This window comes from Choloepus didactylus, chromosome 5 (assembly GCF_015220235.1).
Source record: "Choloepus didactylus isolate mChoDid1 chromosome 5, mChoDid1.pri, whole genome shotgun sequence".
In the NCBI taxonomy this organism is placed as follows: Eukaryota; Metazoa; Chordata; class Mammalia; order Pilosa; family Megalonychidae; genus Choloepus; species Choloepus didactylus.
This window is the reverse complement of record NC_051311.1, coordinates 166,461,460-166,583,355: the sequence shown is the minus strand read 5'-3', so window position 1 is coordinate 166,583,355 and position 121,896 is coordinate 166,461,460. Positions and strand designations below refer to the sequence as shown.

General features: G+C 42.6%; 1 protein-coding gene, 1 long non-coding RNA gene and 3 pseudogenes across 4 annotated transcripts; 3 read left to right on the top strand and 2 right to left on the bottom strand.

The window, feature by feature from the left end:
• Positions 1-1,328: 1,328 nt before the first annotated feature.
• Positions 1,329-31,007, bottom strand: LOC119534675 (zinc finger protein 883-like). The gene is made up of 6 exons (XM_037837289.1): positions 30,931-31,007; positions 5,741-7,564; positions 5,121-5,168; positions 4,834-4,991; positions 4,236-4,315; positions 1,329-3,784 (listed from the first exon to the last, which is right to left on the bottom strand). The coding sequence occupies exons 2-6, from the start codon at positions 5,872-5,874 to the stop codon at positions 2,186-2,188; spliced, it is 2,019 nt and encodes a 672-aa protein (XP_037693217.1). The 5' UTR covers positions 5,875-7,564; positions 30,931-31,007; the 3' UTR covers positions 1,329-2,185.
• LOC119534676 lies at positions 20,765-22,295 on the top strand (annotated as a pseudogene).
• A 6,092-nt stretch (positions 31,008-37,099) lies between the features above and the next one.
• LOC119534677 lies at positions 37,100-46,392 on the bottom strand (annotated as a pseudogene).
• A 2-nt stretch (positions 46,393-46,394) lies between these two features.
• LOC119535510 lies at positions 46,395-52,587 on the top strand (annotated as a pseudogene).
• A 2,443-nt stretch (positions 52,588-55,030) lies between these two features.
• Positions 55,031-65,085, top strand: LOC119534674. 3 transcript variants are annotated; one of them, XR_005217093.1, is made up of 4 exons: positions 55,031-57,154; positions 57,298-59,196; positions 60,753-60,908; positions 64,403-65,085. It is a non-coding gene; the product is annotated as an uncharacterized LOC119534674 (long non-coding RNA). The 3 variants fall into 3 exon arrangements; XR_005217094.1 differs by lacking the exon at positions 55,031-57,154 and having other exon boundaries at positions 57,164-59,196; positions 60,784-60,908; XR_005217092.1 differs by lacking the exon at positions 55,031-57,154 and having other exon boundaries at positions 57,164-59,196.
• Positions 65,086-121,896: the final 56,811 nt, after the last annotated feature.

The window sequence follows — 121,896 nt, the reverse complement described above, 5'->3', positions numbered from 1 at the left end:
CAGCCTCTTAGTGTTTATTAATGAAAGAACATGAGTCAGCCCAGAACTAACTCACCCCAAATCCTAAGGTACCTTACTAGAAAAAGCTAGTTCTCACCAAAATTGGCCTACCTGACATGCACTGTAGCTTAAACCTTAAGCTATAGGTGACCTATACCTCAATATAATATTAAAAACCATGCCCATCTTCAGGTTAAGACCAGTATTTCCTTACATACATCCTGTGACTAGTCATGTAATCAGTTTGTGCATACTCAATATTCGGGTTTTTGTTAACTTTGTCACATTGATTCACTGTTCTACTTATCCTAAACCTTCCTGTCTTTGAATACTGTAAAACTCAACAGCACTTGGGGGAAGAGCCTAGTGAGTTATAGCAGTTAGGGGAGACCGATTTAGGGTCCATAGGCTTTTTGTTCTTACTTTTTGCGAGGTCTTCACATCTGAAAGACATTCAATCATTGCCGACTCCAAGGCCACGTGCCACTATCAGATTCCGGAAGACTCAGGGCCACACTGCTTTCAGTGTCTTTCTTGCACCTCCTGGAGTTAAAATAAATCTAGACTCTTTCTGTCAAAATTGCTTTCATTCATTGGCATCTCCTTCACCAAGTAACTCCCAGCTTCCAGAGGTCTCTGGTTTTCACAGCTTACAGGGACTCCCCATCATCTACATGTGTTAAGATAAGCAGAGAATCTTTGCCTATTATGTCTTTGATTATTAAAATGAATTATTTCAGTGGGTTCTCAATAATAATTCATAATGGGCCATTAGAGAGGGGAAACGGGAAGTATCTGGAACTCCACTTGACTCAGTGAACTATGTACGCAGAACAATCTAACCCAATGATTAATAATACTGAGAGGAAGTATTCTTCCCTCTAAGATTTGAAGTGAAAACATTTCTGTTCCTACCCTTCATGTAATTATTGACCCAAGAAATGTTTATCACGCATCCAGTAGAAGCCACCATTGAAGTATATTCATTTACCCTACAAGAATACCAAATCAGACTTCACATTCACCTATGCCCAAACACACAGCACTTCCACTCAGCCACCAGATACCCAATAATTTGCCCAATCTCCTCAAACACTAACCCTCACAGAGACACAATAACTCATGCTAACAACATTCCTAAATACTGAATCAGTGATTTGCCATGAGTTTACATTAGTACATTTTCCACCATGAAATTTCTGGATCTAATAAATACTCTTCCCTCTCATTTCATATTTCCATGGTCATTCCTACATTGTTTTTTTTGTTTTTATTTTTTTTTAACCACAGCAAGGCTTGTGTTTTGCTAAATGATAGTGCACAGTAATTACAGACTTAATGTTTCATTCCAATGGTGTCCACTTATTTTATTGAAAGGATGAATTACAAATTAGGGCACTCCCACATTGAATACAGAGAGAATTTTTCACATGTAATTTCTCTGCCTTGCATATAAGAGTAGTCCATTAGGAATCTTCATTTCCATTAGATTTATGTTCTGAGTCCTCTCATACGATATAACATCAGACCATCTACTAAGGGCTTTTCTACATTGGTGGCATTCATACAGATTCTCTCCTGTATGAATTATGTTAAATGAAATACGACTGATAACAAAAGGTATCATACTGATTATGAACATACTGTTTCTTCAGTATGTCAGTTCTCTAGTGTGTCTAAAATTTGAAGCTATGATTCAAATCTCTTGCATATTCAAAACACGTAGTGTGAGAACTCTCATTTCATCTAGGTCAAAGCATTGAAGACTTTCCCACATTGATGACATTCACAAGGTTTCTCTCAAACTTGATTAGCTTCATGTTGTATAAGAGAAAAATTAAGATGGCATTCTTATGGCTTTTGTCCACTGTGCATTCTTTCATGTTTTCTGAGGGAAGAACTACAAGAAAAGATTTTCCACATAGATGACATTCATGGGGTTACATGACACTGTGAGTTCTCCCATGTGGTCTGAAGAATAAATGAAGCCTTTTCCACATATATGGCATTTGTAAAGTTTCTATCCTGTGTATACTCTCTGATCTTGTCTAAGTTGAGAATAATGACTGAAGGGTAACACACATGGCAAACATAGGGTTTCTTGCCATTGTGTGTTCTCTCATGCACTCTAAGACGAGAAGGTTGCCTGAAGTTTTTCCCACAGATGACATTCATTGGGATACTCTTAAGTATGAGTTCTCTCATGTCTTCTGAGGGAAGAAGTATATCTGAAGGCCTTACCACAGGTATGGCATGCATAGGGTTTCTTGCCACAGTGTGTTTTCTTATGTTCTCTAAGAGTACCAGACTGCCTGAAAGTTTTCCCACATAGATGGCATTCATAGGGTTTCTCTCCAGTGTGAGATCTTTCATGTAGTCTGAGGGCAGAAAAACATTTGAAAGCTTTTCCACATGTATGGCATTTATAGGGTTTCTCTCCAGTGTGAGTTCTCTCATGTATTCTGAGGTGAGAAGAACGGGTGAAAGCTTTTCCACATGTATAGCATTCAAAGGGTTTCTCTCTTGTGTGAGTTCTCTCATGTACTCGGAGGGCATAAGAACATTTGAAAGCTTTTCCACATGTATGGCATTTATAGGGTTTCTCTCCAGTGTGAGTTCTCTCATGTATTCTGAGGCGAGAAGAACGGGTGAAAGCTTTTCCACATGTACAGCATTCATAGGGTTTCTCTCCAGTGTGAGTTCTCTCATGTTGCATGAGGGAATAAGAACGAATGAAGCCTTTCCCACATGTGTTACATTCATAGGGTTTCTCTCCAGTGTGAGTTCTCTCATGTTGCATGAGGGAATAAGAACGAATGAAGACTTTCCCACATGTGTTGCATTCATAGGGTTTCTCTCCAGTGTGAATTCTCTCATGTTGTCTAAGGGTAGAACTACGAGGGAAGGTTTTCCCACATGTATGGCATTCATAGGGTTTCTCTCCGGTGTGATTTCTCTCATGTAGCATGAGGGAAAGAGAATACTTAAAAACTTTCCCACAGGTATTGCATTCATAGGGTTTCTCTCCAGTGTGCGTTCTCTCATGTTGTCTGAGGGTAGAACAATGACGGAAGGCTTTCCCACATATATGACATGCATAAGGTTTCTCACCACTGTGTGTTCTCTCATGGTGTCTAAGATAAGAACGTTGTGTGAAGGCTTTTCCACATAGATGACATTCATGGAGTTTCTCTCCAGTGTGAGTTCTGTCATGTGCTCTGAGGGCAGACCTATAATGAAAGGCTTTCCCACATGTATGGCATTCATAGCGTTTTTCTCCAGTGTGTGTTATCTCATGTTGTTTAAGATTAGAATGATTACTGAAGGCTTTCCCACATAGATGGCATTCATAGTGTTTTTCTCCAGTGTGAGCTCTCTCATACTCTTGAAGGTTAGATTGACTGAAGGCTTTTCCACATAAAGGACATTCACAGAGCTTCCCTCCAGTCCGAATTTTCTCATGTTGTCTAAGGTGAAAAGTTTTCCTAAATAGAGTACATTCACATGGCTTATTTCCAATTTGAGTTCCACTGAATTGTCTGTGGCCAGAGCTTTCAATACAGGTTTTAGAACTTCGATGGCATTCATATGATTTACTTGTATTGTGAATCTGCTTATGTTGATTAAAAGACGAATGGTCACTAAGGACTTTTCCAAGCGGTTTCCATAAAAATGGTTTCTTTCCCATGGGAATTAATGCATGCTTAGTCACTGTGGATCTGAGAGTGGAATCTTCCAGCAAATGATTATACTGAAAAGAATTCTGTTGAGTGTGAGATATCTGCTGTGGGAAATGAGAAGAGACACAGTTAAACATTTGTCTATATACATACATTTCTTCATTTCCTTAGATGTTAATTCTCAACTAATCCTTCAGTGATTCTGATTAAAATCATCCTCATGTTAGTTTCATATATACATTATTCACCTTCATGCATGGAGATTTTCTCCATATTAACACTCAAATTGCAGACCTACCTGATCAAATTTGACCTCATGATGTTTCAAATTTTATGTATATGAACTCTGTTTATGCAATCATGTTTTCGTAAGTACTCAGCTGAGAGTTTGTGCTCAGTTTAATTTTTCCTAAATTCAAACTATCACAGATTTTTGATGGATTAGCATTCAATCCCAATATTAATTACACTTAGGTGATTATACTGAATTCTCAATTTTATTCAATCCTCAGGTACTGATATAGAAAATTAGGGTTCACCCAAATGAGAGCTTACCGATGACATGTCAGAATGGTCTTTCCTACAGGTAAGGTGCAAAACTGTCATTTTTTGCTTTTTACATGGACTTTTCTTGCCTACAATTGGGGGAAAACCACAATAAATTGTTAGGCTAGCATTATGGGAATGAAAACCTTGGAAAGTCGAAAATATCCTTGTCAGAATATTTCAAACATTGACACCTGACCGGGAAACAATTTCAAATTAAGCTATACTCTAGGTAAAAGAAACAATTATAGGACATTAACAATCAGAAAAGATTTTCAAGATTAAAATATGAGAAAAATAAAAAGAAGTTAGGTCGGTAAGGTAAAGAGGGGAAAAATCCTGCCAGAGTAAGACCAGGACATGGCTCATTATTGAAACTTTTCATTCCAATGGTAGATGAATATCCCTTTCCCAGAGTCAAAGACACTTGAATAGGGCTTAATAAGTGTATAGGATGACCACATATAATGAAAATTTCCCCAATATCCTTGCCTCTATTTCAGAGATTATCACACCCTTAAGAAAACCTAAAGTTGTTATTTCCAAGGACCTACTCATTAACTGATGAATCTGCTCTGCTACAGATGCACAGGTTCCCAGAGCTCACCTGGACAATGGTTTTGGGTAAGTCCTATTCCTTCTCTCCAAACTTTCTTTCCTTGTGACAACTGGGAAAGCACATCCAATTTGCAGACCTGAATTCCTATTTGTAGGAAGAGATATCTGGATTTTGAGTTAAGTATTAATAGTGCATTATCAAGTCCACTGCAAGATAACAAAAAAAAAGGGTAAGCACTGAAGGTTAGCAAGATGAAAGTAGTTGGAACACAGAACATTGACCATATTTCACCAGCAAAGGATAACTCTTGAACTTGGTCTCATTACTGTGGGTACCTTCTACTATTGCTCCCATGAACAAGGTCAAAGAGAGATCGGAGAGTCCTATGCATTGTAAAGGGAGAGAAATTATGTTTCCACAGTTATGGAATATTACTTTCTAAAATAATCCAATAAGCATAAACTCCATCAAGACAATCTACATTCTGAGGAAAATGATATCTGCAGTGTTTTTACTATTGTCTTCTGCAGCCTCCGTATACCCCTTAGAGCAGAATAATTATTTCAAAATATTTAGTCACTTACTTATACATTGAAAAAATTAATGGTTGACCTACCAGCACTACTCAGAGTATTGGAGACTGGGTTTCAAGAAAGACATTAAATTTTGGTAAAGAAGTTTAAATTCTATGGGGGTAAACTAGATGAAAAGAAAATGTTAGAAAAAATTATTTCATTTCGGGGGTTGTAGGTATTATAAAATAATATAGTTTGAATATTAAGAATATGAAATACAAAAATATAATGTAAAGAATACAAAAAGATTATACAATGTGGGGAAGCCGACTTAGGTCCTGAAATAAATAGATGATATATGATAGATACATACATAGATAGTAGATAGATGGATTAATGATTGATAGATACATATCAATAGTAAATTTTCTGAGACTCACCGACTGAGACCAGATGGTTGATATTCTCCAGCATCACTTCTCTGAACAGCTTTCTCTGGGACGAGTCTAGCAATGTCCACTCTTCCTGGGTGAAGTCTACGGCTATATCTTTGAAAGCCATTAACTCCTAACATATCACAGAAATTAGGGTTAATTCCTTACTGAATCTGGAGTATGATAATCAGAATGACAGCACTAAGGAAGTATGGACTCTGTAAATAAAACTGAAAATGTGTTTGGAGTTCCAGTAAGATCAATTTCAATATGGAATTGCTGTCTTCCTTTCAGATACACTCACAGAACCACAGACATTTTAAATACATACAACTCCATTGTAAAGGAATATCAAATGACACCTGGAAATTCTCCAATAGGTTTCAATTATGACCTCCTGATGCTCATTATAATACTTGTTCTGGAGCATGCCATAATTAAAATGATATTTTCCACCAATTTCCGATAAATCTACAGACATTATAAGGAAAGAAATAGCCATTTGTCACTTTTAAAAAATGACTAGGGTTAGATTATTCCTGTATATGGATGACCACACTTTGTGTCATTTATAAAATTGTTTAACATTATGTTATGCATTTAAACAGACATAATGCACTGATGTGTGATGTACTTTCTATCTAAATTCAATTCACTGGTCTGTTCATTAACATTGCAGGAAACTTTGAAGCAATATATAGAATTCTACACAACTAAACTGGTTTCATACAGAGCTCTGGATTAGTAAGTTCTGCCTCCCTCAATTCTACATATTTCAGTTGTTTGTGAGGCTAAGTGAAGATCGATCACCATCACAAGTCATAGACCCTTGAGAGTTGTACTGAAAGATGGCCCTAGTCTGACTGTTTCTGTAGTAGTATACCTCCCACTCCCAAAATTTTCTGGGGCCTAAAACACCAGTTTCCAATGTCCCTATTATATATTCATCTCCTTATATCTTCACCTCCTCTGTCTACTAAAGGTTAAAAGAAGACCCATTGTTGCTTCTGGTCTCCTCAAATCTGCAAAAATTTTCACAGTTCTATAAAATGCATCCTATTAAAGGAAGTAAAGAATATTTCCTATATATTTAATCCATTCAAAAATTTGAGGAAAAGCTGATTTAAAAAATTAAAGTTGGGAAATTGGGGAAAAGAGTTTAAAGGACAATTTTAGTTTACTTTTCTTGAATGTTTCAAAATGTACAAATATATTCCATCAACACTTGAATAAAATTAAAATTTGGAAAAATAAAACAATTCCTCACTTTCTTTTATTTGCTAAACTTCTCTTGTGCTCCAGTCAAGAATGCACAGACTTACTTATACCCCAGTACTTATAAAACTGGATTGATTGTACTCGCTGAAATATCACCCTCCCCCCTGTTAATTTGTGTTCTTATTCATCTGTATTACCTACGTTCACAGCAAGCCTAAGCAAACTTCAAGCAGTGACATGATCCATGAGTGCATTATTTCTCCAATGAGGCCATGGGTTGGGTGAGAAAAAGAAAAATATCTCTCATCTCTTAGAGAAATACCTATCTTAATGGAGGCTGGAACAAACTTTTGTAGCCTTTGGAAGCAAAATATTTATTGATGAGCCCCAAACTTACCATAACTATTCTAGAGCTGGATAAACCAAAGAGAAGCTCAGATCCTTGAATCCTTGATCCTCACGAATGGACTTGGAAAATTTTTGCCAATAGGAGAAATCTTCCCACCTGCTGACAACAGTGAAAGAATTCCCTACTCACCCATGACTGCATTATCAATAGCTCAGCTGACAACTGTCTTCCTTCACAATCAGATGGGCAGTAGGTGAGTGAAGCTGAGAAAGGAGACAGAAACCTTCAGAATCAAGCCTTGAGCACAATTTCCAGACTCACTTGTCAGGAATCTCAAACACTTCACCTGGGAGGAAAACCAGTATAGTTAACAGGAATATGAAGTGCACTGCAAAAACAAAAAAAAAAAGATGGGAGATCTCTTCTCTCCCAGGGTCAAGATGTAGGAGGTCCTGGCTTCTCTAGCGACTAATGAAGATATGAATATCTCCATGTTACAGATAAGAACATAAAAATCACTGAATTGTGTGTATTAATTTCCCTTGCTATTCAGGAACTTTTAATTCCTTCTCTGATTCCAAAACAGGAATTCCTGACCCATGTGTCATCTGGTACTAGGACACCACCTGTGGGTTCCCCAACATCCATCTCTGTCCACTGGACTCTCAGTAACTCCCTGCTATAACCACCTTCACCTAGCCTTCTGGATACACTTAACCTAAATCATTTTAGTTCTTTCACATGTGATGTATAACAATGTAAATCCTTCAACATGGAGTACTAGATCTCATCCCAATGGATTTGTATGTCAACCAAGAAACACAATATATTTAATTATGTGGGAAATCAGAAGATCAATTCAAGGAGTCGATCAATTTGGAGGTATCAATGGCTCCCTTCATATAAATCTAATCATAAAAATCCCCTGCATCAAAAAACAACAGAAGTATATGGTTGAGGGAGGGTGGGGCAAGATGGTGGAGTGGTCAGGTGTATGTTTTAGTTACTCCTCCAGGGCAGTAGGTAGAAAGCCAGGAACTGCATGGACTGGACACTGCAGAGCAATTTGACTTTGGGCATACTTCATACAACACTCATGACTGTATGGAACAGCTGAGATCAGAGAAATCTGTAAGTTTTCATGGCCAGGGGACCCATGTCCCTCCCTGCCAGGCTCAGTCCTGTGGGAGGAGGGTCCATCAGTGCTGGGAACGAGGAGGGAGAACTGCAGTTGCGGCTCCTATTGGAAACTCATTCTACTGATCCAAACTCCAAACACAGACAGACCAAGACCAGACACCGGAGAACCCAGGAGCAGCCAGCCCAGCAGAGAGAAAATAGGACAGAAAAAACAGCAAGGAAGACCCAAAAATAAAAGCAGAGACTTTTTTGGAGTTTTGGTGAACGCAGAACTGGGAAGGGCAGAGCTCAGGCAGAGTAAGGCTCCTGTGCAAATCCAGAAGGTGAGTTTCTTTGTCTGAAAAACCAGTTTCTCTGCATCCTGGATCATTCCTTAATGGCCCTTATATCCTTGTCTCTTAGCATTTCAATAACCCATTAGATCTGCAAGGGGGGCCCTTCCTTTTTTTTTTTTTTTTTTAATCTTTTTCTCTTTTCTAAAACAATTACTCTAAGAAGCCCATTACAGAAATCCTCAAAGACTTGCAATTTGGACCCTGACAAGAGCAGAGCTAAGAGAGCTCTGAGACACAAGGCAATAAGTCCAGTGGCTGACAAAATTCACTAAAGACCACAACCTCCCAAGAAAAGGGGGTCATCCCCTCACAGTCATCTTCCTGGTGGGCAGGGAACATTCCTGCCAGGCGCTGGCTCCACAGCCCAGAGCTGCCCCAGACAACCCAGTGTGATGGGAAGTGTTTCCAACAACACAAGCACACACCACAAAATCAGGCATGGACATTCGCCTTTCCCACATCCTCAGCTAGTTGTCCCAGAGTTGGGAAGGCAGAGCTGTGTGAATTAACACGCCCCATTCAGCCATCCTTTCAGCAGATTGGGAACGCCCCTATACAGCCCTGCAGCCCAGAACCACCCTGAGGGGATGGGGCTCACCTGTGACATAGCACAGTCATCCTTCAACAGAGGACCTGGGGGTGCACAGCTTGGAAGAGGGACCCACTCGCAAGTCCCAGGGGCCATACGCCAATACTAAGGACTTGTGGGTCAGCGCAGAGACAAACTGTGGTGGGACTGAACTGAAGGATTAGACTATTGCAGCTCCAGACTATTTAAAACTCCAGGAACACCGGGGAGATTTGATTGTTAGAGCTGCACCTCCCTCCCTGACCGCTCAGACACACACCACACATACAGGGCGGGCAACACCAACTACACACACAAGCTTGGTGCACCAATTGGACCCCATAAGATTCACACCCCCTCTCACCACAAAGACAAAGTGGGGGAGAACTGGTTTGATGGGAATAGGTGGCTCGCGGACACCACCTGCTGGTTAAAGAGTTCTCCACAAAGGTGCAGATCTGGCAAATTAGAGATAAGGGTTTTAATCGGTCTACAAATCCTAAAAGAACCCTATCAAGTTAAGCAAATGCCAAGAGGCCAAAAACAAAAGAAAAATTTAAAGCACATGAAAAAAACAGACGATATGGATAACCCAAGCCCAAGCACCCAAACCAAGAGATAAGAGGAAACGCAGGACTTAGAGCAATTAATCAAAGAACTAAAGATGAACAACAAGACAATGGCACAGCATACAAAGGACATGAAGAAGACCATGGCACAGGATATAAAGGACATCAAGAAGACCCTAGAAGAGCATAAAGAAGAAATTGCAAGACTAAATTAAAAAAACAGACGATCTTATGGAAATAAAAGAAACTGTTGACCAAATTAAAAATATTCTGGATACTCATACTACAAGACTAGAGGAAGCTGAACAGTGAATCAGTGACCTGGAGGACAACAGAATGGAAAATGAAAGAACAAAAGAAAGAATGGGGAAAAAAATCAAAAAAATTGAAACAGACCTCAGGGATATGATAGATAATATAAAACGTCCAAATATAAGACTCATTGGTGTTCCAGAAGGGGAAGAGAAGGGTAAAGGTCTAGGAAGAGTATTCAAAGAAATTGTTGGGGAAAAGTTCCCAAATCTTCTAAACAACACAAATCATAAATGCACAAATCATAAATGCCCAGCGAACTCCAAATAGAATAAATCCAAATAAACCCACTCTGAGACATATTCTCATCACACTGTCAAACATGAAAGAGGAGCAAGTTCTGAAAGCAGCAAGAGAAAAGCAATCCACCACATACAAAGGAAAGAGCATAAGACTAAGTAGTGACTACTCAGCAGCCACCAAGGAGGCAAGAAGGCAGTGGCACGATATATTTAAAATTCTGAGTGAGAAAAATTTCCAACCAAGAATACTTTATCCAGCAAAGCTCTCCTTCAAATTTGAGGAGAGCTTAAATTTTTCACAGACAAACAAATGCTGAGAGAATTTGCTAACAAGAGACCTGCCCTACTGGAGATAGTAAAGGGAGCCCTACAGACAGAGAAACAAAGAAAGGACAGAGAGACTTGGAGAAAGGTTCAGTACTAAAGAGATTCGGTATAGGTACAATAAAGGATATTAATAGAGAGAGGAGAAAAATATATATGAAAACATAAACCAAAGGATAAGATGGCTGATTCAAGAAATGCCTTCATGGTTATAACATTGAACGTACATGGATTAAACTCCCAAATTAAAAGATATAGATTTGCAGAATGGATCAACAAAAATGAACCATCAATATGTTGCATACAAGAGACTCATCTTAGACACAGGGACACAAAGAAACTGAAAGTGAAAGGATGGAAAAAAATATTTCATGCAAGCTACAGCCAAAAGAAAGCAGGTGTAGCAATATTAATCTCAGATAAAATAGACTTTAAATGCAGGGATGTTTTGAGAGACAAAGAAGGCCACTACATACTAATAAAAGGGGCAATTCAACAAGAAGAAATAAAAATCATAAATCTCTATGCACCCAATCAAGGTGCCACAAAATACATGAGAGAAACACTGGCAAAACAAAACGAAGCAATTGATGTTTCCACAATAATCATGGGAGACTTCAACACATCACTCTCTCCTATAGATAGATCAACCAACCAGAAGACCAAAAAGGAAATTGAAAACCTAAACAATCTGATAAATGAATTAAATTTAACAGGCATATACAGAACATTACATCCTAAATCACCAGGATACACAAACTTTTCTAGTGCTCACAGAACTTTCTACAGAATAGATCATATGCTGGGACATAAAACAAGCCTTAATAAATTTAAAAAGATTGAAATTATTCAAAGCACATTCTCTGACCACAATGGAATACAATTAGAAGTCAATAACCATCAGAGACTTAGAAAATTCACAAATACCTGGAGGTTAAACAACACACTCCTAAACAATCAGTGGGTTAAAGAAGAAATAGCAAGAGACATTGCTAAATAGAGACGAATGAAAATGAGAACACAAAATACCAAAACCTATGGGATGCAGCAAAAGCAGTACTGAGGGTGAAATTTATAGCACTAAACGCATATATTAAAAAGGAAGAAAGTGCCAAAATCAAAGAACTAATGGATCAACTGAAGAAGCTAGAAAATGAACAGCAAACCAATCCTAAACCAAGTACAAGAAAAGAAATAACAAGGATTAAAGCAGAAATAAAAGACATAGAGAACAAAAAAACAATAGAGAGGATAAAGATCACCAAAAGTTGGTTCTTTGAGAAGATCAACAAGATTGACAAGCCCCTAGCTAGACATACAAAATCAAAATGAGAGAAGACCCATATAAACAAAATAATGAATGAAAAAGGTGACATAACTGCAGATCCTGAAGAAATTAAAAAAATTATAAGAGGATACTATGAACAACTGTATGCCAACAAACTGGATAATGTAGAGGAAATGGACAATTTCCTGGAAATATATGAACAACCTAGACTGACCAGAGAAGAAATAGAAGACCTCAACCAACCCACCACAAGCAAAGAGATCCAATCAGTCATCAAAAATCTTCTCACAAATAAATGCCCAGGGCCAGATGGCTTCACAGGGGAATTCTACCAAATTTTCCAGAAAGAACTGACACCAATCTTATTCAAACTCTTTCAAAACATTGAAGAAAATGGAATACTACCTAACTCATTTTATGAAGCTAACATCAATCTAATACCAAAACCAGGCAAAGATGCTACAAAAAGGAAAACTACTGGCCAATCTCCCTAATGAATATACATGCAAAAATCCTCAACAAAATACTTGCAAATCGAATCCAAAGGCACATTAAAAAAATCATACAGCATGACCAAGTGGGGTACATTCCAGACATGCGAGGATGGTTCAACATAAGAAATCAATCAATGTATTACAATGTATCAAGTTTTTGATAAAAACACTTCAAAAGGTAGGAATTGAAGGAAACTTCCTCAACATGATAAAGAGCATATATGAAAAACCCACAGCCAGCATAGTACTCAATGGTGAGAGACTGAAAGCCTTCCCTCTAAGATCAGGAACAAGACAAGGATGCCCGCTATCACCACTGTTATTCAACACTGTGCTGGAAGTGCTAGCCAGGGCAATCCAGGAAGACAAAGAAATAAAAGGCATCCAAATTGGAAAAGAAGAAGTAAAATTGTCATTGTTTGCAGATGATATGATCTTATATCTGGAAAACCCTGAGAAATCAACGATACAGCTACTAGAGCTAATAAACAAATTTAGCAAAGTAGTGGGATACAAGATTAATGCACATAAGTCAGTAATGTTTCTATATGCTAGAAATGAACAAACTGAAGAGACACTCAAGAAAAAGATACCATTTTCAATAGCAACTAAAAAAATCAAGTACCTAGGAATAAACTTAACCAAAGATGTAAAAGACCTATACAAAGAAAACTACATAACTCTACTAAAAGAAATAGAAGGGGACCTTAAAAGATGGAAAAATAGTCCATGTTCATGGATAGGAAGGCTAAATGTCATTAAGATGTCAATTCTACCCAAACTCATCTACAGATTCAATACAATCCCAATCAAAATTCCAACAACCTACTTTGCAGACTTGGAAAAGCTAGTTATCAAATTTATTTGAAAAGGGAAGATGCCTTGAATTGCTAAAGACACTCTAAAAAAGAAAAACGAAGTGGGAGGACTTACACTTCCTGACTTTGAAGCTTATTATAAAGCCACAGTTGTCAAAATAGCATGGTACTGGCACAAAGATAGACATATAGATCAATGGAATCGAACTGAGAATTCGGAGATAGACCCCCAGATCTATGGCTGATTGATCTTTGATAAGGCCCCCAAAGTCACTGTACTGAGTCATAATGGTCTTTTCAACAAATGGGGCTGGGAGAGTTGGATATCCATATCCAAAAGAATGAAAGAGGACCCCTACCTCACACCCTACACAAAAATTAACTCAAAATGGATGAAAGATCTCAATATAAAAGAAAGTACCATAAAACTCCTAGAAGATAATGTAGGAAAACATCTTCAAGACCTTGTATTAGGTGCCCACTTCCTAGACTTTACACCCAAAGCACAAGCAACAAAAGAGAAAATAGATAAATGGGAACTCCTCAAGCTTAGAAGTTTCTGCACCTCAAAGGAATTTCTCAAAAAGGTAAAGAGGCAGCCAACTCAATGGGAAAAAATTTTTGGAAACCATGTATCTGACAAAACACTGATATCTTGCATATATAAAGAAATCCTACAATTCAATGACAATAGTACAGACAGTCCAATTATAAAATGGGCAAAAGATATGAAAAGACAGTTCTCTGAAGAGGAAATACAAATGGCCAAGAAACACATGAAAAAATGTTCAGCTTCACTAGCTCTTAGAGAGATGCAAATTAAGACCAAAATGAGATACCATCTCACACCGATTAGAATGGCTGCCATTAAACAAACAGGAAACTACAAATGCTGGTGGGGGTTGCGGAGAAATTGGAAGTCTTATTCATTGTTGGTGGGACTGTATAATGGTTCAGCCACTCTGGAAGTCAGTCTGGCAGTTCCTCAGAAAACTAGATATAGAGTTACCATTCGATCCAGCGATTGCACTTCTCGGTATATACCCGGAAGATCGGAAAGCAGTGACACGAACAGATATCTGCACGCCAGTGTTCATAGCAGCATTGTTCACAATTGCCAAGAGATGGAAACAACCCAAATGTCCTTCAACAGATGAGTGGATAAATAAAATGTGGTATATACACACGATGGAATACTACACGGCAGTAAGAAGGAACGATCTCGTGAAACATATGACAACATGGATGAACCTTGAAGACATAATGCTGAGCGAAATAAGCCAGGCACAAAAAGAGAAATATTACATGCTACCACTAATGTGAACTTTGAAAAATGTAAAACAAATGGTTTATAATGTAGAATGTAGGGGAACTAGCAATAGAGAACAATTAAGGAAGGGGGAACAATAATCCAAGAAGAACAGATAAGCTATTTAACATTCTGGGGATGCCCAGGAATGACTATGGTCTGTTAATTTCTGATGGATATAGTAGGAACAAGTTCACAGAAATGTTGCTATATTAGGTTACTTTCTTGGGGTAAAGTAGGAACAGGTTGGAAGTAAAGCAGTTATCTTAGGTTAGTTGTCTTTTTCTTACTCCCTTGTTATGGTCTCTTTGAAATGTTCTTTTATTGTATGTTTTTTTTTTTTAATTTTTTTTCATACAGTTGATTAAAAAAAAAAAGTTAAAAAAAAAAAAAAAAGGAAAAAAATATGTAGAGCCCCCTTGAGGAGCCTGTGGAGAATGCAGGGGTATTGGCCTGGCCCACCTCGATGGTTGCTAACATGACCACAGACACAGGGGACTGGTGGTTTGATGGGTTGAGCCCTCTACCATAGGTTTTACCCTTGGGAAGACGGTTGCTGCAAAGGAGAGGCTAGGCCTCCCTATGGTTGTGCCTAAGAGCCTCCTCCCGAATGCCTCTTTGTTGCTCAGATGTGGCCCTGTCTCTCTAGCTAAGCCAACTTGAAAGGTGAAATCACTGCCCTCCTCCCTACGTGGGATCAGACACCCAGGGGAGTGAATCTCCCTGGCAACGTGGAATATGACTCCCGGGGAGGAATGTAGACCTGGCATCGTGGGACGGAGGACATCTTCTTGACCAAAAGGGGGATGTGAAAGGAAATGAAATAAGCTTCAGTGGCAGAGAGATTGCAAAAGGAGCCGAGAGGTCACTCTGGTGGGCACTCTTACACACAATTTAGACAACCCTTTTTATGTTCTAAAGAATTGGGGTAGCTGGTGGTGGATACCTGAAACTATCAAACTATAACCCAGAACCAATGAATCTCAAAGACAATTGTATAAAAATGTAGCTTATGAGGGGTGACAATGTGATTGGGAAAGCCATAAGGACCACACTCCACTTTGTCTAGTTTATGGATGGATGAGTAGAAAAATAGGGGAAGGAAACAAACAAACAAACAGACAAAGGTACCCAGTGTTCTTTTTTACTTCAATTGCTCTTTTTCAGTTTAATTATTATTCTTGTTATTTTTGGGTGTGTGCTAATGCTATGTAATGGTACTGTGAACAAGCAAATGTACGATTTGTTTTGTATGACTGCGTGGTATGTGAATATATCTCAATAAGATGAAGATTAAAAAAAAAAAATTCTGAGAGAGAAAAATTTCCAACCAAGAATACTTTATCCAGCAAAAAACTCCTTGAAATTTGAGGGAGAGCTTAAATTTTTCACAGACAAATAAATGCTGAGAGACTTTGCCAATAAAAGACCTGCCCTACTTCAGATTCTAGAGGGAGTCCTACCAACAGAAAAATAAAGAAAGGAGAAAGAGATACAGAGAATTTTAACTGACACATATACTACCTTACATCCCAAATCACCAGGACACTCATTTTTCTTCAGTGATCACGGATCTTTCTCCAGAAGGGACCATAAGCTGGGACATAAAACAAGCCTCAAATAATTAAAAAAAAAAAAAAAAAATTGAAGATACTCAAAGCACATTCTCCAACCACAATGGAGTACAAATAGAAGTCAATAATTTTTGAACTGTAACTCCACTATTTACTTCCTACATGATATAAAATATACAAACTCTAATGATAAATCAGTGCTTTTGAACTCAATGTAAAATATGTAATTTTAGACAGCTATATAAAGGTGGGGGAATGAAGGAGTATAGGAACATAGTTTATGTGTTCTATTGAAGTGAAGGTGGTATCAAAGAGAAGCAAGATTGATATGGATTTAAGAGGTTAATTTTAAGCCCCACAGTAAGCACAAAGAAATTATCAGAGAATATAACCATAGAAAGGAAAAGTAGAGTTTGAGTTAAGAGAAATGGGGGAAGGGGCAATGGGGAGTTAAGAAAGGAGTGTAGGGTTGCTAGGTGAAGGGAAATTTCTAGTAATGGATGGTGGGAAAGAGCATTACAACATTCTAAAGGTGATTAATCCCACTAATTGAAGACTAGGGAGGGGGTGGAATGGGAAAATTTAGGCTGTATATATGTTCCCACAATTGAAAAAAAAAAAAAAAAAGTCTAAATAGACGACAATTGAATGCCAAGGATGAACTTGGATGGGATTGGAGGATAGAGGACAGGTGGCTCAAAGGGACACAGCTGAGACATAAGGAAAAGGAAATACAGAATGTAAGCTTCGTATCATTGAATTTCTTGTACTTCTTAGCTGCGCTTAATGGGATTGCATAAAAGAATGTTCTTGTTCATGGGAAGTTTGTGTGTGAATTAGAGTGTTTGTTCAAGGATGTGTGCAGCTAGCTCTCATATGTTCAGAAGACAGAGCAATAGATGATGGATGATAGGCAGGGAGGGAGGGAGGGAAAGAAATAGCGATGTGACAGCAGGTTAAAGTTGGTGGACTGAGCTATCGGGGGAAGGGGTCAGGGTATGATGGAATTCTGTGTATGGGGTTAGTATTGTTTTTGCAACTGTTCCTATAACTTTGAATTTATTTCAAAATAAAAAAAAATGATAGAAGATGAAAGTGATAACTCTTTGAAGAACGTGATATAATGGAAAAAGGTTGGTTTCTAATACTAAAGGCAATTGCTATGGTGGAATTATGCAAGAAGAGAGACAAAACCACCAAAATGTAGAATAGTCACAACAGGTCTACCCTGGTTTATATAATACTTCTTGTACTGGCTTAGACTTTACTAAACACCCCTGGATAAAGATTATTGATTTTACAATTTCTTCACAGTTGAGAGTTTATTTGTGTGTGCTATTTCAAATGTTTTGTAAGGTATAAGGATTTATTGAAACAAAACAAATAGCCAAAAAGAGAATCTTTTAAACAGGTAGAGAATCTTTTAAAAAGGTAATTTACCATTTTATGATTCAAATTTAGAGGTCCCACTCCTAATACTTTGATTGAGAAAACAGAAAACAGAACTGTATCCAAAGATAAACCAATGGTTTCATTAGGAGAAATTGTTTGATAATTTAAAATACCTGAAACTATCAAACTCTAACCCAGTAGCCTTGACTCCTGAAGATGATTGTATAACAATGTAGCATACAAGGGGTGACAGTGTGACAGTGAAAACCTTGTGGATCACACTCCCTTTATCCAGTGTATGGATGAATGAGTAGAAAAATGGGGACAAAACCTAAATGAAAAATAGGGTGGGATGGGGGGGGTGTTTTGGGTGTTCTTTTTTATTTTTATTTTTTATTCTTATTCTGATTCTTTCTGGTGTAAGGCAAATGTTCAAAAATAGATTGGGGGATGAATGCAAAAGTTTATGATGGTACTGTGAACAGTTGATTGTACACCATAGATGACTGTATGGTATGTGAATATCTCTCAATAAAGCTGAATTAAAAAAAAAAAAAAACCTTAAAAGGGTTATCTATATAGTGCATAAGAATGCCCACCAGAGTGACCTCTCGACTCCATGTGGAATCTCTCAGCACTGAAACTTAATTTCATTTCATTTCACATCCCCTTTTTGGTCAAGAAGATGTTCTCAATCCCATGATGTTGGGTCCAGATTCATCCCCAGGAGTCATATCCCACATTGCCAGGGAGATTTACACCCCTGGGAGACAGATCCCACATACGGGTGGGGGCAGTGAGTTCAAAGGCTTGGTAATGTATCAGTTAATTTTTACATTGTAAACTTGTTCCTTGTCTTGAGTGATCTTTACTTTTAAACTACTGTCTCTCCCTATACTCATATGAGTGGGAGATTACTTGATGAAGCCTATCCAGGAACAGAGACCCAAGATTAAAGAGACTCAGGTCTTTTCTAACAGTGATCACAGGTTTGAGGTGTAAGGAGATGAATCCATGACAAGGAAATGGGAAGAAAGAGGTATACATGCTTACTGTTGCTAGGGAGAAGAACTGTGCTGCCCATTTGGAGGGCAGTGTGGTTGTTCCTCAGGAAGCTAACTACAGAATTGCCATACTATGTAGCAATCATGTTACTAGGTATGTACTCGAAAGAAATGAAAGTAGGGACATGCATAATCATTAACACACTGATGTATATGGCGGTATTATTCCCTACTGTTGATGGATGGAGGCAGCCCAGGGGTCCAGTGACTGATGAGCAGAAGGGTGAACTTTGGGATATATATATGATGAAATATTGTGAGGCTACAGAAGTCACAAGGCATGCAAGGATGTGAATGAACTTTGAGGACATTATGTTGAGCAAAATAAGCCAGAAATGAAAGGACAGATATTATATGGTCTCACGAATATGAGCTAACAATTATGAGCAAACTCTGACAGTTAAGATCAAGAATTAGACCATCAGGAGATAAAGAGGGCAGAAATTGTGCAACTGATGCTTAAAGAGTACAGAATGTTCAAAAAGGTAGAGAGTAAAGGTTTGGAAATCGATAGCACAATACTGTATGATGGCAGCACAATACTGTAAGCGTAAATAACTGAGTATGAGTAGGTTGAAAGAGAAAGTCTAGAGTTGTGTATGTCACAGAAGGAAAGGTATAGGATAAAAACTGGGACTGTATAGCTTAATGAAGCTGAGAGTGGACAATTAAGGTGGTAAATTGTACAAATATAAGAAAACTAGACCAAACATACGTATTACAAGGTGTTAATATGGTAGTATATAGGAAAAAGCAATTACTGTAACCTAAGATCTATAATTAACGGTAACATTGTAATATTCTTGCATTAATGGTAAAAAGGCACTGTATCAAAGCTAAATGTCAATAACAGGAGAATATAAGGAATATGGGTTTTTTTTTCTTTAGAAGAAATGAGAAGGTCCTCATATTAACTGTAGTGGTGAATGTCTAACTATGTGATTATACCAAGACCCATAGATTGTACACTTAAGATGGAGTGTATGGTGTGTCAATAAAACAGTTAAAAAAAAAAAAAAAGAATAAGAGAGAACAGAACTCTCACTGTGTCTGAAATTATATATGAAGTATATTAGTTTCCTCTGGCTGCCGTACCAAATATCACAAATTTAGTGGCTTAAAAGAACCCAAACTGATATTTTGGAGAGTGATAACATCAACATAGTGACGTAAAACATTCCCTGGAGAAGTCTACCCTCAGAATCAACTAATAAAAGGAAAAATACCACTTACTTGGAGCTCTGGAGTATGACAGAGGTTAGAGATTGACTCCACAAAGGCTGAATTGAGGAAAATGAAAACCAAACAATGAAATCAGGTGGGAGATTTAAGTCCCAGACCTGCCAGTCTGGAACTCTCCCCTCACTCAGTCCTGCACAGGAGTCACACAGAGGCAGCATGGCCTGGGTCCCTCCTGCATAGAAGCAGATCATAGGGGCACTCACAGCAGCAAGTTAGAACCCCATGCATATCCAGGAACAGAGACCTAAGTCTAAAGAGACCCAGGACAGAATAAAAATGGATGAGGAGTGACACATAAAATGTGCCCCCAGGGAAAAAAAGAGACTATGGCAGAACTGTTAGCAAGAGGTGTTGCACACACTCAATCCAGTTTTTGCTAGAAAACCTAAATACAAAATGGACCTTTCTGGCTCTCCAGGACAGGTTACCCTACAGGGAAGTAACCAGGAGCAGAAAATCCTCCCCAAAAAAAAAAAAAAAAAAAAAAAAAAGGAGGGGGGAGGACTGAATTGCTATGAATTGCTATAAGATAGGATGTGTCCCCCAAACAAAAAGTGTAATGAAATGGGGACCCTGAGGGAGGGAAGTAATGCAAACAAATCATAGGACCTGGGAAGAAAAGTCTTCAAAAAGACAGAACAGATCACGATTCCTTGAGAAGGAACAGAGGAAAGGAAGCTTTAACCTGGAGGTGAAACAATTGCAAGCATAAAGGAAAATCTTAAAATGTACTTCAGAAAGCGGAGCAGGGCCTGATAGCCGAGCTGGACCTGCACGGGGAAATATATTGCAATGTTGATTGAAACCGAGTCCTCGGATGTGATCTGACTCATCATGCAGTACCTGAAGGAGAATAGTTTACATCGGGCATCAGCCACCTTACAGCAGGAGACTACTGTGTCTTTGAATACTGTGGAAAGCATTGAGAGTTTTGTGGCTGATATTAATAGTGGCCATTGGGATACTGTTTTACAGGCTATACAGTCTGTGAAATTGCCAGACAAAACCCTCATTGACCTCTATGAACAAGTGGTTCTGGAATTGATAGAACTTTGTGAATTGGGTGCTGCCAGATCACTTTTGAGACAGACTGACCCCATGATCATGTTAAAACAAACACAGCCAGAACGGTATATTCATCTGGAGAACCTGTTGGCCAGGTCTTATTTTAATCCCCATGAGGCATACCCAGGTGGAAGTAGTAAAGAAAAGAAGAGCAGCAATTGCCCAGGCCTTAGCTGGGGAAGTCAATGTAGTCCCTCCATCTCGTCTTATGGCATTGCTGGGACAGGCACTGAAGTGGCAGCAGCACCAGGGATCGCTTCCCCCCGGCATGACCATAGATTTGTTCCGAGGCAAAGCAGCAAAGATGTGGAAGAAGAAAAGTTTCCTACGCAGCTGAGCAGGCATATTAAGTTTGGTCAGAAATCACATGCGGCGTGTGCTCGATTTTCTCCAGACGGTCAGTATCTGGTCACTGGGTCTGCTGATGGATTCACTGAAGTATGGAACTTTACAACTGGAAAAATCAGGAAGGAGCTTAAGTATCAAGCCCAGGATAACTTTGTGATGATGGATGATGCTGTCCCCTGCACGCGTTTCAGCAGAGATACAGAAATGTTAGCAACAGGAGCCCAAGATGGAAAAATCAAGGTATGGAAGATTCAGAGTGGACAGTGTTTATGGAGATTTGAACGGGCACACAGTAAAGGTGTCACCTGTCTCAGCTTTTCTAAGTATAGAAGTCAGATCCTCAGTGCCTCATCTGACCAGACTATTAGAATTCATGGCTTAAAATCTGGAAAAACTCTGAAGGCATTTCGTGGCCATTCCTCCTTTGTTAATGAAGCAACATTTACACAAGATGGACATTATATTATTAGTGCATCCTCTGATGGCACTCTGAAAGTTTGGAATATGAAGACCACAGAATGTTCAAATACCTTTAAATCCCTGGGCAGCACTGCAGGGACAGACATCACTGTCAACAGTGTGATCCTGCTTCCTAAAAACCCAGAGCACTTTGTAGTGTGCAACAGATCAAATACAGCGGTCACCATAAACATGCAGGGGCAGACTGTCAGAAGTTTCAGCTCTGGTAAGAGAGAAGGTGGTAACTTTGCTGCGCACTCTCTCCCCATGGTGAACCAATCTACTGTGTGGGGAAGACTTTGTGCTCTATTGTTTCAGCACGGTCCCTGGCAAACTGGAGAGAACTTTGACAGTTCACCAGAAAGATGTGACTGGAATTGCACATCACCCACATCAGAACCTGATTGCTGCCTACAGTGAGGATGGACTCTTGAAGCTCAGGAAACCTTAAATTAATTTTTTTTGGAAACCAGTGTGAGAGCCTGCACTTAAATGAAGACATATTCATGTGTTGCTCTTTTTTTTGGCCAGCTTTTCTAAAGAAACAAATCATCTGAGTTAACTACAACAAAAATAGTTTTTGAAAATTCACATTTAAGTAACAGTTATTCTTTTTATTTTTTTGGTATATTTTTAAGGTATTAGTTTATCTACTTCATTTAAATGGGGTGATCAGTTAATGTTTTCTATAATTACCTGGAGAGTGAAATACTGGTATTTCTAGAAAAAATTATAATGTGATTGTTTGAAGTGCTGATTAAAATGTACCTCCCATCAGTAAAACTGGTAAATGAGGAACTGTCCCATATTCAGTAGTCATTTTGTTTCTTTAAAAAAATTTTTTTTAGATACTAATAAACTTCACTCCTTCTGGAAAAAAAAAAATGTACCGCAGATGGAGGACAAGCATCACATGCAGAGGACCTGAGAAAATCTGAACAGTTTATATGCTACAATGATCCAGAAGAACTTGGAACAAGTGGCAAATAAGAGCCTTAACACAAAGGAAATAGGCAGTAAACTCCTAGACAGGAAGGAGACAATGACCTTCAGAAATAACTCATCAAAATAATCAGATGCACAGACATCAACAGAAATTACAGGCCACACTAAGAAACAAAATGATATGGCTTCAGTCAAGGGAACAAATAAAAACTTCAGGAAACAAAGAATTCAGAACAAACAATTGAAGAAGTTCAAACAAATCTCCTAAATTGATTCAAGGAGAGGAAGAAAAATATGCATAGAAATAAACTGTTGGTGGGTATGGAGCTAACTTATATTAAGACAATATGTGAGCATAAAGAAGGAATTGAAAATTTTAAAAAACAGCCTAACAGAAATTATGGGAGGAAGGGCACAATAATTTAGATTAAAAATACACTAGAGAAGATCCAAAGTTCATGGGAAGAGGAGGGAGCTCCAAGACTCAATCCTTCTATCAGAACAACTGTTATACAGTCAGGAACTGTGTGAATCAACTATTTGGAAACTCCAGAGGCTAGAAGAACACTGTACAGCACACAAGACAGAGTGGGAGGAAGAGGATGACAAATTATGGTAAAGAACAGTCAACTGCTGACTCCAAACAGTGGTTACCAGTGCCCATCCCCCTCTATTCCAGCCCTGTGCTGGCTCTCTGGTGACAGAAAGGAACATAAAAATCCTCTTCCCCAAGGCCAAGTCTAGGTACAGCCAATCCCTGATCATGGCTTTTGATGAGCAAATATGGATGGCTGGGTCCCAGCTCTAAGGACAGCCATTGTTGCTAACCACCCAGACATGGAAGATGATAGTGGAGACTTCAAGATGTTAGTTCCTCAGGGCTGCAGAGGACTAACTGAGGGGCTTCATTTGTTGGGAAAACCAGGAAACTCGGCTGAGGGGAGCCATGAGAAGTTCTTGATACTCTTCTTGTGTCCCTCCCCAGGGAACTTTGGAGCTGGTCTGTGCCACTTTCATGGGTCCCTGGCCCAGTTTTGTCTGGGAAAGACTGACTTGGGAAAGTCCTCTGCAGTGTGCCTTCCTCCCAGAATTTGCCCTCCAGGAAAAAGCAGCTTCAGACAATGTGCAAAAAATTATAGACATGGCAAGTCTGAGACAAAGGCCTGGAGCTTCAAACACCCAGGAGAGGGAGTTCTATCTCCAGGGAAACAGAGGGGACAATGAAATTCTTGAAAACAGTCTGTGGTAGTCAGATGCTTTATGTACACCAGAAAAGGTCAAGTTCTTTTAATCCATTCCTGTGGGTGTAGACTATTATAGGTACACCTTTTGATTAGGTTATTTCAGTTGAGGAGTGACCAAAGGTGGGTTTTAATTTTCTTACTAGAGTCCTTTATAAGAGCATAAACGCCACAGAGAAGCTAAGAGATGAAATTGAGAGAAGTCTCCAAAGAAGCTGAGAGATGGAGGAACCAGAAGCTGGAGCCCAGAAGAAAAAGACCAGCAGACACCATCACATGCCTTCCCATGTGACAGAGGAGACCAAGCTCACAGGTAGCCAGCCGTCAGAGTTGAGGTTATCATCCTACCGATGTTTGATTTGGACATTTTTCATGGCCAAGGAATTGTAAGTTAAATCCTCATTATAAAACCCAACCCATATCTGGTAACTGTATTTCATCAGCTTGAGAAAATGAAAAGATTTTGGTACCAGGAGTGTGCACTGCTGTGATTCTCAAATACCAAAAACCTGGAAAGGCCTTATAAATGGGTAACAGAAAGATTTTTAGAAAAATTGAAAAGCATTTAATAGAAATTCTGTAAATATTTTCAAAAAAGCAGAAAGGCCCTCTTAAACTTCTTAAACATAGATAACATGTAATCATCTAGCCCTCTGTGAAAACAGGATGGAGTTCCAGCTCTTATTTTAATCATAGAGAAGTTGTAAATAATGTAGCAAGGTTGAATTCAGTCCTAATCAAATGTATGTTTATCACTATGATCTAATGACTAAACTTACCATAGGAAAAAATGAAAAAACTATATTAACAAGTTAGAGACAAGTAATATTAGTCTCTTTTCTAATTTTTACACATTATATTGCTCTTACACAAAGCATAGCTTAATTAGTAAAAATATTATCAGTAGAGTTTTACAGGCATTCAAGGCTAAGTCTTTAATAACGTAGATAACTTCCTCTGAACTTGAACCACTCATGGATCGAGATGTTTTGCTTCATGAGAGTCATGTTCATGAAATTTAATGTTAACAGTGTAAACAAAGAATATGACTTAAAGTTACCCTAAATCAAGATGCTATAAATTTTCTGTATCTCAAACAGGGATCTCTCTGACCTTATGTCTAGCTGCAACTGGATGGAGGGGAGGGTGGGGGTAGTGGGAGGCTCCTAGGTTTCATAGTGTATCAATTTTTACATTGTAAACTTGTTCCTTTTACCTTAGGTGCTCCTTTTAGTAAAAATGCAGGTTCAGGATGACTTCTCATCTTGAGTACCCTTTACTTTTACTTTAAACTATTGTTTGTCCCTATACTCTTAATTGAGTCGGAGGTTACTTGATAAAGCCCAAACCCACTGAATTAAGAACTGATTAGGCTCAGGCCATTTCTAACAGAGATCATAGGTTTAAGGTGTAAAGAGATGAACCTGTGACATTTTCCAATTTAAATATGGAAAGTGTGGCCTGGCTTCTCCTTGCAGCTGATAGTAAAATGCAAAAGGAAAGGAATAAGCTGAGAACTGAGTTCTTGTATACAAAGAAATCAGACACTGATGGTTTAGAAAATTCTGAGCTTCCAGAAAATGGGTCCAAAGAGAATAGTACTCCATGTTAGGATTTAACTAAACGTGGAATGGGTCAGCCAGTTCAGTGTGAATCAGGATTGGAAATGCAGTTATCCAGAAAGGATCTCTGGAAAGTCCTACTGTCTGATGGTTGGGACTGCATGTGAAACCCACACATTTTTTTGCAAGATTTGTATGAACGGAACCCCCCTAGCCTGAACTACAAGGGACAGAAAAGGGACAGGTTGAAGGAAAAATGACTTCAAAGGCAGAACCATGGAAGCTGAGGTCTGAGCCAAGACACTATGGTGACAGGAGAGTGGAACCACTGATGCCCTTGGAATGGGTGAGTTTGCCCAAGAGGTTGCAGAGGATGGGCCTTCCTGCACATTGTTCAGGAAAAGTATTAACAACCTGGGGTTCTCAGATACCTGGGAGATTGCAGAGACCTTGAGCGTCCCCATTGTTCAAGAAAAGTGCTGCTGCCCCAGGTTTAAGAGAGGGTGGAGCATATTCCCCAGGATTGGGGTGAGTCTGGCCACAACCTCACTATACTCACAGGGTTGAGCCCATGCCTCAGAGATTGTGGGGAGTCCAAATGCCATGCCAATGCTTGAGGAGGTGGGGCCTAGAGTTTGGCCATCTCCCCAGTGCATGATGAGGGCAGAGCTAAAAGCATGGCCCTCTACCCAATGCTTGGAGATGCTGGACTCTTCACCCAAGCATTTGGAGAAAAGAGCAGGGCTTCTGTGCAGGCATTGAGGACAAGCCATCATTCTGTAGATGACTCTCAGACCATAAAATCCAATGGAGAATACCACGCAAGTTTTCAGAACTGTTTGGGACCTGAGATCCTTCTTTGGTTTAACTATAATCCTATGCCTGTCTCTCTTTTGTATATTGAAGGCAGATAACTTATTCTAAGTTGCACAGGCCTACAACCAGAGGGAAACTGTGCCACAGGACAGACCAGACCTGTAATTGATTTTGATGAGACTTTGTACCTAATATTATTACTGAAATAATTTAAGCATTTTGTGATACTGTGCTGGATGAAGGTATTTTGCATATGAAAAAAAATCAAATGGAATTATAAAAGGCCATGAATAGTTAAAATGGTATTGTAAAAGAATAAAATTGGAGGATACCCAATTCTCTATTTCAAGGCACACTGCAAATCTACCATAATCAAAGTAGTGTGATACTGGCATATAGGAAAAGATATAGACCAATGGAACAGAACTGATAGTCTAGACATACACCCATTAATCTATGGTCAATTAATTTTGAACATGGCACCAAGATCCTGCACTCTGGAAAAGAAATGTGTCTTCAACAAACGATGGTGAGACAACTGCACATTTACATATGAGGCATAAAGTTTGATCCCTATTTCACAGTACTTACAAAAAATGAAGTCATTTATAGAGCTAAATTTAAGAGGAAAAATTATGACACTCTGACAAAATATAGAAGTAAATCTTCATGACTTTGAATTTGGCAATTAATGCTTAGATACGACATTAAAAGCACTAAAACACATAAATTGAGCTCTATAAAAATTAAAAACTTTTGTTCATCAAGGGACACTCACTTCAAGTAAAACATGAGCTTCTGCAATGCCAAATTGGAAATGTCAATTGCTGAGCAAGGTCAATTTCTTTGCAAGCTTCTCTCTCTGTCTACCCAATAAATTCACAAGTTCCAGCTCTACAAGCAGGCCTATAGACTATATGGAAAAGTCCAGTCAAGAAATAACTTCCTAAGGAAGAAGGGCTGTCCATAAGGTATAGAAACCATTTGAAAAATCACTTCAGGGAAGCTGATTTGGAAAATCTCCCCAGTCCTCCTGCTGGCATAAATAAATCCTCTTCTCCTCCTCCTTCTTCTCAAAAAAAAAAAAAAAGAAAAGAAAAGAAAAATCATTCTAGCTCAGCACTACCTGTGGGGAAGAATGAAACATATTATGGTGAAATTACCAGAGTGGGTAAATCAAGAAAGGATTGTGGGTCAGGCCATGGGTTGCGGATTTCCTCTTGAAGATGGAATCCACAAAGGTATGGATATATAATGATTGGATTGGAATTTTTAAATGACTGTATTGTGGTGTCATCATAATTATAGTAACTTGGAAAGAAATAAAGCTTAATGAATTTACAAAGAAACAATCTGTAAGTAAGCACAGGCTGCGAAGATGGATCATCACTTCAAAAATTGAATTTGCCATGGCATAGATTGAAGTTCAAAGGAATACTTACGTTTCATTAAACACATTCTCTGTACATCCTTTGGATGCATCTATCCACCATGAATCTATCATATATTTATCTCTCCATTCATTCTTAAAAGGCTGGAATAGCTCTTTCAGGAAGACTTCTGTTGCACTATTCATCAATGATTTCTGCTGTTAAATACTTAAGCAGAACATTGTTGATGACAGTATCTCTACTGAGGAATATGAAGATGAAGACACTAACTCCTGTCTACGCAGGGATCACACAGCTGTGGAGCCTTGCTGCTCCCATATACCAACCGATGCCTTCTGTTCTGATATTGAAGCTTACCTAACAGAACATTTACCCAAAATTATTCATGTACAATTTTCAAACAACAGAAAGTGGACAGGCTTACTATAATAACTGGGCAGATGATTCACATCCTGCAAGTCCTATATTAGAAAACTTAACTAAAGGAGAAGCTAAGCAGGCCCAAACAAGGAGAAGAAAATGAGAGTCATACAAAGCCTGCTAAAAGCTGTGTATATATTTTTTTGAAATGTAGAAAGATATCCTTTCCAACTTTCTAAGATATAGATAACATGTAACCATCTTGTCCTCAGTGTAAAAAGAAAACAGGATGGGGCTGCAGCTATTATTTCAATCATAAATAAGTCATAAGTAATGTAATAAGGTTGAACAATTTTGATCAAATATATGCTCATCAACATGATGCTATAACTGTGACACTTTAAATATAATCATAAAACTGTAAGCAAGCAGGAAATTGTAATGTAGCCTTAAAATGTAACCTTCAAAACAGCTTTTAAATGTAACTTTAAAATGGGAAGTAGGTAGGCAGTGAGAACTCTTGGTCTCACAAAGGAGCAAAATATAAATGTAAGGTCTGCAGCAATATGTAAATGTAAAGTTTCCACCCAGATTTGCATAAGCATTAACCTATGGTCCCCAGACCTCCCAGATATGAATAAAGTCTTTTCATCTGTCTCCCTAGATCCTGGAGTCACCTTTCCCAGGTGTCACCTCCTTCCTGTAGAAAATACAAAATAACTGAATTGTGAAATTCTCCAGACCTGTTACCTGTTAACTAAGATGATCACCTCTCTTAGTCTCTGGGTATAAAAGCCAATTGGAAAAATCACTTCCCCTGTCCTCCTGCCCCCTGTGTAAATAAAAACACTTTTCCTCCTCCTCCTCCTCCTCCAAAAAAAGAGCTCATGATATTTTTCTGTCTGATTAACACCAAAATATTTTTAATTGATACTTATAAGCTCTCTGCGTCTATCAGATTTGTTATGTATTTTCCTACCTCTGAACATTACTACCAAGTTATCCATATCCAGAAGAATGAAAGAGGATCCATATCTCACATCTTACACAAAAATTAACTCAAAATGGACCAAAGACATTAAACATTAGAGCTAAGACCATAAAACTCTTAGAAAAAAATATGATAGGAGGTGGTTTCCTGGCCATTACGCCCAAAGCACAAGCAATGAAAGAATAGATAAATGTGATCTCCTCAAAATTTGAAGAGTTTGGTCATCAAAGGACTTTGCCAATAAAGTAAAAAGGGAGCATACTCTATAGTATTTTTACATATGTATTTTTGTCATCAATAAGAAGGAAAATCCCCAGTCCCAGGCAACATCATACCTGGTCTCAGAGAAATGATGATCTCCTAGAACCTGGACATCACTATCTTTCAAAATGGCAATTGGCTGAGGTAAATGAAATGCAAGTCCCAAATGTAAACGAGAACGGAGTGCTTCTGTACTAGCTCTCTCAAAATATTTTCATTGCAAAAGATGAATCAGGATAATCTGCTACAAAGTTGAGGGTTGAATGCACCGGTGAGTTTGGGGTTATTTGTCCTTTCTACGCTCTCATTTTCCATTCTGTGAAACGGGAACAGTAAGAGGACCTACTCATAACTTAAGCTGATAACTGCTGAGCCTCTGAGACTCTCTGAAGATGACACTGAGTGATAACTTTTATAATTAATAACAGAATTGGTCATTTTGCTTATCCTCTCTTTGCCTAAGATTTCTCATTTACGGAAGTGAATAATAATTATGCTTATCTCCTTTGTAATATATTCTGAGAAATAATGAGTTAGTACATTCAAAGTACATAGAATTTTGTCTGATGGGCATTCGGGTGAAGTGGAGCTCCCTTTCCCCTAAATCCTATAACATCTGCAAAGCAAAAATGTGTAAACGGCATTAGGCCATGAGGAGGAGGGAGTGAGACTGTACCAGTTAAAGGAAGCGAAACTTTACCGTTTAGGGGAGGCGAAACTGCGGTTGCACGCATCAGCCGAGCATAACCGTTTAACAATAACTGCACCAGTTCCAAGTGAAACTCTTTGTGAAATTGTCTTTTGTAACCAATAGCTAATTGCCAACTCTGCTTCTGTTAAAATAGCTTGCTTGCCTTTCCAGGATATGGTTTCTGTCTATATAAGGCACCAGCACACACAGGTCGGGGCTGCTCACTGAATTCCCTGCGCGGAGCAACGGTGAGCAGTCGCCGCCGGCTAATAAAGGCTTTTTTAAAAATTCTAATTGGCTGTCTTGAACTTTAACTGGCGGGCACCGTAACAGGGTTTCAAGTTAAGACTTATTATGCCCTAATAACCCTCCCATGCTTTCAAAGTAAAGGCTAATTGCCCTTTGGGAAATTTTTATCAAATTAGAAAAATATCTGCAAATTGAAAACCGTACGGAAGAACCAAACTAGCAATCCAATAGACCAATACTAGTACCTTCAATCACCTAGAATATGTGAGATTGCTCCGTTTTCTTAACGCATATCCTTTTGAAATCTTCTGTACTCTTATTAGAACAGCAACATCTCTACAAGCTGATGTTCACTGACTGAAAATAAATGAACATCAAGTAAAACTTCTTCCTGGCATCCGCGGGCGAGTGTTGCCAGCGCTCTCCTGCCCACCCTCTCCCCAGGGGCGCAGGGGCGCGCGGGCTGCAGTGGGTCCGGGGAGCGGCCGCGGCGCCTCTGGGGGCCTCCGCGCCCCAGGCAGGGCCGACGAGCCGCTCCCGGCAGCTGAGAGACGGTCCGCGGAACGCGAACTCGCTTACCAGAGCCGTGTCCGCCGTCGGGTATTTTGTTTCCCGCGCCCACCAGAAGACTGCTACCTTCGCGGTCTCACGCGATCTGGCTTCCTGGAGTAGGAACTCTCGCGATAATAGGGCTTTCCTCCCGCGACGCGGAGAAAGAAAGGCGCTTTAGGTGTCATCCCCGCTCTGTCTCACCAGTGAGGGCGGGAAATGAACCGGTTGACCCCTTCCGAGACGGAATGAGCCTGCTCAGCAGCAAAAAGCAATCTCCCTAAACTATCAAGGAGACAAAAATGACGAAAGAACCGTCGTATTTCATCGTTTTAAGATGCGTGTTCTTTGCATTTTAACATCCCTAAAAAGTCAGGATGTGTCTCAAAACGAGTGGTGTGTTCTTGTTGAATTGGCAGCGTTTTCTCTTTCCTAGTGACTCAGGAAGCAGTAATGCATCTTAAGACTGATGGCATCGTAGATGCGAAGAACACATGAGGTAGAACTTCAACCCAATAAATGGGGCGTGTGAAACCAGTCTGCATTGAAGGGTATGCAGACAGAGTCTCCTTAGTCCCTGCACTTTTGGGGGCTTTAGGTTTGGTTTGGTTTGGGTTTTGTTTGTTTGTTTGTTTTGCGGGGCAGGGGGATATTAAGAGAACTTTATTTTTTTAAAGGACAAATCAAATAAGATAAAGTTTTCATTTACCCAGACATGTATAATCCATTCTTAATATAAAATGCACGCAATTGGTAAATGACACATGAAATGCAAAGGGAATGCAATTTGACATATGTATAACGATCACGTCTATACCTATCAACAGTCAAATTAATCAAGACATCGTACATTTTTTTAAAAACCCAACATTTTAAAGCCAAGTATCTATAGTAAACCAACGGAAATTCTGATATAGAATGGTTTGACTCAAAGCAAAAATTAAGACACCTGCTATGACTTTAGAGCAGTAACTAACTTTATAAAATAGATTTACTTCACCAAGACACCTCCTTCAAAGAGGGAACCAAATATAGGGGTTGATTTACCCTGTGAGAATGGCAGGTAACAATGTGGTTAAAAACGTTCTGGCCCAAGGTCAGCTGATTCCTATTCCTTCTTTCGGAGCAACTCAGCTAATAATGTAGTTATTTTAGGTTATTTGTTTTTCTTATTCCTTTGTTTTGGTTTTGTTTGAAATTTTTTTAATGTTTGTTTTTCAATTTTTTGATAAAGTTAAAAAAAACACACAGAAACAACTTTTTTTTTCCAATTCATTAATTGGAATTAATGAAAAAAAAACCTCAGCCTTTTTTTCACCAAGTTATGGCTAAGAATATAAATAGCTAATACTTCCAGTTTTTTAACCCTAATAGAAAATTCAAAACCTGCCTTATCACCCTCAACCCATTAGTAAAAAGGAAATTTGATTAAAACCTATAAAATCATACAACAAAGGAAGACTGAAGACAGATCCTTATCCTTAAATCTATCTAGTTTCAGATGTCACCCTAGTCTGATGTCCCTAGTAACTAACAGGATTTCAGTCATAAATCCAGCAAAACCATTGTGCTGGTTTGAATGTATTATGTCCCCCAAAATGCCATTATCTTTGATATAATCTTGTGTGGGCAGACCTATCAGTGTTGATTAAACTGTAATCTTTGAGTGTTTCCATAGAGATGTCCCCCATCCAACTGTGGATGATGACTCTGATTGGATAATTTCCATGGCGGTGTTACCCCACCCATTCAGGATGGGTCTAAATTAAATCACTGGAGCCGTATAAATGAGCTGACAAACAGAAGGAACTCAGTGCAGCTGAGATTGACATTTTGAAGAGGAGCTACAGCCAAGAGGGACACTTTGAAGAATGCCCAGGAGCTGAGAGAGGAATTGCAGTTGAGAGACAGTTTGAAGACGACCATTGAAAGCAGACTTTTGCCCTGGAGCAGCTAAGAGAGAACAAACACGCCAAGAGCAACTGAGTGATGTTTTGAAGAAGAGCTGTGGCCTAGGGAGGAATGTCCTGGGAGAAACCCATTTTGAAACCAGAACTTGATGCAGATGCCAGCCACGTGCCTTCCCAGCTAACAGAGGTTTTCCTGATGTCAATGGCCATCCTCCAGTGAAGGTACCTGATTGTTGATACGTTACCTTGGATGTTTTATGGCCTTAAGACTGTAGCTGTGTAACCAAATAAACCCACTTTATAAAAGCCAATCCATTTCTGGTGTTTTGCACCCCGGCAGCATTAGCAAACTAGAACAACCATTTGGTTTAGTTGATGTCACTCTGGTGGGCACTCTTATGCACAATTTAGACAATGCTTTTTAGGTTCTAAAGAATTGGGGTAGCTGGTGGTGGATACCTGAAACTATCAAACTACAACCCAGAACCCATGAATCTCAAAGACAATTGTATAAAAATGTAGCTTATGAGGGGTGACAATGTGATTGGGAAAGCCATAAGGACCACACTCCACTTTGTCTAGTTTATGCATGGATGAGTAGAAAAATGGGGGAAGGAAACAAACAAACACACAGACAAAGGTACCCAGTGTTCTTTTTTACTTCAATTGCTTTTTTTTCATTTTAATTATTATTCTTGTTATTTCTGGGTGTGTGCTAATGAAGGTGTCAGGGATTGATTTGGGTGATGAATGTACAACTATGTAATGGTACTGTGAACAATTGAATGTACGATTTGTTTTGTATGACTGCGTGGTATGTGAATATATCTCAATAAAATGAAGATTAAAAAAATAAAAAAATAAAAGTGCTGGTATCAATCTAAGAGGTCTTATGGTACTTTGGTCTCAATAGCATCTCGTGATGAGGTATCCACCTTTAGTAGTATTTTTCCTTAAATTTTGTCTAGCATAGTAAACCCCTCTGATGTTTTAAAATAATTCTGGTGAAATCAATGCTGACATAAATAACCTTCTCTGACTTGGCTCCATGGTAGCTTTTACTGAATTTGCAATGTCTAAGTTACAAAATGCTCAATCAATCATTTTTATAGCATCTTAGGTTAGTATATTCACCCATGCAAAATCCAACGTAGTGTAATACAAAGACTAATGTTAAAATAGATGTAGTGGCTATAAACATCTCCCTTCATATTAGGCATTTAGAAGCTTTTTAAAACTTTCAGGCACTAAATCTTGTGATTAAACAAGGCTGTGTAGCTGTTCAATTTATAAACACCTTATTTCAGAATAGTTACTTGACTATATATAGGAATGTGTTTCAGTTCAAGAGATAGTAATAAAGTGCCTACCTATATAAAAACCATAGATTCCAAATTTTAAATTATGCTAATTGCATTGACACATTAGGGTTAACAAAATCTAGACCTGCCCTGTTTTTAAAAGGCTCACCATGGTCGTCCATGGTTTTAGATGACCTGCTCTGGGCAATTGCCATGTGGTACACCCAGTCCCAAGCTTGGAATTCAGTTTTCTGACCCAGGGGAAATGAATTCTGCAAGCTCAGGTATTCAAGATTGTTGCTTAGTAAAACCTCAACAAAGTGGCTTCCCCAGGTGGGCAAGTCTCTTTTAAACCCTTGCAAAGTTTCACCTTGCCTTCCTCCTAAGACCCCTCTAATATGATAGGAAAGGAATTTCATAAAGGCAAAATCCCATGAGGACACAAAAGATGGGAAACTTGCAGAGCTGGAACTAGATGAAGAGTGGTTGCTGCCTTAGAAGACTTGGGCATGGAGGCCAGTGCCTGAGACATCGTGCATGAGAACACAACTGGAAAAGGAGGAGACCCCAGACCTCTCTCCCTACCCGTGCTGCAGGCAGTCATGGCCCCCTGCCCCAGCAGAGACTGGGATGTGAGGCCACAGAGAGGAAGCCCACTCAACGAGGGTCAGAACCCTGTTCTGAGGCACCTTGGAGAGGAGGTCTCCTCTCTGCAGCAGCTCCCAGCTCAAAAGACAAGACCGCAAGTCAGGTCCTCTAGTAGAATCACTCAGCCAGATCCCGGCCTCAAAGCTCAGCAGCCCCAAGTGCTAGGAGCATCTCACTGGTCCTGCAACTGAAAATCCCAGGAGATTCTCAGTCACCAGAGAAGAGAGGGAGGGACACAGAAGGAACAGAGATGCTAAGGAAAGCAGAGAAAAAAAAACTAAAAACATTATTCACAAACAGAGAAGATGTTGCCAAAAAAACAAGAACAGGAGGCTGTAAGAGAACATCTAGCAACTGAGGAAGAGCGCTTACAAATTTAAAATATGACAGGAAAACAATTCAATAGAAGGGTTGAAAGATAAATTGAAATCCTCCAAAATGTGTAAAACAAAAACAAAACCAGAAAATTAAAAAAAAAAAAAAACAGAAAACATTACATTAATGACTTTTCAGTACTTAGAACCAGCCTGACACATGGATGTCCTCCACACTACTGGAGGAGAAGGAAGCGGTTGTTGGGCTGGGACTGTCCATCAACACCAGAGGCAGCCATAGGCAGCACCTATGGGCACAGCTTCCCCTGTGAAATGTGACATTGATGTATAAGTATGGCACTCAGAGTACATGTGTGCCAGGCATTGTTCTCATTACTTCATGCACATTAACTCATGTGACTCTTATAAGAACCCAATGGAGAGGATACAATTACTATCCTCATTTTTATACATGAAGAAATGGGAGCAGAGATGAGTGTCACACAACTGGGAGAGGAGGTGCAAAAGCCAAATGGCTCCAGAACTTCTGCCTTTTTTGCCCGCAACTACTACATTATTGCCTCTTCCAAAAAAACAAAAAAACAAAAAACAAAAAAACTAAATCCTACATCTGATCATGAGATTTCCAGAAGAAAACAAAAAGAGAAATCCACATGGAAATAATTCAAGAAAATTTCCTACAATTTAGGATTATCAGTTTCTAGAATGAGAGGGCCATGGAAGGCCCAAGACAAAGGATGAAAGGATGAGACACATCACTGAGAATGTCTAAAGCATGGAGCAAAGAGGAGATACTAAAAGTTTCCAGGTAAAGAAAAGAGATCACAGACAAATGGTCAGAATTCTAAAAAGAACAAGACTACTTGGTTTTAGAGGATGGCACACTACCCTCCAAATTATCTTGATAACTGAAGCTAAATCTAACCAAAGTAGGCCCACTTGACATGCTCAGTAGCTTAGACTTTAACCTTCAAGTCCCCTATACCTCATTACAATACTAACAATCATGCCCATCATCATATTAAGGCTGCCGTTTTCTTGTATACATTCTGTGACTAAGCATGTAATCAATCTGCACATGCTCAATAATTAGATTACTTCTAATTACATAATCTGGGGACATTCCTTCCCATCTTTTGATGCTATAAAACTGTCAGAAGTATTGTGGTTCAGGGAGATAGATTTTGGAAGGACAGGCCATCTGTTCTCCTGCTTCAAGCCTAGCAATAAAACTCTTTCTTTGAAACTCTGGAGCCTGAGGTTATGGGTTATTGGTAGGAAAACCACAGAGGTAAAGTGCCCTGTTCATCACATCATATCAAAGAGACATACTATCATTATCATTTATGATTGCTGTTGTCAGCCTCCATCACCTGACTGATGCAGTGTTTGTTAGTTTCCCAGATGATGTTTATGCCAGAGAACCACAAGGCAATGGAGAAAATGACTTTGGGCTCTGTGACAACCCTGGTTCTCAAGTCTTGGCTTAGAAGAAAGTAGCCAAGGCAAGCAGACATTTCACAGGCAAACAGCAAGGCTTTACAAGCTGGAGGCCATTAGCAACTGACACAAAGACCTTGTTTGTTCCCACAAAAGCCCCAAGAAGTGGGCAAAATCATTATTCCTATTTTATGGATGAGGAAGCTGAGATTTTGAGACCTCACAGCTGGGAAGTGGCAGAGCCAGACTCGTTTGGCACCGCTCTGGGCTGTGGGATACCCCGAAGGCAACACTGTGGGAAGGTGAGGAAGCCATGGAGGGTCCAAACTGGAGTTCTAGCCAGGAGCCATCTAGTTTCTCCAGTCTAAGTGGTGTGAGTGAGGAATGTCCAGAACAGATAGAAGGTAAGAGATAGCCAGGCCAAAAAAAAAAAAAAAAAGGTACATAAGAGGCCAAGGTGTCCAGAGCCTATAGGAATAAAACTGGAAGAAAAAAAGGCTAAAAATTTTTATTTTTTTTGTAATTTGCTTCAAGATATTAGAGTAGAGGCTGTGACCCTGTAGGTGCTGAATTTCTTTGACCAATCCCTTTCAGATTAATGGTAATAATGTTACCTAGTTTTTACTGTTATAAGGCAGCAAGGAATATCTGTTTACCCATAATTTATTGTGAAACCAAAAGTGAAACTGCTGAGTCATAGGGCAGAAACATTTTGTATTTTGATACATACTACCAAATTATCCCTAAAAAGTTGCAGTTTCACAATACCAACAGTATAGAAGATTGCCCTGTACTGGAGACCAATAATGGAATATCATCTTTTTATTTATTAGACAGTTTGTGCATCAATTCTGGTTTACTGACCATTTGGATTTCCTTGGGTACACACACTGTTTATAGCCTTTACCCAATTTTCTTGTCATCTTTTCCTCATTGCTTTATAAGGGCTCTTTATATATTATGGATATTAACTCAGTTAAACACATTGCAACTATTTTTCTCAGTCTGTCATTTATTTACAGTGTTTTTGTCTGCACTGATTTTCCTTTTCAATTTGGTCAAGTCTGTCAATGTTTTCTCTTACAGCTTCAGAGTTTTATGCTGCATGTAGAAAAGTTTCCCCTACTCGTTTACTTTTTGTGTAGTCATTAGCCCTGGTTCATGAATAGTTCTTATCCTTCTACCACCCACTGCCTCACCAGCTGCCCAGCCTTGCAATGCCCTGTGCAGCTCTCCATTCCCAAGGCAGAGCTTGGCCCTGCAGAGACCCAGGGTTGGCCTGGACATGGGAGCTGCTGGGTGCCCAGCAAGGATCCTAGGTCTTTCTCCAGCTCTGCTGCCGCCCTGGGGGCTGAAGCCTGGATGGCATGCTGGATGCTGTGTAGATCCCACTGAGTCCTAAGGAGGGCATCATCCAGCATGAAGAAGCCATCACCTGTGCGCTGCACTTGGGAACAGACAGCAGTGGCCTTTAGCTCCAGGCCAATTTCAAGCACTAGCTTCTGCATTCTGGGTCTCATGTATGCACTTTATCTCTGCCAGGGACACACAATGATGGACATGGGAATCACAAACACAACCTCTAGTGTCAACTTATATGGATCACACCTCTTGGACCCCTCCTGGCTACATAACCTTAGGCAACAAACCTTAGTTCACAAAGGTTTTGCTGTTTTGCTAAAGTAAATCCAAGACCAGCCCTGTCCATGTCACCTGACAGCTTGTTAGACAATGCTGAGTCTCAGGCCTTACCCAGAGCTGTTGGGTCTGAATCTGCCTTTTGAGAAGATCCCCCACCCTCACCCCAGGTGATAAGTGGGCAGGTTAGAGTTTGTGGAGAACTGCTCTGAGACTTGGGTTGCTCATCTGTAAAATGGGGTGGTTGTGAGGAGTCAAGGAGATAATTCACTTAAGGTGCTTAGCATTGTGTGCTAAAGAAACTGCTCAAGAAACAAGCATAAGTTAATAGGATCTTCAGAAAAGGGGAAGGGGGAGTGGCTAGAAGGAACAAAAGATAATGGGGGATTGAGTCGGGTGAGAGTGGGAGGTGGGAGTGGTGTCAACAACTTGAAACACTGGGCAGCTCTGGAACTGAGTTGCCAAATACAACCCTTGCCTGTGAGGTCTGGCTTCAAAGGGTGACTTGGCAGGAGATAGGAGAGCATTTGTTCTGTGTGCTCTGTGATCACCAAGTCAAGGCTAGGAAGGAAGTCAGTGCCTGAATATTCACCAGGAGAGAGCAGGGCTGGCATGGGCCAGCCTCAGTTGAACCAGAGAACAACAGCCTCTGGAAGGGCATTCCATGGTAACTCTCCAAACCCAGGAGCCCATCTCACTGCTCCGACTTCCCAGAAGAACCTACCTAAGAGGGATTTCAGAGGCACAAAGTGGAGGCATCTGATACCAGTTATCAGCACTGGGGACTTGTTCATGGGCTGGACCAAGCCTCTCACAGCCATCTCGTAAGCCTCCTGGGTCTTCAGGTTGACACTGGAGTACCTGGGAATCAGGAGGGGGCTTTAGTCATGCAGCCAGCATGGGGATGCAGAGCTGGGCTGCCTGCCCCGGCCCCGCTCACAAAACATGCCTTCTCTGAAGCTCCTTGCTCTCTTACCATGTTTCTTGCCCTTCCCTGATCCTCCAGCCACATTTGCAGCAGCCTTTCTCCGTCCCCACCAACCCGGTTAAATGTAGGCTCTGCCCTCCCCCTGCACACTGTCCCTGGATTTAGCACACACCCAGGAGCTGGCCACTCCCACATCTCTACCCACAGCTCTGAGCTCCAGCTTCTCTGCCTATTAGCCCACAGGTGCCTCATTCTCAACCTAACCCAAAGTGAATTCAACATCTTCCCCTTCACGGGTTCCTCCTGCCCTTCCTAACAACCCAGAGGCCCAGCTAGAACCCACAGCCCCTCCCAGCCTCTGACTCTCCCTGCCCCAAACACTGTCCTATCCATTCTGCTTCCTAATCCTGCCCCAGTTCCTTATTCTTCTTCACTGCTGATGTCCCTGCTGCAGGTTAGGCCCTTTTGGTGGTCCCTGGGCACTGTCGACACAGCCTCCAGTTTTGCCTCCTCCAGTCCATTCTCCATGTCATCCCCAGAAGGATAGGACAACGGTTCCAGGGCAGCTTAAGACTCGTCAATGGTTCCCACTGCCCTCACCAACTCTTGTGTTCACCTTACTCCCTTCCCCTGAGGCACCTCATATCCCATGTGCTCAGCTCCTCATCAGTTTTATGAACACATCTGCCTGTTTCATGCCTCTAAACCTTAGCACAGGATGTTCCCACTGCCTGGAATAACTTTTCCCCACAACCACAAACATCGGGCATTGCCATGCTCATCCTAAGGCGATCCCTCCAACCACAGCAGCCTCCCCTGCCTCAGGTGGTTGTTCTGACTGGTGTCACCCTGCACTGTGAAGTCACTGTGCTCAAGGACCTACCTGACCCCCTTGAGTCCTCATCACATGTCTATAAGGTGCAGGCTGTTTCTAAGCCCAGTTTACAGACAAGGAAATCGAAGCTTACAGCAGGTTAGGCTGAGCATCCAAGGCCATGTCACTGGTGGCTGGTAGAACCAGGATCTCCAGGCAAACTGGCTCTGGAGCCCAAGCTCTTAGTCACTAGGCCAAACAACCCCCCAGCCTTGCACCCCACCCCCTGCACCATGATGATGTGGATCCTTGGTTTCTGTGAGAACACACACTGTTTGGAAGGATAGCAGGGGTCTCTTGTTCCCTCAGTGCCCACAGTGGCCAGGACAAGACCCAGCACACAGAAACATATCTGTGTGCTATGGAAGGAATGGGTGGGTTGATGTCTGGTTTCAGGTTCTGAAAAGAAGAGCTGTGGAATCTGCCCCAGGGTGGTGGAGCCTGTGGGAGCCCTGTGGGCACTCCTCTTTGCTCTTCTAGCACCCCTCAGGTCTCTCTTACATCACCAGAGCCTTCTGATGGGAGCCTTGGGTCACAGACAGGATCCGGTCCAGCTTCTCCCTGGTCACATGGTCTGGAAAAGCCAAGGGATTGTCACCACACAGTTGCCTGCTGATTCACCCAGTTCTTGGAACCTAGAATGGGTGATGGAGCACACTCTGGTCCCAGGGCTCACATTTGAGGGGGTTGAGAGTCCTCTGATAATTTTAAGGAAATTTTCAAGGGGCTCACAGATGACTGGCTCAAGATTCCACACCAGGGACTCTGGGAGGGAGGGGCCATCTGTCCAAACACAGAAGCAGGCAGCAAAGAGTCTGAGTGGTGCTGCCTGCTGGTCCCGCTGAGTGACTGCGGGCAGGCGGTGGCAAAGCCTGGAGACTCCCGCAAACTCTGCCGGGAGGCTGATCCGAGGGCCACCTGGGGCTGCTGCCAACTTCTGGCTCTGAGGGCCACAACTCTGGGAGTAGGTGCAGGGACTAAAAGCAAGCTGCTCTCATGCTGCTGCCTCCTCCCCTTTCATTTATAACCCTACTCAAACCCTGCCTCCACCGGAAAGTTCCTCCTAGAGCACAATGCTTCCTTCTCCTGGCGCCTACCACTCTGCACCTGGGTCTCTTTCCTAGCACTTAATTTTCTTTTATTTGTATATACTTTTTAATTATATTACTGATACATGAATCTTCTTTAAAAACTAGAGTATCACCAACAAGTTCAGCTCTCGCTAGTTCTGGCTCCCTCCCTCCCAGAGGTGTCAACACAGGAATTGTCTCTAGATGTTTTTTGGGTGTTAACACACACATATATGTGAGAAATATATAGTGTTGCTTTGTCACACATTTTCTGTTTTCTATAGATGTATAGTTGTGTGTCTCCTCTCCTAGCTAAACTGAATTCAGAGAGGTTGGGGAACCTGTCTGGTTCACCACATGTCTCAGTGTTTGGCAAATGAAGTGAAGTCTTCAACCACGGAGACAGTGAGAATAAAGAAAGAAGCATTCATTCATTCAATAAACGTGTATTAAGTGCCCCCCACATCCTGGGCCCTGTGCTACATGTACAACCACAGCAGTGAACCATATAGGTCTTGCTCTCGGGGCAACAGCCTGGTGGGGAAGCAGATATTAAGTAAATAAACACTAATCATTAGTTAGTTACTCTGTGAGGGTCCATCCAGTCAGGATCTTGTTTGGGGCTGAAGAAGGCTTCTTTGGGGAGATGACATTTGAGCCAACTGAGGAGGTGACCACAGGGGATCCCCAGTGTCCAAAGCTCCACGAAGGCCAGATGGAACCTGGCGTGTCTGAGAGTAACAGAGGCGGCTGGCACGGCCTGTGGGGCACTGAGGAATCAAGGGGAAGCAAACACAGAGGGAGGCAGCCTCAGCCGACCCTCCCACGTGGCCTCAGTTCCACTGGAATAGGCGAACTCCCACGGGCTCTCACCATAGGTTGTTTCCTTCACCAGCCGCCCATCCTCACGAAGTCATCTGTGGCTTTGACCAGCAGGCCACATACTGTGTAATCCTGTCAGGACAGGGAGGGGAAGACATGGTCAGTTCCCCCACTCTAAGCCTCAGCACCCAGGAGGGGAGCCTGGCCCACTAGCTCATGCCCTGGAGGTGCTAGTCTGAGGTTGGGGGCTGGAAGGCCTCCCCACAACCACCCCAGATCTGTGCTATGGGATGTCGGGGATGGGGAGGTGGGGAGGCAGCTCTTCCTTCAGCCCCATCTAGCTGCCTTGGACAGCTCCCTTGCTCTCTGTGTATCCCAGTTTTCCCTTGTAACTGGGGGACGGGGACAGGGCATATCCCACGGGGCTATTGTCCCATTCAGTGAGACATGGTGTCTGGCTTCAAATCAGTGGGTCTCCTTCATGATCGCTGGCTGGGTTTCCTGGACAGATTTTCCCAGGACAGCAAGCACTACAGCCTGCACAGGGTACTGACAGCCATCCTGCCACTGTCCCATGCCTCCAACTCTCTCCACTCCAGCTAAACCAGACAACTAATTATCATGTGCTGCCCCCTCCTAGTAGCCCTGTTGGCTTTTCTCCACCTATCTAAATAGGACCACATTTTTCAGGCCCACTTCAAGCCACTCCTCTTTCTTGAACTCAGGAATTCCTCTTCCTATAAACCTGTGGGGCTGCCTTTGCCTCAAATACAAATAATGACAATGATAAGGATAGAGATGATGACAACAGTGACAGCTACTGAGCATTTACTATGTGCCAGGAGCTGCTAAGCACTTATGTATGGTCACCAACTCAGTCTTCAGAGTGACCCTACTAGGAAGGTACTGTCATTTCCCATTTTAAAGATGATGAAACTAAGGCACAGAGAAGTAGTCCACCCAAGAATACACAGTTGGCAGAGTGGTACAAGCTGGGATTTTAACCCAAGCTGTTTGCATCCAGAATCTGTGCTCTTAACCACTAAAAAACACAGTCCGTCTAATGTTGCACCTCTGCACATGCTATGTGGTACCAGATTCCATGTTCCCGCCCTAGATGGAAAGCTTCCTCAGGGCTGGATGGTGACATCCACATGCTCAGTCTCAGAAAGAGATTGGAGTGGTGTCATGATCAGGCTCTGGGGTCAGACAGATCCAGGATCAAATCCAAGCTCTGCCCCTTCGGGGCCGTATGACCCTGGGCAAGTGACACCCCCTCTCTGAGCCTCATTCCTCTCATATACAAAACAGGATTATCAATAGGACCCAGTCTACAGGGAAGCTGTGAGGATTCAACAAGGGAATCTATGTACAGTGCTCAGCACAGAGTAGGCAGCATGCTTAGATGCCAGTAGTTGTTATCACGCTATTATTAGTCTCCCCTACACATGGCCATAGAAAAATGCTTGCTGATAACCTGGGTGCTCCTTGTGGAACTCTCTCTGCTGCAGAATCATGCCAGCGATGCCAGGGAAAGGGTTGAGGGATAAGCGGGCTGACCCTAGAGCCCCGTATCTTGGTGAGATGAGCATCACACATCAGTGAGAAGCCTGCAGCCACGTCCCATGCCGAGCAATGAAAGGCACCCAACCTGATCTCATGCATTATTCACGATTGCCAATCGATGGAAACAGTCCACATGTCGATCAATGGATGAGTCGATAAACAAACTGTCATATATACACAACAGATTAATATGCAGCTGTAAGACAGAACAAAGTCACAGAACATATTATAATGTGAATGAACCTTGAGGACCTTATGTTGAGCGAAGTTAGCCAGAAACAAAAGGACAAATACTGTATGGTCTCACTTTTATGAACTAACATTAAGGAGTAAACTTTGAGAGTCAAAAGCTGAGAACACATTTGAGGCTGAAGGAGTACAAAATTGTTCAAGAGAATTAATTGTATAGATCCAGAAATGGTGAGATTGGGCATTTGAGGCTGAAGGAATATAGAATGTTCAACAGGACTGATTGTTTAGATCCAGAAATGGATAGCATAATACTGTGTACTGGTAGCACAATATTATAAGTATACTGAACAAAGACGTCTGTGAGTAAAGCTGAAAGAGGAGCGCTTGGGGCAAATATAACACCAGAAGGAAAGGTAGATAATAAAAACTGGGACTGCATAACCTAGTGAAAGCTAGACTGGTTAATGACGGTGACTAAATGTACAAATATAAAAATGTTGTTACATGTGGGAGAACAACATTGCAAGGTGTTGAAAAAGGGATGGTATTGGGGAAAAATATAATCAAAACAAACTGGAGTTTATGGTTAACAGTAACATTGTAATATGCTTACATTAAATGTAAAAAGGCAATATACCAAAGCTAAAAGACTATGAGAGGGCGATATAAGGGAGATATGGGATTCTTTGTAATGGCATGGTTGTCTGACCTTATTATTATATTGTATTCTATGGTATTTTAATTTCAATTTTTTGATATTCTTTTTTTAACTTTTTTTTGAAGTAATCAATATGTTCAAGTGCTGATGCTGATGAATGCACAACTATATGATGATACCATGAACAACTGATTGTACACTGTGGATGATTGAATGGTATGTGAACATATCTCAATAAAACTGAGTTTGGGGGAAAAAAAAGACTGTGTGGTTCCCTGCCCAGCTCCAGCTGGAAGAGAATCCTGATCACCATCTGGGGAGAAAATGGGAGCTGTGAGCTCCTTAAGACAGGACCTGGGTCTGTCCCCTGCTCTAACCCAGAGCCCACAACTCACTAGCTGCCAAGGAAATAACTATTGAAAGAATGAATGCAGGAATGAGCTGCAAGTGTAGTCTTTTCTAGATCAAAAGGAAACTAGGAGAAAGGTAGGGGGAAAAAAGAGCCTATTGAATCCACTCAATGTTAATTAATGCCAACACTGAGCGTCAGATTTCTCAGTTGTGAAATGAGAATAGGACCTACTTCACAGGATTGTGGTGAAGATTCATGAGATCTTATCTGGGAAAAGCTTAAGGTAATGTTTAGTACAGAGGAGGTACTCAATAATTTATACTTGTTATTGCCTTCATACTGTAGAGTCAATGAATATTGCCACTGAAGGACTTGGTAGAGGTTTCTGGCCCAGTTCCTTGGACTTTCTAACCTCCCTAACAGACACCTTAATCACTTCTAGTGACAGAGGTCTAATTACTGGAACCAGTTCCATTGTTGGGCAGCTTTGTTGACTAAAAGTCACTCTTTACCAGGAGCCCAAAACTCCCTCCTAGGACTTCTACCTGCACATCTGTATTCCCACACAGAGCAAACCATCGTCCACAGGCCAGATCCACAACCTGTTTTTTGAAATGACTCACCAGCTAAAAATGGTTTTCACATTTTTTAGTCATTCAAAAATATCAAGAGAAAAATCTTTCAAGAAAACTGAAAATTAAATGAAGTTCAAATGTTGGTGACCATCAACCAAGTTTTACCGCAAAACAGCCAGGCTCATCACTATAGTTTATCCTCACGGTGGTCCTTCAAGGATCTTGGAAAGAAGGAGTCTGAGCACTGAGACATTGACTCTGCTCAGAGATTTGCTGGGAAGTGACACCCAGAACCCTGCCCCAATCTGCTTTATCAAGGGGATGGTTGGCCAGGGTGGGCACACTGGCGGTGGTGAGGGTCAACTCCTTCTTCTCATTGCCTTCCACGAGGCCCAGAAGGAAGCGAACACGCTGTTTAGGGACAGTAGGCTTCCCAGCGTTGAGACCTGAACACACAAAGGTAAAGAATACCTTGTCAATTCTGTAAGACAATCTGGGGGATGGGGAGATGGGCAGCGAAGAACAGTGATTTATAAGACCCATGACATGCCCACGATGTAGAGAACAGAATAACGGTAAAGAGAGACAGACTTGGGTTCAAATCCCGACTGCTATTTTTAACCGTGAGACAAAGGACAATACAGCCTTTCTTTTTTTTTTTTTTTTTTTAATTCAGTTTTATTGAAATATATTCACAAACCATACAGTCATCCATGGTATACAATCAGCTAATACAGCCTTTCTGAGCCTCAACTTCCCCAAATCGCGAAACGCGAGGGGTAACAATGTATAGAATAGATGATTAGGAAGGCGCTCTGCCAGCGAGCGGGTCGCATCACTTTATTTTGGGGGATCAGAAGTAGGGACGGACCCTGAGAGAACAGGAGCGGGATCGTGGGTTTGGTCGGAATTACCCTTCAAAAGCTGCATCTCCACGGTGCTCCCGCAGGCGCTTCCAGTTTAGACCCGGGGGTTTCTGGACCCCTAAGGGTCCAAGGAGGCGCACCAGTCCCGCAAATCCCAGGCCTGCAGCCGGCAGCACACGACATTGGACGGAAGTGTCGCAGGTCCCGCCCCCAGAGGTGGCTCTTAGAGGGCGTCCCCATATTCCGCAGCCGGAAGTGGTTCTTGTCTTATTGTCCTCGGGGGAAAGATGCTGGAGAGAAGGAAGTAGGGCCCGGCTAGAAACCCAAAGCTAGGGGAGCTTACGTCTCTCCGGGAAACCCTTTTTTAGGTGTGAGGTGAGATGGGAAGTCTTGTACCCGTGGAAACAGGTCGCTTGGGTTTCCTTCTAATACATAGCGATAGGGCTCTTTCTCGTCTGTGATCCCATTTCCCGCTCTAAAAAGCCATAGACAGCACAGTCGGGATCGAGTCCTTTTGACTTCTCCATCTCTTGGTCGCCAGAGAAGTTCGGGGCGTCAGCCTTGCCCTCCCATTCCCGGTGGTGTCGGGACCGGCCCGCTGCCATGGCGACGCTGCCGTGCCGGGCCCTGCGCCCGCTCCCGCTGCTCCCCGGCCGCCCCGGGTCTGCTGCAGGCAAGTGGCCGCGGGTCCCAGATGGAGACGGGGAGGAGTCCTGGGGCGCCCTGCTCCTGTCACCTCGGCATTTTTTTTTTTGTCCCGCAGATATTTACCCCTTCGGGCTGCGAGCCACGGCGCCGGCCTGCTCTACCCCGACCGTATCCCCACGTCCCCGCTCTAGAAGGTGCTGCTGGCTGCCGGCTCCGCGGGAAGGGCGCTCTACACCCGGTGCCTTCATGGTGAGGCCGCTGGTACCCCGCGCTCCTGTGGGGGCAGCGAGCGGCGCAGGTGAGCCCTTGTGGTGGAAGCCTGGGCGGGTCACGGCCTCTGTCAAAGCCTCGGTTTCCTACGACTAACTGCAGGATAGACTAGGCCAGGCTACCCAAACCTCGTTACACCTTATAGGCACCCGGAACGTTGGTAAAATGCAGATGCTTGTCCCACCCTAAATACGCTTAATGCGAATCTGCCGAGTGGGGACCGGGCGTGAGGGAGGGGCGTGGAATCTGGGTGTTTTCCTTTTTAAACTGTTTCCTGGGAGTTACATTGAGAAACTCTAGACTAAATAGATGACTTATAAATACCTATCCAATTATAATATCCCACTAGAAAGTAAGCTTTATGAGATCAAGGACCACATCTGCCTTGTTTCACCGCATAGGAAGCATTTTGGATAGTGCTCAATGAGTGTTAGCTGAATGAATGAATAAAACATCCTAGAATTCTACAGTGTGTTTCTCATTTCTCCCAGAATTTTTAAGTATGGGAACTGCCATTATTCCTACTAATAAAAACAATAATGGTTAACGGTTCAGCACTTGTTTTGGCTGCTCACTATGCCAAGTGTTTTATATGTATGATTTTCTTGATTTCTCACATTAACTCTATAAGAAAGGTGTTATCCACACTTCACAAATTAGGACACTGAGGCTTAGAAATATGAAATGACTTGTACAAGATCACCTAGATAGCAACAGAACCTGGGCTCAAACCCAGCACTTTGTTGTGGAAGCCTGCAACTACAATGGAGATATTGACATGACACTCTGTTGTGATAATGGATGTAAAAGTGATTTATAAACCCTAAAGTGCTGTGCTAAGGTGGTCCACCTCACCCCAGCTGATTAAAAACATTGATAATCTTGCTGTATGCTGGCAATTTGCTAAGGGTTTAACATGAATCCTTATAACTGAGAGGTATGTATTATTCCTGTTTTACCATACAGGAAACTAAGACTCAGACTGGATGAGGTAACATCTAATATCACAGCCTCTATTTGTGCCCATTTCTGTCCTATCAGACATGGTCACAGTTCTAGGGGAGACCACAGGACACTGAGACCTGAAGACCCTCAGGGACCAGATGAAGAGGGATCCAGAGGGTATCCAGATCCTGCAGTAGGTCCCAGCTCTGCCCCAGGGGATTGGGGGCATTCCTGGGGATCCTGATCTCTCTGGAGTCACATCGTATCAATCTCATTCCTCTAAGGAGCTCTGCTTGATACCTTGGCCACAGATGGTTACATTGACTGGCCACTGTCCAAGTCCAGGGTCACCATTCACATAGAAACTATCATGACCCCTGAGTTGTGCAGTGTGGTGGCCTTGACTCGGTATCTCTAAGTTCCTATAAAATGTGCTAGCTGATCACATCTCAGGCCTGCCTCCCTCCTTAGCCTGTGCCCCTGCAGACAGGAACCATGCCCTTGGCTTATGTCATCCCATCACTCTCCACCCCTGTCCTGGCCAGAAGTAGATATTCCATAACGGCTTGTGGCCCCATTGCTGCCCCCCACCCCTCACAACCTTGCTATAGCTCTACCTTCCACCTGCCTTTGAGGATGCCTTCCCAGTATCTGAGTCCTGCCTTCTGCCTTGCAGGGAGTGTCCCCAGATCTCACTGTCCACCCTCAACCTGGGCAAGCTCCAGAGCCCGCCCAAGGGTGCTCTTGGCTACGAGTATCTCTGTTTCCTGGATGTGAATCTGAGTGTTCAGCTTCTATCCATCTGGCAGTCAAGAGGAAGGGCAGAGTAGTGGGACAGGAGTGACATCTTGAACAAGGAGGAGCTCTGGCCACCATGTCTGCACATGGTGCTTTATAGTCTTTTATGTCAAAGCTGTGTCATTTTCCATGGGAAAAGCAAATGGGCCAGCAGTATCACTCCAGAGATAGAAAAACAAAACAACACACAATAACAAAAGAAAAAAAATTAACAAAAAAATAAATAAAAACAAAACACACAATAATACTAGGCAGTGTTTATTAACCTCTTACCATGTTCCAGCCTCATATGTGATCTCATTGAATCCTTCCAATAATCCTGTCAAGTGTGTTCTATTATTATTTTTTGACAAAGAAAATAGATGAGGAAACCAAGACTTAAAGTAGGTAAGCAGGTATTGTGGGAAGATGGCTGAGTAGGAAGCTCCATAAATCAGTCCCTCCACTAAAACAACATTGAACTGGCTGTGAAGTAGTTTGAAACTCTAGAGTCTAGCAGAACACTGTGCAGCATCAGCGATGAACTGGAAAAAGACTGAAAAACTATATTAAATGTCAGTGAATTTCACACTCCCTGCAGCTGCTAACATCCCCCATTCACCAGCCACATAGTAGGCAGCAGTGGAGACCACAGCCTGGGCTTCTGGAGCAACTTGTTGCTGCAAGGACCTAGTCCTCCAAAATCCCAGGGAGTGAGGTCTGATGATTGATCACTACTTTTGATCAACTGTTTCAGATCACCGGGGAGGGGGTGGAGCATGGCTCAGAGGCAGACATTGTTCCAACACCCCTTAGGCAAAAGTGGCAGAGAAATCCTAAAGAAGCAGTACCTATTTTTTTTCCACTATTTTCTCTTTCCATTCCCTGTTTAGGAGAAAAAGTGGTTTTGAAAAGTCACAAATTGATGGCTCTAGCCCTTACCAACACCAACATCAACAACAAACCTAGTAATTCCAGAGCAGTGGGAAAACTAGTTCTCCAGAGTTAAAACAACATAAAACTCAGAATGTCCAGTTCTGAACAAAAATTACAAAACAGATGGGCAAGATGGCAGCATAGAGAGGTGTGGAATTTAGTTAGTCCTCTAGAGCAACTAATAAATAGTCTGGAACATCTGCTCAGAGACATCAGTGACTGTTCACAGCCACAAATCACATCTTAATAAATTCTACAATATCAGAATCATACAAAGTATCTTCTCAGACCACAATGTTAGAATAAAGCTAGAAATCAGTAACAATTAAAACTGGAAATTTTACAGATATGTGGGAATTAAATACACTATTAAACAACCAATGGGTCAAAGAAGAAACTACAAGGGAAACTAGGATATATATTGAGATGAACAAAAACACAACATACCAATACTTATGGGATGCAGCAAAGGCAGTCCAGAGAAGGAAATTTATAGCTCTAAATACCTACATTTAAAAAGAAAAAAGATCACAAACCTTTCACACCTAAAGAAACTAGAACAAGAAGCGCAAACTAAACCCAAAGTTAATAGAAGGAAAGAAATAGTAAAGATTAGAGCACAGATAAATGAAACAGAATAGAAAAAAATAGAATCAACATAACCAAATTTGTTTGTTTTTTTTTAAAGATAAAAATGCTTAGAAAACTAGGGATAGAAGGGAACTTTCTCAACATGATAAAGGGCATTTATGGAAAAAACACAGCAAATATTACACTCAAGATCAGGAACAAGACAAGGATGCACGCTGTCACCAAAGTTACTCAGCATTATACTGGAAATTCTAGCCAGCGCAATCAGGCAAGAAAAAAATAAATAAATAAAAGGCATCCAAACTGGGAAAGAAAATGCCAAATTATCCCTATATATGATCCTATATAGAGAAAATTCCAAAGAATTCACAAGAAAGCTAGTAGAACTAATAAAGTCATCAAAGTTGCAAAATACAAGGTACACATGCAAAAGTCAGTTGAGTTTTATACACTTGTAATAAACAACCTGAAAAAGAAAGCAAGAAAACAGTTTCATTTACAGTAGCAGCTAAAAGAATAAAATACCTAGGAATACATTTAAGCAAGGAGGTGAAAGACTAGTACATCAAAAACTATAAAACATTGCTGAAAGAAATTAAAGAAGACTAAATAAAGGGAAAGGCATCTCACAATCACGGATTGGAAGACAATATTAAGATGTCAATACTGCCTAAAGCTATCTATAAATTCAGGGCCATCTCTATCAAAATTCCAGCAACTTTTTTGCATGTGGAAATGGAAAAGCTGATCCTTAAATTCATATGGAATTGCAAGAGACTCCAAATAGCCCAAATACTCTTGAAAAGGGAAATTTGGAGGACTCATACGTCCTGATTTTAAATTTACTACAAAGCTACAGTAACCCAAAACACTCATACTCACATAAGGGGAGACATAGACCAATAGAATAGAATTGAGAGTCCATAAATAAATCCACACATCTATGGCCAGTTAATTTTTGACAAGGTGCCAAGTCCATTCTATAGGGGGAAAATAGACTCTTCAACAAATGGTACTGGGAGAACTAGAAATCCATGTGCCAAACACTGAATGTGCCTCTCCCTGTAGTAGGCAATGGATTTTCTTCAGAAAGTTAAGTATGGAATTACCTTATGACTCTGCAATTCCACTCCTAGGTATATACCTAATATAATTGAAAGGAAGGACTCAAACAGATGTTTGTGTACTGATGTTCATTGCAGCATTATACAATAGCCAAAAGATAGAAGCAAGCCAAGTGTCTATCATTTGAATTGCTAGGCAAAATGTGGTCTATCCATATAATGGAATATTATGCAGCCATAAAAAGAAGTGAAGTACCAGTACATGCTACAATATAGATGTATTTGAAGATGTCATGTTAAGTGAAATAAGGAGACAAAAGGACAAATAGTAGTTAACTGTGGTGGGGGAGGGGGCAGTGGGGAATTATTGCTGAATTAGAATGAGTTTTGAGTTGGGATGATGAAAATAGTCTGGAAATAGATAGTGGTGACTGTTATACAGTATTGTCAACATACTTAATGTCAAGGTATTGACCACTTAATAATCATTTTTTTAGGAAGTTAAGCAACTTGCTAATATCATACAGCCAGTAGTAACAGAGGCACTCTTCAAACCCAGATCATGCTCTTAACCACTGCACTGTGTCTCCCTGTTTCAGGGACAGTGCTCTTCCTAGCATGTAAGTTGTGGCTGGGAGAACTGGTGATGGAGGGTGTTTCCAACTACTGAGCAATCTGTTCATTTATTCATCGTCTGTCATGTGCCATCCACTATTCCAGCAGATCCACTACAGCCACCTCAAACAGGTTTTCCGCTGCTTAGAAGAGACTCACGGATGGGAAAGGATTCCTGGGCCTTAATAACACTCTTGACCTGGAGGACGCAGCAAGACTCAGGTATGCCGGTAGCCGGCCGTCTTCTGAACTTTCTGGAGGCCATTAAAACGTCCGGAGGGAAGCCGTCAAAATTCGTTGAGACTTGAACTCACAACACTCGAATACCACGCCAGGTCTAGCTGGAGGGAGTGCTCTATCCATCGCGCCCCCAGAGACAGATATTTGAGACTCAATTCTCCCGTAACTGTCCTTTTAGTACTCTAGCCGGGATGCTAGGCCTTTGCTAAAGTCTGCCCCGGCTTGAGGCGCGGATTCCGCTCTAGGCTGATGGTGCGGATGGCGGCTCTTTTCCCACGACCCCCAAGCCCGGGAACCGGGGGTGAAATGTATATAGCGAAGCCCATCTGCCACCTCCCAGGTCTCCGGGGTTTCGGCAGCCGGGCGGGGCTGCGCGACCGAACTACAACTCCCAGCGGGCCGCGGGGCGGTGCCGCCCGAGGCTGACCCGCACGCAGGGAGGGCTGGGTCGCCCGGCGTCAGCGACTCCGCTGCGTGGCAGGCTCTGCGGCGCGCTGGCAGCGGTTCAGCCGGCGGGGTCGTGGTTTGGGTTGCGGGAGGCGAACGGAGAAATATGCCCGGACAAGTCTGGGGAGGTAATGGGGGATGCCCTGCTGCTCTCATTCCGCGCGGGGCGCTCTGCTGCCCTCGGTCTGGCGGGGGCGGGCCGCAGGACCCGGGACGGAGGCCCGTGGGAATTGGGCAGCCCTCCTCCTCAGCCCATCCCCCGGACTTCGGGACAGTTTCCTGACCCCTGTCCTGGTGGGCTCTGAAAGCCCAGGGGTTCTCCGACCCTGAAGACCCAGGCATCAGTGTTAGGGACGCTGCTGGTTCGGCCCTTCCAGCTTTGGGCTTTTTGCAAGGAGGGGCGGGTAGTTTGTAAAGGGCTTCCTTAGGCCGTATCCTGTCATCATCTGGTTTGGAGGCGCTAAGGCTACTTCACAGCCGAGATCGTCAGCCTCTCCCCAGGAATAGGAGAACCAGAAAGGAAACCGAGTCCCAACCGCTGCCCCTTAAATAAGTCCATAAAACACCAGGAATAGAGAGCCTGAGAGTCCTAATCCTAGGCCAGCCCTTGTGGCACAGTCAGCCATTCCCTCCCTCTCAGCCCCAGCCCCCAAGGATTCAGCTGAGCCACTGGCTGTGTATGTGTGTGGGTGCCTTCAAGGCCCTCTTCCTCTCCCTCAGTCACCTTTACCCCTTGGGCATTCACCTCACAGGCACCTCTCAGGCTCCAACCCCTTTGCTCTTCTGTCCTCTATCGCAGGCAGAGCTTGGAGCTGCCTGAGACTGTGAACAAGGTTTAAACCTGGTCCCCCTTCTGAGGAAATTGCTCATTTGGATTTTGAGGCTTGGCTTGGTCATCCACAGAACTAACCTGGGTTTCTGGGTTGAGAGTCGAGCTCCCCACCTTGGTAAGAACCCTGAGTGCCAGGAAAGTGGACTCCTCTGCTCTGGGTAAAAGGGCTTCTGACAGCAAGTCTCAATACACCAATTGCCCAGAAGGGGAAACTAAGGTCTATGAAGTGGGAAAGGGACTTTCCCAAAGTCACACAGAAAGTGGCGGGCAAAGGTGGACTAGGGGAGTAGAACCCAGCCTCCTGCCTCTCCCCCTTGGAACTCCTCACCTTAAGTCCCCTGTCTCTAGCCTACCTCTCCCAGCCAGCCCTGGGCCCAAGCCTGGAAAGGGACCTCTGTCCTCAGCACTCCCACTCAGTAAAGTAGCTTCACCTCAGATTGACCCTTTGGAGTAATAGTTGCCTGGCTGTTTGGGCCAGAAGTTGGGAGACCTAGGTTTTGGGTCTGCTAACTGCCCTATGCCCACAGGTCACAATGTTGCTTGGGGCATCTCTGGTGGGGGTGCTGCTGTTCTCTCAACTGGTGCTGAAACTACCGTGGACCCAGGTGGGGTTCTCCCTGCTGCTCCTTTACTTGGGATCTGGAGGCTGGCACTTTATCCAGATCTTCATCAAGACTATCACATGCGATGTCTGGTTGAGTACCACATCTTCCGCTTCTCTCAATCTCTAATGACATGCCAGGCTTCTAGTCCCCCAAATCCCCCAAGACCAGACTGCAGCCTCTGCCAGCACGGGGCATCTGGGCCCTAAAGGAGCAGCTTTGCTCCTGATACCTCCAGCACTAAGGTGTCAAATTCTCCTTTTGGGGAATCTCTCTAACCTGAGTTCCCTAACCTGGAGCAGGCTTGGGGCCTAGGATATCTGTCAAACACCCAGGTGTGTTGAAGGGACACCTACAGCTCATGAGAGGTTGAAGAAGTATCCTCTGAGAAAGGCCTTGCCCTCAGGTTGGCATGAGTCAGGGAGGGCATGAGGGGCACTGACGGTCCTAAAGCAGGGCCCTGAGTCAGATGTCTTGGAGAACCTGCTCCCCCAGGAAAGTCAGACATGGTCCACAGGGGCATCCTGTACCGAAAATACCTGCTCTCACCTCCTCTGTGCCAGATGCTGGGCTGGGCTCTGGGGCCCAGTGGGAACAAGGCAGGTCCACTCCTGGGCCAGGCTCAGACTGGTCAGGGAGATAAGGGTACACAGTAAACCCCTAAACTGTCAGTACCTTGTGGACAGAGGCCCTAGTGGGCTTGCTCCACTGTGTCCCTGTGTCCAGCAGTGACCCGTACCTAGAATAGGTGGCTGAGCATTTGTCCATCTGAGTTGATTACAAAATGAGATGTTGAGTGACCATGGCACTGAGCTGAGGGAGTGTGGAGCAAGGAGAGACAGCCTCAGGTCACGGGCTTGGGGACTCAGAGAAGCCTCTTGGAGGAAAAGTAATTGTACTTGAATTGCACCTCCAAGGGAGTGGGAAGAGGGTGTTCCAACCAGAGGGAACAGCATCAGCAAAGGCAGCGAGGTCTGAGAGCTGTGACAGTTCTGGGGGTCAGAAGGTGAGTCAGGGGTGCAGGGAAGGGGGATGTTGCCATGTGGCTCCACAAACACTGAACTTGCTCTGTGCTTGGCACTGAGCAGGATACAGGGGAGGAGACAGTGAACAAGACAGAGTCCCTCCCTTGGCAAACTCATCCTTTATCTACTATGGTAATGAGTGGGGAGGGCAAGTTCAATTCAGGGGCTCTGAGGGGCCCCAAATGAGGAGTTTGAACTTCAACTTGGGGACCTGAAGAGCCCTGCAATCTCCTGACAGCCTCGAGCTCAGAGCAGAGCTTAGAGGGTAGAAGTTGAGCTCTGGAGCCAGAGAGGCTTGGTGTTCATATCCTGGCTTGGCCATATCCCATCCAGGAAGACCTGGACAAGCCATTGTCCCACTGGAGCCTCAGTATCCTCCTCTATACGAGAGAATAATCACGCCAGTCTCTGAGCATTATTGTGAAGAATCAGTGAGATGATGCATGTTGTGGGGCTTACACAGTACCTGGCAGGCAGATGGTGCTCAGAAGTGGCACACCCTGGGCTGGCTGGAGTATTAGCCCCCACCCCCACCCCCCAGCAGTCATGGCTCCTTTGCTTCCGCACAGTGGTGGCCTGGTGCTCCTGAAGGTGAAGGCAAAAGTGCAGCAGTACCTGCAGGAGCAGTGGCCAGTGCCCGTTTTGTTTGCTTTGACAGTTCAGTGTTGTCCTGACAAGACAGCCCTGATCTTCCAGGGCACAGACACACTGGACCTTTTGCCAGTGGGATGGCTATTCGAACAGCATGGCCAAATTCCTGCATGCCCAGAGCCTGGCCTCCTGAGATGTGGCTGCCGTCTTCATGGAGAACTGCAATGAGTTTGTGAGCCTGTGGCTGGGCATGGCCAAGCTGGGTGAGGAGGCAGCACTTGTCTACACCCAGCCTCCAGCTGGACACCCTGTGCCACTGCCTGACCACCTTCAGGGCACAGGCCCTCATCTTTGGCAGTGAGATGGCCCTCAGTGAGCCCCAGGGAGTGACCAGTGGTGGTAGGGTGTCCCTTAGGACCTTGTGCAGCCCACCCACCCCTGGGTGGCAGAGGCTGTGTGGCTCGGTGGTCAAGGGCATGAGCCCAAGAGTCAGACCAGCTGGGCTCTGCCACTTGTAAGCTGGAGATCCTAGTAAGAGACCTGGGTTCTCTGAGCCTCCATTTCCTCATTTATAGAATCTCCCTCAAAAAGTTTTCAGGAAGGTACTTCACCTGAAGGGCTAAGCACATTGTGTGATGTTGGTTAAACACCCTGATAAAATGAGACTCATTAGGCCTCGTTTGCCTCATCTGTAAAATGGGAACACAAATCTATTCCCTGCTGTCTTCAGAGCTTGTGTTTTATTTGCTACTACATTGAGCACTGACAGTGCACTGAGCTTGGTACTTTAGAAGCAGTAGCTTAATCTTCACAAAGATAGGGTAAGGTAAGGAGTGTCATATAGGTTTTACGGATGAGGAGACTGAGATTCAGAGGAGTTTGAGGAACTCACCAAGGTCACACAGCTGGTGAGTGGAGGAACTCAGGTTTGATCTTGGGCTTGATCAGTGTCTGTGTTCTTTCTCCCGACACTGCTGTGGTGGTAGGATAATGGACAGGGAAGGTTATTAAGATGCAGAAAGGGGAAGATTTAGTGGGGAGAGGGGAGAGGTTTGGACAAACATGAGGAAGCCAGAGGAAGGGGGGCTGAGCAGGCCAGGACCGGCCCATGACCAGGGCACAGGATTATCTGGGTGTCTGTGCAGGACCCAGGGGAGCCCGAGAGAAGTTTCCCACTCTCTGAAGGGGCTCGAGATTACTGGACTCTGTCCCCCAACTTCTCCCTTTTAATTAGACCCCCAAGGAGTAGTGTAGGACAGTGGTGAAGTGCTCAAACCTTGGTGTGAGACAGAACTCGCATTGGATCCGAGGTTCAGCACATTTAGTTGTGAGAAAGACCCTCCTATTCTCACAGCCTCCAGTTCCTCATGTGAAAAACTGGCAGTTACTGGTACCTACTTTATAGGGTCGTGTCAGCAGGAGAAGGCATGTAAAGAACCTGCTGTGATGAGAGCCAGCTGTTAATGAGAATATTGCTCTAATCAGCTTCTTCCTTGGTAAGAAGTCCCAGGGGCTTTACCATCTCTGAGGGTGGCCCAGTCAGTCTCCCCTGACAACACAGCTGACACTGACATGAGCAGAGATCCTGGGACAGGGGGTTTCCTGGACTAGCTGCTGACCTGCCCTGTCTCCCCTACAGCTGTCTGTGAGATCCCTGCCGGCCTGGGTCCCTCACTGAGCCTCTTCTGCTCCGGCCCCTGGGAGCCCAGGGCAGTGCCCACTGGCACAGAGCACCTGGACCCCTAGTGGAAGATGCCCCCAGCACCTGCCCAGTCCCCCTGAGAAGGGCATCACAGGTGGGTTCCTCACCCCCACAGAAGGGTCCCAAGATGGGCTGAAAACAGAGCACTGACCTTGGGGCCAGAAGATGTGGATACTTCTGTGGGACACTCCAGGGGTCACTGAAGGGTTAATGGGCTAATGTGTGAAAGTGCCCAGCACACGAAGTCCAGTTCTTTGATTTGTTGAATGAGCCATCCTTGATGCCTGACTTGAGCAGGATCATGTGGACCCCAGGAAGCTGCTGTGTCCGAATTTTGGCTGGGGGAGGGGGTTAGAGGCAAGACGTTCAATAGTCATCAAGCCCCTTTTCAGTGTAAGACATTGCTGGGTCTCCGCCTTGTTCTCCCTGCACTGGGCTGCCTGCCTTCCCCTCCACCTCCTCCAGGCAGCCTTCCTGAGCTGCACCTCTCTCCCTCTACACTCCAGCCTGCCTTGCCCCTTTGGCTCTCACACTTTCCTTGTGAAACTGCTCAGCTTGCTGCATTGACTGGTGGCTCAGAGCTTGAGCTGTCAAACTAGATCTGTGTTCATATCCCAGCTCTACCTCTTACCTTCAGTAACTCTGAGAACCTGACCTTGTATTCCCTCTGCCATAAAACTGGGGACAGTAAAAGCACCTAGTTTATAGGATGGCTCTGAGGATCGAAAAGATACAGTGGGTAAAGCCCTGATGATAGAGTGTGGCAAGAAGTGCTGAGTAACTGCTCGTAGTCATTCTTATTTAAGCTCCCTTGCATGCATGTCCTGTCTCCTTGGTGCTTTTGTCAGTTGCCTGAGGGCAGAGACTGGCTGATTCACCCTGGTACCCTCATGGTGCCCAGCCTAGGGCTGGCGTATGGCAGGCATTCAGAGAGCATGAGATGGTTGCTATTTAATATGCAGAGTCATCCCACAGAATTCCCGACCTCAGGAACCTCAGGTGTGGTGGGACTGAACCTCATTCAGGAATGATAATGTGACGGTCCTTGCTCAGGCGTGAAGTGTGGGGTACATAAGTGGTCACTGGTGTAGAAGCTGCCCAGTCTCTTCCTCCACCTGGAACACCCCACTTCCTGCATAATGCCTACCCACACTCTTAAGGCTTGGCATGGGCATCACCTCCTTCAGGAAGCCCACCCTCGGGCTCCCACCTCCCCTCAAGCCTGGGTCAGGTGCCTCTGCTGTGTGTTGACAGGTCCTGTGCTTCCCACCCTCATCCCAGCACTTTGTGCCTGGTACTGGAATTGCCTGTGCACTCATCTGACTGTCCCATTAGGCTGTGACCTCCTCTAGGGCCGAGACTATGCCCATCTTAGTCCCTCTTATATCCCCAGGCTTGGCTCGGGCAATGTTTGTTGAAGGAATAAATGCAGGTACTTAGAGCAGAGAGCAGTGTCTGGGGTCATCAGAGAAGGCTTTCCAGAAGAGGTGTAATGGGAACAGGCACTAAAGGAGGTTCAGATGCAGGTGTCCGTCTGTCTGACTCTTTGTCCAGCCCTGTGCCAAACTGGGGTTGCTGTGCCCCCTCTCACAGCCACTCATGTCTGCTTTCTCTCAGATAAGCTCTTATATCTACATGTCAGGCACCACGGGGTAAGGGACAGGTGCCTGGAGGGTGTGCAGGGCCTGGGAGCCTCTCCTGCCTCTCCAGGGCCTTGGGAGTCCTTCACCCTCTCCCCTCCTAGGTATTACCACGTGGCTGCCCTGGTGTACCACGGATTGCGCATGCGGCCAGATGACATTGTTTACGACTGCCTTCCCCTCTGTCGCTCAGCAGGTAAACCTAGGCCTGGCCCCCCCTCCCCAGTCCTCAGGAACTACATCCCCCTTTTCAGGCTCTTTTTTTGTGGTGGTGGAAACACATGAGCTTTGGAGTTGAATCTGGTTTCAAATGCAGACATTGCCATTGACTCCACCTTAGTCGTCTCCCATCTATGAAGTGAGGGTGATCACACCAGCCTCAGGCTGTGTGGTAGCTGCATTCCACAGGGCACCTGGGCAGGCCTGATAGTTCATCTCATTTCCACACGTGTACATGGCATTGCTGCTTGGTTTTAGGTGCTTAGGAGGAGATGGAGTGAATAAATATAGTTCCTACCCTCAAGATGCTTAAGAGTTGGTGTGTGTTTGGAGCAGAATGAATGATGGGAACCTACTTAATATAAGAAATGGCATGATGAGTGTGGAGGAGGGGCAGGGAGCAAGCTTGGCATAGGGGAGAGCCCAGTTAAGGGAAACCCAGGAAGGTTTCCTGGAGGAGGCACACCTGAGCCAGACAGATGCCAGGAGAGGTGTGAATTCAGTCCTCCCTGCTGAGTGGCAGTGTTACACCAGTACAGGACACTCAGGGCCACCCTGGAGGCCAGTCTGAAGTGTGTGCACTTGATCTCATAGGTGTCTCAGCCAGGCAGAGATCAGTTTGTGTAGGAGGAGCAGGAAGAAAGGGAGACAGAAGTGGAAGTGGGCCTGTCAGGAGGCTGGCCTAGATGAGAGGAGGCTCTGGAGAGAAGGGTCTCCCATCTCCCTGACCTCCAGATTCCACTCCTCTGCCTTCAGGAAACATTGTGGGAATTGGGCAGTGCCTACTTCATGGCATGATAGTGGTGATTTGGAGGAAGTTCTTGGCCTCCCAGTTCTGGGATGACTGTATCAAGTACAAGTACACAGTAAGTGAAAAGAGAAAGGAATGAACCATCCCTGTTCTCTTGATACCTTCCCACCAACCCCAGTTCAGGGACACCTTTCTTTGAGCTGAGGTGGCCAGTAATTTAGAGCAACATTTCCATTGTTCAAATGGGGAGACTGAGGCTCAATGCAGGAAAGGATCACACAGCCAGGGCCTGGGAAGACACATTAGTAGGGGCAGGGACTTAGGGCTTTGGGAGGTTGTGAAGTGAGAGCAACCTTAGGGGCCTAGAATCATGCCACGTCTACCCCCAGATTGTACAGTACATCAGCAAGCTGTGCTGCTACCTCCTGAACCAGCCACCCTAGGAAGCAGAAAAACGGCAGCAAGTGTGCATGGCCCTAGGCAGTGGCCTCTGGCAGTCTATCCAGACCAACTTTTCCGGCTGCTTCCACATCTGCCAGGTGTCTGAGTTCTATGGGGCCACTGAATGCAAATGCAGCCTGGGAAACTTTGACAGTTAGCTCTGGCCCAGGTTGGGGAAAGGGTGGAACCATTGTGGGGATGGACCAGAAGACCCTGGGGGGCATAGAGGGCAGAGTTCCAAGGATGCTGGATACCTCCTCATCATCTGGGTTTTGGCCCATGGTGGGAGCACCCGGGCACAGGTCTTGGTTTTCACAGGTTGGGGCCTGTGGCTTCAACAGCTGCATCCTGACCTTCGTGTACCGCATCCAGCTGGGGCATGTCAATGAGGACACTGCGGAGCTGATATGGGGGCCCTGTGATGTCTGCGTTCCCTGCCAACCATGTCTGCGAGGGGCTGGAGTTGGGGGTTGTTCCAGGAGAGAGCACAGGTACAGGTGGGTGTGGAGCCCTATTCTGACCAGTGGCCAACAGTCCATTCTTCTCTCTTTTTTTTTTTAGTTTTTAATTTTTATTGAGATTGTTCACATACCATACAATTATCCAAAGATCCAAAGTGGGCAATCAGTTGCCTCCAGTACCCTCATACAGCTGTGCATCCATCATCACACTTAATTTTTGTTCAATTTTTAGAAACTTTTCATTACTCCAGACAAGAAATAGAGTGAAAGAAGAAAAAAAAGCAAAATGAGGGAAAAGGAAACTCAAATCCTCCCATATCCCTAACCAACCCCTGTCCATTGTTGACTCATAATATTGGCATAGTACATAGGTATATATTTTTTCCATATGTGCCTCTCTATTATTAACTTCTAGTTATAGTGTCATACATTTGTTTTGGTTCATGAAAGAGATGTCTAATATTTGTACAGTTAATCATGGACATTGCCCACCACAGGATTCAGTTTTATACATTCCTGTCTTTTGACCTCCAACTTTCCTTCTGGTGACATATGTGACTCTGAGCTTCCCCTTTCTACCTCATTCACACACCATTCGGAGCTGTTAGTTATTCTCACATCTTGCTACCATCACCTCTGTTCATTTCCAAACATTTAAGTTCATCCTAGTTGAACATTCTGCCCGTACTAAGCAACCACTACCCATTCTTTAGCCTCATTCTATATCTTGGTACCTTATATTTCATGTCTATGAGTTTACATATTATAATTAGTTCCTGTCAGTAAGACCCTGCAGTATTTGTCCTTATGTGTCTGGCTTATTTCACTCAGTATATTGCCCTCAAGTTTTCATCATCAGCCCATTTTTTTTTTTTAAGATGGTTTTGTTCACGTGCCATACATTCCAATCTAAGTAAACAATTGATGGTTCCCTGTATAGTCACATATTTATGTGTTCACCACCTTCACCACTATCTATAGAAGGGCATCTACATTTCTTCCACAAGGCTGGAGGGAGAGTAAAAGAAGGTAGAGAGGCAAAAGAAAAAGAAGAAAGAAAGAGGAAGGAAAAAAAAATGACAGCTAGGAAGCAGCAAAAGGAAAGATAACCTTAAATCAAAGTAGAAAAAAGAGTCAGACAACACCACCAATATCAAGTGTCTCACAACTCTCCCCTATCCCCCCTCTTATCTGCATTTACCTTGGTATATCACCTTTGTTACATTAAAGGGAGCATAATACAACGATTCTGTTACTTACAGTCTCTAGTTTACATTGATTGCATCTCTCCCCCAATGCTTCCTCATTTTTAACATCTTGGAAGGTTGACATTTGTTTGTTCTCCCTCATGAAAGAATGTATTTGTACATTTTATCACAACTGTTGAACGTGCTAGATTTCACCAAGTTGCACAGTCCCAGTCTTTATCTTTCCTCCTTTCTTCTGGTGTCCCACATGCTCCCAACCCTCCTCTCTCAACCATATTCATAGTTATCTTTGTTCAGTGTACATACCTTGCTGTGCTACCATCTCCCAAAAAAAAAAAACTGTGTTCCAAACCTCACTCCTGTCTTCTATCATTCTGTAGTGCTCCCTTTAGTATTTCCTGTAGGGTGGGTGTCTTGTTCACAAAGTCTCTCATTGTCTGCTTGTTGGAAAATATTTTGAGCTCTCCCTCATATTTGAAGGACAGTTTTGCTGGATATAGGATTCTTGGTTTGTGGTTTTTCTCTTTCAGTATCTTCAATGTATCACACCACTTCCTTCTTGCCTCCATGGTTTCTGCTGAGATGTCCACACATAGTCTTATTAAGCTTCCTTTGTATGTGATGGATCACTTTTCTCTTGCTGCTTTCAGGATTCTCTCTTTGTCTTTGATGTTTGATAATCTGATTATGAAGTGTCTTGGCGTAGGCCTATTCAGATCTATTCTGTTTGGAGTACGTTGCTCTTCTTGGATCCATAATTTTATGTCTTTCATAAGAGGTGGGAAATTTTCATTGATTATTTCCTCTATTATTTCTTCTGCCCCTTTTCCCTTCTCTTCTCCTTCTGAGACATCAATGATAATGTACATTCTTGTATTTCATTTCACCCTTAAGTTCCCAGAGACATTGCTCATATTTTTTCATTCTTTTCTTCATCTGTTCCTTTGCATGTAGGCTTTCAGATGTTTTGTTCTCCAGTTCCTGAGTGTTTTCTTCTGCCTCTTGAGATCTGCTGTTGTATGTTTCCACTGTGTCTCTCATCTCTTGTGTTGTGCCTTTCATTTCCATAGATTCTGCTGGTTGGTTTTTTTTGAGCTTTCAAGTTCTGCCTTATGTATGCCCAGTGTTTTATTTATAGCCTTTATCTCCTTTGCCATATCTTCTCTAAGCTTTTTTAATTGATTTAGCATTAGTTGTTTAAATTCTTGTGTCTCAGTTGAAGGGTACGTTTGTTCCTTTGACTGGGCCATAACTTTGTTTTTCCTAGTGTAGGTTGTAGTTTTTTGTTGTCTAGGCATCTGACCTCCTAGGCCTCCCCAATCAGGTTTTCCCAGAGAACAGGCTTAGGTCACAGAAGGAGGAAATATTCAGTGTCCAGTTTCCTTGATGGTTTTTCATAGAGGATTGACAGACCCTGTGTTTTTCTGCCCAGCAGGTGTGCCTGTCAGCCTGTCAGGGCTGGTGTAAGGGGGTGTGGCCTGTGGCTCTCCTCCCCCAGGCTTTGGGGTCTGGTTTTTGCAAGGCAGGCAGTAGAGCTGGGCCCCTCCCTTTCCTCTTGGGAAGCTGTGCCCCCTCCAGAGGGGTCATTTGCATATAAATAGATTCTTTGTTTCTCTAACTCAGAGTGCTGAGATTTTAAAATGGCTGAGGTTTTCTCTACTGTGAAGAGCTGTGAGCTGAAAACTGCTGAGGCTTTCTTCTCTGAGCTTTCCAGGTTGAGAGAGAGAGAAAGGGACAGAAAGCTCCCAGATTCACCCATCGGCCAGAGATAGCACCTGATCCTCTGGGCTCCCCACCCTGAGACAGATTTGTCCCCTGACTCTCCCAAGTCAGTTGTCACCAAAAGCCTCTGTCTGCTTGTTGGGGATTTGCAGTCTGTATTGAGCAGTTAACATTAAAACCCCAGTTGGAGCTGGGCTGAGGTACACTAGCTTGTTCAGAGAGTGCTGCTCTCTAGCACCGTGAGGCTTCCATGAGGGAGGGGCTCTCGGCTCTCAGCATGGGTCTGCAGTTTTTACTTACAGATTTTATGCTGCAATCTTGGGCATTCCTCCCAATTCAGGTTGGTGTATGATGAGTGGACAGTCAAATTTGTCTCCCCACAGTTATTCCAGGTTATTTACTAGTTTTTCAGTAGTTTATGAATTGTTCCAGGGGGACTAACTGGCTTCCACTCCTCTCTATGCCGCCATCTTAGCTCCTCTCTCCAGTCAGTTCTTCTCTTAGTTCTTCAAGCTCTCTCATTTCTTCCATCTATCCATTCATTCCTTCACCACTCCATCCACTCATCAGTCTATTCTTTCATTTTCATGTTGATTTTAGAAGACTCTGTCCAGGCTGCCTGGGTTTGATCCTGGCTCAGCCACTTGGCTCTGGGACATGGACAAGTTATTCAGCCTTTCTGCCTGAGTTTCCTCATCGGCAAATGGGAATGAAAGCACCCACTCCATCAGGCTGACCTGAGGATTAACTGTGATAGTGTAAAGCTCCTCCAGGCACAGAGTCGGTAAGCACTAGCTTTGGTCAGACTGTCCACATAGAGCTTGGCCACCCATTGTTTATTTGTTCATCTTCCCATCCATGCAGTAAACAGACATTACTGAGATCCTTCCTGTGCCAGAGATGCCAAGATAAGCTCCCTGACCTGAGGGAGCTCCCGGGCTAGGGGGAGAAATGGGGAATTTACCTGGGAAACAGTGTGAAAAGAAGTTAGATCAGGACACAGGGTGTGTTCAGGGGTGGAATGAACAGGTGGAAGAGACAACCTGGGGATGCTTCCAAATCTGACTCTGCCTTCCCTGGCCCCAGATGAGCCAGGCCAGCTAGTGGGCCACATCATCCCGCAGGACACCCTGTGCTGCTTTGATGGTTACCTCAACCAAGGCACTAACAAGATCACCAAGTGTATTAGGGTTCTCTAGGGAAACAGAATCAATGAGAGGTGTCTCTGACTATCAAATTGTAAAAGTGACTCACGCAAATGTGGGTATGCACAAGTCCAAATTCTGTAGGGCAGTCAGCAAAATGTCAACTTCAAGGAAGATGTCCGATGAACTCCTTGGGAAACAAACTGGCAACTTCGATGAACTCCTCAGGAAGTGAACTGAGATCTTAGACTAACGTGTTCGATGAACTCCTCAGGAGATGAACAAGCAACTTTGATGAACTCCTCAGGAAATGCTTCACTGGGCAGCTGAAGAAGAAGTGAAGCTCCTCTATCTGTCTTGCTTATAAGTCTTCAACTGATTAATTGGATTAAATCCAGCCAATTGCATTCTCTCATTGTGGAAGGTACGCCCTTTGGTGAGTCACCAGTCACAGCTGCAGTCAATTGACTGATGATTTAATAAACCAGCCTCAAATGTCCTCACAGCAATTGTTAGGCCAGTGTTTGCTTGACCAGGCAGCTGAGTACTATCACCTGGCCAAGTTGACACATGAATCTAACCATCACAGTCCACCCCTTGTCAACTTGGCAGTTATACACATCACCTAAAACCATACTTTATCTCTAAGTAGATAACAATAACAGAGATATATTTTGCCTAACAATACTCTGCTGTGCAGCAGCCATCTGGAAATGCACTAAATCTCTCCAGAATGGGGTGCAAGTCCTTGGGTGACATTAGCTCTTAAAATTGATTTCCTTTAGCTTAAATACAGCGAAATGAACAGTATGGGTTATGCCATATGATAAGGGGATAAGACAGAGAAGAAAGCAAAGATATTTGCTTTACAGACAAATACAAACATAATCATAACAAAATGAGGAGGAAATATTCATGTCATCCTAGTCCTCATTTCCGTAACTGGTCATGTGGCCTTAGTTCGTATTTATCACTACCCTCTTCCACTACCCATTCCATGTTCCCTTTACCCTTAGCAAGCACTTCAGCTGGCCATGGTCCTTTGCCTGATGGGGTGACCCAAACCTTCATTCCTGAAGTTTCTTGGCCATTGGTAGTCCTGCCTGGATTGGGTTGTTGCAGTTTTCCATTGACTTTAATCACAGGACATGGTAGTAATAAGAGATGCCCTACGAGATCTCCTGTATTCCAGGAAAACTCTTCTTTACTTCTATTGTGTTGTTTCAGTGCTATTTCCCCTTGATAGTCAGGATCAATCACCCCAGCCAATACAGTAATCCCCTTCCTTGCCTGTTGATTCAGAGGCATAAGAAGCCCAGAGTGGCCAGGTGGCAGTCTTAACTTCCAGTTCAATGGGATTATTGTGTTTCCTGGAGGAAGCACTCCTCCTTTCAATGGGATTATTGTTGTGTTTCCTGGAGGAAGCACTCCTCCTTTTGGAACCAAGACCTGTAGACCAGCAGAGCTTAAACTTGCAGGGACAGGAAGCAAAAATTGACCTAGTGGATCACTAGGAGTGGTAGTGAGTGGTGCCACTCCTGTTTCCACCCCTTGATTCCTGGACCCATGAATCCTGGCTATGGGAGAAACAGCACCATAGAGTGGGCGCTGATTCAGAGCATACACAGCCTCTTGGAGAACACTGCCCCAACCCTGCAAGATATTGCCACCTAGTTGGTGCCATAATTGAGTCTTCAATGGACCATTCCACTGTTCTATCAACCCAGCTGCCTCTGGATGATGGGGAACATGGTAAGACCACAGAATTCCATGAGCATGTGCCCATTCCCTCACTTCATTTGCTGTGAAGTGGGTTCCTTGGTCTGAAGCAATGCTGTGTGGAATACCATGATGGTGGATAAGGCATTCTGAAGTCCATTGATGGTAGTTTTGGCAGAAGCATGTCATGCAGGGAAGGCAAACTCATATCTGGATGGAAGTGGTCCAATGTAATCAACCTGCAACCAGGTAGCAGGCTGATCACCTTGGGGAATGGTGCTGTATTGGGGACTGAGTGTGGGTCTCTGCTGCTGGCAGATTGGACACTCAGCAGTGGCTGTGGCCAGGTCAGCCTTGGTGAGTGGAAGTCCATGTTGCTGAGCCCATTCATAACCTCCATCCCTACAACCATGACCACTTTGTTCATGAGTCCATTGGGCAATAACAGGAGTTCCTGGGGAAAGAGGCTGATTGGTATCCACCAAACAGGTCATTTTATCCACTTGGTTATTAAAATCTTCTTCTGCTGAAGTCACCCTCTGGTGAGCATTCACATGGGACACAAATATCTTTATGTTTGCCCACGCAGAAAGGTCTATCCACATACCCCTTCCCCAGACTTCTTTGTCACCAATCTTCCAATCATGTTCCTTCCAAGTCCCTGACCATCCAGCCAAACCATTAACAACAGCCCAGGAATCAGTATACAAACACACCTCTGGCCAGTTCTCCTTCCAAGCAAAGCAAACAACCAGGTGCACTGCTCAAAGTTCTGCCCACTGGGAGGATTTCCCCTCACCACTGTCCTTCAGGGACATCCCAGAAAGGGGCTGCAGTACTGCAGCTGTCTCTTTTGGGTGGTGCCTGCATATCGTGCAGAACCATCTGTAAACCAGGCCCAAGTTTTCTCTTCCTCAGTCAACTGACTGTAAGGAACTCCCCAAGATGCCATAGCTTTGGGCTGGGAAAGAGAAGGTAAGGTGGAAGGAGTGGGGGCCATGGGCATTTGGGCCACTTCCTCATGTAACTTACTTGTACCTTCAGGACCCACTCGAGCTCTATCTCCTATATACCATGTCCATTTTTTGATGGAGTGCTGCTGTGCACACCCAACTTTATGGCTTGGTGGGTCAGACAATACTCAGCTCATGATAGGTAACTCAGGTCTCATGGTAACTTGGTGGCCCATGGTTAAGCATTCTGTCTCTACTAAGGCCCAGTAGCAGGCCAACAGCTATTTCTTAAATGGAGAGTAGTTATCTGCAGAGGATGGTAAAGCTTTACTCCAAAATCCTAAGGGACTGCATTGTGATTCTCCTATAGAAGCCTGCCAACAGCTCCAGACAGCATCTCTATTTGCCACTGACACTTCCAGCACCATTGGGTCAGCTGGATCATATGGTCCAAGTGGCAGAGCAGCTTGCATAACAGCCTGGACCTGTCACAGAGCCTCATCTTGTTCCAGTCCCCGCTCACAACTAGAAGCTTTTCTGGTCACTTGGTAAATGGGCTAGAGTAGCACACCTAAGTGAGGAATAAGTTGTCTCAAAACCCAAAGAGGCCAACTAAGCATTGTGCCTCTCTTTTGGCCATAGGAGAGGCCAGATGCAACAGCTTATCCTTCACCTTAGAAGGATTATCTCAACAGGCGCCATACCACTGGACACCTAGAAATTTTACTGAGTTGGAAGGCCCCTGTATTTTTGTTGGATTTATCTCCCATCCTCTGCAATGCAAATACCTTACCAACAAATGTAGAGTAGTTGCTACTTCTTGCTCACTAGGTCCAATCAACATGAGATCATCAATATAATGGACCAGTGTGATGTCTTGTGGGAGGGAGAAATGATCAAGATCCCTGCAGACAATATTATAACGTAGGGCTGGAGAGTTGATATAACCCTGAGGTAGCACAGTGAATGTAAACTGCTGGACTTGCCAGATGAATGCAAACTGTTTCTGGTGGTCCTTACTGACAGTAATTGAGAAAAAAAGCATTTGCCAGATGTTCTAGTTTGCTGATGCTACAGAATGCAAAACACCAGAGACGGATTGGCTTTTATAAAAAGGGGGTTTATTTGGCTACACAGTTACAGTCTTAAGGACATAAAGTGTCCAAGGTAACACATCAGGAGTCAGGTACCTTCACTGGAGGATGGCCAATGGCATCTGGAAAACCTCTGTTAGCTGGGAAGGCATGTGGCTGGCATCTGCTCCAAAGTTCTGGTTTCAAAATGGCTTTCTCCCAGAACATTCCTCTGTAGGAAGCTTGCTCCTCTTCAAAACGTCACTCACAGCTGCACTGAGTTCCTCTTCTTTGAGTCAGGTCATTTATATGGCTCCACTGATCAAGTCCCACCCTGAATGGGTTGGGCCATGCCTCCATGGGAATATCTCATCAGAGTCATCACCCACAGCTGGGTGGGGCAAATTCCAAGCAAATCTAATCAGCACCAAAACGTCTGCCCCACAAGACTACATCAAAGATAATGGCATTTGGGGAACACAATACATTCAAACAGGCATACCAGATCAATAGCTGCATACCAGGTACCAGGGGATGTGTTGATTTGCTCAAGCAATGATGCCACCTCTGCAACAGCAGCTGCAATTGGAGTCACCACCTGGTTAAGCTTATGATAATCTACAGTCATCCTCCAAGACCCATCTATTTTCTGCATAGGCCAAATAGGAGAGTTGAATGGGGATATGGTGGGAATCACCACCCCTGCATCCTTCAAGTCCTTAAGAGTGGCATTAATCTCTGCAGTCCCTCCAGGAATGTGGTATTGCTTCTGATTCACTATTTTGCTAGACAGGGGCAGTTCTAGTGGCTTCCACTTGGCCTTTCCCACCATAATAGCCCTCACTCCAGGAGTCAGGGAACCAATGTGAGGATTCTGCCAGTTGCTGAGTATGTCTATTCCAATTATGCATTCTGGCACTGGGGAAATAACCACAGAATGGGTCTGGGGACACACTGGACCCACTGTGAGATGGACCTGAGCTAAAACTCCATTAATCACCTGACCTCCTGAAGCTCCAACTCTGACTGGTGGACCAGAGTGATGTTTTCGATCTCCTGGAATTAATGTTGCTTCTGAACCAGTGTCTAATAATCCATGAGATATCTCATCGTTTCCTTTCCCCCAATGCACAGTCACCCTGGTAAAAAGCCACAGGTCCCCCTGGGGAAGGCTGGGAGGAAGATTAACAATATAAATTTTTGGCAGTGTAACAGGGTCCTTCTCCAAGGGTACCTGGCCTTCCCTTCATTCAAGGGGCTCTGGATCTGTAAACTGTCTCAAGTCTGGGAATTGATTAAGGGACTGTGATTCTCTGTTTTTGTAATTCAAGGGAGACTTTTGTTCATGTGACCTAGAATTCTTCTGCCTATATAGTTCAAACAAGAATTTAGTTGATTGCCCATCTATTTTACTACTTGGTACTCCACGATCCACTAGCCATAAGTCTCTGTGAGTCATATTATTTTGATTGCTGCTTTGAGCCTGTTTTCAATTATGGTAGCCATGCCCACCTTGTCTGTGGCAATTAACTGTAGCCACTTGGCTTCTACTGACTCGGAACCCAATTATCCCCATTGTGTTTAAGGATTCCAGCTCAGTGACAGCAGTTCCTATAGTAATATCTGACCTACAGAGAAGGGTGACTACAGAGCTCTTCAGGGATGATGGAGCTAGTCTCACAAATTTATTCCTTACAGTCCTGGTAAAAGGTGTGTCCTCTGAACATTCCAGGGGAGTGTGAGCAGATCTTCCATGATAAATCCACTCTAACATTCCAATCTCTCTAAGCCTTTGAATCCTCTCCTCCACATTGTACCAGGGCAGTTCTGGCATTTCAGCCTCTGGTAATGCCAGCCACCTTTTGATCCATGTTTCAGCCAGCCACCCAAACAAACTGTTAACACCCTTTCTAACCCCTCGAGCTACAACATTGAATGCAGAATCTCTGCTTAGTGGACCCATATCAGTAAATTCAGCCTGATCCAAACTTATATTCCTTCCACCATTATCCCACACCCTTAATATCCATTCCCACACATATTCCCCTGGTTTCTGCCTGTATAAGTTGGAAAACTCATACAGTTCCTTTGGAGTATAGTGTACCTCTTCATGGGTCATACTTTGTATCTCACCCTTTGGGGCTTGTTGGGACTTTAGCCTAGTTATAGGTTTTGAAGCAAAAACTGGTGGTGGGGGTGGGTCATGAAAAGAGTTAGAATTATCCCTCAAGCCATTTACCTCAGAACATTCTGTTGCATTTTCATCTCTTAAAACAGGATTAATCTCTCCAGACAAAAGAGTGAGGGCTGCTTCCTCAGGGGAGGTGATTACAGGATTAGCAGGCACTGAAGGGTTAATCTCCTTAGGTGGGAGTTGGGTGGCAGGCTCCTTAGGGCAGACTGGAGGTGGGGAAGCCATTTCCTCTGGACAGCCCTCTACAGGTAAATCTAACAATGACTCAGCAGAATCCAGGGTTCCAATATCCTCACTGCCATTATTATCAATCCATATGTCCTCATCCCAAGTTTCCGGATCCCATTCTTTTCCAATCAATGCCTTTACTTTAACAGCAGATACCCTGAGAGGTTGAGATTTTAGTTTACTTTGTAAATCTGCTACTCACACAATGAGAGTCTGCATCTGGTTTTCAGAAACTTCCAGTCTGCAGGCACAGGAAATATTTTCTTTCAGGGCACACATAGAAACTTTATGTCTGTCATACGGTGTCTAAGTTTTGAATTTGAAGCCTTTAGCTCATCCCTTTCTCTTACAACTTTATCCAAAGTATCTAAGAGCAGCCAACCAACATCATTACACCTCTTAATTCTGCAAAACTCTGTGAAGGTATCAAAAACACTGTCACCCAAAGCCTTGCTTCATACTAGAGTATGATAAGGAGAATCAAACAGTGCTATTTTGTGTATTTCCTTTGCCAACTGATGCCATGGACTGTCAGTGCCCTCTTGATTATTGGAATTAGAGTCATTAGTGCCTCTGAATCTAATCAGAGTAGAAAACAAATTGTAAAAGCCCATTTTAAGATTCTGTTTCTCAAGAACCACTCCCGGTACCAAGTTGTATTAGTTAGGATTCTCTAGGGAAACAGAATCAATGAGAGTAGTCTCTGACTATCAAATTGTAAAAGTGACTCATGCAACTGTGGGTATGCATGAGTCCAAATTCTGTAGAGCAGTCAGCAAAATGTCAACTTCAAGGAAGATGTCCAATGAACTCCTCAGGAAATGAACTGGCAACTTTGATGAACTCCTCAGGAAGTGAACTGGGATCTTCAATGAACTTCTCAGGAAATGCTTCACTGGGCAGCTGAAGAAGAAGTGAAGGTCCTCTATCTGTCTTGCTTATAAGTCTTCAACTGATCAATTGGATTAAATCCAGCCAATTGCATTCTCTCATTGTGGAAGGCATGCCCTTTGGTGAGTCATCAGTCACAGCTGCAGTCAATTGACTGATGATTTAATAAACCAGTCTCAATGTCCTCACAGCAATTGTTAGGCCGGTGTTTGCTTGACCAGACAGCTGGGTACTATCACCTGGCCAAGTTGACACATGAACCTAACCATCACACCAAGGTTGTCTTCAAGAAAGGGAACCAGGCCTACCTCACTAGTGGGTGGACACCTCTCTCCAGCTCTTCACAGCCCCCTTCAGAGAACACCTCCATAGGGCTGCCCCAGTTCCAGGCCTTATGGTAAAACAAACCCTTGGGATCCAGTGAGGACTGCCTCTCCTAAACCTCCAAGTCAGGAGCTGGGGCAGGCCCATGCTATGTCACACACCATCCCTCCTGAGTTGATGTACTGGTGATTGAGAGCTGCACTACCTGTACTTCCAAGACTGCATTGGGGACATGTTCTGCTGGAAGGGAGAGAACATGTCCACCACTGAGGTGGAGGGCACACTGAGCTGCCTGATGGACATGGCCATTGTGGCAGTTTATGGTGTCAAGATGCCAGGTGTGTTTGTGAAGGCATGGGTGGGCAGATGGAGCATCATTTGGCCAGTACTGCCCAGGGGCTCCCTGCCACCAACTGCTCATTGTCCACCTTATTCCCTCAAGCAACTGAGAGTTGAGCCAGAATGGCTGCCCTGGACAACCTGTGGCCTGGAGCACTTTGTGCAGGTCCTAGAGAAGGAGCTGACATGTATGCATGCCCCATCTCCCTGTGCTTACTACCTGAGCTGCACAAAACAGGTCTGTCCCAACCCCCACTCCATACTCACTTTCCAAAACTAGCTCCTTTACCTGCTTCCTTCTAGAAAGAGCTGGGTGGTTGTCATTTGACCTTTACACACAGCCTTACTGGGTAGTGGTAAACTGACCTCCCATTGTATGGGTGAGCAGACTAAGCTTTCAGAGAGAGGTCCATTCATTTATTAATGGAACAAATGTCTGTTGGGTGCCTACTAGGTGCCAGTCACTGTGCTAGGCCTTGGGGATACAGGTAATAAGTTTTGATAGGGCCTTTGCCTTCTTGAAGGTTCTAGAGTAGTGCAGGTGGCTGTAGGAAAAAGAATTCCAAAGATGGTGAATGGAATACAAGTGACCAGGCTGTTGACAAAGCAGATGAAAGGGGGTTTGGCCTACTGCTGGGATAACTGGGAAGTTCCCCTGGAAGAAAATATTTAAGCTGAGACATGAATGCAAAGGAAGATTTTATGGAGGGAGGAAGGCATTCCAGGCTGTGGGAACAGCAAGCACAAAGCTCCTGAAGCAGAAAGGAGCTTGGGGGCTGGAAGAATGAAAGGAGGCCCCTGAAGCTGGAACAGAGTGTGACGGGTGGGCCATGGAATGTGGTGAGATAGAGAGGCCAGCAGGGGACAGCACTCAGGGCAAGAGCTCAGCTGCTGTGTGGAGGGGAGAGGATTGTAGGTGGGGAGAGGGGTGCAAGAGCTGTCACAGACATCTCGGTGACAGATGAGCAGTTTGCCCATTCATACCAGCAGGGCAATGCCATCCTTCCAGCTGTTGGTCTTCTGCTGCCTCTTGCAAGTTCTCTGGTGGGTGCCTAGAATCACTGAGGCTTGTGCCCAGACCCTGGCCCTTCCTGGCTCTCCCCACTACTTAGCCTCTGACCACATCTGCCTGGGTGCCTCCCATTGTGGTCCTCATGGCAACTCCTGCCCTCTGATGAAAGCCTTTCCCTGACGATCTGGCCCATGCCCAATAGCAGGCACCTAGGCCTCTGAAGCAGGGGGTGGGTCTTGGGCTTCAGTGTAGCCCAGGGTGGGGACGCTAGTGCTGAACTCCTGACCAAGACTGGGAGTTTCCCAAGGATTGGATGGTCACTGTGACTTCTTGTCCAGGGGAGGTAGGAAGCTATCAGACTTAGGATTTCAGATAGGCTTTGCTGCAGAACAAACTGAAGTGGGGCCCTGAAGTGGGCTCCCTCCCCTAAATCTGTAACAAGAGAGTCCCCTTCCCCCACAACCGGTAATGACTGCAAAGTAAACATTAAGCCCTGAGAAGGAGGGAGTAAAACTGTGCCGTTTTAGGGAGTGAGACTTGTGGATGTACACATTAGCCAAGCGTAACCGTTTCAATAATTAGTCATTGCACCAGCCTTGAGAAAACTTCTCAACCTTGCTAAAGATCTTAAGCACCCATCAATTAACCACCAACTCTGCTTTTGTCAAAGTAGCTTGCTTGCATTTTCAGAATGTGGTTTCTGCCTATATAAGTCTCAAGCACTCTCAGGTCGGAGCTGCTGCTTACTGAACTCCCTGCACGGAGTGACAGGCGGCAGTCGCTGGCCGGTCAGCTAATAAAGGCTCTTTGAATTCTGTTTAGCTGCCTCGTACTTTAACTCACGGGCACCGTAACACAAACCGTCACAAAGCCTAATTATGGCCTAAAGTAACCATTGTATTTGCTCATGAGTCTAGCAATTTGGGGTGAAGTTCAGTGCAGCGGTCCTTCAGTTGGCCTCACGTGGGGTCATGCAAAGAGCTGCAGTCATGTGGTGACTCAGCTGTGGCTGGAAAGTCTAAGGTGGCATTACTCCATGTCAGGCTCTCAGCTGATGGGTTTTGCAGCACTGCCCAACAGAACTTTCTGCATGATGGAAAGGTTTCACGTGGAGTATATTCAGGAGAGCCACCAGGCAGAGGAGAGAATGCAGAGAGAGCAAGGAGGAATGCGAGCAGGTTGCCCTGGGTAGGGCAGGGAAGGTTTGGGGAATCTTCAAAGTCCACAGAGGAGTATTGACTTGTTGGGACTCAGTGCTGTGGGCAGTAGGGAGCCATGGAAGGCTCTTGGGCTGAAAAGTGACAGCCAGACCCCAAGAAAGCAAGCCCTGCCCCTTATGGAACAGGGTGGATGGCCCTCTGAGCATGCTGGTGTGCAGGGAGCTGCTGCAAATGCCTTCTGTGTGCGGGTGAGCTTCTGTGTTGTGACTCAGCCCATGTGTGTCCTTCAGTGTGCCCAGTGGCTGCGTGCCCCAGGTCTCTGCTGAACGGACCAGCCAGTAGGGTGCTGGGCTGCTGAGGGGCAGTTCGTGGGGTGGGATGGAGGGCAGGGCAGTGGGAAGTGAATGTGTTCTACAAAAGGAGTGGCAGGCAAGGAGGCAGGGAAGGGGTGGTCGGGAAGAAGTGGGGGCAGAGTGCCCTGCCCCAAGTCACTGAGCTTTGCCTGCTAGTGTCAGGTTCTTAAATCACTACAATCTTCAGTTCTTCATTAGCCCAGCAAAAGAAGGGGATGCAGCATACCTTTTCCTCCCTTCAGCTGCCCCCACAGCCATGTCTGTTCTTTTTTAGAACTGGCTAGGGCTGAGTTCAGAAAAGCCACCTGCAGGCAAGAGGTGCTTGTGTGGGGGGAATACTGAGGAAGAGTGTTGAGCAGGGAAGCTGAAAGGATCCTTCACCTCTCCACACCTCAGTGTTCTCACCTGTTGTTCAATGGCTGGGGTATTGTCTGAACCACTGGCTTTCAGGGGAGGTGGAAGGACCAAGGGAAATCAGAGCACAAGGAAACCAAGAGAAAATGCTCATCTCACGAAGTTAAGGAAACTGATGTGTAGAGATGTCAAATGAATAGTGACTGGCATAGTCAATATGAGAATCCAGGCCTGAATCCAAAGATCCTCTCATTCTATCACTGTCTCTTTCCCTATAACCAGGGACTCAGTGCCTCAAGCCAGGAAAATGACCTATGGCCCAGGGTTACCCACCCTAAAGTCAGAGAGCACAGGGTAATGAATAGTCCCAGGCTCTGCAGGACTCTAGGGTCACCTGTCCTCCCAGGCTGGAACTGGCTTTCTTGTCCCTTAGAACCCAACTTCATCCTTGTTCCAAGCACTGTCCATCCCCACCCCCTGCCCTGAGGATGGTGCCCATCTTCTAAGCCTTTCTCCAAGCAGGGCAGGGGTTACTGTTTCTTTAAGTTCTGCCACCTTTTCCTGCAGCTGCTCCAGCTTCTTGGCCAGCTCTTTCTTAACATACTCTTCTTGCTACCATCTCCCTTTCTACCCCCACCTCCAAAAAAGCAAAACACACAACCCCTTTGGTCACACAACATAGCAAGTAATAGGATTCCCATTTTATAGTTCTGTAAATAGAAGCCTAGAAAGATCAAGTGACCTCTGAGGCTGTGTGTGTGTGTGTGTGTGTGAAGGGTCAGAGCTTATCTCCTCACATAAATGCTGTACCTTCTTCTGCCAAATGGCACTCTGTTATTTCACAGCCTCTGCATAGCTAGTTCTCTCTAATTGCAGAAGCTTAATGATTCTGTAAGCTGCAGGAATGGGCCTAGAAATTAGGAGGGGCTGTCACTGGGCTTCATCTGATCCTGGCCACCTGGGGTTCTCCTCCCACACCCCACCCTCTGTAAACCTGACCTCCCCAACATGCATCTCTAGCTGTGCCTGCTCCTCCAGGGCCTGCTGTAACTGCTGGGGGGCTCTCAGGGACTCCAGGCTGGAGAGGTAACTGGATGGAGAAAAACAAGGTTAGATCTAAGGCACCTTGGCTGTTTCACAGACTGTGCCCCCCTCCCCAAAAGGGGTTTGAGCTAGATCAATCTAAACTAAGGGTCAATAAAGATCTCTACCCTCAAGGTTGAAACTGTGTGTTAAAACTTTCAAATTCCAAGGGAAGGAATATTTATTTGGTGTAGGATCTATATTTTCTAAACAATATAACTTCTATAGTCAGTTTGTTCAAACACCACAATTACATGGAACTTTGAATAGGCAGTGAGCTATGGTAGGTCTGTATAGGTTAGAGTGAAATAGCAACACATCCCAAAGTAATTTGGGCAGAGAAAATATATATATATATTTGGGGCTCCCCTGAGGAGCTGCAGGAGGATGTGGAGGTGTTGGACTTCCTCACCTAGATTGTTGCTGATGTTCTCACAAACATTGGGGAATGACAGCTTGACATGCTGAGCCCTCTGTCTTGGAGCTTGCCCCTATGAAGCTTCTTATTGCAAAGGAGATGCTAAACCTGCTTATAATTGTGCCTAAGAGTCTCCCCCTGAGTGCCTCTTTGTTGCTCAGATGTGGCCCTCTCTCTCTTACTAAGCCACCTTGGCAGGTGATCTTGCTGCCCTCCACCCTGTCTGGGACCTGGCTTCTGGGGGTGTGGATATCCCTGGCAACACAGGATATGCCTCCTGGGGATCAGTCTGAACCCAGCTTCATGAGATTGAGAGCATCTTCTTGACCAAAGAGGGGATGTGAGATGAAATGTAATAAAGCTTCAGTGGCTAAGAGATTTCAGGTGGAGTCAAGAGGCCATGCTGGTGGACATCCTTACACACTGTATGGATAGCACTTTTTAGGTTTTGGTGTGTTGGAGTGGCTAGAGGTGAATACCTGAGGCTTCCAGGCTCCAGCTCAGTAGCTTTGACTCTTGAGGATGATTGTATGGTGGTATGGATTACAAGGGGTGGTGATGTGGTTGTGGGGCCCTTGTGGATCTTGCTCCCATTGTCCAGTGTATGGGTGAGTGAGTGGAAAAGTGGGGATGGGAACTGAAGGGTAGGGTGGGATGAGGGAGGGATGATTTGAGTGTCCTTTTTTATTTTTATTTTTTATTCTTGTTCTGATTCTTTCTGGTATAGGGAGAATTTTCAGGAGTGGGTTGGAGTGATGAATGAACAGCTGTATGGTGGGGCTCTGGGTGGTTGGTTGTGCACCATGGATGGTTGTATTGTGTGTGAATGTATCTTAATGGAACTGAGTTTAAAAAAAATTAAAGGGAAAAAAAGGTCTTACTATTTTCATGTGCATAGATTTTAGTTTTAATAACAAATCATATATATAGTGAAAAATTCAAACAATATCTAAGTGTTGAAAGTATTTAATCAAGAGGGTGATGGAATGCATGGGAAATATCTGAAGGAACTGGGGCTGTTTAACTCAGAAAACATTTTAGGGAAGACAAGGGAACCCACACACAGCTCCTTCCAAGTATCTGAAGGCCTATCTTGGAAGGGAGTAGATATTCCCTGTGTTGCTCCAGAGGGAAGTTACATAAAGATGGAGTATTGTTCAGTGAAAAAACAACTAGAGAAGAGCTCTCTGACCCAACATCCTTCCTACCTGGTGGTTACTTAGCCAAAGTGTTGGCTTGGGCCCAGGGGGAAGTAAATAGACTCCAGGGCCAACTTTATAAACTCTAAAATGGTGGATTTCAACCAGGATGCTTTAAGAAAAAAGCCCTATTCCTAAGATTCTGATTCCACAGGTCTGGGCAGGGCACTATTCTGTGGATTTTTATCATTCTCTGGAGATTCTATAGCAGGACCAGAACACAAATCCAAAGTTCCCAGCTCTTGGTTGAAGGCCAGGATGATCCCTGGTCCCCTGGCCCCAGCTCAATGGGGCCCAGACTCCCTAGGGCTCCCACCCCCTCACCAGTGGCATGAGCTGTGTCATCTCATTTCTTGTGCAACTCCTCCATCCCATGCTGTGTGGCTGGCTTTTCCATGAGCAAAACCCAAAGTTTCTCTCTTAGTTCTGAGTTCTATTGCTTCAGGTCTTGTTTTTGCTATGGCCAGTGACAGTGGAGAAAGGCATGAATAAAGAACAGAAAGGATCACTTTGGTGATCAACCCACCTGCCCTTGGCACAGAACCATGCAACTGTGGCAGTGGAAGGGACCCCAGAAATCAAGAGATTACAAGTGGCAGGCCAGAGAGGACATGAGTTGTCCAAGGCAACAGAATAAACTGGTGGCACAGCTGGGACTAGCCTGGCTCTGAACATTTCCAAATCTATACTACCCTCCTCACCATGCCCACCTGTAGCCCCCTTCCACTTGCCACCACCCTCCAGGGCTAAGGACCCAACCTGCCTTCCCCCATCCTACCTTTCTTTGTATAACTCCAGTTTAAGTTTTTCACACTCTCTGTTTAACTCTTTGTTGTTCTACAAACACAGAAAAGTTATATCATCATTTAACAAGTGCAAGGTGCAGCTTCCCCTCCCTGCTAATAGCAACAGCAACAATAACCAAGTCTTCCTCACCCTGAATCACATTTTACATTTTTCAAAGCATTTCCAAGACCATGTTCTCTTTGCTTATAATAACTTGGTAAGGATGCAAGAAGCAGGTAAAGTGAACTAATTTAGAGCTAGTAAATGGGGTTCCAGAAATATCAGATAATATTTTCTGCTATTGTTATTACTAGTATCATCGTTTGACCAGCCAGCATTTGACTCCTTTACCAGGCACTATGTGAACACAATATACGCACAATCCCATTTATTCCTCACAACACAATATGTAGCAGTTACTATTATCCCCATTTTACAGACAGGAAACCCCCAGAATTAAGTCCCTTGCCTAAGGTCACACAGGCAGAACTGGGATTTGACCATTCAACTGTGTCTGACCCTATAACCACATTTATTTTTCTTGTGAGGGAGTGTAGACATGAAGGGGGAAATTAAATTTTTGTTCAGTTTTTGAGTGGATAATACATTCACCTGGTCCAAAGGTACAGAAGTAAAATATCTCTTATTGGCCCTGTCCTCCTGAGTTTTCAATGAATCCTTTAGGACACATTTTATTTGTATTCAACCATATATAAAAATGTGAATATAAATACATACACCTCCCTCTCAACAAATTGCTGTTCTGGACCTTCTCCTGGGGCCAAAACCAGGTAATGGCAGGGCTAGAACTCAGGCTACTGGCTCCAGATCCAGGGCTCCTTCAAGGACAGCAATCCCCAACAAAATTAAATCAGCAAGATTAGGACTGACAGTTTGATGTGCTGAGACCTCTATTATGGGGCTTGCCCTTATGAAGCTCATTACTGCAAAGGAGAGGCTAAACTTGCATATAATTGTGCCTAAGAGTCTCCCCCTGAGTGCCTCTTTATTGCTCATATGTGGGCCTCTCTCTCTCTCTAACTGACCCACTTTGGCAGGTGAAATCACTGCCCTCCCCCCTACATGGCCCCAACACCCAGGGGTGTGAATCTCCCTGGCTATGCAGGATATGACTCCTGGGAACAAATCTGGATCTGGCGTGGCATCTTGGGATTGAGAATACCTTCCTGACCAAAATGGGGTGCAAAATGAAATGAAATAAAGCTTCAGTGGCTGAGAGATTTCAAATGGAGACAAGAGGTCAATCTGGTGGTCATTCTTATGCACTGTATGGATAACACCTCTTAGGTTTTTATGTATTGGAATAGCTAGAAGTAAATACCTGAAACTATCAAACTCCAACCCAGTAGTCTGGACTCCTGAAGACAATTGTATAACAATGTAGATTAGAAGGGGTGACAGTGTGATTGTGAAAACCTGGTGGATCACACTCCCTTTATGTTGTATATAGATGGATGAGTAGAAAAATGGGGACAAAACTAAATGAAAAATAGGGTAGGATGGGGGGATGCTTTGGGTGTTCTTTTTTACTTTTATTTTTTATTCTTATTCTGATTCTTTTTGATGTAAGGAAAATGTTCAGAAACAGATTGTGGTGATGAATAACTATATGATGGTGCTGTGAACAGCTGATTGTACACCATGGATGATTGTATGGTATGTGAATATATTTCAGTAAAACTGAATTTAATTAAAAAAGAAAAAAATTAAATCAGCAAGAAATATCCCATGTTGCTTTCTAGGCATCAAGGCTCTCCATCCCGCAGAAGGGACCTTTAGGCCAACTGCCCCATCGGGGAAGCTGGGGCTCACCCTGTCCATCTGCCTCAGCTGAGTGGAGACAGCAGACAGGGTCCGCTCCAGCTCTCCTATGTGCTGACAGGAAGACAGCAGGCGATTTATGAAATCCTCTGACTCTCCTGGAAAGAGAGGTACAGAGGTAGAAGTCAAAAGAAGGAATCCCACTGGAAGGCTGACCATGTGACAGGGTGAAGGATGAAAGGGGTGTCCCAGACTCCTACCTGCTTTCTGCCTGACTGCCTGCTGGGTGCGAGTCAGGGCCATATATAACTCGGCCTTCTCAGACACTAGATTCCCAATGGTCTGGATGTGAACCTTCGGGAGAAAAGCCAAACAAGTCCTGGAAAAGAGGAAAAGAACTATTTCCTAGGACATGAAGGAACACCATAGAGTCTACTCACCTGAAGCTGTTCCCTTAGATCTCCCTGCTCCTTTGAAAAATTTTGCTCAAATTCTTCCTTCTCCTGTAGGATGGGGGATAGGGGTAGGGGGACAGCCCTTACTGGGAGGAAGCAGAGATGGAACAGCAAAGGACATGCCCCCGTGGCCAAGGAAGGGCCCACCAATGAGACTAGATTATCAGGAACTCTGGTGGGGCAGAAGAGGGATGGGGCAGGAGCCCTTTATTTCTCCAAACTGGGAACACACAAGAGACTGGAGGCTCTTCCTCTGAACCCTCCCCAAACCCATCAACCATGTAATGAGCAAGCAAGGAAATCGCATTACTTTCTCCAGTTGATCCAATGCATCTTGTTTCTGCTATTTCTGTGGAGAGAGCAAAGCTAGGTGTCTGAGGTTGTTTCCCTTTGCTACATTTCCCAGACCAAGTAAGAAGGGGCAGGTAGGGGCCAGGAATGGATTTTAAAGGAAAAGTTCTCAGACCCTATGGAGACTTAAAGACAAACTCTTCTCAAGTTCCCAAGAAAAGAGAACTTGGGTCTTCCTTGGTTGTCTCTCACAGCTATAGAACTGAAAATCTGAACCTGGAGTCTTTCTAAAGGACAATAACATAAACCTCTAGAAATGGAGGCTGAGAAGGGAAGGACAACCCACCTGCCAGCTCATGACTTGGAAAGGTGCATTCACCCAGCAGGTGTTTACTCAGCACATACTATGGGCCAGGTACTACACTTAATAGCAAGGATATAAGAATGCAAAGGACAAAACCCCCACAATCCCTAACATCTTCATTCTAGAGTGCTGAGGGAGTTGCTATTTTAAATATTGAAGTCAGGAAAATTGGCCTTCTTTGAGTAAAGATCTGAAAGAGATAAGGGAACTAGCCAGGTAGATCTGAGGGAAGAGATCTTTGCAGAAGAAATAGCATGTGCAAAGGCCCTGAAGTAGTGGCTTGCCCCAAGGTTGGCAAAAGGTAGGAAGCTACAAAGCTGAATATACATAAAGGAAGTAGAATATAAATATATATAAAGGAAGCAGAATATAAATATATTTAAAGGAAACAGAATAAAGGAAGGTGAGAATAGTAAATGAGATCAGAGAAACAGTGGGTGGCCATATCATGTACTATAAGTAATTCTCATTGAAAAGACTTCTGCTTTTGCTGAATCATTAAAGGATTTTGAGCAGGGGGATGAAATGATCTGATTACTTTTTTTTGTTGTGAACTTTAACATATATACATAACAGTGATCTCCTTCAAAGTACGATTTCACAAGTAGAAAGCAAATTTCAAAGAATATCATGGGCTACAGTTCCATAACTTCAGCCATTTCCATTATTGTAAAATATACATACAGAAAGGTGACATCTCAATGTCAACAAGCAGTCATATAGGTAATTTCAGAAATTGTTATGGGTTACAGTTCCAAGTTTCATTTCCTTCCTTATTATGCAATACAAAGTATATACAGAAAGGTGGAAAACTTCAAGGCACAATTCAATGAGCAGCTATAGAGCAAATACCAAAGGATGCTATAGGCTAGAGTTCATTTACCTCCTTCCAGCCATCCCAACACCCCAGCATCCAAAATACATATACAATTATATAAAGTTTCAGTATTCACAGACCTTTGTTAAATCTTATCTTGTTTGTTGCAACCCTTTGCTGTCACTTACTCTCTTTCTCCATCTTCGGGGTGTCTAGGCAGTGAGCACCCTAACTTGTTCATATTGAAAAGGGGTGTCAACAGTATTGGGAATGGGAATGTATCTGATAGTTTATCTTAAAGAGGCTATTGCCTCTGGGTTTTAGTACTTGTCTGATATAGGAACACTCTGGTGGGCTTAAGTTTCTGAAAGATAAAACTTAGTGAGTGCATCTTTTATAGATTCTCATGTAGGGACCTAGGTATCTGGGGATTGTAAGGGCATGGTATACTATGGCCATTTGGGATGTCTAGCTGGAGCTTGCATAAGAGAAACCTCCAGGATAGCCTCTCAACTCTTATCTCCTATCTCTCAGCCATTGTGACCTCAGCTTGTTACCTTTCTTTTCTTTCCCCCTTTTGGTCAAGTAGGCATTTTCAATCCCTTGTGGCCAGGGCCAGGCTCATTCCTGGGAATCAGGTCTCACATCACCACAGAGTGGACATTCAATATTAAGGCCCAAAGAGCCTATATCCCTGCTCTGAAAGTTTTTCCCAAATTACCTTTAACTTTCAAGGTGTACCTCCACCTTCTTGAAGGAGATAAAAGATGTGGGGGGAGGAAAAAAACCCAAGCAATCAAGCAGATGAAGGAGAAATGAGCAGGCTGAGGGTTAATGACAGCAACATAAGCCAGAGGCAAACCAGAGAAGTCTGGGGGCAGGCACAGCCAGGAGAGAGCAAACCAAAGAGGGGGTTCTTGGCACTGCCTCACCTTCCACTTGTCCAATGGGGTAGTGTTACCCCATTGGAGTGGTTAAGGATGGACAGTCCTGAATCTACAGGAAGTCCTGAATCTACAGGAAGAAAGGGAAAGAGTGGTGGGGGAGAAAGAGAGAAGCAACTTAGAAAGAGTGAAAAGTCAGGGCAGGAAGAGGAGGTGAGTTCAGGGAAATAGGATGCTGAAGAAGAGGAGGAGATCAATACCATGGGCTGCGTCATCCTTTGAAACAACCACTTACTGTTTTTCTCTTTTTTTCTGAATTTAAAACATTTATTCTTTAAAAAATTACTTGCTTTTTATACAGCTATACAAATTTCTTAATGTTTCTTTGGCAATGGAATATAATGGAATTCTACAACTATATAAAAAAATTACCTTTGCCTAAGAAACAGTATTTACTGTGTGTACATTGTTGACTGAAAATTTTCTACCATCCAGCACCCTAATTAATTGACAAAATAAGCTACTTCAAAAGGGATATTACAGGATTTCCAAAATGAAAGAAAGACACACACACACACACACACACACACACACACACACACACACACACACACAAAACCTTCTGTGGCTCAAAACACAGTATCATGGCCCCATCTGCAGGGAACTTGCAATAATTGCCAAATACAATTTAGTGATAAGAAAAATCCTCTCAGTGATGAAAAAATTCTTATAAGTCCCACTGAAGTACTGCTTTAATTTAACTATACATAAGAAATTACTTAACCTTCCACTATTCCAAATATAATTAATGTTCCTTTTTTAAGATGATCCCCTGCCCCCTCCCACCCAAGTAACTGCATTATATCTTTGAAATTAAGCAGAAAAACAAAAAAATCAATGTACACAAATAAATGTAAAAGTTCACTGAATGAAGCAGTTACATAGAGTGGGGGATTCAGACTTTTGAGTAAGGGTTCACTTGAACAAAGTGGGCTACACCTAAAACATCAGTTTGAAAGACACTGCTCTAGTCCAGCAATACCATGTTATACATAAGGAAACTGAGGTTTGGGGGAGAAAGAGATTTTCTCAAAGTCATTCAGCAAGTTGGTGGCAAAGAGACTCAGAACTCAGATCTTCTAATCCTAGTGCCTGGGGCTGTCTTCATCACTCCCTGGGGCTTTTTGGGATATTTTAAAGGGAGAGCCTGATGGCAAGTGGCTGTTCTTATCAACTTGGCTTCTCTTTGAGGCTTAGAATGAGGAAAATCACCAGAACAACAGGTCAAATAGGAACTACCATTTATTGAATGTTTACTCTATACCAGACCCCATACTAAGGGGTTTATATGAAAACACCAACAAATCTCATTTAAACTTCACAAGTATAAGTAAAACATCCCTATATTACAGATGTGGAAACAGAGTCCCAAAGAGCTTAAACAATTTTCCAAAACCATATCCTTAGCAGAGGGAGACAAAGGCAAAATTCTTAACCAGTACTTGAGACTTACTCTTCCACAATCTTAACCCTTGCCCTCTACTGCACCTTAAGCATCCCTATCCCCGGGAGCCAGGCCAGCGAAGACTCACATCCTTGGGTGAGTGGCCACCAGAAGTTGGTTTCTTCGGGCTACTGCCATTTTTGATCTTCCTTTTCTTTTTGGCTTCTGCAGGAACACAAGGTCTATTTTTTTTTAATAATTCAATTTTATTGAGATATAGTCACATACCATGCAGTCATACAAAGTGAACAATCAAATGCTCACAGTACCACCATATAGTTGTGCATCCATCACCAAAACTAATTTTTGAACATTTTCATAGTCACACACACAAAAGTAATAAGAATAAAAATTAAAGTGAAAAAGAACAATTAAAGTAAGAAAAGAACTATGAGTGTTTTTTGTTGTTGTTGTTTGTTTTTTCCCCCATTTTTCTACTCATCCATCCACACACTGGATAAAGGGGAGCATGATCCCCATGGCCTTCCCAATCACACTGTCACCCCCCCCCCCATAAGCTACATTGTTATACAATCATCCTCATGACTCAAGAGTTCTGGGTTGTAATTTGATAGTTTCAGGTATTTACTGCTAGCTATTCCAATTCATTAGAACCTAAAAAGGGTTATCTATATTATGCATAAGAGTGCCCACCAGAGTGAACTCTCAGCTCCTTTTGGAATCTCTCAGCCACTGAAACTTACTTCATCTCATTTCACATCCCCCTTTTGGCCAAGAAGATGCTCTCCATCCCATGATGCCAGGTCCAGACTTCTCCCCTGGGAGTCATAGTCCACATTTCCAGGGGGACTTACACCCCTGGGTGTCAGATCCCATGTATGGGGTAGGGCAGAGATTTCATCTGTCAAGTTGGCTTAGCTAGAGACAGAGGGTCACATCCAAGCAACAAAGAGGCATTCAGGAGGAGACACTTAGGCACAATTACAAGCAGGCCCAGCCTCTCCTTTGCAGTAACACTCTTCCCAAGGGCAAGTCCCATGATTGAGGGCTCAGCCCATCAAACAACCAGTCTCCAATGTCTGTGAGCACATAAGCAATCATCAAAATGGGGAAGCCCAACACCCCTGCATTCTCCCCCAGCAATGTTCACATTAGTGGTAACACATAATATTTCTCTTTTTGTGCCTGGCTTATTTCACACAGCTTTATGTCTTCAAGGTTCATCCATGTTGTCATATGTTTCACAACATCATTCCTTCTTACTGCTGCATAATATTCCATCGTGTGTACGTACCATATTTTATTTATCCACTCATCTGTTGAAGGGCATTTGGGTTGTTTCTATCTCTTTGCAATTGTGAATAATGCTGCTATGAACATTGGCATGCAGATATCTGTTCCCATCATTGCTTTCAGATCTTCTGGGTATATACCTAGAAGTGCAATTGCCGGATTGAAGGGTAACTCTATATCTAGTTTTCTAAGGAACTGCCAGACTGTCTTCCAGAGTGGTTGAACCATTATACAGTCTGACCAACAATGAGTAAGAGTTCCAATTTCTCCACATCCTCTCCAGCATTTGTAGTTTCCTGTTTGTTTAATGGCAGCCATTCTAATTGGTGTGAGATGGTATCTCATTGTGGTCTTAATTTGCATCTCTCTCATAGCTAGTGAAGCTGAAGATTTTTTCATGTGCTTCTTGGCCATTTATATTTCTCCTTCAGAGAACTGTCTCTTGTCTCTTCATATCTTTTGCCAATTTTATAATTGGGCTGTCTGTACTATTGTCATTGAGTTGTAGGATTTCTTTATATATGCAAGATATCAGTCTTTTGTCAGATACATGGTTTCCAAAATTTTTTTTCCCATTGAGTTGGCTGCCTCTTCACCTTTTTGAGAAATTCCTTGGAGGTACAGAAACTTCTAAGCTTGAGGAGTTCCCATTTTTCTATTTTTTCCTATGTTGCTTGCGCTTTGGGTATAAGGTCTAAGAAGTGACCTCCTAATACACGGTCTTGAAGATGTCTCCTTTCATTATCTTCCAGGAGTATTATGGTACTGTCTTTTATATTGAGGTTTTTGATCCACTTTGAGTTAATTTTTGTGTAGGGTGTAAGGTAGCAGTCCTCTTTAATTCTTTTGGATATGGATATTCAACTCTCCCAGCCACATTTGTTGAAAAGACTGTTATGTCCCAGTTCAGTGGCTTTGGGGGCCTTACAGAAGATCAGTCAGCCATGGATCTGGGGGTCTATCTCCAAATTCTCAATTTGACTCATTCATCAATATAGCTATCTTTGTGCCAGTACCATGCTGTTTTGACAACTGTGGCTTTATAATAAGCTTTAAAGTCAGGGAGTGTAAGTCCTCCCACTTTGTTTTTCTTTTTTAGAGGGTTTTTAGCAATTTGGGGCATCTTCCCTTTCCAAACGAATTTGATAACTAGCTTTTCCAAGTCTGCATTTGGAATTTTGATGGGGATTGCATTGAATCTGTAGAGGAGTTTGGGTAGAATTGACATATTAATGACATTTAGCCTTCCTATCCATGAACATGGAATATTTTTCCATCTTTTAAGGTCCCCTTTTAATTCTTTTAGTACAGTTATGTAGTTTTCTTTGTATAGGTCTTTTACATCTTTGGTTAAGTTTATTCCTAGGTATTTGATTTTTTTAGTTCCTATTGAAAATGGTATCTTTTTCTTGAGTGTCTCTTCACTTTGTTCATTTCTAGCATATAGAAATGTTACTGACTTATGTGCATTAATCTTATATCCTGCTACTTTGCTAAATTTGTTTATTAGCTCTAGTAGCTGTATCATTGATTTCTCAAGGTTTTCCAGATATAAGATCATATCATCTGCAAATAATGACAGTTTTACTTCTTCCTATTCAATTTGTACGCCTTTTATTTCTTTGTCTTGCTGGATTGCCCTGGCTGGAACTTCCAGCACAATGTTTAAGAACAGTGGTGACAGCGGGCATCCTTGTCTTGCTCCTGATCTTAGAGGGAAGGCTTTCAGTCTCTCACCATTGGTTACTATGCTGACTGTGGGTTTTTCATACATGCTCTTTATCATATTGAGAAAGTCTTCAATTCCTACCTTTTGAAGTGTTATTATCAAAAAGGGATGTTGGATTTTGTCAAATACTTTCTCAGCATCTATTGAGATGATCATTTGATTTTTCTCTTTTGATTTGTTAATGTGTTGTAACACATTGATTGATTTTATTATGTTGAACCATCCTTGCATGCCTGGAATGAACCCCACTTAACCATGGTGTGTGATTCTTTTAATGTGTCTTTGGATTCAATTTGCAAGTATTTTGTTGAAAATTTTTGCATCTATATTCATTAGGGAGGGTGGCCTGCAGTTTTCCTTTTTTCTAGCATCTTTGCCTGGTTTTGGTATTAGACTGATGCTAGCTTCACAAAATGTGTTAGGTAATGTTCCATTTTCTTCAACGTTTTGAAAGAGTTTAAGTAAGATTGGTGTCAATTCTTTTTGGAAAGTTTGGTAGAATTCCCCTGTGAAGCCACGTGGCCCTGGGCATTTATTTGTGGGAAGATTTTTGATGACTGATTGGATCTCTTTGCTTGTGATTGGTTGGTTGAGGTCTTCTGTTTCTTCTCTGGTCAGTCTAGGTTGTTCATATGTTTTCAAGAAATAGTCCATTTCCTCTACATTATCCAGTTTGTTGCCATACAGTGGTTCATAGTATCCTCATGACTTTTTTAACTTCTTTGGGATCTGCAGTAATGTCACCTTTCTCATTCATTATTTTGTTTATATGGGTCTTCTCTCTTTTTGATTTTGTCAGTCTAGCTAGGGGCTTGTCAACCTTGTTGATCTTCTCAAAGAACCAACTCTTGGTGTTATTTATTCTCTCTATTTTTTTTTTTGTTCTCTATGTCATTTATTTCTGCTTTAATTCTTGTTATTTCTTTTCTTCTACTTGATTTAGGATTAGTTTGCTGTTCATTTTCTATCTTCTTTAGTGGCTCTATTAGTTCTTTGATTTTAGCTCTTTCTTCCTTTTTGATATATGCGTTTAGTGCCATAAACTTCCCCCTCAGTACTGCTTTTGCTGCATCCCATAGGTTTTGATATGTTGTGTTCTCATTTTCATACATTTATATATATTTAGCAATTTGTCTTGCTATTTCTTCTTTAACCTACTGATTGTTTAGGAGTGTGCTGTTTAATCTCCAGGTATTTGTAAATTTTCTAAGTCTCTGATGGTTATTGACTTCTAATTGTATTCCATTGTGGTCAGAGAATGTGCTTTGAATAATTCCAATTTTTTTTTTAATTTATTGAGGCTAGTTTTATGTCCCAGCATATGGTCTATTCCAGAGAAAGTTCTGTGAGCACTAGAGAAGAGTGTGCATCCTCATGATTTGGGATGTAATGTTCTGTATATGTGTGTTAAATCAAATTCAGTTATCAGATTGTTTAGGTTTTCAATTTCCTTATTGGTCTTCTGTTCTGGATGGTCTATCTATAGAAGACAGTGATGTGTTGAAGTCTTCCACAATTATTGTTGAAACATCAATTGCTTCTGTGCCACTTTGAAAGTATTGTGTCCCCCAAACACCATTATCTTTGATGTAGTCTTGTGGGGCAGATGTTTTAGTGCTTATTAGATTTGCTTGGAATGTGCCCCACCCAGCTGTGGGCGATGACTCTGATGAGATAATTTCCATGGAGGTGTGGCCCTACCCATTTAGGGTGGGCCTTGATCAGTGGAGCCATATAAATGAGCTGAATCAAAGAGAAGGAACTCAGTGCAGCTGTGAGTGATGTTTTGAAGAGGAACAAGCTTGCTAGAGAGGAACATCCTGGGAGAAAGCCATTTTGAAACCAGAACTTTGGAGCAGATGCCAGCCACATGCCTTCCCAGCTAACAGAGGTTTTCCGGACACCATTGGCCATCCTCCAGTGAAGGTACCTGATTACTGATGTGTTACCTTGGACACTTTATGGCCTTAAGACTGTAACTGTGTAGCCAAATAAACCCCCTTTTTATAAAAGCCAATCCATCTCTGGTGTTTTGCATTCTGCAGCATTAGCAAACTAAAACAGCTTTCTTCAGTTTTGCCAGTGTTTGTCACATGTATTTTGTGGCACCTTGACTGGGTGCATAAACATTTATGATTGTTATTTCTTCTTGTTGAATTGCCCCTTTTATTAGTATGTAGTGGCATTCTTTGTCTCTCATAACATCCTTGCATTTAAAGTCTATTTTATCTAAGATTAATATTGCTACTCCTCCTTTCTTTTGGCTGTAGCTTGCATGAAATATTTTTTCCATCCTTTCACTTTCAATTTCTTTGTGTCCCTGTGTCTGAGTCTCTTGTATGTAACATATTGATGGTTCAAATTTTTTTTTATCCATTCCGGTAATCTATAGTTTTTAATTGGGAAGTTTAATCCATTACACTCATTATTACTGTGAAGACATTTCTTGAATCAGCCATCCTATCCTTTCGTTTATGCTTGTCAGATATACTTTTTCCCTCTCTCTCTTATTGTTCTTTAGTGATCCTATATTGAATCTCTTTAGTACTGAACCTTTCTGCATATATCTCTCTCCTTTCTTTGTTTCTCTGTCAATAAGGTTCCCTTCAGTATCTCAAGTAGGGCAGGTCTTTTATTAGCAAAATCTCTCAGCATTTGTTTGTAAAAAATTTAAGCTCTCTCTCAAATTTGAAGGAGAGCTTTGCTGGATAAAGAATTCTTGGTTGTAAATTTTTCTCTCTCAGAATTTTAAATATGTCATGCCACTGCCTTCTCACCTCCATGGTGGCTGCTGAGTAGTCACTACATAGTCTTATGCTGTTTCCTTTGTATGTGGTGAATTGCTTTTCTCTTGCTGCTTTCAGAACTTGCTGCTTCTCTTCAGTATTTGACAGTCTGATCAGAATATGTCTCAGAGTGGGTTTATTTGGATTTATTCTATTTGGAGTTCGCTGGGTATTTATGCTTTGTGTATTTATGTTGTATAAAGGTTTGGGAAGTTTTCCCCAACAATTTCTTTGAATACTCTTTCTAGACCTTTATCCTTCTCTTCCCTTTTTGGGACATGAATGACTCTTATAATTGGATGTTTTATATTATCTGTCATATCCCTGAGGTCCATTTTGATTTTTTTGATTTTTCCCCCATTCTTTCTTTTGTTCTTTCATTTTCCCTTTTGTCATCCTCCAGGTCACTGATTTGTTACTCATCTTCCTCTAGTCATGTACTATGAGTATCCAGAATCTTTCTAATCTTGTCAGCAGTTTCTTTTATTTCCATAAAATCATCTATTTATTTATTTACTCTTGCAATTTCTTGTTTATGGTCTTCTAGGGTCTTCTTCATTCCTTTATATACTGTGCCATGCTCTCATTGTTTGTCCTTAGTTCTTTGATTAATTGCTCCAAGTACTGCATCTCCTCTGATCTTCTGATTTGGGTGTTTGGTTTTGGGTTATCCATATCTTCTGTTTTTTTCATATGCTTTAAAATTTTCTGTTGTTTTTGGCATCTTGGCACTTGCTTAACTTGATAGGGTTCTTTTAGTTTATGTAGGCTAATTCAAAGACTTATCTCTAATTTGTCAGATCTACAGCTTGGTGTTGTACACGTCCTCTAACTAACCAGCAGGTGGCATCTGCAAGCCTTCTATTCCCCTCAAACCAGTTCTCCCCAACTTTGTCTTTGTGGTGTGTGGGGGTCTGATTCTTGTGGGGGTCCAATTGGTGCACAAAGCTTGCATGTGTAGTTGGTGCTGTCCACCCTGAATGTGGGGCATGTGTCTGAGTGGTTAGGGAGGGAGGGTGGCTTTTATAATCAAACCTACCCAGTGGTCCTGGAGATTTAAAGCTGTTGCAGGAATCTAAACCTTCAGTTTGGTCTTGCCATAGATTGTCTCTGCTATTGAACCACAAGTCCTTGGTATTGGCATATGGTCCCTGGGATTTCTGAGTGGGTCCCTCTTCCAAGCTGTGCCCTCCTAGGGCCTCTGCTGAGGGAAGGCTGTGCTACATCACAAGTGCATGCCATCCCCCAAGGGAAGTTCTGGGCTGCAAGGCTGTGTAGGGGCATTCCCAGCCTGCTAAAAGGATGGCTGGATAGGGCATGTTAATTTTCCCCTTTTTGCACCGCTCTGCCTTCCTAGCTCCAGGACAATTAGCTGTGGGTGCATGAAGACTATTGTCCACATCCAGTATTGCGGCGTGTGCACGTGTTGCTGGAAACACTTCCTGTTGCACTGGGTTTTTTGGCACAGCTCTGGGCTGTGCAGCTGGCACTGGGAAGAAGCATTCCTGGCCCAATGGGAAGATGGCTGTAAGGGGCGTGGTTTTTTTCCCCTTTTGGCTAACATCTGCCTTCCTTGCTCTGAGACAATTAGCAGTGGGTGCATGAAAGACTATCATCCACACCAGATATTGAGGTGTACCCCAAAATTGTGGCGATGCCATTCATGCTGTGCTTCACTGTGTGGTTCTTGCTGCCATATCTGTAGCCACTTTTGGGTTTTTAAAAAAGAACTAGTCCGACTCCAAATGCCAACCCACAGTTTCCTCACACCACTGCGTGGCTGCCGGATATTCAGCAGGCTTACTCACTCATTTCAGAATGCAGACTCCAGGTTTCACCAAACGTATGTTCCCTGTGGATTTAGCAGACCTTGTCCAGCTAGTGCATTTCTGGGACTGGTGTTCTGGGTCACTTTCTGGCTTTTATCTAGTATTTTTCACAGAGGTGGTTTTTTCCCCTGTCTCTCCTAGCCACCATCTTCCAGAAGCCCCCCAGATCTATTTTTCTGCTGAAATTCTCTCAACTGCAGAGAGGAAAAGGTGAGAGACTCAAGAGAAATCTAAGCCCATGTACATCATGTAATTTAATGCCACCACCAACCATACAAGGTGTTGTAATTCTCATTTAATTACTGAAGAAACAGACTCAAAAGAGTTGAGAGATAGATAACATGGCTTAAAAAAAAAAAAAAAAAAAAAGACAATGCTATTTAAACTTCTGATTCCAAACCCTGGGGTTCTGCCATAGTCAGTAACTGCCAGGGGACAAAACCAGAGGTGGACATTGAAAAGGAAACATTAAATGGGCATAACCAGTAAGTACATGTGTGATTTAGAAATCAGACATCCGGGTCCTTTCTTAACATCTAAACTTCATACCCCAAGCACTCTTCAGGGCACCCTAGGTCAAGAAGATGATATGACGAAGATTCCCTAAAGTGAAATTCCTGCAGTTTCCTCGGATTTATTCCACAGAAGATAAGCAAATCTCAGTCCAAAGAGCACTGGTTGAGGGGGATTTTGGCCCCAGAATCAGAGTATTAGAATGTGAGGTAGAGAACTCAAAAAAAATTTGAAAGTCTCTCTGGAGAGTAGAAACTTGGGAGAAAACCAAAGCAGAGCACTCTCCCCATTGTCATCCAGTGATACTATGAAGTTTTTGAGATCACTGAAGTGTGGGCTTTTCACGCTGTCAATGTCTGAAGATCTGGTACAGTCCAGAGTATGGGAGCCTGAAACCTCTCTGCCTATGTCCCATAGTCCCGAGTCCGCTTCAAGCTGGAAATCTGCACCGCAACCAGAGAAACCAAAGAGGGTAACTAGGGTAGATGCCGCTCCGCGGTGGGAGAGGGGAGCGCAGCGCTGGGACCGAGGTCCCTGGAGACCGAGGGCCTAAGGTGGCTGACAGCTCAAGGGGACCGTGTTCTCAGCGGCAGGAGGCGAGGGCCGCGCCCGGAGCAGGGCCCGGGGAGTCACCGGCCCAAAGTCACCCGGGAGCGACGGGCGAGGGCGGGAGGTGGGCGGCCGAGGGGGCGGGACTGGCTGAGAAGACGAGGCGGCGCCAAGGGGGTCCAGGGTTCTCCCCATTTGCCTCAGGGGCGGCTCCGACTCGGCCACGGCGCGGTGGGTCCGAGGGGCCTCGGGGCTGGGTCGGGAGACAGGACCCGGCGCGCTTTACCATCTTTTTGGCCGCAGCCAACTTGCTCCGTCGGGTTTCCTCCGACATCGCGGAAAGGGGAGGGGTGGGGGGGCCACTACACCGGGATCCGGGCAACCACTGCAGAATCGCTTCCGCTCGCTACCGCGCCGATGTGTGACTGAGCCCGCAAGGCGCGACCAGGGCGATACTAGGCAGCGCGGAACGTGGGCGTGGCCTAAATGCTCCCAGCCGATTGGGCGACGAGAAAGATGAAAGGAAAGGGGGCGGGGTCAGAGCTCTATGGGCGTGACCAGGAGGGCGGAGTCACAATGAAAGGGGACCGCGTGCTACCTCTCTCCGCCCACGTGGGGGGTGGGGCGCTGCCGCTGCCACCTCCTACTCTGGGGGAGGGGAGGGGGCGGGGTCCGCCTTCTCAGGGTGCGCGCGCAGCTCCCTTTAGGCGGTTCTTCATGTCCTGCCCAGGCTTCTGGTTACCCAGCAGGCCTAAGCCCTCTCTCCAGCTCTTTCCCTGCACTGTCGTGCACTGCAGTCTTCCCCGAGACTCCCAGGCTCAGGAGGCGGGCACGGAACGGAGAAAGGGGAATCTCAGCCCCTCACAATCCTTTCCCTGACTCCTCACAATTGCCCTAGACTGTCTAGCCTATTCAAAGCCCCCCTCCAACATCCCACCAGAGGTCACATCCAGGGTCCCCTACCCAATCCTCCAGACACATTCCCCAATCAGCCTTCCCCCCTCGAGGGTCCCTGCCTACCCTGATCCCGGGAGTATATCTCCACCCCTCCCGGTCGGATCCCTTCCCAGTCGCTTCTACTTTCTAACTCTTCCTCCCACACCTCCACAGCTCCCCTTTCCTCCCAGAGCCGACTCGAGGCCCAACCAGCCTTTTCCCTCGGATTTCTCTCCAGGATTCAACCAGGACTTTTCAAAAGTTGCCGCGGGAACTTTGGATCCCTGTATGTCCCTGTTGCCCTCCTCTCCATGCTCAACAGCAACTGACCTACTCTTAGCCCTCTTCGAGATCTTTCCCCTGCAGACCTTATTCTGCTGAGAAACTCCGGGTCATTTCTCAATCCCTCACCTTCTCAGCCCTGCACCCATCTTTTCCTCCTTTCTGCCAAGCTTGGAAGAAAAATCATTGTTCTGCCTGTCAGAAACCAGATCTTATGCTGATACTTGGAATCCCCTCTGCCCTCTTCCTACCCCCCCAAATGTATTTACTGGTCTCCAGCACCAGCCATCTCAGCTGCTTAGTGTCTCCCCTCACCCAGCCTTGCCTTTAAACATACCCAAAACTCTTCTGTCAGGAAAACACTTAGCTACTGACATTGTCTCCTCTTCTCTGGCAAACCACCCAAAAGACAAACGACCTCCTTTGCCTTCTGCCTTATTCTCTCATCCCCCTTGATGGAGTTTTCACCAACTCCCCCACTCTCAAGTTAGATCGTGAGAGGCTTGGTATTCATTTGTTCATTCAACATGGATTTAGCAACCACTCTGAGCCTGGCATAGTCACTTCCCCCAAAGGAGCCACAGGCTGAGGAGAAAGAACAGGCAAAATTCCAGGACAGTATGAGCATGTTTATGTGAGGGGAGTCCCAGACATGGGAGTGCACAGAGGGCTCCCCAGAGGTGGTGGAGTCAGAAGCAAGGCCTGAGTACAGGGTGGAGTTAGGCCAGACAACATGGTGGGAAGCCACAGGTTCACCAAAAGTACTGGGTTTATTGAGTTTATCTGAGAGTTGAGGTTACTTTTAGAGAAACTCAGAATTCACTGTCTTTGACCTCTCTGTGTCTTCTGACTCTGTCCAGCACATTCATTCCCTTTATTAACAAATCTTTTATTTTACTGAGCACCTACTTTTTTCCCTATCAGCCTGGTTGATTCATCTTGCTGAATCCTTCCAACAACTTTTGAGGCAGAAGCATATGAGGGCTCTGAGTTCCAGAGACATTAAAAGTCTCACTGTTTGGGAGAGGTGGAGCTGGGGTACTTGAACTGAAGATGTCTGATGCCAGATCCTGAGCTCTTAACTAGTACCTTCTTTGGGCCTCTCTCAAGGCACCTTATCCTGATCCTCCTGTTTTTCTTCGCCTGCTTGGCTGGCTCCTCAGCCTCCTGTTCCCTCCTTATATAAATGTGGGTGTTTCCTTGTGGTTCCACCATCCTCCCAACACTGTTATATATATATATATATATATATATATATATATATATATATATATACACACATACACATTTATTTATTGAGATTGTTCAATACCATACAACTATCCAAAGATCCAAAGTGCCCATGGTACCATCATAAAGCTGTGCATCCATCAACAAAATTAATTTTTAAAACTTTACATTACTCCAGAAAAGAAATAAAGACAAAAAAAGGAAACACAAATCCTCCCATACCCCTAACCACAACCCCCTCCATTATTGATTCATAGTTTGGGTATAGTACATTTGTTACTGTTGATGAAAGAATGCTAGAATACTACTGACTGTAGTATATAGTTTGCAATAGGTATATATATTTTTCCTATATACTTCTCTATTATTAACTTCTAATTATAGTGTCATACATTTGTTCTAGTTTATGAGAGAGATTTCTAATATTTGTATAGTTAATCATGGACATTGTCCACCACAAGTTTCATTGTTTTATACATTCCCATCTTTTAACCTCCAACTTTCCTTCTGGTGACATACGTGACTCTGAGCTTACCCTTTCTGCCACCTTCACACACCTTTCAGCACTCTTAGTTATTCTCACAACATGCTGCCACTACCCCTGTCCATTTCCAAACATTTAAGTCCACCCTAGTTGAACATTCTGCTCATAATAAGCAACTGCTCCCCATTCTTTAGCCTCATTCTATATCCTGGTAACTTATATTTTATGTCCATGTAATTATAATACTACATATTATAATTAGTTCATATCAGTGAGACTCTGCAATATTTGCCTTTATGTGTTTGTCTTATTTCACTTAATATAGTGCCCTCAAGGTTTCTTCATCAACCCATTTCTTTTAAGATGGTTTTGTTCACACACCATACATTCTGTCCTAAGTAAACAATCGTTGGTTCCCTGTATAGTCATGTATTTATGTATTCAGCACCATCGCCACTATCTATATAAGGACATCCCCATTTCTTCCACAAAGAAAGAGAAAGAGTCAAAGAAGGCAGAGAGACAAAAAGAAAAAAATAGAGAGAAAGAAAAAAAACTTGACAGCTAGAAAGCAACAAAAGGAAAGATAGCATTAACCTAAAGTAGAATAAAGAGTCAGACAACATCATCAATGCCAGAAGTCCCATACCCTTCCCCTATTCCCCACACCCTTCCCCTATTCCCCATTCCCATCCCCCTATTCCCCACTCCCATCCCCCATGCATTTAGCTTTGGTACATTGCCTTTGTTATATTAAAGGAAGCATAATGTTTCTATTAATTATAGTCTCTAGTTTGCATTGATTGTATTTTCCCCCGAATCCTACCCTATTTTAACACCGTGCAGTGTTGACATTCATTTGTTCTACTTCATGTAAAAACATATTTGTACCTTTTATTAAAATCGTTGAGCACCTAGGTTTCCCTGAGTTATACAGTCCCAGTCTTTATCCTTCATCTTTTATTCTGGTCTCCCACATGGTCTGAAACTTCCTCTTTCAACATATTCACAGTCATCTTTGTTCAGTGTACTTACATTGTGGTGCTACTATCTCCCAAAATTGTTTTCCAAACCTGTCACTCCTGTCTTTTCCTTTCTGTCTGCAGTGCCTCCTTTAGTGTTTCCGGTAGAGCAGGTATGTTGTTCACAAACTCTGTCATTGTCTGTTTGTCAGAGAATATTTTAAGCTCTCCCTCATATATGAAGAATAGTTTTGCTGGATATAGGATTCTTGGTTGGTGGTTTTTCTCTTTCAGTACCTTAAATATTATCACAACACTTCCTTCTTGCCTCCATGGTTTCTACTGAGAAATCCACACATAGTCTTATCAAGCTTCCTTTGTATGTGATAGATCGCTTTTCTCTTGCTGCTTTCAGGATTCTCTCTTTATCTTTGATGTTTGATAAACTTATTATTATGTGTCTTGGTGTGGGTCTATTCAGATCTATTCTTTTTGGGGTATGCTGTACTTCTTGTATCCATAATTTTATGTCTTTCATAAGAGATGGGAAATTTTCATTGATTATTTCCTCTATTATTGCTTCTGCCCCTTTCCCCTTCTCTTCTCCTTCTGGAACACCAATGACATGTAAATTCTTGCTTTTCATTTTGTCCTTAAGTTCCTGGAGATGTTGCTTGTATTTTTCCATTCTTTTCTTTTTTGTGTAGGCTTTCAGGTGCCTTGTTTTCCAGTTCCTGAGTGTTTTCTTCTGCCTCTTGAGATCTTCTGTTGTATGTTTCCATTGTGTCTTTCATCTCTTGTGTTGTGCCTTTCATTTCTATAGATTCTGACAGTTGATTTTTCAAACTTTCAATTTCTACCTCATGTACATCCTGTGTTTTCATTATACTGTTCAGCTCTTTTGCCATATCTTCCCTAAAATTTTTGAATTATTATTAGTTGTTTCATTTCCTGTATCTCAGTTGATGTGTAAGTTTGTTCCTTTGACTAGGCCATAACTTCATTTTTCTTAGTGTAGGTATGCCGGTTTGACTGTATTATGTCCCCCCAAATGCCATTATCTTTGATGTTATCTTGTTTGGACAGACCTATCAGTGTTAATTAGATTGTAATTCTGTGAATGTTTCCATGGAGATGTGCTTCACTCAACTGTGGGTGATGACTCTGATTAGATAGTTTCCATGGAGGTGTTACCCCACCCATTCAGGGTGAGTCTAAATTAAATCACTGGAGCCATATAAATGAGCTGACAAATAGAAGGAACTCAATGCAGCTGAGAGTGACATTTTGAAGAGATGCTACAGCCAAGAGGGACATTTTGAAGAGTGCCCAGGAGCTGAGAGAGGAGCTGCAGATGAGAGACTGTTTGAAGACAGTTGTTGAAAGCAGACTTTTGCTCCAGAGAAGCTAAGACAGGAAAAACGCCCCAAGAGCAACTAAGAGTGACATTTTTGTGGAACTGTAGCCTAGAGAGGAATGGCCTGACAGAAAGCCATTTGAACCCAGAACTTTGGAGCAGAGGCCAGCCACATGCCTTCCCAGTTAACAGAGGTTTTCCAGACACCATTGGTCATCCTCCAGTGAAGGTACCCGATTGTTGATGCATTACCATGGACACTGTATAGCCTTAAGACTGTAACTGTGTAACCAAACAAACCCCCTTTATAAAAGCCAATCCATTTCTGGTGTTTTGCATTCCAGCAGCATTAGCAAACTAGAACAGTAGGTTGTAGTTTTCTGTTGTCTAGGCATGGTTTCCTTGGTTACCCCAATCAGGTTTTCCCAGACCAGAATGGCCTCAGGTCCCAGAAGGAAGAAATATTCAGTATCTGGTTTATGAGGGTGTGTCTTAGAAAATTGGTACACCTTGAGAGGCCTCAGGTCACTGTGTTTTTCTGCCCAGCAGATGGTTCCTGTCAGCCTGTAATGCCAGATTGGTGTAAGGAGGTGTGGCCCATGGCTGTTTTTGCCCAGGCTCTGGGGTCTGGTTCTGAATGGAAGGTGGGTAGTAGAGCTGGGCCCCACCCCTTTCCTCTTAGGGAAGAAAAGCCCCTAGGGAGAGGTCATTAGCATTTGAATAGACTCTGCCTGTGCTATTCTCCATCCTTGTCTGGGTCAGAGCCCTGGGAACTGAAAATGGCTGAGGCTTTCTCCACTGAGCTGAAACAGAGACAGAAAGCCCTCTTCAGAGCCAGTCCATGGCCACTCTCTGGCTCTCCAAGGTCAATTGTCACCAAAAGCCTCTGTCTGTTTGTTGGGGATTCATAGCTCACACTGAGGAGTCCATGCTTGTTAATTCAAACCCCACTTGGAGCTCAGCTGAGGTATAGTCACTTGCTGGAAGAGAGCTTCTCTCTAGCACCACAAGGCTTTTCAGCTCAGGCTGTGTGGGGAGGGGGTTCCTGGCTTGGATCCACAATTTTTACTTACAGATTTTATGCTGTGATCTCGGGCATTCCTCCCAATTCAAGTTGGTATATGATGAATGGACAGTCACCTTTGTCCCCCCACAGTTATTCTGGATTATTCACTAGTTGTTCCTGGTTTGTTTATTCATTGTTCCAGGGGGACTAACTAGCTTCCACTCCTCTCTATGCTGCCATCTTAGATCCTTACCTCCCCACCACTGTTTTTTCTACATACTCCCTCAAAGACCTCACTCTGCCTTCAATTCATGTCAGGGCAGATGATTCTCTCATATCTCTCTCTAGCTCTGACTCCTCTCTGGACACTTAACAGTGGCCAGCAGGATACCTCTGCCTTCCCACTTGCCGAGGTCTAAAAATCACACCTGCATCCAAGGAGGACCATAAACCAGCTCCCTCTCAAACAATTCTCACATCTTATCAGTTGTTCCCCAAGTCTCTCAAAATGGGCACTGTCTCTCCTCCTTTCTAATGGCACCAGAGTGAATCATTTTTGGTCTTTCTCCCAGCACTATCCCTTCACTCAAACCATTCCACCCACCCTGAAACCACTCAGTCCCTCAAACACATGGTAGTCTCACTTGGCTTAGGGCCTTTGGACATATTGTACCCTCTGTCTGGAATAGTTTCTTGCATTTTTTCCTTATGCCATCTTTTTGCCTGCTCATCCTTCAGGATTCATCTTTCTCAACCTTCTCCCTACACCTGGCTCAGCTGAGTCACTCTGTACTTCCACTTCAGAGAAATTTTCAGGCTTCTAATTAGTTGATTAACTATTTGTCATTCATTTGATAAATATTGAGTGCCTTTCTGTGTGACAGGTTGTGTTGTAGACACTACAGAATCAGCAGTGAACAAAATAAAGTCCCTGTCTTCATGGATTTTACATTCTAGTGGTTTAAGAACAACAATGAAAATAATAACACTGATGAATTGCATATGTCAGGTGGTGAAAAGTGCTATAAAAAGGAGGTCAATGGGATAGCAAGTGATTAAGACATTACCATTTTAGACAGAGTGTATGTAGTGACATGTGAGTACAGATTTAAATGGAGATGTCTGGAGCAAGAGCATAATTGTTAGGACTTTTATATCTGGGGCTAGGCTCTCTGTTCCATGAAGACAGGGCCAGGCTTGATATCCTGTCCATTGCTAAGCTCCTAGAACCTTCCCAATGCCTGTCAGATAATGCTCACTTATTGTTGACTGACTGGTTAAAAGCCACAGATCTAAGAAACAGAACCACATCTTCCTCAGTCTTCTCTTTGATCATGTGCAGACACTTCATCCAACACACATTTCCTGAAGATTAGCCTTTGTAGCCTTTAAGGGCAGAAAGAGCAAAGATAAAACTGTAGCCCCAAGAAAGTATTTTGTTATCCAGTGAGATTAGAAACCCAGGGACTTAGTAGATTTGAGAACCCAAGAAGGTGACCTGAAATGGAGTTCTCTGGGTCAGAATGGAGAGCAGTTAGGGTTGGGCTTGCCTGGGAATGAAAGAAAACCCCAGATAACAGCCACTAAAACAATCACTATGGACCCAGGCCTCTATCTTGTCCTGCCTTGTGGTTTCTATGTCATGTTCCAAGATAGTTGTTCAACTCTAGTGTTACATCTGTATTCCAACCTGCGGGGAGAAGGAAAAGCCAGAGAAAGGCATGTCCTTCCCCTCAAAGGATAATTCCCAGGCATTGCATACACTATTTCTGATTATCTTCCACTTTCCAGAATGTTGTCTTTGGGATCCACCTAATTCCAAGGGTGGCTGGGAAGTATAGTCTCATCCGAGTGGGACAGGGGTTTCTATTACCACAGCAAAAGAAGAGAGTGGCATACAGAGAAGTGGAGACTGCACACATTGCATCACTGCAAAGCAGAACACCACATACTCAGAGCCAACAGTGGCTCAATGTTTGGCTCAATCCTCTTAAAGAAAAGAACATTAATTACTTCTTCCTGCTTAAACTTGGCAGGGAAATCTGTGATCAGTCATGCATTGTACAACACTCTGGAATGGGTGCAATGGCAGGGATTGCAGTGAAATCTGTAAGTTTCCCTGGCCAGAGGTGTGGCATTCCCCCCACCCCCACCCCCACCCCCCAGGCATGGCAGACTGTATTGGAGCTGGTTCCCAAAGGGGAAAAGAAACAATCTGTAATTGGAGCAAGGCACAGTGCTGAGCCCAGCCCTAATTGCAGAATTAATTAACAAATGTGGACTGCTGAATAAGAGCTCCAAGCACAGATAAGCTGAGAGCAGTCACAAAGGAATCTGGGAGCAATCAGCCCAGCAGTGAGGAGGCAGAGCTAACAAAAACAGAAAAACAAAACAAACAAACAAACAAAAACCCAGAGACTATTGGATTTGGAGGTGTTCACAATAATGGAAAAGAGTTGAGTCCAACAAAAATGGGCACATAGAAATGGGTACCAACTCCTGTCTGAAACCTGAGAAGCTGGGGTCTGGCTCTGAAAAGTGCTTTTTTTCCCCATTTCTTGCTCTGTGGCTCTTTATCTTTTTTGCATTTCAGTAGCCCATCAGAGCTCCTCCTTCAGCCTGGCCCCCATGCAAGGGTGGAATTAAAGTTGGCTCAGAGTAACTACTCAGGTGAAAGAGATAATAGCCTAAAGAGCTTATCTTTAAATGGTCTACAATGGGACTGACAAAATTCATGGCTGGGGAAAGACCTTGACAAGGGATTTCTTTTTCTTTTTCTTTTCTTTTTTTTTCTTTTTGGAAATAACTATTTAAGTAGCTCACTGGAGAAAGCCTCAAAAATAACTATATAAGTAGCTCCCTGGAGAAAGCCTCAAAAATTTGCCCAGTGTCCTGGGCTTCCCTTGAGGGATGATGCACACTTGTGATGTAGCACAGCCTCCCCTCAGCAGAGATCCTGGAAGATCACAGCTGAGAAGGGGGGCCCTGCTTGGAAAACCCAGGCATGCTATATCAATGCCAGTGGTTTGTAGGTCAGCGACAGAGATGGTCTGGGGCAGAACTGAAATGAAGGCTTAGACTCTTGCAGTGGCCTTGAATCTCTGGGAACACCTGGGGGATTTGAATATTAAAGCTGCCCTGCCTCCCTAGCCACCCGGACACAAGCCCCACATTCAGGGCAGATGGCTCTAGCAATACACCCAAACTGAGTTCACCAACTGAATCCCACAAGAATCATTTCCCCACACACCACAAGGACAAAGTTGAGGAGAACTGACTTGAGGGGAATAGGTGACTCACGGAAACCATCTGCTGGTTAGAGAAAGTGTATACCACCAAATTGCATTTCTGAAAATTTAGATTGGTATTTTTTTTTACAACTTGAAAGAACCCTATCAAACAAAGCATATGCCAAGAGGCCAAAAACAAGAGAAAATCTTAAAGCATATGATAAAACCAGATGACATGGAGAACTCAATCCCAAACACCCAAATCAAAATATCAGAAGAGACACAGTACTTGGCACAATTAATCAAAGAACTACAATCAAGGAATGAAAACATGGCAAAGAATTTAAAGGACATGAAGAAGACCATGGCACAGGATATAAGGGACATAAAGAAGACCCTAGAAGAGCATAAAGAAGAAATTGCAAGAGCAAATTAAAAAAAGAGAAAATCTTATAGAAATGAAAGAAACTGTTGGCCAAATTAAAAAGACACTGGATACTTATAATACAAGATTAGAGGAAGCTGAACAATGACTCAGTGTCCTAGAAGTCCACAGAACAGAAAATGAAAGAACAAAAGAAAGAATGGAGAAAAAATTGAAAAAATCAAAATGGATCTCAGGGATATGATAGATAAAATAAAATGTCCAAACTTAAGACTCATTGGTGTCCCAGAAGGGGAAGAGAAGGGTAATGGTCTAGAAAGAGTATTCAAAGAAATTGTTGGGGAAAACTTTCCCAACCTTCTACACAATATAAATACACAAAGCATAAATGCCCAGCAAACTCCAAATAGAATAAATCCAAATAAACCCACTCCAAGACATATTCTGATCAGACTCTCAAATACTGAAGAGAAGGAGCAAGTTCTGAAAGCAGCAAAAGAAAAGAAATTCACAACATACAAAGGAAACAACATAAGACCAAGTTGTGACTACTCAGCAGCCACCATGGAGGTGAGAAGGCAGTGGCATGACATATTTAAAATTCTGAGAGAGAAAAATTTCCAACCAGGAATACTTTATCCAGCAAAACTGTCCTTCAAATTTGAGGGATAGCTTAAATTTTTCACAGACAAACAAATGCTGAGACAGTTTGCCAATAAAAGACCTGCCCTACTTCAGATACTAAAGGGAGCCCTACTGACAGAGAAACAAAGAAAGAAGAAAGAGATATAGAGAATTTTAACAGACATATATAGAACCTTACATCCCAAATCACCAGGACACTCATTTTTCTCTAGTGATCACGGATCTTTCTCCAGAATGGATCATATGCTGGGACATAAAACAAGCCTCAATAAATTAAAAAAATTGAATATATTCAAAGCACATTCTCTGACCACAATGGAATACAAATAGAAGTCAATAATTTTTGAATTGTAACTCCACCATTTACTTCCTACATGATATAAAATACACAAACCCTAACAACAAATCAGTGGTTTTGAACTCAAAGTAAAATATGTAATTTTTGACAAGAACAATATAAAGGTGGGAGAATGGAGGAGTATAGGAACATAGTTTATGTGCCCTATTGAAGTTAAGTTGGTATGAAAGAAAAACAAGATTGTTATGGATTTAAGAGGTTAATTTTAAGCCCCACAGTAAACACAAAGAACTTATCAGAGAATATGACCATAGAGATGAAGAGTAGAGTATGGGTTAAGAGAAATGAGGGAAGGCACAATGGGGAGTTAAGAAATGATTGTAGCATTGTTGTTTGAGGTGAAGGGAAATTTCTAGTAATGGATGGTGGGAAACAGATAGCATTACAACATTCTAAATGTGATTAATCCCACTAATGGAATGCAAGGGAGAGGTGGAATGGGAAGATTTAGGCTGTATATATGTTTCCACAATTGAGGAAAAAAAAAATGCCCAGGGCCAGATGGCTTCACAGGGGAACTCTACCAAAGTTTCCAAAAAGAACTGACACCAATCTTACTTAAACTCTTCCAAAACATCGAAGAAAATGGAACACTACCTAAAAGGAAAACTACTGCCAATCTTCCTAATGAATATAGATGCAAAAATTCTCAACAAAATACTTGCAAATCAAATCCAAAGACACATTAAAAAAATCATACACTGTGGTCAAGTGGGGTTCATTCCAGGCATGCAAGGATGGTTCAACATAAGAAAATCAATGTATTACAACAAATTAACAAATCAAAAGGGAAAATCAAATGACCATCTCAATAGATGCCGAAAAAGCATTCAACAAAATCCAACATCCGTTTTTGATAAAAACACTTCAAAAGGTAGGAATTGAAGGAAACTTCCTCAATATGATAAAGAGCATATATGAAAAACCCACAGCCAGCATAGTACTCAATGGTGAGAGACTGAAAGCCTTCCCTCTAAGATCAGGAACAAGGCAAGGATGCCCGCTGTCACCACTGTTATTCAACATTGTGCTGGAAGTGCTAGCCAGGGCAATCCAGCAAGACAAAGAAAAGACATCCAAATTGGAAAGGAAGAAGTAAAACTGTCATTGTTTGCAGAAGATATGATCTTATATCTGGAAAACCTTGAGAAATCCTAGTAGCAAAGTAGCAGGATACAAGATTAATGGACATAAGTCAGTAATGTTTCTATATGCTAGAAATGAACAAAGTGAAGAGACACTCAAGAAAAAGATAACATTTTCAATAACAATTAAAAAATTCAAGTACCTAGGAATAAACTTAACCAAAGATGTAAAAGACCTATACAAAGAAAACTGCATAACTCTACTAAAAGAAATAGAAGGGACCTTAAAAGATGGAAAAATAGTCCATGTTCATGGATAGGAAGGCTAAATATCATTAAGATGTCAATTCTACCCAAACTCATCTACAGATTCAATGCAATCCCAATCAAAATTCCAACAACCTACTTTGCAGACTTGGAAAACCTAGTAATCAAATTTATTTGGAAAGGGAAGATGCCTCAAATTGCTAAAGACACTCTAAAATAGAAAAACGAAGTGGGAGGACTTACACTCCCTGACTTTGAAGCTTATTATAAAGCCACAGTTGTCAAAACAGCATGGTACTGGCACAAAGATAGACATATTGATCAATGGAATTGAATTGAGAATTCAGAGAGAGACCCCCAGATCTATGGCTGGTTGATCTTTGATAAGTCCCCCAAAGTCACTGAATGGGTCTAATGGTCTTTTCAACAAATGGGGCTGGGAGAGTTGGATATCCATATCCAAAAGAATGAAAGAGGACCCCTACCTCACACCCTACACAAAAATTAATTCAAAATGGATCAAAGAGCTCAATATAAAAGAAAGTACCATAAAACTCCTTGAAGATAATGTAGGGAAACATCTTCAAGATCTTGTATTAGGTGGCCACTTCCTAGACTTTACACCCAAAGCACAAGCAACAAAAGAAAAAATAGATAAATGGGAACTCCTCAAGCTTAGAAGTTTCTGTACCTCCAAGGAATTTGTCAAAAAGGTAAAGAGGCAGCCAACTCAACGGGAAAAAATTTTTGGAAACCATGTATCTGACAAAAGAGTGATATCTTGCATTATAAAGAAATCCTGCAACTCAATGACAATAGTACAGACAGCCCAATTATAAAATGGGCAAAAGATATGAAAAGACAGTTCTCTGAAGAGGAAATACAAATGGCCAAGAAACACATGAAAAAATGTTCAGTTTCACTAGCTGTTAGAGAGATGCAAATTAAGACCACAATGAGATACCATCTCACCAATTAGAATGGCTGCCATTAAACAAACAGGAAACTACAAATGCTGGAGCAGATGTGGAGGAATTAGAACCCTTATTCATTGTTGGTGGAACTGTATAATGGTTCCGCCACTCTGGAAGTCAGTCTGGCAGTTCCTTAAACTAGATAAAGAGTTACCCTTCGATCCAGCAATTGCACTTCTCGGTATATACCCAGAAGATCTGAAAGCAGTGACATGAACAGATATCTGCATGCCAATGTTCATAGCAGCATTATTCACAATGCCAGGACATGGAAACAACCCAAATGTCCTTCAACAGATGAGTGGATAAATAAAATGTGGTATATACACACAGAATACTACGCGGCAGTAAGAAGGAACGATGTCATGAAACGACAACATGGATGAACCTTGAAGACATAATGCTGAGCAAAATAAGCCAGGCACACAAAGAGAAATATTACATGCTACCACTAATGTGAACTTTGAAAAATGTAAAACAAATCATTTGTAATGTAGAATGTAGGGGAACTAGCAATAGAGAACAGTTAAGGAAGGGGAAAAGATAATCCAATAAGAACAGATAAGCTATCATGGGTAAATTTAACTTTCTGGTACTGCCCAGGAATGACTATGGTCTGTATTTCTGATTGGTATAATAGGAACAAGTTCACAGAAATGTTGCTATATTAGGCTACTTTCTTGGGGTAGAGTAGGAACATGTTAGAAGTAAAGTAGTTATCTTAGGTTAGTTGTCTTTTTCTTACTCCCTTGTTATGGTGTGTTTGAAATGTTCTTTTCTTGTATGTTTTTTTAAATTTTTAAATTTTTTTATTTTTTATACAGTTGATTTAAAAAAAGTTAATTAAAAAAAAAAACAAGATAAAAATGTGCAGAGCCCCCTTGAGGAGCTGGTGGAGAATGAAGGGGTATTGGTCTGCCCCACCTCAATGGTTGCTAATGTGCTCACAGACACAGGGGACTGGTGGCTTGATGGGATGAGCCCTCTACCATAGGACTTGCCCTTGGGAAGACTGTTGCTGCAAAGGAGAGACTAGGCTTCCCTATAATTGTGCCTAAGAGCCTCCTCCCAAATGCCTCTTTGTTGCTCAGATGTGGCCCTCTCTCTCTAGCTAAGCCAACTTGGCAGGTGAAATCATTGCTCTCCCCATGTGGGATCAGACACCCAGGGGAGTGAATCTCCCTGGCAATGTGGAATATGACTCCCAGAGAGGAATGTAGACCCAGCATCATGAGATGGAGAACTTCTTCTTGACCAAAAGGGGGAAATGAAAGGAAATGAAATAAGCTTCAGTGGCAGAGAGATTCCAAAAGGAGCCGAGCGGTCACTCTGGTGGGCACTCTTATGCACAATATAGACAACCCTTTTTAGGTTCTAATGAATTGGGGTAGCTGGAGGTAGATACCTGAAACTATCAAACTACAACCCAGAACCCATGAATCTTGAAGATGATTGTATAAAAATGTAGCTTATGAGGGGTGACAATGGGATTGGGAATGCCATAAAGACCACACTCCCCTTTGTCTAGTTTATGGATGGATGAGTAGAAAAATGGGGGAAGGAAAAAAACAAACAAAGGCACCTAGTGTTCTTTTTTACTTTAATTGCTCTTTTTCACTTTAATTATTATTCTTGTTACTTTTGTGTTTGTGGTAATGAAGGTGTCAGGGATTGATTTTGGTGATGAATGCACAACTATGTAACGGTACTGTGAACAATCAAATGTATGGTTTGTTTTGTATGACTGCATGGTATGTGAATATAGCTCAATAAAATGAATACCAAAAAAAAAAAAAAAGAAAAGAAAAGAAAAAAAACCACTAGAGGTACTCAATGAATACAGCAAAGTGGCAGGCTATGGGATCAACACACAAAAATCAGTAGTTATCCTATACATGAGTAATGAGGAATGGGAGGAGGAAATCAAGAAAGAAAAATTCCACTTACAATAGCAACCAAAAGAATCAGGTATTTAGCAATATATTTAACAAAGGCCACAAAAGACCTGTACAGAGTAAGGTAAAAGAAACTGCTAATAGAAATCAGATAGGACCTAACAAAATGGAAGAATATACCATGTTCATGCAATGGAAGACTAAAGATAGTTAAGATGTCAGTTCTACCTAAACTGACTTATAGATTCAATGCAATACCAATTAATATCCCAACGACTTGCATTGCAGAAATAGAAATGCCAATAACCAAATTTATTTGGAAGGGCAAGGGGCTCCAAATAGCCAAAAATATCTTGAGAAAGAGGAAGTGGGAGGTCTCATACTACCTGACTTTGAAGCATACTATAAAGCAACAGTGGTCAAAACAGCATGGTACTGGCATAAAGATGGATTACTGACCAATGGAATTGAATTGAGTGTTCAGAAATAGACCCTCTTATCTGCAGAGAATTGATCTTTGATAAGGCAGTTAAGCCAAAGCAACTGGGACAGCACAGCCTCTGCAATAAATGGTGTTTGGAGAAATGAATATCCATATCCAAAAGAATGAATGAGGACTCTTTCTCACATGTCATACAAAAATTAACTGAAAATGGATCAAGGACCTAAACATTAGCACTAAGATCATAAGTCTTTTAGAAGAAAACATATGGAAATATCTTAAAGACCTAGTGATAGGAGGGGTTTCCTAGATCTTACACCCAAGCATGAGCAATCAAAGAAAAATAGATAAATGGGATCTCCTCAAAATTAAACCCTTTTGTATATCGAATAGATAAATGGGATCTCCTCAAAATTAAACCTTTTGCATATCAAAGGACTTTGTCAGAAAAGTAGAAAGGCAGCCTATGCAATGGGAGACAATATTAAAAGTGTTTACTATCCAGAATATATAAACAGATTCTACAACTCAACAAGAGAAAAACAGCCCAATTAAAAAATGGGCTAAAGACATGGATAGACACTTTTCTGAGGAGGAAATACAAATGACTCAAAAACATATGAAAAGATGCTCTACTTCACTGGCTATCAGAGAAATGCAAATTCAAACCACAACAACACATCATCTCAAACCTACCAGAATGGCCATTATCCAAGGGACAGAAAATTACAAGTGCTGGAGAGGATGTAGAGAAAGAGGCACACTTACTTTTGGGGGGAATGTAGAATTGTGAAGCCACTCTGGAAGGCAGTGCAGTGGATCCTCAGGAAGCTAAGTATAGAAATGACATCTGATCCAGCAATTCCATTGCTAGGTATATACTGAAAGCTAAGACACAGATGGACATTTGTAAACCAATGTTTATAGTGCCATTATTCACAATTACCAAGAGATGGAAACAACCCAAATGTCTATCAAGGGATGAGTGGATACAGAATCTGCAGTATATACACCAATGGAATATTATGCATCTATAAGAAGAAAGTCACAGCACTTATAATAACATGGATGAACCTTGAGGATGTTATGTTGAGGGAAGTTAGCCAGAAACAAAAGGACAAATAATGTATGGTCATATTAATATGAACTAACATTAATGAACAAACTTTGAGAGTTAAAGCAGAGAACACAGGTTATCAGGATATAGAAAGAGGGTAGATATCAGGCATTTGATGCTGAAAGTTTATAGGATTGACTGTGTAGATCCAGAAATGGAGAGTGCAGTATTGTGTGATGGTAATACAGTATTGTAGGTACACTGACAAAAGATGTCTGTGAGTAAAGTTGAAAGAGGAGGGCTGGGGGCATGTATGATACCAGAGAGAGGGATGGCTGATAAAGACTGGGACTGTGTAACTTGGAGAAACCTAGAGTGGTCACTGATGGTGACTAAATATACAAATATAAAAATGTTTTTGCATGTGGGAGAACAAATGAATGTTAACCTTGCAAGGTGTTGTAAAAGTGATGGTATTGGGGAAAAATACAATCAATGCAACTGGAGTCTGGGGTTAACAGTAACACATTGTAATATGCTCCCATTAAATGTAACAGAGGCAATATAGCAAAGCTAAATGTCTGTGAGAGGGGGGCAAATTGATCCTAGGCCTCCTGCAGAGGTGGGTTTATGAGAAAGGCATTTGCCGGGTTAACAACAGTTCACCAAACACTGGTGGAGACCATAATGGGTTCCATGAGAGTCCCAGTATTGGCCTATCCCAAGACAGAAGTACCTCCCCTATCCCAGCAAGGGCTTGTCCTACATCACACACAGGGATACCAGCCAGAGGGCTTTGAACAGGGAGGAAGTTTCCCTTCCAACTGAGAGGCATGGATTTTATTAATTTATTCCTCATACCTGCTGTGAAAGTGGCAAGGTCAAGGGCCCAGGAAGACTGGGCTTGTGCTCCTTCGAAAGTATTCCAGGAGGTGCTGCTATCTCCTGGCATTTCCCCCTCTGACAGCCATGCCTCTTGGCAGACATTAATTAAGCCAGTCAATTAAGTCATTAACTGCCCAGCACCACCTCACCCTATGTCAGTGCTATCTGATGGATGGTTGGGTGGTTGCATTACTTACCTTTTCAGTGTCACTCAGCCTCACAACAGAACCCCATCAGCTGCCCTATCCTAAAACCTTACTAGCCATGCCACCCATCTCCTTAGGATTTGAGGGGAAAAAGCTTGTGCTATCAGTCAGCTCCACATGGGTTTATTCTTAGGTGGAGTATATTTAATTTGCTAGCAGAGGGGGCCCTTGAGGTCCTGCTGGTCTAGTTTGTTTTACCTTTTCTGTGTAAGGGGATGTGCAAGCAGACACTTCCCCTACCCATTCTCTGATATGATTACTTCATACTCCTCAGATTCAATTTTGCTAAATGATTCCATGTCTTTGCAACCCAATTGGGAGCCTTTACTACAAGGCCCATACCTTTATGTCAGAGAGCCTTTTCCCTTTTTGCACACCAGCAGGCCAGGTGTTCAGCGTAGACTCCCCTTCTTCCACCTTCCCTGTCACATTAGTTCCCCACAAAGTTGCAGTTGACCTCATATCTTGCTCCAACTGCACTTTTTCCTCTAGTTTACATACTCTGGCTCAACTTCTAACCATGCTTGCTGCCCACAAGAGGGGCCACTCTACCCCAGTCACCAGCTGCTTCACCTCTTGGCCAGCAGAATGCAACTTTAGCCCTTTCAGCAGGGAGGAAAGACCTCCCAGAGATTTTAGAGCATCACCAATCTCCCAGACCCAGATGTCTAGAAGACATGTGACAGAGCCCCATACAGACCTTTGTAGCCAACCTGAAATTCTCTGCCACTTCCTTTTTCCTCAGCCTGTGTCTCCAGAATCCTGCTGACTACATCAATTGTGTCCCTCTGAATCAGCAGCAGGACTCACCCTGAAAGAAGAAAAAGGGGAAGACCCAACTGGGACTGCCCCAAACAGGGCTCCTTAGTTTACAAAGAAAGAGGCTCTAAATGCCAGAGTGATCAGTCCAAAAGCATTTATTAGGGAAACTGATAAATTTCACTAGTAGCTCCCATGCAGAGCTGCACTTATCTTTCAGTGGACAGTGAAACAACAAGGTGTTCACTTGAGCATTTTTGCATCTATGGCAACCAGACCACAGATTATATATAACCATATATTTAACAGAAACAAAGTGCCTGAGTGCCAGGGGCTTGCATGGAAGTATTTTGAAAATATTTTATTATGTGCTCTTTTCTCAAAAGAATATTCACTAGGGGTGTGTGGCACTCAAAGTTATAGCAGGCAAAACTCAGCATGCTTCCAGGGTGTTCAGGAAGGGATGTCTAAGGAGGACAGTGGTAAGGACAATCCTTGGTTAGGTAGGAGATGCTATATATATCATACAACATTGTGGTGACTGAAATAAGCCAGACACAAAGAGACAAATATTATATGATCTCATATGTATGAAATACTGTTCTAGTTTGCTAATGCTGCCAGAATGCAGAACACCAGAAATGGATTGGCTTTTATAAAGGGGGTTTATTTGTTTCACAGTTACAGTCTTAAGGCCATAAAGTGTCCAAGGTAAGGCATCAACTATCAGGTATCTTCACTGGGGGATGGGCAATGGCATCCAGAAAACCTCTGTTAGCTGAGAAGGTACATGGCTGGAATCTGCTCCAAAGTTCTGGTTTCAGAATGGTTTTCTCCCAGGACTTTCCTCTCTAGGCTGCAGTTCCTCAGAAATGTCACTCTTAGATGCTCTTGGGGTATCTGTCCTCTCTTAGCTTCTTCAGAGCAAGAGTCTGTTTTAACGACCGTCTTCAAACTGTCTCTCAATAGCAACTCCTCTCTCAGCTCCTGTGCATTCTTTGAAGTGTCCCTCTTGGCAGTAGCAGGCTCACTCCTTCTGTTTGAGCTTATACAGTGCTCCAGTGAACTAATTCAGACCCACCCTGAATGGGTGGGGCCACACCTCCATGGAAATTATCCAATCAAGGTCTTGTTCATAGTTGATTGATTCACATCTCCATGGAAACACTCAATCAGTAGAATTACAATCTAATCAACACTAATAGGTCTCCCCACACAAGATTACATCAAAGATAATGGCATTTTGGGGGACATAATACATTCAAACTAGCTCATTCCACCCCCTGAACCACAAAATGACATGATCTTTCCATATACATATACACTCATTCCATCACAATATCAAAAAGCTTTAAATCATTTCAGTAACAATAAGATCCCATTAAAATCAGTTACAGGTGTAGTCTGTCCTATTACAAAATTCCCCTCTGTCTGTGGACCTGTGAAACTTAGAACAAGTTATCTGCTTCCAATATACAAAGGAGGGACATTCATATGATAAAATTCCCACTGCCATAAGGAGAATCTGAAGGAAAACAGGGCTTAAGAGATCAAAACAGTTCCTAAAACCTGCTGGGCAAACTCCATTAGAATTCAAAGTCTGGGAGTCATTAACAGAATGACATTTTATCCTTGGGGCTTGAGAGAACGGGAGTCTAACTCTTCCTAAGGGCCTTTGCAGCAGCCCTTTTCTCTCCAAAGGCTGGGGTGAGTGTTCAAACATATCCACACATTGAGGAGACCATCTTCTCGGCCCCACCCTCCTCAAACATTGGGGCAGCACCCAGATTCCGTTCCATCTCTGGGGCACACACTCAACCCCTTCAGAACAGTGGGGTGGCTGCAGGCTCTCCCCATTCCCCTGGGAATGTGCACCACCCTCTTTGGGACTTGGGGTGGCAGAAATTTTCCTGAGCATCAAGGCTGAAGGACTGCCCTCAACCTCCAGGGCAAACTCACCTTATCCATGCATGTGGGCCACACCCCTCTACCAGCCCAAGACTTCTTGACTCCAGACCTCAATGTCCATGGCTCTGCCTTTGAAGAAATTTTTCCTTCCATGTGTTCCTTGTCTGTCTCCTCCAGTCCAGACCAGCAGCAGCTCCATCTATAAAGATCTCACAAAAATTCTGTTGGCTTCACATGAAGCACACAGGGTTCAAAGCCATCAGACAATAGGACTTTCCACAAATACTTTCTGGATAACTCCATCTCCAATCCAGGCTTGTACTGAAATGGTGGTTGGGTTCCATGTTTGGTTAAATCCTCATGTTGGGCTGTAGCTCCTGGGGTTCCACCTCTTGGAAGCCCAGAATTTTCCAAACCATCAATTTCTAGTTTCTTTGAACCCAAAAGTTCAGTTCTAAGTTTAACTCTGTCCTGCCTCATTTTACTATAAGCTGCAAGTAGAATCCAGGCTACTTCTGTATTTTGTTTAGAGATCTCATCAGCTAAATATTCCAGGTTCTCACTTTCAAATTCTGCCTTCCATCTAACACCAGGACTCAATTTTGCCAAATTCTCTGCCACTTTTAAACAAGGATTGCTTTCCTTCCAGTTTGCAACAGCACATTCATCATTACAGCAAGGATAGTTATTATTAGGATCTGCACTGAGGGAATTCAGATTCCACATCTCATGCTCCTCCTAACTTGGAGTTGTCATTAGTTGTATTCTATTGAATCAAGTGAAGTTGCCAATATTTGGCCACTTTTGACTGAAAAAGATTGCAATTTCATATGGTTCACCCAAATATTATGTGTATTTGGCTGTGGTTTACAGAGTGTTTTCACCTTCTTTTTGTCCTGTGGCAGGGAGAGCTGAATTATCATCTGGGGTTAGGCAGGGACATGAAGACAAACCATGAAGGTCACACTGGAAAGAGGCAGAGAAGGACCCATTTGACTTCTGGCCAGTACATTTTGCATTACCAAGATTTCTTTGACCAAACTTGAGGCTGGGTCCTCATAAAACCTATTAGTAAAGGTACAAATTGTGTACAGGCCACAGTTGTGGCCTTCAATTATTTAGCAGATTAGATAAGGAGTCAGGACAGGGATGAGATATTCTCCAATCCACAGTACTTTCCAGACATAAGGACTTTCAATTTTTCCTAAAGAATCTTTGTAAAATGTCCCCCCCCCTTTTTATGTTTCTAGAAAGTCTGATAATTTTATAACTTGATAAGTTTTTAAATTTGCTCCAAGTTAGGAGGAGCATGAGATGTGGAATCTGAATTGCCTCAGTGCAGATCCTGGACCCACTGCTTTCTGACTGTAATTTGGTCAAGTGACCTAACTTTTCTGGACCACAGTTTCCCTCATCCATAAAATCAATACATAAATGGTTTTTCTGTAAATTGCCATGTAAAATGTTTGCACAGATAGAGAAGCTAATGAATGTTTTTGCTTGTTCTTTTTAAAAGGATGGTTTCCCTGATACCATTCCTAACTGCTCAGACACACACCCCAAATTCAGGGTGGGCAGCACCAACTACACACACAAATGTGATACACCAATTGGACCCACACAACATTCAGACCCCCACTCACCACAAAGACAAAGTTGTGGAGAACTGGTTTAAGAGGAAAAGGTGATTCATGGATGCCACATGCTGGTTAGTTAAAATGTATGCCAACAAATTGTAGATCTGACAAATTAGAGATAAGTCTGAGTAAGTATACATATCCTAAAAGAACCCTATCAAGTTAAGCAAATGCAAAGAGGCCAAAAACAACAGAAAATTTTAAAGCATATGAAGAAAGTAGATGATATGGATAACCCAAACCCAAAAACCCAAATCAAATGATCAGAGAGACACAGTACTTGGAGCAATTAATCAAAGAACTAAAGACAAACAACAAGAGCATGGCACAGGATATAAAGGAATGAAGAAGACCCTAGAAGACCATAAAGAAGAAATTGCAAGTGTAAATAAAAAAAAATAGATGATCTTATGGAAATCAACTGCCACCCAAATTAAAAAGATTCTGGATACTCATAGTGAAAGACCAGTGGAAGCTGAACAGTGAATCAGCAACCATGAAGATGACAGAACAGAAAATGAAAGAACAAAAGAAAGAATGGGGGAAAAATTGAAAAAATTCAAAATGGATCTCAGGGATATGATAGATAACATAAAACTTCCAAATATAAGAGTCATTGGGGTACAAGAATGGGAAGATAAGGGTAAAGGTATAGGAAGAGTATTCAAAGAAATTGTTGGGGAAAACTTCCCAAACCTTCTATACAACATAAATACACAAAGCATACATGCCCAATGAACTCCAAATAGAATAAATCCAAATAAACCCACTCCAAGACATATTCTGATCAGATTGTCAAATACTGAAGAGAAGGAGCAAGTTCTGAAAGCAGCAAGAGAAAAGCAATCCATCTCTTACAAAGGAAACAGCATAAGACTAAGTAGTGACTACACAGCAACCACCATGGAGGTGAGAAGGCAGTGGCATGACATATTTAAAATTCTCAGAGAGAAAAATTGCCAACCAAGAATTCTTTATCCAGCAAAGCTCCCCTTAAAATATGAGGAAGAGCTTAAATTTTTCACAGAGAAACAAATGCTGACAGAATTTGCTAAAAAGAGACCTGCCCTACATGAGATTCTAAAGGGAGCCTTACAGACAGAGAAAAAAAGAAAAGAGAGACAAATGGAGAAAGGTTCAGTACTAAAGAGGTTCAGTATGGGTACATAAAAGGACATTAAGAGAGAGAGGGAAAAATATATCCTACAAACATAAAGCAAAGAATAGGATGGCTGATTCAAGAAATGCCTTCACAGTAAAAAAATTGACTGTAAATGGATTAAAGTTCCCAATTAAAAGATATAGATTGGCAGAATGGATAAAAAAATATGAACCATCAATACACTGCATACAAAAGACTCATCTTAGACACAGGGACACAAAGAAATTGAAAGTGAAAGGATGGAAAACAATATTTCATGCAAGCTACAGCCAAAAGAAAGCAGGACTAGCAATATTGATCTCAGATAAAATATATTTTTAATGCAAGGGTGTTAGAGACAAAGTAGGCCACTACACACTAATAAAAGGGGCAATTCAACAAGATGAAATAATCATAAATGTTTATGCACCCAATCAAGGTGCCACAAAATACATGAGACAAACACTGGCAAAACTAAAGGAAGCAATTGATGTTTCCACAATAATTGTGGGAAACTTCAACACATCACTCTCTCCTATAGAGATCAACCAGACAGAAGACCAATAAGAAAATTGAAAACCTAAACAATCTGATAAATGAATTGGATTTAACAGACATATATAGAACATTACATCCCAAATCACGAAGATACACATTCTTCTCTAGTGCTCACAGAGCTCTCTCCAGAATAGATCATATGCTGGGACATAAAACAAGCCTCAATAAATTTAAAAAAAATTGAAATTATTCAAAGCAATTCTCTGACCACAATGGAATACAGTTAGAAATCAATAACCATCAGAGACTTAGAAAATTCACAAATATCTGGAGGTTAAACAACACACTCCTAAACAATCAGTGAGTTAAAGAAGAACTAGCAAGAGAAATTGCTAAATATATAGAGATGAATGAAAATGAGAACACAAAATATCAAAACCTATGGGATAGAGCAAAAGTGGTACTTAGGGGGAAATTTATAACACTAAATTCATACATCAAAAAGGAAGAAAGAGCTAAAATCAAAGAACTAATGGAGCAACTGAAGAAGCTAGAAAATGAACACCCAACTAATCCTAAGCCAAGTAGAAGAAAAGAAATAACAAGGATTAAAGCAGAAATAAATGACATAGAGAATAAAAAAACCATAGATAGAATAAATAACACCAAAAGTTGGTTCTTGAGAAGATCAACAAGATTGACAAGGGCCTAGCTAGACTGAAAAAATATAAAAGAGAGAAGATCATATAAACAAAATAATCAATGAGAAAGGTGACATTACTGCAGATCCTGAAGAAATTTAAAAAATTATAAGAGGATACTATGAACAACTGTATGCCAACAAACTGGATAATGTAGAGGAAATGGACAATTTCCTGAAAACGTATGAACAACCTAGACTCACCAGAAAAGAAATAGAAGACCTCAACCAACCAATCACAAGCAAAGAGATCCAATCAGTCATCAAAAACTTCCCACAAATAAATGCCCAGGGCCAGATGGCTTCACAAGGGAATTCTACCAATCTTTCCAAAAAGAACTGACACCAATGTTACTTAAACTCTTTCAAAACATTGAAGAAAATGGAACACTACCTAACACATTTTATGAAGCTAGCATCAATCTAATACCAAAACCAGGCAAAGATGCTACAAAAAGGAAAACTACAGGCCAATCTCCCTAATGAATATAGATGCAAAAATTTTCAACGAAATACTTGAAATTCAAAGCCAAAAGACACAATAAAAAAAAAAAATCATACACCATGACCAAGTGAGGTTCATTCCAGACATGCAAGGATGGTTCAACATAAGAAAATCAATCAATGTAGTACAACACATTAACAAATCAAAAGAGAAAAACCAATGATTGTCTCAATAGATGCTGAAAAAGCATTTGACAAAATTCAACATCCCTTTTTGATAAAAACACTTCAAAAGGTAGGAATTGAAGGAAACTTCCTCAATATGATAAAAAGCATATATGAAAAACCCACAGCCAACATAGCAGTCAATGGTGAGAGATTGAAAGCCTTCCCTCTAGTATCAGGAATGAGACAAGGATGCCAGCTGTCACCACTGTTATTCAACATTTTGCTAGAAGAGCAAGCCAGGGCAATCTGGCAAGACAAAGAAATAAAAGGCATACAAGTTGGAAAGGAAGAAGAAAACTTTCATTATCTGCAGATGATATGATCTTATATCTGCAAACCCTGAGAAATTGAAGATATGACTACCCGAACTTAAACAAATTTAGCAAAGTAGTGGGATACAAGATCAATGTGCATAAGTCAGTAACATTTCTATATGCTAGAAATGAACAAAGTGAAGAGACACTCAAGAAAAAGATAACATTTTCAATAGCAACTAAAAAAATCAAGTACCTAGGAATAAACTTAACCAAAGATGTAAAAGACCTATACAAAGAAAATTGCATAACTCTACTAAAAGAAATAGAAGGGGACCTTAAAAGATGGAAAAATATTCCATGTTCATGGATAGGAAGGCTAAATGTCATTAAGATGTCAATTCTACCCAAACTCAACTACAGATTCAATGCAATCCCAATCAAAATTCCAACAACCTACTTTGCAGACGTGGAAAAGCTAGGTATCAAATTCATTTGGAAAGGGAATTGCCTCAAATTGCTAAAAACACTCTAAAAAAAAGAAAAACCAAGTGATAGGACTATCACTCTCTGACTTTGACGCTTATTATAAAGCTGCTGTAGTCAAAATAACATGGTACTGGCCCAAAGATAGACATATTGATCAATGGAACTGAATTGCGGATTCAGAGACAGACCCCCAGATCTACGGCTGACTGATCTTTGATAAGGCCCCAAAGTCATTGAACTGGGATATAACAATATTTTCAACAATTGGGGCTGGGAGAGTTGGATATCCATATCCAAAAGAATGAAAAAAGGACCCCTACCTCACAGCCTACACAAAACTTAACTCAAAGTGGATCAAAGACCTCAATATAAAAGACTCCTAGAAGGTAATGTAGGGAAACATCTTCAAGACCTTGTGTTAGGCAGTCACTGCCTAGACCTTACACCCAAAGTACAAGCAACAAAAGAAAAAACAGATAAATGGGAACTCCTCAAACTTAGAAGTTACTGTACCTCAAAGGAATTTGTCATAAAGGTGAAGAGGCTGTCAACTCAATGGGAAAAATTTTTGGAAACAATGTATCTGACAAAAGACTGATATCTTGCATATATAAAGAAATCCTACATCTCAATGACAATAGAACAGACAACCCAAATATAAAATGGAAAAAGATATGAAAAGACAGTTCTCTGAAGAGGAAATACAAATGGCCAAATAACACATGAAAAAATGTTCAGCTTCACTATCTATTAAAGAGGTGCAAATTAAGACCACAATGAGATACAATCTCACACCAATTAGAACAGCTGCCATTAAACAAACAGGAAACTACAAATGCTGGAAAGGATGTGGAGAAATGGGAACTCTTATTCATTGTTGGTGGGACTGTATAATGGTTCAGCCACTCTGGAAGACAGTGTGGCAGATCCTTAGAAAACAGATAGAGAGTTACCCTTTGATCCAGCAAATGCACTTCTTGGTATATACCCAGAAGATCTGAAAGCAGTGACAGGAACAGATATCTGCATGCCAATGTTCATAGCAGCATTAATCACAACTGCCAAGAGATGGATACAACCCAATGTCCTTCAACAGATGAGTGGATAAATAAAATGTGGTATATACACACGATGGAATACTATGCAGCAATAAGAAGGAATGATGTCATGAGACATGACGACATGGATGAAACTTGAAGACATAATGCTGATTGAAATACACCAGGCACAAAAAGAGAAATATTATATGCTGCCACTAATGTGAACATTGAAAAATATAAAACAAATGGTTTATAATGTAGAAAGTAGGGGACCTAGTGACAGAGAGCAATTATGAAGGGGGTGTGATAACCTAATAAGAACAAATATGCTATCGTGGGTAAATTTAACATTCTGGGAATGCCCAGGGATGACTATGGTTTGTTAATTTCTGTTGGGTATGGTAGGAAAAAGTTCACAGAAATTTTGTTATATCAGGTTATTTTCTTGGCATAGAGTAGGAACATGTTGGAAGTAAAGTAGTTATTTAGGTTAGTTGTCTTTTGCTTACTCCCTTGTTATGGTTTGTTTGAAATCTTTTTTTATTGTATGCATCTTTTTAAAATGTTTTTTGATATACTTAACAGTTAATTTTTAAAAAAAGGGTTAATTCAAAAAAAACAAAAACAATGTAAAAAATATGCAGACCCCCCCCCCCCCAAGGAATTGACGGAGAATGCAGGGGTATTGGGCTTCCCCACCTCGATGTTTGCTCATGTGCTCACAGACATAGGGGACTGGTGGTTTGATGGACTGAGCCCTCTACCATGGCACTTGCCCTTGGGAAGGCTGTTGCTGCAAAGGAGAGGCTAAGCCTGCCTATAATTGTGCCTAAGAGCCTCCTCCCGAATGCCTCTTTGTTGCTCAGATGTGGCCCTCTCTCTCTAGCTAAGCCAACTTGAAAGGTGAAATCACTGCCCTCCCCCCTACGTGGGATCAGACACCCAGGGGAGTGAATCTCCCTGGCAACGTGGAATATGACTCCTGGGGAGGAACCTAGACTCAGCATCATGGGATGGAGAACATCTTCTTTTTTTTTTAATTTCTTTAATTAAATTCAGTTTTACTGAAATATATTCATATACCATACAACCATCCATGGTATACAATCAACTGTTCAGAGTACAATCATATAGTTATGCATTCATCACCACAGTCTATTTCTGGACATTTTCGTTACATCAGAAAGAATCCAAATAAGAATAAAAGAAGCAAAAAAGAACACCCAAACCATCCCCCAATCCCACCCTATTTTTCATTTAGTTTTTGTCCCCATTTTTCTACTCATCCATCCATACACTAGATAAAGGGAATGTGATCCACA

Bases quoted from the DNA above. Each gene is read 5' to 3' on its own strand.
- LOC119534675 (XM_037837289.1), bottom strand. From the start codon at position 5,874: ATGTTAGGAGTTAATGGCTTTCAAAGATATAGCCGTAGACTTCACCCA. The intron at 5,169-5,740 runs GTGAGTCTCAGA...TACAATGCATAG, and splicing joins CAACCATCTGGTCTCAGTCG to GACTCTCCGATCTCTCTTTG. The intron at 3,785-4,235 runs GTAAGCTCTCAT...CATTTCCCACAG, and splicing joins ACCATTCTGACATGTCATCG to CAGATATCTCACACTCAACA.